This window comes from Ctenopharyngodon idella, chromosome 3, assembly GCF_019924925.1.
Source record: "Ctenopharyngodon idella isolate HZGC_01 chromosome 3, HZGC01, whole genome shotgun sequence".
Classification (NCBI taxonomy): Eukaryota; Metazoa; Chordata; class Actinopteri; order Cypriniformes; family Xenocyprididae; genus Ctenopharyngodon; species Ctenopharyngodon idella.
The window spans coordinates 49,188,741-49,332,919 of record NC_067222.1 but is presented as its reverse complement, the minus strand read 5'-3'; the positions used below and the strand labels follow the sequence as shown (position 1 = coordinate 49,332,919).

The window sequence follows — 144,179 nt, the reverse complement described above, 5'->3', positions numbered from 1 at the left end:
GGGCCCAGCTCATAAGTTCAGGTCTCTCAACTGAGGTTGTTGACACCATTCTCCAATCCTCCCTCCATGAGGAAACTTTATGCCTTGAAGTGGAAATTATTCACTTCTTGGTGTGAAAATCACCAGTGGGACCCAGTTAACTGCCCCGTTGGCGTGGTGCTGGAGTTCCTGCAGGAAAGATTTTCCACAGGGCTATCCCCCTCCACACTAAAGGTGTACGTGGCGGCCTTAGCTGCTTACCACGCTCCTTTAAGTGGTGTATCTTTGGGGAGACACCCTCTTATAACTCGTTTCCTTTGTGGCACTTTGAGGCTTAGTCCTGCAGTTCGCACGAGAGTACCGGCTTGGGATCTGGCCGTTGTATTACAAGGCCTTTCTATGGCCCCCTTCGAGCCTATCGAAGAAGTCCCCGAGAAGTTTCTCACACTAAAAACAGTGTTTCTCCTTGCTATTACGTCTCTCAAGAGAATTGGAGACATTCAAGCCCTCTCTGTATCTCCATCGTGCTTAGAATTTGCGCCCGGTATGGTCAAGGCTTTCTTGCATCCAAGACCGGGATACATTCCTAAGGTCCTCACTAATACTGTGAGACCTATTGTACTGCAGGCCTTCTGTCCTCCTCCGTTTACGACGTCGGACCAGGAAAAGCTTAATCTGCTCTGCCCGGTTAGGGCTTTGGATGCCTATGTCCACAGAGCTGCCATGTGGAGAAAATCTGATCAACTATTTGTGTGTTTCGGGTCACCTAGGAAAGGTCACCCTGCATCCAAGCAGAGAATGAGCAAGTGGGTGGTTGAGGCCATCTCACTTGCTTATGAGTCGGCTGGTCAGCCTTCACCATTGGCTGTTCGAGCCCACTCTACAAGGAGTATGGCTGCCTCAAAGGCTTTACTTTCGGGAGTGTCTCTTCAAGAAGTTTGTGATGTGGAAGGCTGGTCTTCACTGCACACATTCGTGAGGTTCTACGAGCTAGACCTCGGCTCCACTCCAGGGGCGCAGGTGTTATCGTGATAGTGTGCGCTTTTGACTTCACACGAACGGTCACTTGCTCATATGGCGACATTGGGATTGTCGTTCCCACAGCGATTGACGCAGCGCGAGTTCCCTTGAAAGGGAACGTCTCAGTTACGTATGTAACCTTAGTTCCCTGAATAGGGAACGAGACGCTGCGTCACCCTGCCATACTCCCGGCATGCCCGTAAGCGCTTTGCTTCAGAATTCAGAAGCTGAATGAGTGCGTTTTCGGGTAGGCTTTATAGTTCCCACAGCGATTGAGGCAACGTCTCATTCCCTATTCAGGGAACTAAGGTTACATACGTAACCGAGATGTTTTGTGTGAAAGCTCCATTCATCAATGATTTGCCTCACTTTATTACGTCGTGTTCAGTGTGAAAGGACCTTTACTCTTATATGTATGACCATAAATGACAGAGAATTAAGTTCTGTCCACGGTTATCGTGAAAAAATGCAACTGAACGTGCTGACATGTTCGCCAACCTAAGATTAATGCAATCAGATAAATAGCAAAAACAGAGGACTATTTGTTGAATTTCTGAGATTATTTGAATCACTGAACCTCTCCAGTGTTAAAGAGGTTCAAACAATGAAATATATAATTTCTTCAACCGGTCATCATGGATTTTAGAGTTTTTCCAGTTTTAGACACCTTCTGTCTAAATAAGGTCATCAGTCGAGGAAGATGGTGGTCAAGCTCAAAGTAGAATCCTTTGACCCTAAGGTAAGAACTCCACCTGGACTGTTCTTCTCCAAAAATGAATGATAAACCTGGATAAGCAAACAATGTCACTGGTGCTGAAAAAAATAAAAAATAAAAATGATTTGAAAGAATCCACAAGAGCTCTTCTCTGGACCATGAATCCCAAAAAACATATGGGGTTTTGCATCTTCCAAAATGGTCAAAATGGTCAAAATGGCATTATTTGTTAGGCCATGTCCACATCATTCATTTTGAAGAACAGTCCTGGTGAAGGGCTTGTTCCTTCCATAGCAATGGAGCAGACAGATTAAACTGGGAGAACCTGTTACACTCCTAATGCAGCAAATAGTCCTATATGAGCAAGAACTATCAATTTAAACTACACAGAATGTGCCACGTTATCAACATATGAAAAGCAGGAAAAGAGTACTAATTAAATATTACCTCAGACTCCATTTTTAGAGCAGGCCAGAGGTCCATGAGCTCCTTCACTAGTGGGCAGTTCTTCACTACGTTTCATGGCAAATGTGGTCTGCATCATCTTTCTTATGAGGGGTAGGTTCAGCTCAGTCTTCTTGAGTTCTTCAACAATTTTCTGCCTCAAACACTCAGGAATCTTCTCAAAAGTTGACTTCTGCTCGTTTGAGTCTTTTAATGTTAGCGTGTGAAGGTTCATTGTCAGGAGTGCTTTTACTTCTTTTTCCAGCATTTACAGTCACCTCCTGGCATCTAGCTTGTCTCATCTTGCTCCTGTAGTTGCCCATCTTAAACTTGATGCTGTTCTTCCATCGATACCAGCCAGTTTGAGATCCTGCTTCCCTCAAGCAAGGGTATTTGTCCACAAGAGCCTCAGCTGCCATTGCTATCTCTTTATTGTCTGGGTAAGCCTTGAAGCCATACATTGTGCATGCAAGCTTGTCTAAAATGTTGTGCTTTAGGTCTCTTGTCAATATAAGGGGTCTGCTGTTCTTCTCAAATTCAGTATTTCCTTCTCTAAGTTTCAGTTCTGCATCAAATGAAAATGTGGAACTGGAAAAGGACATGGAGGCCATTTGTTTAGATGTTCTTGAAGTAAAACAGTAAAATTATCTCCATTACAAACCAGTGTGATATGAATACAAAAATGAATTAAAATCTAAGAAATACCAGTTTGCAATATTAAGCAGCATAATTTTTGTACAGCTAAAAATAACTGGACGCAGATGACACAGATAGCCTTGCACTTGCACACTCACTTTACAAATGGCTGCACCACTCTTAAAAATAAGGTGGATATATCACGCCTTTCATTGTTTCCTAGTTAATGCCAATACTATCTAATTTTAAAGAGGAAAAAGTCATGAGAAAACCTTAGGTCAAATATTATTTTAGAGTTAAAATAAGAGAGAGAATGAATTCTATGTATGCCTAATAGACATGTGCCGATATTCGGTAATACGATATATCACAAGACCGTGAATAATTATTTATTACGAATTTTTCAAATGTAATAATACATTTTAAGAACACTTTCCCCATCAACCGTATAAAATGCACAACACCGCTGTATGCTGCGTACTTGGATGTAAACAAGCCCAATGTGCATGAGAAGCACATGGTGGAACGAGTGAAGGAGACGCACTGAATGAAAGTACACGTTCACTCTCTGACAGTAGAGGGTGCTAATGGAACAACAGAAATGAAGTGGTTACCCCGGAAACCCAGTAAACAAAGCAGCTGGCTACTGAACAGTATTAAAAATGCTTCAAATAGCCATTCAGTTTTTGTATTCGCAATGTTGTTCATTGCAGCACCAAATACTTAATACTTAAAGAATTAATAGGCTATTTATTTTCAAACTTAAACATTTTTATATTTTAATATGGACTACAACATGCCCTATAATGATTGAAAATTTTCTGATTATTTATTGTTCACACTTGGTGACATAAGGCTTCATTAGTTAACATGTTAATTCATTATTACTGAACTGACAATGAAAAATACTAATAAAGCATTTATTAAGCCTAGTTAATGTTAATTTCTTAGTTAAAGTTTAATAATATTACTAAAATCAGAAGTTGCAACTATTATTTAATGGACCTGAGCTAAAACTAACAATGATCAGTTGTATTTTTTAACTAACATTAACAAAAAATAATACCTTCTGTAAGTAGCTATTTCCCTTTCTTAATCTTAATTAATGCAACTTATTATAAAGCGTTACTTGTTGTTTTTTTTTTTTTAATTCTTTTGCACTTTAATCTGTTTGAAACATTTTACTTTATAATTTGTGTATTGCATTGTTGTATTTAAATGTTGAGAGTTCTTTTTGTTATAAGAAAAAGAGTTCTTAAACCTGTTATACTATGACAACACTTTTTTTGACAACTTATTTCAATATCGTGATAATACCATATACCATGATAAAAGCTTCAGCAATTATCGCAACATGAAAATTTGATGTTCATTCAAAATTTGATGAAAATCTAATGCTGTTTTTTTGGCGTTGGTGAGGGTGATAATGTCATCTCTTGTAGTGCAAAAAAAGTTGCTTGGACAGGAGCTCAGGATACTAAAAATAATATCTACACATAAAATTATGTACACTTACTACTGTGTTTATTGTTGTTGCCGGTTTTAAAAATATATATAATTATAATCTCAATTTAGGGTACCATGGCAAACCAAATTGATAGAAACTGACTGTTTTTTTTGTAAATAAGCTACAAGTAGGATAAAATTATGTGACTGACATTGTTTCTGCGACAGCTCCAGCTTTCTTGTGCACCAGTGAGCGATTTCAAACACAGTAACGGAGTCAACAACAAGAGTCAATTCCTGTGCTGGAGTTGACTACGACATTAGGGCTATTAAGAGTCAAGGATCAACTCTTTTGGAGTTGACTCCCCATCACTATAAAAGAGCTAATGGCAGAGAAGCTGCTGCCATCTGATCCTGTTTTTAAACCTGGGACTTGCATTTTAGGATTCCACATTAGCTGGGCCAAATTAAAAAATGCACACATTTTTACATTATTATAGCACAAGTAACAAGCTTTTCTAGTAGTCTCACCTCAAATGTGACTTTCAAGTAAAGTCTGTTCATTAGGCGCCATATTTGCAGTCTCATAAATGTATAACGACTATATGGTTTTTAAGGTTAATTATATTTATTAGTAAATTGATATTAAGTACAGCTGCTGCCATGTAAGTCTAATTCATATTTCCCCTTTAAATTGGTATAAACTTTTGTAGCAGTATCGTTCCTCCTGACAGAGTATAACCAGGTTTAATATAGGGCACCACTACTATAAAGACCAAAAGCAGACACATTTTTCAAAACCTTACTTTTAAAACATTTAAAATACATATTTAACACTTAAATTGAGATCACTAATGATTATCAGAGATAATTAGCAGATTTAGTGCTTTCCATTCCCGCCCTCCCCACAAGGTGGCTTCTTCTTCTTTGTAGTTTTGCAAATCAGCACATGACGTGCACCACTGCCACCTTCTGCTTTGAAATTTGATTGTTGTAATAAATCCTATTAATCCTGATTTAGAACTAAGCAGGTGCACTTAAGTTTTAGTTTTAACAACAGTCTTCATAAATTCTGCCTTCATATATTGTTTTTCGTGATAATACATTGTGCAATCTATTGTGTGATGTACAATCTCCGCAGGCTTACAGTGCTTAACTAGTTGGATGCATACTAACCCTCACTACATACTGCAACAATTGAAACAAGTACAGTGAAATTATACTTTTAAGTGGTGCTTGATTCAACAAGTAGTTAAAATTAATTAAAAAACTGTTTAATTAACTCAAAAATTAAGAAAAATCATAGAAACTCAAAATAAGTTAGTAGATTTTTTTTTTTTTTTTTTTTTTTTTTTTTCATTAAGTTCACTTGACTTGATCTGTTTAATTACTTTGAACATTTGGGTTTACAGTGTAGCCAACATATTAATATGTTTGCAGTGGGCAAAATTAGTGATATATGTATTATTTGGAGTCAAAATATTTTGTGACTTCTCAGAGAAATGAATAAATGTAAATGTAGAAAGTACACATATAATTGAATAATTTGTTTCCCTGCAGATCCTCCAGTAAAATGTATATACAGGGTTTGAAATGAACACCCGCCAAGCCGGGTAAAAATCCAATGTGGCAGGTAAAGATGTTGAATCACTATGGAGGATGAGGAATGAAGACTAAAAATAAAATGAGGGAATTAATTGTCAATTTAATAATACAAACACAAAAATGTAAGTAGTTATACCCTGCACCACCTGTCAAAAATGATGGATCGTGACCTTTGACCTTTCTAACCCCTGTGACCCTTGGGGCCACCCATGACATTCCCCTCCCCCACAGGCCACCCACAAAGTTTTCCCCTCCCCCTCCCATGGTTGACCGTAGTATCACCCCAATGACCTTTGACATTGTTGGTGATCCTCCGGGGACCGAAATGACATTTGACCACATATTTTGAATAGCGATGTTGCCCTGTGAACCTCTGGATCTGCTCTCATCTCTCTGTCTGTGCACACGATAAGCAACACAAGTCTAGAAACAGTTGGATCAAAATAATAAACATATTTTATGAAATAGATTGCACGCATTTCTGTATATACAATCATTCTGTTCTTTTAAGGTGATAAAATTATAATACTGTCACGATTTCTGTCTGGACTGCACTTCCCATAATCCTCCCTGCCTGTCACATGCACACTCCTCACCAATCATCATTTGCCACATACACCTGTAGCTTGTTATCTGGACTATTTAAGACTCACTCACACACCACCTCAGGGCGAAGTCTTGATTCACCCCGTGTTCAACTCTGAGCGGTTCCCTGTGTTTATTGTCTGCCTGTTATCGATCCTGTCTGGTTACCTGTTTATGATTCCCTGCTGCCTGCCTTTGGACTGTTTATTGTTATCTGGACTGTCAACATTTTCTGCCTGCCTTGATCTACTGCCTGTATCCTGACCACGATTCTGCCTGTCTCTTGCTGTTCCTGTTTGCTCCTGTCTGACCCTGCCTGTACGACCACGCTCTTATTTAATAAAGCTTGCAAATGGATCCCTGCCTGAGTCCAGCTTCGTTACAAATACACTGAATTACAAACAGTTACTAAATTTACTGAGACCATTTAATTATAGTTTAGCTAAATGAAAAATGCTTATGAAATATTAAACACCCAAAATGAGGTTCATCAAGTAGTTGAATTTTCATTTTAACTTTGTCAAAGCATAAGAGGTTTTTGTGGACATGTCCATGTTTTTGTGGAGACCTTCCATTGACATGACTATTTTTTTATCACTTATCCCTAAACTCCAACATCAGAGTAATTCAAACAGTTGATTACTATAAATGGTGTTTAGTATATTTAGTATATTTCAAAAAGTTCATTGAATAACATTCACTTCTTTTAAAAGTTTATAAATAAATTGTATAAAATTAAACATGCTTCTAAAACAGTATTACACATTTATTTATAAAACAACTCACGTTTTTCAGAGAGCAGGGGAAAAAACACTCCTTACTTTTTTTGATGTCCTTAACATGAATAAAGTTGAAGTCTAAAAATCTCTCTCTCTCCAAGTAACTTCATGCAACCATGCTGTGAATCCTGAGACAGAGGGGGTGGATGAAACATTGTTTTGTCCGTGCTAACTTTTATTTCAAAGCATACATTTAAAAGTTTAAATGACATCTTTTAAAAAGTCTCAAGTCAAATCTTCCTAGAAGACTGATTATCTGACTTAAAACCTAAATTATATTTTTCATTTATCAGTGTATGTGTAAAATGTTGGGGTCTCACACATTGTGTAACATTTTCAATAATTCCTTAAGAAAAATCACCAAGCATTTTCAGAAAGAGAACCTGTGAAGTCTCAGGCTGGTTCTTATCTCTATTTTAAATGAAATGATTCTAAATAAATGTGTAACATCAAACATGATGCTAAAAAATATTTAAACAAATTAAACATAGTTTAGTTTTAGCTAAATAAATAAATAATTATAAATATGAAATCACCTTAAATTTTCAGAGAGTTGAAGAAGCAGTTCTTGATGATAAAAAGTAAATAGTTTAAGTTGTATTATAAACAAAACACTCCCAGATCCTCCTAGGAATAAACTCTAGTGTGAATGAGAGATGGGAGGGTGGAGTCAGACAGATGAGCTTCTGTCACAGCATATGTTAAGACCGCTAACTCCTTTCCAGAGTGAATGCTTCTGTATTAAATTTATTTCAAAGCACAATTGTAATTGAATTCAAATATTCTTCCTAGAAGTCTACTGTATCGGGATAATAATCTGATGCCCTACAGTGGAAATGATTTTGCCTGAATTTAATCTAAAGTATCATTTCTATGTGTGTATGTATATATATATATATATATATATATATATATATATATATATATATATATATATATATATAAAGTATTCCATGTTTCATAGTTTAAAGCAAAAACTTGTACTTAGTCATCTTAGATCTGAATAATACAAAAAAATTCAAGCAACATTTTTGCCCATGAGACACACAATGTTTTAAGAAATCTGTATGTTTTTAAAATAAACTGCAAATATTTAATTTGATTTTTTAAAAATCCCAAAGTGAAGGTGTTTGTGTGTTTGAAGCCTCACAACTTGAACATAACTCAGAACGAGGGCTCAACATTGCTCTTGTTTAGTTTAAGTCGTATCTTTGAGAAAATCACATTTTCAGAAAGAGAGAGATCAGATGTTCCTCTGTGCTGCTCCCATGAAAAAAGGTATCTTGAGTGAATATTTAATTTTACTCATCTTATTTTAAAGCATGATATTACTTTAAACTTCAAATAAAAAAGTAGTCATATGTTCTCATACTATTTTGCTGTGCCTGAACTCTGCATCTGACATTCTGTACTATCTATGATCTAGAATGGCACAAGTTGGCATTTGTCACTGTGGAAACATATACCCTTCACTGAAAATATACAAAAATATATAATACCGGTTATCTACTCAAAAATATATGTACATTTTTAAAAAAATATCTGTGTGTCACACTGATGACACTAATAGGAAGAATGCCCTTTGACCCCCAATGATTTAAAGTGACCCTACAAACAACATGTTTTCAACTGAGTGGATCCACACATGCCAGGGTCTTTCAGAAGATGCGACTCCACAGGGTTCAGTCGGTCCCCTGAGATTGTTTAATTCCCCTTAAAAACCAAAGATTAGGCCAAATCCCTACCAGGCATGTCCGCATCAGACTCTGTGGTAGAAAATGTCCTTGCTGTTAAAACCTAGTATATCTGTTAAATATGTTTCTTTGTGTTTTAAAAACCATACATTTAAACTTGCATTTTTTTTCTTTTTAGTTGACGCATGTCTCATAGATCTATATGATTTTACTTTTCTTATTTCTATAGTTTCAATTCCTAGTAAATATAAAACAAAAGAATAATGTCGATTTTTTTTTTTTTTTTTTTGCTGCAATGTTTTTAACAATTAGATATTACACAGTTCCTCACACAATGAAACCATTAAGGATAGCCAAAGGCTCATGACAATAGGTGAAAACACTACATATGTAAGATAGTTTTACCAAAAATCAAATACTGTATTACTGTATTTTTTTTTTTTTTTTTAAAGATAATCTTGCTTTAAAGTATGAATAAAAAGTTAAAAGCAAACATATATTCATACCCGTTTGTTCTGACACACTGCCATTCATTGTTTTATAAAATGTGCTTTTATTATTTCTACAAGGGTTCATACTACTTTTATCAGTCTAATAAATATGAAGTTAATACATGATGAAACAAAGAATATCATGCTACCAAATACTTTTGACACAATGTTTTTAAGATTTTTTGTTTGTTTGTTTGTTTTTTAAATACGACTAAACCACATTATTTTTTCTTTTGACAGACTATTAGACAAAAATCATTTTCCCGTGGTGTTGAAATAGGACTTATTTCAAAGTTTCAGACATGCTACAATCATGCGATACAAGGATCTGGCTGAAGATTCATAATAAACAAAGAAAAGAATAGGTCATTTTCACTTGTCAACATGTATTATACACACTTTCAACATGTATTATACGATATTTGTATGTTATTATTCACACCATCTGAAAGGTTTCAGTAAAGCTTTAGATCAGAAGCCGAAAGCTATGATTTCATTCAGTTTGAGGAGGGTAATCAAAGTTACACACTGTAGTAAAGCTATAGATACATCTTAAACATAATCTTTGTACAAATTATGTGAACACAATAAATTCTCACATCTAAATTCAAGAGGCCTAGTAACCAAGAAAGCAGTGACATCATGTAAGAAAAGTGTTATATACAGAAGTTCACTCTTGATTTATTGTGATAGGCATTTTTACCCCCTTCATTAGTCTTAGTCACATTATAAAGACTATCAAGATCACTGGTAGCATTTTATTCGTCGGTCTGTATATGTTTTTAGCCGAATACTCCTCTCTGGTTGCTTTCAGTGTAAGTTTTTGCAAATCACACGTGTGTGATGAACACAGACCATTCATTTAAGCATATTTTTAGATGTATGACTGAACTTCTGACAAAACCAATTCTGTTTAATGAATCATTTCTTTCAACATCACAGCATGACGTTAAAAAATGTGTATTATAGTATATAGTTTTGTTAGAGTCTATGCCACGCTGTTGTAATGCAAGCTCATTTTGAGAACTATAACATTGCATACCCTTGTAAAGAAGAAATTCAAACAATCATTATACAGGTATTATACGTACAAAATGTATGTGTGTACGACATATAAGGTACATTTAGCTATAATGTAAACATAATACAGAAATCCTCTCTTCTGATCTATTGCAAAAGATTGTAATTTGTAAATGCCATTTTTGCACTAGGAGATGACACTATTTACAATTTTTATTAGTTTGTATATATGTAAAGTTTTAGATAAAGACTGCACTCTGAGTTTGGTCAAACATGCAGCTACTCGCAGGACATAATGAAAACATGAACAAATGATACTCCTACTACATGAGTGTTTAAACTAAAAGTGTAATGTTCTTTTAGGCCATCTTTCTGGTCTGTCTATGAAGCGGTCACAAGACACATAATGCATCTGTCACAGACACGCCAGGCTCTACACTCTCACAGACACAGCGCACGTCATCACCAGAATACTGATCACTCACACCTACAGCTCATCAGCACCCTCATCACTAGCAGCACAAAAGGCCCACGCTCTCACTCAGTCACTGTCCGGTCTCGTTTGCACTTGGTTCTCACCATACTGCTTAGCTTAAGGACTCCTCTGAAGATACTTACCTGTCTCCTGTGTTCCCTCGACTCCTCGTTGTCTCCTCGTCTCCTGTGAGTTCATCTGTGTCTGCTCAAGCCTCAAGTCTGCCATCCGTCTGCCCATCCTGCAAAACCAAGACAAGTATCAGTTCATCTGCCATACCTATCAACCTGTCTTCACTTACCTGCACTCTGTCACGTTCTGGTTGCTCAATAAACTTTAATACCTGTATTCCTGTGTCGCTGTCCCCTTCTGTGTACGCAACAGAAGACCGGACCAACACCACCGAGCACCAGAATGAGCACCCAGGACCCTTTCCAGGAGCTCGTGGACGCCCTGCGCCGAGCACTCACCGGTACACCGCTAGCATCTGCACCAGCGAGCACTTCCGCATCCACCGCCGCTTCTCCTTCACCACCTGCCGTCGCCAGTCCCATGGCTCAACCGGCGCCCTTCTCTGGTTCGGCGGAGGATTGCAACAGATTTCTCTTGCAATGTACGCTGGTCCTGGAGATGCAACCGCACCTGTACCCAAACGATCGCGCTAAGATCGCTTTCATAATCTCTCAACTAGAGGGCAAGGCTCTTCGCTGGGCTGAACCGCTGTGGTCACAGAAAAATCCCATCACACATCAAACTCTCTCCAGTTTCATCGCTCACTTCAAAGAAGTTTTTGGAAGACCTGCCTGGGACTCTTCAATCAATCAAATCTTCAATCTCTTCAAATTAACGATTATGCCCTCCAGTTCAGAACCCTCGCTGCATCAAGTGGCTGGAATGAGCAAGCCCTCATTACAACCTATCGTCAAGGGCTGGATCCACGTGTGCGGTTGCATCTCGCTGCATACGAGGATTCCATCGGGCTCGAATGGTTTATCCAACTCTCCATCCGCTTCGCCACTCGTATGCAGGGCCAGCCGTTGTTTCCATCGTCACTCCGCCGACCAGAATCCGTCAGTTCTCCAGAACCAGCCAACGAACCCATGCAAGTAGAGAATACTCGTCTGTCTTCGGCTGAGCGGCAGAGGCGGCTGACCCAGAATCTTTGCCTCTATTGTGGATTATCTGGGCATTACATCTCCGAATGCCCCACTCGCCCAGGTCGTCCAATGGTGAGTGTCATTGTTCCCTCTCTCAATAAGATGAAACCACTCACCACTGTAGTAAACCTTACTGCTGCCGGTTTGTCTCTTCCAGTTAGTGCCCTCCTCAATTCTGGGTCAGCCGGCAACTTCATCTCCGGCGCCCTCTGCCGCCAGCTACGCCTCAAGACAACAGCCACGCCGACGACTTACGAAATCCACTCGGTGACTGGAAAACCCCTTAGCCGAAGACAAGTTGAACATCTCCATCTGCTGGCTCTGGAGGAATCCACCTCTGACGTGATTCTAGGGCGCCCATGGTTGGAGCAGCACAATCCTGTCATCTTCTGGAGAACTGAGGAAATCCTGAAGTGGGGTGACAAGTGTTTCCTGGACTGCTTTCCCAAGTTTCCCATTCCAAGCCCTCCTCACACTGAGAATCTGCCAGTCTGCGCCACGTCCATCGAAAGCCCCCTTGAAAACCGTTCCGTGGAAATTCCCCAATGTTACTCCCACTTCAGAGATGTCTTCTGCCCCAAGAAAGCCTCCACGCTGCCTCCACACCGGCCATGGGACTGTGCCATCGATCTGCTGCCGGGTGAGCCAGTGCCCAAAGGGAAGATCTATTCACTTTCCATCCCGGAGGAGAAGGCCATGGAGGAATACATCCAGGAGGCTCTGTCACAAGGCTACATCCGTCCGTCTACTTCCCCTGCTGCTTCCAGCTTTTTCTTCGTGGCCAAGAAGGACGGAGGCTTGCGGCCCTGTATAGATTATAGAGCCCTCAACAAGATAACTGTCAAATTCCGCTATCCACTTCCTCTCGTCCCATCCGCGCTCGAACACCTCCGGGGTGCCACTGTGTTCACCAAGTTGGACCTCCGCAGCGCGTACAACCTCATCCGGATACGTGAGGGGGATGAGTGGAAGACCGCATTTGTGACCCCTACTGGCCACTATGAATACTTGGTCATGCCGTATGGATTGGTCAATGCCCCCTCCGTATTCCAGGATTTTATCCATGAGGTGCTCCGGGAGTTCCTCCACAAGTCAGTCCTGGTCTACATTGACGACATCCTGATTTACTCCCGGAGCATGGCCGACCATCGCCACCACGTTGCGGACGTCCTGCAACGCCTGAGGGAGTTCCACCTGTACCTCAAAGCAGAGAAATGTACCTTCCACCAAGTGCAGTTCCTCGGGTACAACATCGACCGCAGTGGCATCCGGATGGACGAGAGGAAGGTTTCTGCTATCAAGGACTGGCCCATTCCCACCACCATAAAAGAACTCCAAAGATTCCTAGGCTTTGCTAATTTCTACCGTCGCTTCATCCAAGGTTACAGCACCATTTCCACTCCACTCACCAACCTCCTGCGCAGTAAGCCCAAGTCTCTGTCCTGGACCCCAGCAGCCACCCAAGCCTTTGAAACCCTCAAAAAAAGCCTTCATCACCGCTCCCCTCCTGGTACATCCAGACCCCGAGAAACCCTTCGTCGTGGAGGTCGACGCCTCGACCACCGGAGTGGGAGCGGTGTTGTCCCAGCAGCAGGGGAATCCAAGTAGACTCCACCCATGTGCCTTCTTCTCCCGCAAACTCAACCCGGCGGAGACTAACTATGACATCGGCAACAGGGAGCTTCTCGCCATCAAGCTTGCCCTGGAAGAGTGGAGGCATTGGCTCGAAGGTGCTAAACACCCATTCACTGTGTTAACTGACCATAAAAACCTGGAGTATTTTCGTGAAGCAAGGAGACTTAACCCCCGCCAAGCACGTTGGGCTCTGTTTTTCACTCGTTTCCACTTCTCCATCTCCTACCGTCCAGGCTCTAAAAACGTGAAAGCAGACGCTCTCTCCCGCCTCCATGGTCCCGATGAACCCTCAGACACTCCTGAGCCTATCCTACCTGAGAAGCTCTTCGTAAGCCCCATCGTCTGATCAGAGGAAACGCTTCCCGAGTCCAATGCCTCCACCAACGCTCCGCCGGGTTGCCCCCCCGGTTTGCTCTACATCACTCGGACACGGCGCACTCCCCTCATCCACGCATCTCACACGTCACTGGGCACTGGCCACCCGGGGGTCAATGAAACCCTCTCGCTGCTGAAAGAGCGCTTCTGGTGGCTGAACATGGCATTGGACGTCAGAAGGTACGTGCAGGGATGCAAGGAATGCGCCATCTCAAAGAGTCCTCGGCACCTTCCCTTCGGCAAACTCCAACCTCTGCCCGTTCCCAACCGCCCTTGGTCACACCTAGGAGTGGATTTTATCACCAACCTCCCTGTTTCAGATAACTGTACCTGCATCCTAGTAATTGTTGGCAGATTTTCCAAATCATGTCGTCTGATTCCCTTAAGGGGACTACCCACGGCCATGGAGACTATGCTACTCACCCAGAGAGACCAGCACCCCGTGGCAGAGGCCGACCACTACGACGTCGGGGTCCACGGCCCTCAGGAGCTACTTACCTGTCTCCTGTGTTCCCCTTCGACTCCTTGTTGTCTCCTCGTCTCCCGTGAGTTCGTCTGTGTCTGCTCCAAACTCCAAGTCTGTCGTCCGTCTGCCATTCCTGCTAAATCAAGACAAGTATCAGTTCTTCCACAATATCTGCCAACGTATTACCTGCCATTACTCACCTGCACTCTGTCACTCATCCTGGTTGTTCAATAAAACATCTGCACCTATATTCCTGTGTCGCTGTCCCCTTCTGTGTTGTAACAACATTATACAAAAGAACAATATACAGTAGTATACAGTAATAATACACAAAATGTACTGGGGAAATACATGTTCATTCATTTAAGCAAAATTGTCAATGAATTAGTGGAAACAATGCCATTTCTATGGGCTGCATGTCTGATTCTTGTAATAAGAACAATCAATGTCCCAAGTGTCTTTGAAGTATATGAGTGAAGCAGAAGGGTGATAGTTCTCAGTGCGAAGCCAGACATTATGGAGTATGCACCTTAAATTACTTAATTACTTAACCAATAATACTGTTACGGACAGAAGGGAGCGGAGACACTGGTAAGTGTAATCAGGTTTTATTGAGGTAACAACAGAGTGTGCAAGCAGAGTGCAGGTGAGTTGGAGCAGATGATAATGTTGTCGAGACGTGATACTGGATCTGATACTTGTCTTTGTATTCTCAGGGAGCGAGGATGCAGAGTAGCAGGGAGCAGACGAACACACTGGAAACTCACAGGAGACGTGGAGACACAAGGGATCACAGGAGACGCTGGAGACAGGTAAGTAGTCGTTTCGGGGAGTCCTGGAGGTAAGCATAACAATGGGTATGCAATAACGAGACCGGACAGTAACTGTGTGATCTGGCGTGTCTTTTATGTGGCTGTGGTGATGAGTGCTGAATGAGCGTCAGGTGTGGCTTGTTAATACTCAGGAGAGGGAGTGCATTGTGATTGGGTGAGTGTAGAGCCTGGCGTGTCTGTGACATTACCCCCCCCCCCCACGGTCCGCTCCTGAGGACCGCGGACCCCAACGTTGTGGTGGTCGACCTCTGCCGCGGGGAGCTGGTCTGTTGGGATGTCTGGCATGGAAGTCGTCAAGGAGACTTGGATCAAGAATATCATTCCTAGGAACCCATGAACGCTCTTCGGGACCGTATCCTTCCCAGTCTACCAAGTATTCTAGGAATCCACCACGACGCCGGGAGTCCAGGATGTCCTTTACTTGGTAGGCTACCCCGTCTTCTGCGATGAGTGGAGGAGGGGGATCTTCGGTGTTGCCAGGCTCTGTGGAGGGAAGAACAGAGGGATGGTGAGATTTCAGGAGTGACACGTGGAAAACTGGGTGAATGCGATACTCAGGAGAGAGTTGCAGGTGATAGGTGACAGGGTTAACTTGCCGGATGATGGTGAAGGGGCCAACGAATCTAGGACTCAGCTTCCTACAGGGCAGGCGCATCCTGATGTCCCGGGTTGACAGCCAAACCTTCTGTCCTGGCTGGTAGTTGGGTGCGTGGGAGCGTCGAAGGTCGGCTGTCAACCTGCGCCTGCGTAGGGCTCGTTGGAGTTGCAGATGCGCTGAGTCCCAGACCCTCTCGCTCTCCCGGAACCAGTAGTCCACCGCCGGGACGTCTGATGGTTCCCCATCCCAGGGGAACAGTGGGGGCTGATAGCCGAGCACACATTGGAAAGGAGTAAGACCTGTAGTGGGCTGACAGAGAGAGTTCTGGGCATACTCGGCCCAGCCCAGGAACTGGTTCCAGGAGTCCTGGTGGCCGTGACAGAAGGTATGCAGGAAACGGCCGATCTCCTGTATCTTCCTCTCTGTCTGCCCGTTCGTTTGCGGATGGTAACCAGAGGAGAGACTTATGGCCACACCTAGGAGTTTGAAGAACGCCTTCCAGACTCGGGAGGTGAATTGAGATCCACGGTCAGATACAATGTCTTCTGGTAATCCATAATAACGAAACACATGGTTGAATAGTAACTCCGCCGTTTCCATGGCAGTGGGTAGTCCAGGCAGGGGAATTAATCGACAGGACTTGGAGAACCGGTCGACACGACCACGAAGGGGTGTTTTGCTCCCTCAAGCCAATGCCTCCACTCTTCCAGGGCGAGCTTGATGGCGAGGAGTTCGCGGTTGCCGATGTCATAATTCACTTCCGCCGGGTTAAGTTTCCTGGAGAAGAAAGCACACGGATGGAGTCTGCTGGGATTCCCCTGCTGCTGGGATAATACCGCTCCCACTCCGGTGGTTGAGGCGTCGACCTTGACGACGAAGGGGAGCTCTGGATCAGGGTGAGCCAGGAGGGGAGCGGTCGTGAATGCGGCCTTGAGGGCCTCAAAAGCTTGGGTGGCGGCTGGGGTCCAGGACAGAGACTTGGGCTTACCACGGAGGAGGTTGGTGAGTGGACTGGTGATGGAACTATAGTTTTGGATGAATCGTCGATAGAAGTTTGCAAATCCTAGAAATCTCTGTAACTCTTTGATGGATGAGGGAAGGGGCCATTCTTTGACTGCGGTAACCTTCCTCTCGTCCATGCGGACGCCACTGTGGTCGATGTTATATCCCAGAAACTGCACTGAGGGCTGATGAAAAGTGCATTTTTCGGCCTTAAGGAAAAGGTGGTAGTCCCTCAGGTGTTGGAGGACCTCCGCAACGTGTTGGCGATGTTCGGCCAGGCTCCGGGAGTAGATTAAAATGTCAATGTAGACCAGGACAGACCAGTGCAGGAACTCCCGGAGCACCTCATGCATGAAGTCTTGGAATACGGAGGGGGCGTTGACCAGTCCATACGGCATGACGAGATACTCATAATGGCCAGTAGGTGTCACGAAAGCTGTTTTCCACTCGTCCCCCTCACGTATTCTGATGAGGTTGTACGCGCTGCGGAGGTCCAACTTGGTGAACACAGTGGCGCCGTGTAGATGTTCCAGGGCGGCTGGGACAAGAGGAAGGGGGTAACGGAACTTGATGGTAATTTGGTTAAGTGCTCTGTAATCGATGCAGGGCCGCAAGCCTCCGTCCTTCTTTGCCACGAAGAAAAAGCTTGAAGCAGCAGGGGAAGTGGACGGTCGGATATAGCCTTGCTTAAGAGCCTCGTCGATATACTCCTCCATGGCTTTCTCCTCCGGAACGGATAGGGAATATATCTTCCCTCTGGGCACTGGCTCACCTGGGATGAGGTCGATGGCGCAGTCCCATGGCCGGTGGGGAGGCAGCTTGGAGGCTTGTCTTGGACAGAAGACATCACTGAAGTGGGAATAACAGGCAGGAATATCAGTTGAACGTTTTTCGAGTGGACTTTCCACTGTAGTAGCACAGACTTGGATTTCTTGGGAGCTTGGAGAACTGAACACGGGGAACTCGGGAAAACAGCCGTGGAAACATTGGTTACCCCACTTCAGGATCTCTCCTGTCCTCCAGGAGATGGTGGGGTTGTGCTGCTCTAGCCATGGGCGCCCTAGAATCACGTCAGATGTTGACTCCTCCAGAACCAGCAGCTGGATCTCCTCCATGTGGAGAACTCCAACTTGGAGACGAAGGGGATTTGGTAGATCTTCGGCGTGGGGGAGGTTTTGAGGTGAAGCTGGCGACAGAGGGCTCCGGAGATGAAGTTTCCAGCTGACCCAGAATCGAGGAGCTCACTGACTGGAAGACAGAAATCAGCGGCAGTAAGTTTTACAACAATTGAGAGTGGTTTCATCTTATTCATTGAGGGCAGAATGGCACTCACCAATGGCCGAGCAGGACGAAGGGGGCATTCAGAGATGTAATGCCCAGCACCGCCACAATACAGACAGAGATTCTGGGCCAGCCTCCTCTGTCGCTCAGCCGACGAAAGACGTGAGTGTTCAATTTGCATGGAGTCATTTGCTGGCTCTGGGGAGCTGACGGATTCTGGCTGACGGAGGGTGGAGGGAAATAGCGGCTGGCCCTGGTGCTCTTCTAGGCACAGCTGCATACGAGTGGCGAATCTGATGGACAACTGGATGAATTTCTCGAGCCCGATGGAGTCCTTGTATGCAGCGAGATGCAACCGCACACGTGGATCGAGGCCTTGACGATAGGTGGTGATCAGAGCCTGTTCATTCCAGCCACTTGCAGCAGCTAGGGTTCGAAACTGGAGGGCATAATCAGACACAGTTAGTGAACCTTGTTTTAGTTTGCATAATCTCTCACCAATTGACAAATCCCAAGCGGGTTTTCCAAAAACTTCCTTGAAGTGTGTAGTGAAACTCGACAAGGACGATACAACCGGGTTATTCAAATTCCAGAGAGGTTCAGCCCATCTAAGCGCTTTTCCGTGAAGTTGAGAGATTATGAAAGCCACCTTAGATCGATCATCCGGGTACAAGTGCGGTTGCATCTCCAGGACCAGCGAACACTGCAAGAGAAAGCCGTTGCAGTCCTCCGCCAGACCAGAGAAGGGCGCCGGTTTGGCCATGGGACTGGCGACCGCAGGTGGTGAAGGAGATGCAGCGGTGAATGCGGAAGTGCTCGCTGGTGTTGTTGCCGTGGAAGTGCCGGTGAAAGTGCGACGAAGTGCATCAACCAGTTCTTGAATCGGATCCGGGGTGCTCATGTTGTTACCTCAGGCTGTGTTGGTCCGGTCTTCTGTTACGGACAGAAGGGAGCGGAGACACTGGTAAGTGTAATCAGGTTTTATTGAGGTAACAACAGAGTGTGCAAGCAGAGTGCAGGTGAGTTGGAGCAGATGATAATGTTGTCGAGACGTGATACTGGATCTGATACTTGTCTTCGTATTCTCAGGGAGCGAGGATGCAGAGTAGCGGGGAGCAGACGAACACACTGGAAACTCACAGGAGACGTGGAGACACAAGGGATCACAGGAGACGCTGGAGACAGGTAAGTAGTCGTTTCGGGGAGTCCTGGAGGTAAGCATAACAATGGGTATGCAATAACGAGACCGGACAGTGACTGTGTGATCTGGCGTGTCTTTTATGTGGCTGTGGTGATGAGTGCTGAATGAGCGTCAGGTGTGGCTTGTTAATACTCAGGAGAGGGAGTGCGTTGTGATTGGGTGAGTGTAGAGCCTGGCGTGTCTGTGACAAATACACATAAAAAATAAATTGTGTTAATTTTTTTAGTGAATATCTAAATGGCTCAATTAAATTCCTGAGCAGTATGCAATGTATTAAGCTACCTGGGTCTTCTCTTAAAGGTCATGAACTGAGAATTCAAATTTTCCTTGATCTTTTTACAGTTAAGAGGTCATTATACTATAAAAATATCCTGTAAGTTTCAAAACTCAAAACGTCTTATTCCAAAACCAGCTTTTATTGAAACCAAAGCCAGAAAATGACAGGATCTGAAAAGTGTGGACTTATGGCATCATAGTGCCGCGAAAGACCGCCTCTCTAGAAGAAGATCACCGCGTCTTTGGCCCCTCTCAATGGCGCATCAGTGAATACTGACATGAGAACGAGAAAATATCAACAAAGGATTAATAAAATTACCTTCCAAAGGATCCTTTTTTCCAACTATGTGAATGTCTTAGTAGAGCATTATTTGTTTGTATTCAGTGCATTTCACTATGGGTTTGGTGATTCAGTCGCAAAGGACCTTTATCTCACTTCTTATATCCGTATATTGTCTGCGTTGTGTTTTGAAAAACTGGACAGCAAGCGGCAGTTTCGCTGATCTTTTATTCCTGATATATAAAACAAATAAACAGCATCTTAAGCTGTGTCCCAATTCAGGGGCCACACACTTCAGAGTGCATGAAAGCGGTGGGGCTTTGGAGTGGAGGGTTGCCAGGTCTGCGCAACAAAACCATCCCAAAAGTAGCGTAAAAGTATCCCAATCCCAGACGTGGCAACAATGAGCCGAGCGTCGTTACATGGCTAGCAGCTGTGTGACAGACAGCTGACAGTTGACGTTTGTGTGTGCATTTTAAAGTTTTCACTGCCGGCGACGACGGGACACTGGACCATATGAACAGGTAAAATATGTATGCTTAAATGTTATGTTATGTAATGTTATTTTTATATCGTTAGCAATAATTAGTTAAACTTGTTTGGGTTTTTTTTGTTAAATGAAACGTTAACTGAAAATATATACAAAATAATTTTTTCATCATGTAAATTAAATGTTTTTAGATTAAAATACATCGTTATAGCTACATTACATAAAATACCTTTTACAACTACAACAGTACTTAGGTTTAACATCAGAAAAACAATATAACATTTTCAATTAACAGTATATAAAAAAGAACAAAACATATTTGTGTACACTTTCATTCAGCTGAGCAGGGAGACCCTGGTGGAGCTGCCGGACCTGGATGGGCTTCAGAGACCCTGGTAAGGCCTCTCTGCCGGTGGGACATCAACTGGGATGAGTGCATATTTCCACTGTGTGTCTACCAACAGGTTTGCAGGGCTGACTCAATCGAAGGCTGCCATGTAACAGATATTTTCAGAAAGGGGAAAGAATAAAAGAAATTAACTCTCAAACTCAAATCAAACCATAAAATATTTGAACATATAAAACAGATCTATGGTCCATTCAAATTTTGTCTTGGTCATCGTAGCTTTAAAATTCTTGCCTGTTACAAATAGTCATGCTCAGCAGGTATATTTTTAAAGATATGTCAGTGCAAGGTTCTTTTAGTTAAAACAACATGAATTTTAGTCTGGGACTAAACATTTTTAATGTTTCTTTCATATAGTGTTATATAGTGTATTTTCACCAATATGTAATACCTAAATCAAACTGTAATATCCATGATGTCCAAAACATCAGTTTTTCATAAATACAATATTTGTCTCTGAGATGGAGTGCAGTTGAATAAAATCCTAAAGTACTGTACTTTAAATTTAGACTTAAATACAGCTTAAATACGGAGTAAATGTATAAATATGAATGTATATATTTTCACATTTAACATTTCATTTAACATAAAAAACAAACAAGGTTAACTAATAATTGCTAACGATATAAAACTAACATTACATAGTTTAACCATACACATTTTACCTGTTCATATGGTCCAGTGTCCCGTCGTCGCCGGCAGTGAAAACTTTAAAATGCACACACAAACGTCAACTGTCAGCCACATAGCTGCTAGCCATGTAACGACACTCGGCTCATTGTTGCCACGTCTGGGATTGGGATACTTTTACACTTGTGCAGTGATTATGCTACTTTTGGGGTGGTTTTGTTGCGCAGACCTGGCAACCCTCCACTCCAAATTGGGACAAATTGGGACACAGCTTTAGTGTGAGAGTCGCCTTTGTTTTCTCTCTTCCGTGCACTAACAATGCGAAGAGGAAGAGGAGGAGACCGAACAGGAAATTACGTTGACTCATGATGTCATCACCACAATTAAAGGGGAAAGCACTCACATTTCAATTAGGCAATTATATCAGGTGTATGTAAACAAACAATTTTGTGTGAATTCTAATAAACAATATATGTATTTAACCCTCTGGGGTCTGAGGATTTTTGGGGCCCTGAGAAGTTTTGACATGCCCTGACATTTGTGCTTTTTTCAGTTGTTCATAAACATATTAATGACAAAAGTGTCATTACACTGTATTCAGCACAAACTAGGTTACAATATTATGTGAGGAACATGTTTGTTTTTTTGAAGGAATAACGTTTATGCATGGTTATCAAAAAAACAAAAAACTTAAGTCACTGAAATAAGGCCAAAAAAAAAATTTAAATCTGTGTTTACAAGATTTCTGGGTATTGGAGGTTGTAGACTAGAGACTAGAGTCAAAAGATTGGACGCATTACTAATGTTTTTAAAAGAAGTCTCAAGTCTCAAACCAAATAATGGTTTTCTATTTTAATATACTTTAAAATATAATGTATTTCTGTTATGCAACGCGTCTGAACATTCCTACCTCTATGGCATTTCATATAGGCTACTATATTTGTTATAATATATAGCCTAAATGTTAATGTTGCATACATCATTAAAAAGATCTAAGACTCAAGCTTCACATTTTGACCTCTGTTTTACTCTTAAATATTGACCGTAATTTCTTAATATGCTTAAAATTTGGAGAATGCACATTTGGAGAAATATTGATGGATTCTCATATGTTTATGTCAATTTTCTATACAGAGGAGTAATATTTATTCAATATTTATTGTCATCACAATGAGCGCTGGATACTGCGTTTTCAATTCATACTTGCAGCCGGAGGGCGCTCTGTGCACATTTAGTCCACAAATGCCTCCTAAAGAAGAACAGGCATATCATGTGACATTCCAGGAACTAACAGAGGCTTCCAGAGATCGCTAACCATGGCTTTAACATACAGATAAACACTTTTCAAGACAATAAATACACGATTGAGACAATGTATACATGTATTGCCTCAGAATTTGCATCTGAATAGCGCTCGCTCCGTGGGTGTGGCCGCATTAGCGGATAATGAGCTGAATCACGGGCATCTGACATGTGTCTCTTTTCATACAGATTACATAAACACAGAATTTTTGTTTTCGATTTGACTTACACGATTTAAAACCTGACATTTCAACGTTTCTTTAGACATAAGTCTAATTTTTTTGTGTTTAGTATTCACTAAGTTACAGTTCATTTTCTGAGAACTATCAGATTGGACTTCGTTCAGAGGAAGACGACAGATCACGCATCATGTTAGTTTTCTTTATTTTACAAAAAGCACATCATTTTGTTTTTACTCTGAGTGTACACAAATAAAAGAAGATATTCCACAGATTAAAATGGTGTATAACTCTTAATTGTATGTGCAACATTGACGGAGTATTTTGAGTCTCTTTCACACTGGTAAGGCAAAAACCGAGGTGGTATCGCCGGCGATACCTCCGAATCGAGGGAGTTAACAGGAAGCTTTATGTACCTGTTACATTCACCCCCCAGAATTTACACAAAATTCCCAGAGTATAAAAAAACACCGGTCTCTAAAATGACATGGTCCACACTACAAAACAGTGAAGACATAGCATTGAAAGCCACCCAAACAAAAGGGTTATAAACATGAAGAAAGTTGGCCAAAATTCTACACATTTTGTAGTCATACACAGTGCCCATTACACTTTGAAAAATCTCAGACCAAGGACTTGAATAAGGCAAGTTTCAATAGAAAAAAAAAAACATCAACAAAGCAATTTTCAAAAACTGCATTGTAATGAAGGGTCAGAGTGGGGATCCATTTGCAGCTTTTTATTAAGAGCAACCACAACAAGGCAAGGGCAGAGGCAGAGATGTAAACAGGAACAGGCAGAGGTTGAGGCAGGCGGCAGGCAGACAGAGTTCAATATACAGGCAAGGATCAGGGCAGGCAGCAAACAAACACAGTCCAATAAACAGGCAAGGGTCAGGGCAGGCAGCAGAGAATCACACAGGGGTAAACAGTCCAATCGGCAACAGAAATAACAATCCACAAAAACGCTCAGAAATGATCACCGGGGCAAATCAAGACTTCGCTATGTGTATATGTGTATATGTGTATGTGTGTGTGTGTATGTATGTATGTGTATGTGTATGTGTGTATGTATGTGTGTGTGTGTGTGTGTGTATGTATGTATGTGTATGTATATGTATATGTATGTGTATGTGTGTGTGTGTGTGTGTGTGTATGTATGGATGTATGTATGTATGTATGTATGTATGTATGTATGTATGTGTATGTGTATGTGTATGTGTGTGTGTGTGTGTGTGTGTGTATGTGTATGTGTGTGTGTGTATGTGTGTGTGTGTGCTGCTTAAATAGCGTGTGAGTGTGATGTGGTGCAGGTGTGTGCGCAATCAGTCCCAGGAATGAGGGCCTATGGGAAATGCAGTCCGAATGGTAAAGAGTCAGTATTCCGGTGAGGGCTCCCTCCGGTGGTGCGAGGGAGGAAGTACGGGAGCCTCACTTGTAACAGCATGTACCCACAGTCAAACTCTGAATTTCAGACATGAATAACTGAAGACCCAGAATCCAAACCAAACAGGGTTTCAAGTTGAACCTGTTTTGGATATTGATATTGCTATTTACTTGTTTCAAAGAAATATTAATTTGCTTGCTTTTAAGACAATGCCATATACAAACCCGATTCCAAAAAAGTTGGGACACTGTACAAATTGTGAATAAAAAAGGAATGCAATAATTTACAAGTCTCATAAACTTATATTTTATTCACAATAGAATATAGATAACATATCAAATGTTGAAAGTGAGACATTTTGAAATGTCATGCCAAATATTGGCTCATTTTGGATTTCATGAGAGCTACACATTCCAAAAAAGTTGGGACAGGTAGCAATAAGAGGCCGGAAAAGTTAAATGTACATATAAGGGACAGCTGGAGGACCAATTTGCAACTTATTAGGTCAATTGGCAACATGATTGGGTATAAAAAGAGCCTCTCAGAGTGGCAGTGTCTCTCAGAAGTCAAGATGGGCAGAGGATCACCAATTTCCCCAATGCTGCGGCGAAAAATAGTGGAGCAATATCAGAAAGAAAGAGTTTGAAGTTATCATCATCTACAGTGCATAATATCATCCAAAGATTCAGAGAATCTGGAACAATCTCTGTGCGTAAGGGTCAAGGCCGGAAACCCATACTGGATGCCTGTGATCTTCGGGCCCTTAGACGGCACTGCATCACATACAGGAATGCTACTGTAATGGAAATCACAACATGGGCTCAGGAATACTTCCAGAAAACATTGTCGGTGAACACAATCCACCGTGCCATTCACCGTTGCCGACTCTATAGGTCAAAGGCCAAGGCTTATTTAAAATGGACTATGGCAAAGTGGAAAACTGTTCTGTGGTCAGACGAATCAAAATTTGAAGTTCTTTTTGGAAAACTGGGACGCCATGTCATCCGGACTAAAGAGGACAAGGACAACCCAAGTTGTTATCAGCGCTCAGTTCAGAAGCCTGCATCTCTGATGGTATGGGGTTGCATGAGTGCGTGTGGCATGGGCAGCTTATACATCTGGAAAGGCACCATCAATGCTGAAAGGTATATCCAAGTTCTAGAACAACATATGCTCCCATTCAGATGTCGTCTCTTTCAGGGAAGACCTTGCATTTTCCAACATGACAATGCCAGACCACATACTGCATCAATTACAACATCATGGCTGCGTAGAAGAAGGATCCGGGTACTGAAATGGCCAGCCTGCAGTCCAGATCTTTCACCCATAGAAAACATTTGGCGCATCATAAAGAGGAAGATGCGACAAAGAAGACCTAAGACAGTTGAGCAACTAGAAGCCTATATTAGACAAGAATGGGACAACATTCCTATTCCTAAAATTGAGCAACTTGTCTCCTCAGTCCCCAGACGTTTGCAGACTGTTATAAAAAGAAGAGGGGATGCCACACAGTGGTAAACATGGCCTTGTCCCAACTTTTTTGAGATGTGTTGATGCCATGAAATTTAAAATCAACTTATTTTTCCCTTAAAATGATACATTTTCTCAGTTTAAACATTTGATATGTCATCTATGTTGTATTCTGAATAAAATATTGAAATTTGAAACTTCCACATCATTGCATTCCTTTTTTATTCACAATTTGTACAGTGTCCCAACTTTTTTGGAATCGGGTTTGTATGCCTAAACATAGAAATGCTTAAATGCTATATGAGTGGAAAGTACCTAAAATACTTAAATGCTTATGAGTGGAAAGTACCTAAAAACTTAGTTGCATAGATGTATGGTATAAACAATTGTATTTGGCTTGGATTGTTTATGATGGTGTGAAAAACAGAAACAAATGTAAAATATGTGTGGGGAAAAAGTGTGAAAATTAAGTTATATTATGTTTGTAACCAACAACAAAGGTCAGCGACAGGGCACATGTGGGTGAAGAGAGTGTTAGAACCACAAGCGGAGGTTGAAGTAAGGAAGCACATTTAATGGGTTTGTGGAAAAAAGACCATTCAAATAAATTGCCATTGGCCATACAGTACTCTGAATGGATCGTAGGGTGAATTTAGATCCCTTTAGCCTGTTATTTAAAGGGAGATGGGGATGATTCTGCATACCCCACCCTCCGTGCTCCCCAATTTGCTGACCCCGGAATAGGGGGGTTTTGGACACCTAAGGGGGGCGACCCCGTGCTACAGAGGTGGAGAAGGTGGGGGAGGTGGAGGAGAAGGTGGGGGAGGTGGAGGAGGTGGAGGAGCTTAGCTCATCACTATCCTGCAAAACATCACAATTCGACAGCTGTCAAATGTATTAGTAATTTTACAACAATAATAAATCACAATCTGAAAACATGCATGGCTTCTAGAAATTGGAATGGTAGTTGCCTGTGGGGTGGGGGAAAGTTGTATTAATTATTAATTTGAAAGTGATTGAAAGTTTCAAGTGTTATATTTTATGTTCACTTATAGGTACAGCAAAAAAAAAAAATAGAAAAAAAAAAGAGACTGTACATAAAATTATTATCAGGGCTTTTTAAATTAATTGCCATAATTCAGAATTTATTTGAAAAGGTCTGGATATTAATAGAATGTACAGTCTCCTTTTTTAGTGAAAACTTTAAGTTTAGTTGTTCAAAGAGCTCATTGTACTGCTGAGTGAAAGACAGGTAAGTTAATCAATGATATTGATCCGAATCACTTAATAGGCAAATTATAACTGCTTTTTGTACATTTTCTTGTATATAAAATACAATTATAAATACAGTTGTGAATTGTTAAAAATCAGTTATTACGCAGTTAGTACTGTACACTTACACGTTTTCTGCCTAAATCACTGCTGTTCAGGTAAGTCAGTCCATTACAGCAAATCAATCATAATTTGTTATGCCATTATGAACTAAATTTTAAAAAGATATTTATCATGCAGTCTTAAAGTGTTATAAATTTCTGTTTGAATAATTTTTGACTCATCCTTTAAATAGAAGATAGTTAAATGCCCTTTGTGTCAGAGTGAGCTGTCAAACATTCAACAGCATCTTAGGATTTTTCATGATGTGAAAAATCTAGAAGAATGCGACGCTCTCATCAAATATGCCTGGGGCAAGGTGAAATTGTTGAATTTGAAATGCCCTCTTTGTGAAAAGGTGTTTAAATACATTGAAAAACATCTCCATAAGAGCCATACCAACCAACATCACCGTACGTAAGTGGTAAAATTAAAATTACCGCATTTCGGCTATTTACTTTTAAAACCCATTTATAAAATTGCTTATTTAAGTAATAGTGACGTGAAATTTTACAGGCATCTCAGAGATCCAGGGCCATCCGCAAACTGGAGTGGGATGTGAGCATGGAAAGTTTGGAGGTGGAGGTCCAACCCAACCAGGTGGTGGGGCCGCTACCTCAGTTGGTGGCCCAAGCCCTTCAGGTGTGGGCCTCACCACCTGTGCTGGAGGTGGTGGACCCGCCACCTCAGGCCCCTGACGACAGTGAGGCACCTGACCAGGAGGTTCTGGACATAATGGGTAGGAGTCTATTTATCATCTTAATTCCGAAAATCCTGCAGATACTCAACAAGTAGACTAATTGACTGTTTGTACAGGTGACCTGGGCATCCAAGTGAATGAGCTCCCTACCATTAATTTGAATGATTTCTTTTAATTTCTTTTTGAAACAATTCTATTGTGGCATTTTAAGTATTTAATTATTGTGTGTGGAAAATGTTTTAACATTTTTTCATGTTCTAATTGTTCATTGTTAATAATAATCTTTTGACTTTAATTTCTTTGAGTTTAGTGGATTTTTTCATTCAATAATAGTGACAGTAAACATGACTGCTTTATGTATAAATAGATGTGTCCATTTGTAATTTATTTAAAGGGCCCCAGATAGTGTCACCATCTCATTCATCATGCCTGTCACCACAACTACCATAATCCTGGTTACCACCTGCACACACAGTCACCACACCTTTCTGTCATCAGCCTCATTAGCCACCCCGTTTTAAACAAGCACTAAACACATAGGCTTTGTCTGGTCTCATCGCTACAAGGACTGCGATGTCATCTATGTTACCCTGCTACTTACCTTGGATACTTGCCTGTCTTCAGCCATTCTTCTGCCTCAGATACCATCCAATACACTTTAAATGGACACATGTCCCACTTTCAATTTATTGAACAGGAACGCTTTAGGTGTTTAGTGGACAATCATCCCACTGATCTATTAAACCATTCCCATTCATTAAATGGCAAATGGACACACATCCCACCTGCTATTTACTGAATGGAAATGCTTTAAATGGTAAGTTGACAATCATCCCACTAATCTATTAAACCGTTCCCATTCATTAAATGGCAAATGGACACATGTCCCACCTGCTATTTACTAAATGGGAACGCTTTAAATGTACAATCATCCCACTAATCCTACTTTAATGGGTAATCGGACAAATAGTGGGTTCGTGGGATGGGGGACTGGGGGACTGGGCCAGGGGGCGGGGCAGTGGTCAGCAGAGGGGTCAAGAGGTCATTCTGTCACTCTAATGGGTAAGTGGACAAATAGTGGTTTCAATGGATGGGGGCAGGGCCTGGGGGTGAGGCAGTGGTCAAGGAATCATTTGGACACTCTAATGGGTAAATGGACAAATAGTGAGTTTGTGGGATGGGGGGTGGGGCCTGGGTGCGGGGAAGTGGTCAGCAGCAGTCAGTGGGGCCTAGGGGTCATTCTGTCACTTTAGTGGGTAAGTGGGACAAATAGTGGGTTCATGGGATTAGAAAGTGTCCACCCCCCCATATAGATGAATGCCACTGTCATAATCCTGGAGTGGGACGGCGTTGTGCCACCCTGTGGGGAAAGGCCAAACTGCTTTTGGGGGCCCCAAACTTCAGCCGGCTCCTGTCGGGGTCAGGACCCCCGAAACGGCTCTTGGTCGCTCAGGCGGCCGGCAAGGGTCAGCGGATGTTGGCGCTCTGGCCGATGTCGGCAGCCTGTGCGCAGCGTCCACGAAGCCTCGTCCGCGACCCGTCGAACATATCCTAAAATGTATGCCCTACCAATGCCTTGGACTACCTTTTGAAAAGCAGAGATGACTTTCACTTTCTCCTCATCAACTGAAACACCAGTATCATCTATCACATGGCCCAGGAACTTAACAGATTTTCTTAGAATGTGACACTTTTTAGGTGCTAGCTTCAGGTTGCTGGTTCTCAATCGAGAAAACACGATCTTCAAATGCTTCAGTGCTTCCCCTTCAGAGGGTGCAAAGACCAACAAGTCATCAAGATAGCAGAGAAGACTGGAAAAGTTAAGGTCACCGAAAATGCTGAGCATCATGCACATGAAAGACACGGGACTATTGCAAAGGCCTCGAGGAAGATGATTATACTCGTACAAGCCCATTGGTGTTGTGAAGGCAGTGTATCGTTGGTCAGACACATGGAGTGGGATGTTGTAAAATCCTGAAGTTAAGCTAGTTAAGCCAGCGAAAATTGGTACAGACCCTCAGATTACCATCTTTTTTTCCAGACCATCACTAAGGGTGATGCATACTCACTGACAGACTTGCTGATTATGCCTTTCTCCTCCATCTGTGACAACAGTTCTCCCAATTTTTGATAGTGGGCTGGAGGGATGCGACGATAGGGCAAGTGGTATGGGCGCTCATCATAAAGATGGATCCTGTGCACAAAAACCTTTGCCTCTCCACAATCCAGCTTATCCTTGGAGAAAACATTGTGGTAGGAAGCAAGCAGAGTCTCCAATTTCCCCTTCCACATTTCAGAGACTTCACATCCATCAATGTCAACGTCCCTCAGACCATGATCCTTCAGCAACTGTGCAGGATTAAAAAATTAGTCAGTTATGAGGGGATTCGAATCAGGAACATCACAATGAGTTGTGCTCAGACCCTGCATGACAGTGAAATCTTCCATGGTTAGAAATTAAGAAATATCAGCCAGTTTAGTGTTATGCCGAAGTGTCAGAGTGATAGCCTGTTTATCAGGCTGTTGAGGCCCAGACCATCAGGAGATGCAGCTCAGAAGTTCAAGGATTTGCTCACACTCAGGATTACTGTATTGCAGGAAACAAGCTCCCAGTACTTGTCATGCGACTTCATCTTCTGCAAGACACATTTGATCACATTGCTTCCAATAATGAACTTATCTCTTTGTTCAGGCACCACAAGAGTGGGAACAACAAACTTAAATCCATACACTTCAATCTCCAAGTCGTAAGTACACTTTGGCTGAATTGTTAAGTCCACCACAGCCAACCAGGACCACATTACTTGGAATTGCTTGAGGATGTGGAAGACCATTAGCTTTCAGTTTGGACTAACCCTTGTTACAGATGTGATTTATGAGCTCGACACTAAAGTATGTAAAACTTATTTGAAATCAAATACGCAGGAATATACACTGCAAAACCAAATCACTTAACTAAAAAATATGACACAATGGTCTATCAGTTTTATTAATAAAATTTAATGGGTGTGGGTCTCTTTTTATGTAATATAAATTTGAATTATGCCAGTTCTCCTCATTTCACTGGCAGCAATCTCATTAACATATTCTCTTTCCTAATTCTGCACATTATGTGCTTTCAGTTGCTCATGTCTGCTAACAATTAGAAACAGATGAAAAGGTCTATAAATTGTCATTATTGTAACTGGTGCCACAGCAAATGAATGCAATTAAAGTTAGAGAAATCAAAACCTTTTGGCAGGATAACTATTATCCTGATAGCTGTTCAAAAAAGGAGAGCTATTATATAAATAGAAGATGTGAAAATTTCACAATTGAATGGTAATGGTGTGTTAACTTGTTCTCTCCATAGAAAAGTAATACAACGGTGACCTTTATGTACTAATATAACATAATTACATTAGATGGAGAGCTGCATTACATCTGCATTATTTCTGTATGTTTGGAAGAGAGGAACGGTATCCATGTTTGGTACCAAAGGATTATGAGGTTAGTGATTTGTGTATTTTGTTTTTCTAATGACACTTGATCTTGAAAGATGTGTCATCAATCATTCAGATTGATGAATCTGAATTTACCACCGACCTGAATGGAATGCTAAGTAAGGTGATTGGATTAAAATGTGTTTATTTCACAAGCTTCAAATTGGATTTAATTCAATCAGATTTGAAGTTATTATTTTATTTACCTTAAATGCATATTTAACCCTTAAAGACCTAGAGCAGTGGTTCCCAACCTTTTCCACCTCCTCTTGGAATCAATACAGCATGGCAGAAATTCCCAGAATTTCAAAAAAACGCCAGCAAAAATCTAGTGTTTTTCACTGTGAACTCACACAAAACCTCCTGAAGTTTGAATTTTTTCTTTTAAAAAGTTATATTTGGATGTTTTAAACTTTCAGATGAAATTTTGTATAAATTTAACAATCTCTAAGCAAGTTATAGCCATTTGTTACAATATTAGTCTAGATAAAACTACAATATTAGTCTTTAGGGATAAACAGGTATACTATATTTATTGATAATGTGTGTGTCTAAAAAAGACCAGGAAGTAAAATTAATACAAAAAAATTTTATACAACAGAACACTAAAGCATAAGTGACTTATTAGAGAATTATATTTTCAATCTGAACATGAATAAAAACAAATAGCGTTGCAAGTAATGAAAACAATTATGAAAATTGTCTTGTGCAACAAAAGTAAAAACAGTGCAAAGGTTTTTTCACAAAATACAGACAAAATGAGAGAAAAATAAGTAGTTCAACTGAACTACTAATGTTAATGATCTTCACAAACTATAAAATTAATATTTAGATAATATAACAACCAAACAGATCAGTCCTGTGTACTCCTCACTGAAAGCGTCGCAGTCTGGAACCAGTCTGGGCATAGGAGGCGGGACTAGGCATCAACAATCGTTCCTGTTTGGCTTAGAGGAACAAACCACATGCATTGCCTTAACAAATCAATGCTGCAGATTTTGATGACGTATTTAGTCTCACCACAGAGCCTCTGAATGTCAGAATGAGACAAATACGATATCACTGGAAAGCCGAGAATCTCCTCTTTACACTTACGGTACATAAAGCATACAGATTGGATTAGCGGTTCAAAAGTTATTAAACATTTTAGAACGATAGTTCTTTTTGGCTGCCGGCGGCCGTCTCGGTTTTTGAGGGTTAACTGTTGTAGTAAACCTCCAAAACATTTAAAATAGTTTAATAGATTTTAATATATTAAAAAAGAAGTGTTTTGGTTATGAGTGGTAATTAGGCTTGCTGCGATAGTCGTGTTGACTGTGTTACCTGTGTTCAGCCGCATCACTGGTCCACCATGGTACCGCCCCTACCTTCGTTTTTATTTTCTATAGTAATAAAATCATTTAGTTCAGTTAGAGAACAGACACTACAATTAAAAATTGACCGTGTCTGCTTAATAAAGCATGAGTCGAACTAAAGTCGCAGCACAGGCCAGCAGCAGGAGTCAGATTCCATTTATCACCAGTGAGGAGCTGACTGACAAGATGATAACAGAAGATTTGGTTTCAAAGCAAAATGTAAAAACACCTATTTAAGCGACTTTGTCATTGTACTGTTTTGTTGTGTTAATCATTAAGAATAATTGGCTAATGAACCCACCATTCAAACAATAGGCACTAATTTGAAAGCGAAAGTAAAATGCGCACAGTTGTACGGCCATTCATAATGGTGCGTGTCCACTGGCTGGAAACAAGCAGATTGAGCGTTTTCAGTTCATTCCTATGGAAGTTCAATTTCCATAGGAATGCCCCCGCCAGTGATACCGGTATTACCAGTGTTATCACACGTCGATTTAAACCGGTAGGAAAATATCCTCACTGTCACATCCCTAGTGGTAATGTACAATCAATGCATGAAATATCAGAGCAAAATATGTTAGGTTACTCCAGCAATACTGCGGATGTTTGCGAAAAGCAAAGGCACAGAAAACAAAAATACAAGGAAAGTTGGCTGACACGGGTGTGCAGTCTTCCAAGGGCACCAAACTGACTTCACTGTGCACTGAACTGTGAAGACAAGAGTGTAGAGGATGTAGAAATATAACTGTGACATTCCTGCTATTTTTTTTATATTATTTGTCACTAGGAAATTGTCAATTTTGAGGGAGTTGTAAATGTGTCTTTTTCACTTGTAAGTTTTTCTGATTTTATCAGATTTTCTGATTAATACTGTTTGTTTACATTTCAGATGTAGTGCAGTGAGCTGGTCAGCAATGTAAAGTTCCTGACAGCCGAATTTACACCTCTAAAGAAAGTAGTCCAGGAAAATCTATTTTACCTGCAGGCTTCACTTTTAGATATTGAATCATGGACGAAATAAGAAAATGATGCCAAAGTTCCTATACTACTTAAAACAAAAGGGGAAACTTTTTTTTTTTTACACAATTGTACACTGTATTATGGAATAGTGGGACAACTTGCTTTAGTTTTACTACAGTCAAGAATGCCCTGGGAGATGACAGCCATGTTTATATATGATATGTGTTGTTTAAAATAAATAATTAACAAGGATTATGTCATAGAAATGGTATAACATTTATTCTAGAGGTTTGTGCATCCACAGTATGCAGCACACAAAAATAACAATGAGGAGGAAAAAGCAAATTAGTTTTTTTCCCTTTATAAAAGGATACAATGAGACATTTACAAGCAAAATCACATTTTGACAAAGTTGACATTTATTTCAAGTAATGTGGAAAAATATGGTTTTATTTAACTATAATATTAACCCTTATGCTAGTATAATCTATATATTTAATAATGTGTCAAACAATGTTCTTAGTCTATCCTTACTGTTACAGAAGCTATACTTTAAATGTAAAATAAATGAAATTAAATAAAGTTTGTGTAACCAAATAATAACCAGGAGGAAAAAAATATACATATTTACAAACAAGCTCGAATAAACCAGGGGCCCGTTTCAGAAAGGAGGTTAAGTGAAAACTCTGAGTATGTTAACCCTGAAATGAGGGAGACTCTGGGTTTTCCGTTTCAGAATGGGAGGTATGTCAAACCCGAGAAAGCAGGGTAAGTCAAGCCTGTTTCTGAAAGAGAGGTAACTTATACTCAGAGTCAGTTACCATGGTAACTTACTCTGTGAACCTAACCTGGTCAGGAGCAGTGGCCTGTTGCATGAAGCTAGTTGAACAAACTCTGAGTTTCAGAGTAGGTTTGCAGTTGACAAATCCAGATAAATCCAACCTGGTTTAGATCAGGTTCAACTGTTGCACAACGCTCGGTATAAACTTTCTCTGTCAACTCAGGTTTAATCCAGAATTTGCAAAGCGCGTGCACCTGAAAGTGTGTCAAGTGCGGCAAACAGCCAATCACATGGAACAAGGAGAACGTCAGTTTGATTCACTTCTCGCGAGAGAGCCGCGCAATTCATGTCTCTTCCGAAGATTAAGAGATCGTTATGAAAAATATGAAATAAAACACATTTACAAAGCAGGAATAAACACTGCTGCTGCAGTGAAAGTTTGAGAAGGCAGCTGAAAGAAAATATCTGACTATATCAGTGCATGTGAATCAACAAATAGACCAAATAATTAATATAGTTTCACAAAGAGCTCAAAAGAATACATGTAAGCTTAATCTGTTTAAAAGCTTTATATATTATGCATGTATTACATTTATTTTAATTTAAAAGCAAAGTTTAATATTGTCAATTAATATAATCAGCCTAATTATATGAATATGTCATGAATTATTCATAATTTTAATTTATTTAATATAAATATAATGAATAATTAACAGCAAATGTTAAGAAATTTTGTCTCTAAAATGTTTTCACTATAAACTGATTTAATTTGGAGCGAGAGATACAGGAGGAGTGGCTTTATTGCATCAGATACATGTCACTTTACTCACAGTTGATTGGTCGAGTTTGGGTTTGCGATCTCTAACCCAGAATAAAACCTGTTCCGGAGCAGGTTAGCCGTGTAACGTCAGTTACCATAGCAACAAACCCCGCTAAAAACCAATCCACCTTCATAAGCCTGAAAAACCAGAGTTTGCTCAAACTAATCTTGAACTTACCTGGGAAGAAACTGAAACCGGCTTTGTGCAACAGGCCACAGGTTTTCTTCGGTAAACCCAGAGTTTCTTTCGGTCTCCTCCCCCTTTTTTAAAGTGCAAGCAATGTTTAAATAATTCATTCATTCATTCACGCTGCAAAAATGCTTTTCTTAGTATTTTTGCTTTAAAAATTCTTAAATGTAGCGTCTGGATAGATCCGGCGGGGTCAATCAACTTTAGAATCTTCAGAATGCTTTTAGCCTCCTGAACTGTGCATGTAAATCACGAATCGGCTCCGGCAAGTCCGGGACCAATTGCCCCATTGGCACCTTTGTTACCCCAGTAAAGAAAAACAGAACATATTCTCACCAGCTCCAGAGACTTCAAAGAGTCACCCTGGTGGGACTAAGGGTGATGTGGTCACAGACACTGGCCACAACCCCAATACACACACACATACAGACACTCACAAACACGCATGGAGATTGTGAATGTACATTTATCCTCCAAATATGACTGTGCCAATATGTACCCGTCGCTGTATTTAAAGGTGCATGTATTTATCCCTAGTATATAAGCTTAGCTATGACTGTAGTTGTATTAGTTTTCTTCTAAACGATAAAACTCAAGTATAAACTGTATCTCACCTTTTATGTCTTTGCCATCTGACAAGTTTGGTCTCATTGTAAAGCTTTCGTTATGCTCTAATTGAAAATGTATGTCACATGACTGTAAAATGCATTCTTCTATTTTTAATGGTACTTTGAAGAAAATGTACTCAGATCGGACACTTCGCAAACCATGCAAATTAGGTCATAAATGGAGACAAAGAAAGAGTTTGCCCGCCAAAATCGCACCCTCATCATTGGCTGATGTATCCCAGGAGGCGTTCTGGCCTGTTGTCCTTAAAACACAACGACACGCATCTCTCATAGTCTCTCGATTGTCTCTCGCCATTTAACACACGTCTCTCCCGGACGTCTCGGCGACCGCGCTTCCATCACGCGCCCCCTCTCTTCGGGACGACCATCTTTTGGCAACCAGTTTCTTTGTCAAACCCTCTTCATCCGTCGCCCTAAGTCTTCACTCTTCATCGCCTAGGAGACGGACTCTTTTTCTTTCTTTTCCGGTTATCTTACTCTTAAGTTAAACCCTTGTTTGAAAATCCCGCCGAAGAACACCTTCTCGGAAAAGGACCAATCGCTTCAGCCGCACGCACCGAAACTCCTGCAGAAACACGAAACGACCACAGCACCTGAACCTATGCAAGTATAGAACCATTCTTTCCAAAGCGTTTTAAGCTCGATGTGTAAGCTGAGTTTCCTTGCTGGCTCTCAAAGGTTTTAACTGTTAGTAAGTTGCCATTCCTTTGATCACCTCTGTTTTCTTGACTTTACTTTCGTTTTCTATATATGTGTATTGTTTGTGTATGTCTAGTAGTATAGTCTCTGTATCCGTAGTTTCATATATTAAATACATTATATTCATGCTCGATTGTTTTTTTTGCTCATGCAACAAACCCAGGTCACTTTAACGTTTCGATCCAGTATCCTTGCTTTACGCATTGATGCTAGAATAGGAAGTTTTTCTCGTGGCCAGAGAAAAACCTTCCTTTTATAATCGGCTATGAGGAGCTAACGGTTTGCTGGACAAACTAATAGTTTCTCTAAATTATTATCAAACCAGAACTAATCATATATGTGATTGATTATAATTCGGTGTAATTAATTCACAATATATGTATAATTCCCTCTCGGGTCGGTATATGTATTATAATTAATCATAAAGCTTTATGATTTATTATATTCATATATTTCACCCATAAATTAATTAAATACCTGTACTGATTCGCTACATAAAACAGGATGCATTTTCTATATAAGAAAATTATACAGTATAAGATATTTAGTTGTGTTTCCTGGGGGGGATCTAAATTAAGTGTATTTTACTTAAGTAAAATTATCTGCCAGTGTGGTAATAAAAATAATCTTAATGTAAACGGAAAACAAGATTAATGGGAGTGTATATTACTAAGTGCAAATTTACACTAGCTCTGCCCACCAATGTCACACAAGGTTAAAAACTAGGAGCATGACTAATGGCTTCAGTGGTGTAGGTACTTTACTTTATACTTTATTTGTCCCTGTTAAGGGAAAATTGTCTTGGGCAATACAGGTGAAGCTGCACAACAAGACACCCACATCAATAACATATTCACACAGTCATGTCCTTTGAATTAGAGTTCAACAGCCTTGTAGCCAAAGGAACAAAAGAATTTATATAGCGGTTGTATCTAAACCTTGCAGTACGGAACTGTAGACCAGATGGAATTAGTTCAAATTCAGAATAAAGCACATGAGATGGGACCAGAGTCATTTTCCTTGCCTGTTTAAAAGCAGTTTTTTTGAATATAGACTGAAGATTGGGGTAAACCCCCAGACCAACCTCTTTCATTGCCATATGCACCATCCGATTTAACTGTGATCTAAGGGTAACTGTCAAATTACCAAACCAGGTGGCTAGACCATACAATAAGATGGATTCAATACAGGCTTCATAAAACAGCAACATGACTCTCTGAGTGACACCAAAAAGTCTGAGCCTCCGTAAAAAGTACATTTTTTTGTTGCACCTTTCGTCACAGATTATCCACATGCACTTCCCATGAAAGTTTATTATCGATAAGCAAACCTAAAAGAAAACCCTTTTTTTTTTTTTTTTTTTTTTTTACAGTGCATCAGAAAGGCATTTATTTTCAATAAAAATGAAGAATATGTTCTAAAAGTGGAAGTAAAGTGCCTAACAAGTGTTTAATAATGACAAAAGTATTTATAATTTTAATAAATATAATCATTTACTCTATGTTGTTATTGCATCCTGTTAATGTACAACAATACTGAGGTGCAAATAGTATGTATCTGTCAGTATAAAGTATAAGTAACATCTAATTACTATTTATACTTATTGCAAAGTAAGAAAAATGCATTTAAATTATTATTAATAGGCCTATTTTACATTTTTTTGTTGCCCGCCGTGGGATACCATGAAAATAAATATAAGTTCATTAACCTACCGTTCTGCCAGTTTTCACCTCTGAAATTATAACATTGATAAGAATTTAACTTTTATTGACTCTGAAGTATGCAGACGTCTTTTTGTTGGGTGCTGTTGCTATGGTGAATCGTAATATCGGAGCTCCTTTGATCATGGCTTTTAATAGTCGTGGTGCACGTAGTTTATGTACGTAGTTTGAATAAAGGCCAAGGGACATTATAATAGATCTTTGTCTTCACAGATGTATTTGATTTCCACGAAAAGAGGAACCAATACCTCGTTTGTCCCTCAAAAGCCCATGTACTTTGAACCTGCAAAATGCTGATTGCTCATGTAGTCAGTGAGGGCATGCTTTGCGTTAACTGACGCCAATTTTGGGGGCTTAGTGTACAGTTCAATTATCATGGCTGACATTGAATTGAATAACTTTGTGAGTGCACCAACTGTCGAACAGCTAGATAAATGTCAGAAGGACGATTTATTAGACGTTGCGCCGCATTTTAACATTAAAGTCTCGAAACAGCAGCTTAAACGCGAAATCAAAAGGGTTGTAGTGCATGGCTTGAGGGAATTGGGTGTGCTTAAACTGGCTGATAGTTCCGAGCAGGGTCCAGGTTCTGAAGTTGGCGCTTCGTGGATTGGTGAGGAGGAAGCGAGTGAAACTGCTGAGGCGGAGGGTTCCGATGCCAAAGCTGTTTTACCGCCCTTCGATCCCATTTCTCCACCCGTGATTGGGACTGGAGGTGACTAGCGGCACAAGTATCATTTGGCAGTCCAAGCGGAAGAGCGCGAGAGGGCAGCGGAGCGTAAGGCCCAGTTGGATCTGCAACTCCAAGTTCGCCGTATAGAAATAGAGGCGGACACGCAAATCAGGTTGCGGGAGTTGGAACTGAAAGCAGCCAGAGATGCCCCAGTTTCCCCGGTGCCGCTGGTGTCTACTGCTCAACCTGCGCAGACTGCTGCTGTTATGACTGGAGTGAATACGACGAGTAATACGCTGGATGTGAGTAAACACATTTCTCTTGTTCCACAGTTTAGGGAGTCAGAAGTTGATTCATACTTTAATGTATTCGAACGAATTGCTTCTGCTTTAAATTGGCCTAGAGATGTGTGGCCTTTGCTGCTGCAGCGTAAATTAACAGGAAAAGCTCAGGAAGTATGTGCTGCTTTGACTTTGGAAGATAGTTTAAATTATGATGTTGCACCTCAAACAAAGTTTCGGATTTTCAGGCACTTCGTGAGTTAATTTTGTTAGAGGAATTCAAAGGTTGTATTCCTGATCGTATTGTTGTCTACCTAAATGAAAAAAAGGTGGCATCGTTGTCTCAGGCGTCTGTTCTAGCTGATGAGTTTGCATTGACGCATAAGAGCATTTTTGCTCCCGTTCGTACTGACAAAGTTTTGTCTAGTTCCGTTGCTTTGAAAGAACAGTCGCATTCGAAAAATGGTGCACTGCCGCTCCCTGAACAGACTTTTTGTGGTTTCAAGGCTTTGAAATGAATGTTATGAAAGTTCCTTTGCATCAGATTTATCTGAAGTCAGATTTGTTTACGGGGTTTGTTAAAGTCGGCGTGCGTGACACTCTGCCTGTGCATGGGGTGAGTTTCATTCTGGGTAACGACATCGCAGGTGGGAAAGTCGTGCCGTTGTTAGAGGTTTGTGATAAGCCTGTTTTGTCTGAGTACACTGACGAATTGTCAGAGAAGTTCCCCGAAGTTTTTCCTGTTTGTGCCGTGACGCGAGCGCAGGCTCGTAAATTTGCTGATGCAGATGACTTGTTCTCTACTTTTATGTCACCTATTATTATGAATGACACTTTGCCAGTTGAAGAAGGTAAGTCAGTGGATCAAGCTCTTGTTTTGAAGTTAGACGAGGTGAAATTGTCAATGACTCGTGAAAAAGTAATTACAGCTCAGAAAGAAGATTGTTCCTTGCGGAAGTGCTTTTTCTCTGTTGTTCCTTTGGAAGTGGCCAAAGAGAGGAAAACCGCTTACTATATCGAGAACGGGTTGCTAATGCGTTGGTGGTGTGCGGATGTTGCGAGTGATAGTGAGTGGACTTCTGTACATCAAATTGTCATTCCTGTATGTTACAGACCGTACTCTCTCTAGCTCACGATCATGATTTGTCTGGGCGTTAAGAAAACGTATCATCGAATTTTGAAACATTTCTTTTGGCCCCGAATGAAGGCCGATGTAACGAAATTCTGTAAAACTTGCCAGACTTGTCAATTTTCAGGTAAGCCAAATCAGGTGATTCCGCGTGCACCGCTTGTTCCTATACCAGTGATGGCGGAGCCGTTCGAGCGTGTTATTGTTGACTGCGTTGGACCGTTGCCTAAGTCTAAAACTAGTAACCAATACTTGTTAACAATAATGTGCGCAGCGACGCGCTTTCCCGAAGCTATTCCGCTGAGGAAGATTACAGTGCCAGTGATTAGTAATGCACTTGTAAGATTCTTTTCTATGTTCGGCCTTCCGAAAGTGGTTCAATCTGATCAAGGTACTAACTTTTTGTCAAAACTTTTTGCACAGGTGTTGAAGACCTTAAATGTTTCTCATCAGACTTTGAGTGCTTACCATCCAGAAAGCCAAGGAGCTTTAGAACGGTTTCACCAGACGTTAAAAGCTATGTTGCGAAGCTATTGCATGGATACGGGTAAGGACTGGGACGAGGGCATACCTCTGGTCTTGTTCGCTGTCTGAGAGGCAGTACAAGATAGTTTAGGATTAGTCCTGCCGACCTTGTATTTGGTCATATGGTGAGGGGTCCTTTAAAGATGCTTAAAGAAGATCTGTTATCCTGTGAGCCTAATACTAAAATTCCTGTGCTTGACTATGTAAGTAAATTTCGTGAGTGGTTGCACAAGGCTTTTTCAGCGGCAAAGGAGTCATTGTTGAGTGCGCAGGTGGCTATGAAACATCAATTTGACCGTAAAACTGTTCAGCGTCACTTTAAAGAAGGAGATCAGGTGCTGGTTTTATTGCCAGTTGTTGGTTCTGTTCTGTCTGCACGATTTTCGGGTCCATATGAAGTGAGTAAAAAATTGAGTGACACTGATTATTTAATCCAAACTCCCGAGCGCAGAAAGAAATCTCGTGTATGTCATGTGAATATGCTGAAGGAGTATCATGTCAGAGCGTCATGATACTGCATGGTCATGATACTGCATCTCACCTAAATGTTGTTCATTCCACTTAACATCTGTAAGCTCGTAACATTGTCATAATTGATCAGCATTAGTTCATAAGCAATCACTTGGCATAAATGTGAGCTATTCATTCCGAAACGTGCAAGCCTGTAGAATGCGCAACAGCACCACCTTTAGACTTTGAAATGTACAGCACTCTTGTTAATGAAATCATAGCCTTTTGTGATTTAATAATCAGGCAGTATTGCTATTTAAGACTCCTTATAATGATAATTAGGACACATGTTATACCATTTAAGGATTGAAGACTTTTATTACCCTAAATTTAAGAAAGCTGAATCTCAGACATTTTAATTCGCACACGTACGTGCTCCTAAATACATTTTGCAGGTCGCACACATCTATTTTTAGTCGCAAATGCACGTGAAATGTTCGCATACTATAAATAACAGTACATGAACCTCTGAGAGCAGGAGTAGTAACACTATAAATAACAGTGATTCAATCTATTCGGTACTTCTGCCTTCAGAGCAGCAATGGGCCAGGAGATGTATAATTTTGATGGATGAAATATCGCAGAGATTAGAAGTTTTGTTTTGTTTTTTTCGGCACAAAAGCATTGGAAGCATTGGAATAGCATGTTTTACTCCAATTAAAGGGTTAGTTCACCCAAAAATGAAAATTATGTCATTTATTACTCATCCTCATGTTGTTCTACACCCGTAAGGCCTTCATTCATCTTCGGAACACAAATTAAGATATTTTTGATGAAATCTGATGGCTCAGCGAGGCCTGCATTCAAAGCAATGACACTTCCTCTCTCAAGATCCATAAAGGTCCTAAAAACATATTTAAAACAGTTTATGTGAGTTCAGTGGTTCTACCTTAATATTATAAAGCGACGAGAATACTTTTTGTGCACCAAAAAAACAAAATAACGACTTTTCAACAATATAGTGATGGTCCGATTTCAAAACACTGCTTCGGAGCTTTGCGAATTGAATCAGTGATTTGGATCTCCTATCAAACGGCTAAACTGCTGAAATCACGTGACTTTGGCGCTCCGAGTCACTGATTCGATTCGTAAAGCTCCGAAGCAGTGTTTTGAAATCGGCCCATCACTAGATATTGTTGAAAAGTCATTATTTTGTTTTTTTGGTGCACAAAAAGTATTCTTGTCGCTTTATAATATTAAGGTTGAACCACTGTACTCACATGAACTGTTTTAAATATGTTTTTAGAACCTTTATGGATCTTGAGAGAGGAAGTGTCATTGCTTTGAATGCAGGCCTCACTGAGCCATCGGATTTCATCAAAAATATCTTAATTTGTGTTCTGAAGATGAATGAAGGGCTTACGGGTGTAGAACGACATGAGGGTGAGTAATAAATGACATTATTTTCATTTTTGGGTGAACTAACCCTTTAAACCATAAACAGCTTTGGTGCGGTTGACTGATGAAGCAGTCGAATGAAAATGCATATGATAGGGTATTTAGACAGTGATTATTAGTTCTGTGCATTTGTAATGTTCGCTAAATTTCTTATTAAACTTTAGAGGATGTTGAATTTTAACAAAATATACAATAAATTCACTTACCTTGTAATAAATGCATTCTGTCACGGACAGCGATAACCGCTCTGTCTGAAATATTCCCTCCACACGGTCCAAACTCTTAACCCTGCCTCTCCTTCAATTTCACTGGATGAATCCGTAAACCAATAATTTTACTTTCTGCCCTCAGAACATTTTTGAGTAAGTAAAACTCCTATCTGCATCCATAAAGCTGGAATTGCTCAAGACATGTATAATGTAAAAACTACTACTACTACTAATAATAATATTTGGTCTCTTAAGATTGAAAATGGCCCGTGAGTTAAAGCATTCCATTTCTGGCAGTGATACAGAGGGCAGGTGCCAACAAGGAAGTTTGTTAGCAACTTACCTTTTTTTGTTAATGAGTAACAGATGAGTTGTTAGTGTTTAGCTCAGCCTATAAGTACATTATGACAACACTGAATCACTGGAGAAGGAAGATGTTACTGGGACTTTGCAGAACAGTCAGAGATTCACAGCAAACTGCAGAAGTGTATCTAGAGGATGGCGAAGTGTAAAACAGACTGCATCGAAAGGCCTCTGTCTCTGGTCTTTGAAAAACTTGGTTGTGTTATTGGAAGACATCCATGTGTATTTGTCTTATTATCTTTATATGTGGCTGCTGCTCTTGGAGCTGGTTTCATCTTTCTTCAGGAGAGGGAGGCAAATGATATTGAAGACCAGTTTACACCCATCAATGGACCTGCCAAGTTGGAGAGGGCGATTGTGGTGGAAAATTTCCCACAATCTGAAGAGTTTTCTCAGTTACGACTTGTGTCTGAAGGCAGTTATGCCTCTTTGATCATCACAGACTTGCAAGGAGAAAATATATTAAATGAAGCAGCTTTTATTGACATTATAGCCTTAGACAGACAAGTGAAAAGTATATCGACAGGAAACACTTTTGAAAAACTCTGTGCCAAAACAAAGGGAAAGTGCATGTCAAATGAAATTTTAGACATTATAAATTACAATGCTACTGAAATACTTTATTTAAACATAACATATCCGATGAATAATGGCATGTTTTTGGGAACAACCATCGGCGGTGTAGAGCTGGATAGCTCAAAGCTCACCAGCGCAAAAGCGGTCAGGCTTTTTTATTTCTTAGACGAGAAGAAGACAAAGGAAAACCCTTACTGGCTTGATGGCTTTCTAAAACTCCTCTCAAACTACACAGAACAGAAAACGTCAATTAAGGTAAGTCAAAGAAATGACTGTGAATAATGAGTTATATTTACACAAAGATACCTGATGATCATTGTATGTGTATTTATCAAATTATCTCCAATAACTGTAACTCAAGCACCAAAAGTCATTTGGACAAGAATCTATTTATATTTGCTCGATTTGTCATAAATTGCCATAATTATTTCTTCACTGTTCTTGAACACTATGAAACACATTCATGTAAACAGTAACTATACTGAACAGTGTTTTGTGTCAAAATCCCACAGGTCCATGTGTCTTACTTTACATCAGTATCAAGACAGAATGAGTTCGAGACTAATTCAGACTCTGTGATCCCCCTCTTCTCTATTACGTATTTCCTGGCCATAACCATTTCAATTATGTCTTGTTTGAGGTATTACAAATAATTAAAAAAAAAAAAAATCAAATAAGCACAAGTTTCTGTCACTAGCTATGTAATTTATCCCTTGTCTCTTTCCACAGGTTAGACTGTGTCAGGACGAAGGTGTGGGTGGCCACGTTTGGCGTCGTCTCCGCTGGTATGGCCGTGTTGGCCAGCTTTGGACTGCTGCTGTTCTGTGGGATGCCGTTTGCCATGACCGTGGCCACAGCCCCCTTTCTGATCCTTGGTAAGTTCATTTATTTTATCAGCTAGTAGGTGTCTCACAGCTGATGTTCACAGGCTCACAGTGTCTGCTTTCCTCCTGGTGTTGGTGTTGATGACATGTTCATTATGATCTCCTGCTGGCAGAAGACTGAAGTTAATAAAGCTGTTGAGATTCGTTTAGCAGAAACGTATAAAGAGGCCGGCGTGTCCATCACTATCACCACGCTGACAGACGTTCTGGCTTTCTACATCGGTCTCATGACGCCCTTCCGCTCAGTTCAGTCTTTCTGCGTGTACACCAGCACAGCTCTTCTGTTCTGTTACATCTTCAACATCACCTTCTTCGGCGCGTGTCTCGCACTGAACGGACGGAGAGAGAAAGGCAACAGACACTGGCTGACCTGCATGAAAGTCCCAGAAGCCACTGATGATGATGGAGGTTGTTGTGTTGGTGGGGCGTATGATAAAAACACACATAAGGAATTTGAAATGCCAGTGAATTCATTGTTTAAAAACTATTACGGCCCTTTTCTGACAAGAGTGTGGGTTAAGACGCTTGTGTGTCTGATCTATGCTGGGTATTTGGCAGTGAGTATCTATGGATGCTTCCAAATGCAGGAAGGTCTAGATCTGAAACATTTAGCAGCAGACGGCTCATATGTTGGTAGTTACTATGACAAAGAAGATGAATTCTTCTCCACCTTTGGTCCCAATGTCATGTTAGTTATAAAGGATGAAGACTTTCAGTACTGGAACCTAACTGCTCGTGAAAGTCTTGACTTGTGTTTGGAAAATTTTCAAAATCTGACAGTGGCAGATTCAGGCATTTCACCTGTTTCTTGGCTGAATGAATACACGAAGTTTAGACAGAACTTTGGATTCAGTTTAAACAATGAAACACAATTCAAAAGCCATTTAACTGAATTTCTTAAATTGTCTGGTTTTAGTCAAGATGTTAATTTCACTAACAATCAAATTCATGCATCACGTATGTTCATTCAGACTGTGAACATCCGCACATCGATCGATGAGAAGAATATGCTGGATGCGTTTAGAGAAACCGCAGAAAATTGTGGGAAGTTGCAGACACCTGTTGATCTGATTGTGTACCACCCTGCGTTCATCTATTTCGACCAATATGCCGTCATCATCAGTAATACAATCCAAAACTTAGTGGTTGCTACGTGTGCAATGTTAGTCATTTCACTCCTGTTGATCCCAAACCCTCTCTGCTCTCTCTGGGTGACATTTGCCATCGCTTCTGTCATTGTGGGAGTGGCCGGGTTCATGGCATTATGGGATGTTAGTTTAGACTCTGTGTCTATGATTAATCTTGTTATCTGTATCGGGTTTTCTGTCGACTTCTCTGCACACATATCTTATGCTTTTGTGTCAAGTGAAAAATCCTCAGCAAATGAGAAAGCCACGGATGCCATCACTAAACTGGGCTATCCGATCATTCAGGGTGCCGTGTCCACTATTGCAGGAGTGGTGGTGCTTGCGGCTGCCAAGAGCTACATCTTCAGGACCTTCTTCAAAATTATGTTCTTAGTCATTCTTTTTGGGGCCGTCCATGGCATCGTATTCATACCGGTGTTCCTGACCTTCCTCAGCACTTGTAGTAATAGCCGTGTAGAGAATAAACAAAATCACCCGGACTGCAGCCACATAAACAAATAGCAAGTGAAAGCAGTCATGTGTCAGACCATGCAACAGGTGAATGGATGTTGTGCTGATCCTGACTGTTACTGAGCTTACTTTTCTAAATAATTTCACCTGCCGAGACACTGGGACTGTGACCCTACATATGGCAAGTGGATTGGAAAATGGATGAACTTTCTTCATGTATGAGCTTAGGTCTATATGACACATTTGACCATACAAGAAGATCCTGAACTCAAAATCATTGTTATGTATCCATTAACTTGTATCTTTTTGGATGTTTTCTCTTTTAGTCTTTGCCAGCAATATGATTTTTTTAGCAAATGATTTTCTTTTTAAAAATAATCTTTATGTAATGTAGGTCTATTTAATATCCATGTCTAATTGTTTTAACTTTGCTCATGTAATCTAAGTACATGTATTTAATCACTTTAGTGCTAAACATAAAAATCCTAACATTTAATAAAGCAGTTTGATCTCAGTGTAATTGTGTACAAGTGTGCATGATGTGAATTATGTGAATGTTCTCTTGCGGCTTCTAAGGCTCAGCACCATGGCGAGATGTGAGATTGTGAACGGTGGCATTATTTCTACAACAGGTCTGGTCTGCCCGAAGAACTTGTCACCAAGCATCTCTTTGTAAACAGTAACTTAAACCCTTTATTCTGTAAAATATTAGCCAACAGATCCGAACTGAAACACTAAACAGATAATAAGAGGAAGAACTTACACTCAATTTTTCTGCAATATGGCCACACAACAATAGCAAAACCATGTAGATCAGTAACAAAGTTGAACAAAATGATAAAACTTTAGAATGGGTACCACTACCAATTGTCACTTTTAACTAGTTGCTTATCAGCTTGCATACTACTAGCATATTGGCTGTTTATTAGTACATAAAGCACATATTCTGCCTGACCATATTCTACATCCCTTAATCCTACCCAATACTTAAATTTATACGCTACAACAATTACCTTGCTAACTATTAATAAGCATCAAATCATGAGTTTGAGGCAAATGTCGTAAGTAATAGTGAATTTGTGCTCCCCTTAATAAAGTGTGACCACATAAAAAAATGTGCATTCTTAGGCCTCAAGTGTCTATGGCAGGATCTGCTGTTATATAAAGCAATGGAACAAGGTGTAACATTAAGTCAGTACTGTTATTAAATCCGTTCTGTAGCAAACTATGTGCAAGCTAGTTTTGTTTCAATGTAACCACTTTTATCTGCTGTAATACAATAGAGTCAAATTCTAGCAATGCTCTTCCCATTTGCTTTCTAACTGTGGTATTTCATTTATTGTTTACAGTAGCAGAGGGTGGTAATAGACAAGAAAATTTAAGCAATCCTAACCACAGCTGAAACCACTGTATCTACCCTACAAATCTATGCTAACACATGCTAACATGACGGCTGTGGTATTAGCCATAAGCAATATAATTTTAGCAAACTTAAAAATATAAAAATAATACATACATTGCATGTAAAAAGTTGTGGGCTTCTCATTGCACCCAAATAATTCAAGAGTAAAAAATCTTGTTAAATTGTTGGTCCCATATTAAAAGTGTCTTGAACTACTGCACTAACATTTAAATGAATAATTTTATACAAAAATAATTTAATAAAATATACTTGTTGTGTACATGCAGTACGTGATTTTACATTGCAGTTACAATTAAAACAAAAACTTGCAAGTAATTACATATATAATTATGCTGTTGACGCACCTTGATGCACCTTAAAACCTAACCAGATGATAAAACCTGTCCTTAACCTTACTGCGGTTAAGGTTCCACCTCAATAGTATCACCTCAAAAAAAAGTGTTCTGCAATATAAAATGAACACAATAACAATTTAGACCTAATCTAATGAGGGATCAAATATTTTATGGCGTTATCAAAGAAAATTCCATTTTATGTACTGCAATTGTACAAAGTTCAGACATGCACCTGTCATGTGAATGTAAGCTTCAAAAGTGTGATGTATGCATGCTGGTGAGAGAGCAATTGCTCATTTCTAATTATTTGCCTTATTTTTTAAGATTTTTCAACATAGCTGGAGAAATAGCTGTACTTTCTTTCCAGATAATATTACTGGTGCTATTTCCATCTTTATGAATGTACTTTGTAATGTAAATGGAGATTTCCTTAGGAAATGCAAATCATATATCATAAAGAGTGATTGCTTTTATGTGCTTTTTTCTGGGACAATAAAATTGCCAAGATAAACCCCTGGTTTCACAGACAAGGCTTAGGGTGCGTTCACACTTGTCATGTTTGGTTCGATTAAAACAAACCCTGGTGCGATTGCTCTGTTAGTGCAGTTCATTTGAACATATGTGAACGCTGCCATCTGTACCCTGGTGCGCACCAAACAAGCAGACCGAGATCACTGAAAAGATGGGTCTCGGTCCGCTTCCAAATGAACTCTGGTGCGGTTCGAATGATATATGAACGCAACACAGACCAAAGACATGTAATCGAACCAAAAACAGGAAGATGATACCCTATAAACGACAGAATCCTCACACATATCGTTTTTTCATCATAGTCGTGAGTTTGCCCATGACGCGCGTCTCCCACGCAGCAGATCGTTTGTGTGTATGACGGATGGATTCCCGCTGCTGTTTTTACTCCTTTATACATTTTATAAGCTCTTCACGGGTTCCCAGCTGGCCATTGTACTGTACCATTGTACTGTTCTCCTTGCATCTACCAATGCAATTTAACAGCCAGCCAAACTCCATCCATAAAGTACAGACGAGTCAGGATTCATCTTAGTCTTTGACGTTTAATAAGATGCCGGGTACATTATGAATTAAGAGTAAAACTGCAAAAAACAGCAAATAAACAACAATCAGAAAAATTAACCAATGACTAAAGAGCATTCATGTAAGTAGTTCTGAAAATACCCCAAATTAAATCAATGTCATCAATTTACTTAAATGGGATTATCAGATGACCAAGAAATTGGCAACAAATACAAATACTGGCTCATATAGAGAAATTATCTTATCAAAGTAGATTAACAGGTTGAGTGCTATGTCAAACAAAGTCTAAGCTAATAGCCAAAGGTTATCATCACAAAAAATGACATTAAATCAAAGCTCTGAATAAACTTATCACAAATATATGAAAATATGTAACATTAAGTAGTATGTAAAGAAGAATTAACTTACAGATGATGCTTTTATAAACGCAAAACAAAGGATAGCATCCGAAGATTGAGGCGCTGACCGCATGAGAAATATGATCACTTATTTTTCTAGAGAACTGCCACTGGAGGGCACCAAAACTACACAACTATACATACTATACAAGTGACAAGTAAACTTGGAGCAGAACACTCCCCGCCAGACATTCTAAGGATGTCTCATTTAAGTCTTAATTTTCATTAGACAAAAGAAGTATAACCTCTGTAATTGGTCTAAGATACCTTACATCCTTTCCAGATCCGCTTTTTGTAACTTTCAACTGAACTTTGCGTACTCTCCCATCAGTGCTTGGAAAGACTTTGGACACAAGAGCCATAGGCCACATGTTACGAGGGCTCTGATTGTCTTTAAGAAGTACGAGATCGACTTCTTTAATGTCAGGTTGAGTACTAGTCCACTTGCGACGACCTTGTAGTGTTGGGAGATACTCACGCCTCCAGCGATACCAAAAGTTGTCAGCGAGGCTCTGCACCTGCTTCCACAGTTGCCTGAACATGTCACTACCCGAGAAGTTTCCAGGAGATGGAGGAACACCGACCTTCTGAGTCAGAAGCATTGCAGGAGTTAGTATGAGAGGTGAGTCAGGGTCTGAGGTGATTGGAACTAAGGGCCTTGCATTAATTATTGCAGAAATTTCAGCCATGAAAGTGCATAGGACTTCATGTGAAAGGGGACAAGATCCGTACTGCAGCAACATTGAGTCCAGAATCCTTTTTACTACACCTATCAAACGCTCCCAAGCTCCCCCCATGTGTGAAGCATGGGGCGGATTGAATTCCCATGAGCAAGAACAGTTTGTGAGGTATTCTTGCATCTTTGGGTCCTTCATCATTTTGGAGAATCCCAGTTCTTTGCTTGCAGCTACAAAATTAGTTCCACAATCTGACCGAAATTGTTTCACGGGCCCTCTAATGGCAAAAAATCTCCGTAGTGCGTTTATACAGCTGGAGGTGTCAAGGGATTCAATTATCTCTATGTGAACGGCATGTGTGGACATACAAGTGAAGAGAATGGCCCAGCGCTTGCTCTCTGCATGACTTCCTCTTGTACGACGAGCTGAGACTGAAAAAGAACCAAACACATCCAAGCCAACATAAGTGAAAGGTGGGGATGTACTGAGACGCTCCTCTGGAATGTCAGCCATTTTTTGAATTTCTGTACTCCCACGTAACTTCCTGCATACAACACACTTATGTATGAGACTACTAATAGATCTCTTTCCATTAATTAGCCAGTATCCTGCAGTGCGCAAAGCTCGGTGAAAAGGCGGCCTTGATGCTTCACTTGATCATGGAAGTGATGAATTAGTAAGGTGGAGATATGATGTCGTCCAGGTAAGACGATGGGATATCTCTCATTACTGACCACAGGTGCATGTGTTAGATGACCACCAACTCTGATTAGTCCATCTTCACCCAGAACAGGATTCAACTTGATTAGAGGACTGTTCTGAGAGATTTCAACATGTCTCTTAAGAGTACTGTACTCTTCAGGAAAAACAAACCTTTGGACAGAAAGAAGGATGACCTTTTTGGCTTGGGCTAACTCACTCAGGGAGTAAGGCTGATGACACTTATGCCAGCCTATATGTGTGCATGTCTGTCCTTTAGACTTAGAGTGAAAGGAACTGGCAACATGGATCAAGCATGTCACTCCTCTCAACAGTGACTTCCATGTTGAAAAGCGCTCAAAGCGTTCTGGGTTAAGTGATTTCTCAGTTATACTCAGTTATACTAGTGGCAGCAGTGCTCGCTTGAGGTAAAGGACGAATCTCTGAATCTGTCTCTGGATTCACCAGTCTTCAGGTGGAAAGGCTGCCAACACTAATGGGCTGTTTGACATTATCTTGTGGAGCCTTAGATTCGATTCTGCCAGGGATGCTTGTGTCCTGCGAAGTAAGTCAACAGCTTCAACAGCAGTCGGAAATGACCTCAGACCGTCATCCACATAAAAATCTCTCTTCACAAAGTTGTAGGTGTCGGTTCCATGTATAAGCTCTCCTTCTTTGGCAGCCCGATGAAGTCCGTAAATCGCCACTGTTGGGGAGGGGCTATTTCCAAACACATGGACTTTCATCCTACATTCAATCACATCCTTTTCGAGATCATTGTCACGGAACCACAGGAACCTCAAATAATCTCTGTGATCTTCTCTCTCTGTGAAACAGTGGAACATTTGCTGTATATCGGCAGTCACAGCAACAGGTTCCTTTCTGAACCGAATCAGCACACCTAACAAACTGTTGTTTAAATCTGGTCCTGTCAAAAGGATGCTATTCAGTGAGAGACCCTGATATTGAGTGCTGGAATTAAACACCACTCTGATTTGGTTGGGCTTTTTTGGGTGATAAACCCCAAAGAATGGTAAATACCAGCGTTCCTGGTCAACGCTTAGGGGAGCAGCATACTCTGCATGATCGTTTTCAAACAACCTTTGCATGAAGTCTGTGAACTGCTGAGTCATTTCTGTTTTTTTCAGCAAAGTCCGACGAAGAGAGTAGAGTCGAGTAAGAGCATGCTCTATGTTATTGGGAAGAAGAGGCCTAGGGTGTCTGAAGGGCAGAGGACCCACCCAGCTATTGTCACTATCTCTAAAAAACTAATTGTCCATGATCCCCAGGAAGAGATGATCCTCAACAGACAGAGCAGGTTTGTTGTCATCCCTTGTGCGTTTGAACACCGAACAGCCTAGGTGATTTTCTCTGCTTGCACATGCACCCTTGTACATATGAGGGATACCTTGTACTTCAGCTGTGAGACTTAAGCTATCCTTCAAGTTGATGTGACTTTGACACGGGGGAAAGTATGAGGTTCTACCATTGTCTAGCACATGTGTCTTGTAACTCAACACACTTGGCTTGTGAGAATTACCCAAGCATACATCTCCAATTATAAGCCAGCCTAAATCTGTTTAAATCGCAAAAGGAGCATTATGAGGCCCATTAATCTGGTGTCTCACCTTATGGACTCTCAGAGCGTCACGACCCAACAGCATGAGGATCTGGGCACTATCATCCATTTCTGGAATCTCAGAGGCTATTCTTCTAAGATGAGGATGATTTCGTGCGACCTCTGGAGTAGGAATTTCTGCCCTGTTATCTGGAATATTGTTGCACTCGATTAGAGTAGGTAGTGCCAGGCTAATATTACCACTAACAGGCTCTATCTGAAATCCATCGGCTCTCCATCCAGAAGCTTCAATAGTTCCAGCACAGGTTTTGAGGAGATATGGAGAAGCCTGACTATTTATGCAGAAAAACTCAAAAAACTCTGATCTTACTAGTGACCTGTTGCTCTGGTCATCGAGTATCACATACATTTTGACAGCGGCTTCTGGACTGCCCTTAGGATACACTCTAACTAAGCATATCTTAGAACAAGATTTAGCTGGCAAACCTTCCCCATGACTGAGCAGGACCAGCACCATGGGTCTCCAAAAGCTCAGATGTCTGAGCTTTTGGAGACCCATGGTGCTGGTCCTGGGTGGAGAGCAGTGGTGTGGTCTTCACTGTCACATTCAGTACACTTCACTACAATTTTGCAATTGCGTGCGATGTGGGAAGAAGATGCACAACATCGAAAACAGATACCATGTTCCTTCAAATAGGCCTTTCGTTCCTCCATTGGCTTCATTCAAAAACCACGACACTTTTTCTGTGGATGTGGTTTATTATGTATCGGGCAGATCTTAGGGTCTTCGTCACTGGTGCTCGAGTCCTTACTAGGGTAGGCCTTTGGAGAGATGTCAATTTTATGAACAGAAATGGGCATCCTCTGTGTTTGTTTGCTCAAGAATTTCTCACTTTTAGGAGGCCAGCAATTGTGAAGCTTGGATCGTTTCTGGCCTTTGCCTCATAACAGACGAAGTTAACAAAATACCAGAAAGGAGGAAAGGAGGCATTATTCTGATCTTTATATTTCATGGCGTGAGATTTATCTTGAAGGAAGTATGGTAGCTTTTCCACTATGGGATTTATTCCTCTAGCAGTATCCAGATATGTTAGGCCAGGCAGATAGCCATCTTGCTTAGCCGCCTGTAGTTCAGTCAGGAGATCACCTAACTCTCTTAACTGATAAAGTTGATAAAGTCCTTATTAAGAACTCTGGGAAAATTTTCTAGCCTTTGCAGAAGTGCATTTTCAATTATCTCAGGTGCACCGTAACATTCTGTTAATCTTTCCCACGCATTGTGTAGCGCTGCCTTGGGATCTCTGACATGAACTGACCGTAACCTTTTCACATGGTCAGATGATTCTTTGCCGAGCCACCTAATAAGCAGGTCCAGCTCTTCACCGGCTGTCAGGCCCAAACCCTCTGTGGCTCCAACAAAGGCTGATTTTCATGCTCTAAATCTCTCAGGTCTGTCATCAAACTTAACGAGACTTGTATTTATAAGCTCACGACGTGCTAAATATTTTGCTAAGTCCAACATTCCTGAGGATTCTGGCTGGTGAAATGGTACTGAATGTGGCCATGCTGGGATAGGTGTCCTTGGAGAGAAACATGATGCATAAGGATCATATGTTTCCTGTTTAACTTCATCTCTGAACGACTGATCAGGCAGCTGAGATGGCAGTTCAGTGAAGGCATCCTGTTCACGATTTATTTTAATGAGACTATGAGCAGAACAGTTGGGGTCTGAGGTCTCAGGGTACAGCTTGTTACTGTAATTCGAATTCTGAATGTCTGTTTCTTTTGACTTTTTTAGGTCCACCCCACTTTGCGTTTAAACATAGTCTTTGGTGCGCTCCACTTTGCTATGTGAAGACACAGAGAAGCTAGCACTTGAAATACTATCCTCAATTGCTCCTACAGCTGCTTCTAACACTTCTGCCTGGGCCAGAGCAGCAGCTTGTTCCTTTTCATGTTGGAGCACCTCCAAATCTGCCATTTTCATTTTTGCTTTGTCCAGTTTGTGGGACATTTCTAATTTAATCTTGTCCAGTTTGATTGCATTCTCTTTCTTTACAAACAGTACACGAGTTTGTGCCGCTTCTGCTTGAGCCCGTGCAGTGGCTGCTGCCATGCTAGCTGCCATGCTAGCTGACATCCTTGATGACCGCGATGATCGCGATGATCGTGATGAATGGGAGCGTTTTGAGCCCTCCTCAGAGGCTTGGTCTACTGTGCTCATTGTTTCCTCTGCGTTTTCCTCTGCAGAGGCTGTTAGCTGTTAGCTTCGTCGTGGTTCATGGTACAAAAGTGACTGCAATCTTCTGCCATGTAACTTGATTTGCTTGTAGGATTATCATCTTTTTACTGTACTGTTCTCCTTGCATCTACCAATGCAATTTAACAGCCAGCCAAACTCCATCCATAAAGTACAGACGAGTCAGGATTCATCTTAGTCTGTGACATTTAATAAGATGTCGTTTACATTATGAATTAAGAGTAAAACTGCAAAAAACAGCAAATAAACAACAATCAGAAAAATTAACCAATGACTAAAGAGCATTCATGTAAGTAGTTCTGAAAACACCCCAAATTGAATCAATGTCATCAATTTACTTAAATGGGATTATCAGATGACCAAGAAATTGGCAACAAATACAAATAGAGACTCATATAGAGAAATTATCTTATTAAAGTAGATTAACAGGTTGAGTGCTATGTCAAACAAAGGCTAAGCTAATAGCCAAAGGCTATCATCACAAAAAATGACATTAAATCAAAGCTCTGAATAAACTTATCACAAATATATGAAAATATGTAACATCAAGTAGTATGTAAAGAAGAATTAACTTACAGATGATGCTTTTACAAACGCAAAACAAAGGATAGCATCCGAAGATTGAGGAGCTGACCGCATGAGAAATATGATCACTTATTTTTCTAGAGAACTGCCACTGGAGGGCACCAAAACTACACAACTATACATACTATACAAGTGACAAGTAAACTTGGAGCAGAACAACCATCATATGCAGGCTACACACAACAAGCGCATTTACCTCGGCACACAGCATTGTTTTGGATGTTCGGTAAGTTCTGTCTCAAAATAGGCAATACATCATAAAATCTGACCAATCAGGTTGTGAACCTGTCACTACCCTAAAAAAAAAGTAAATATACTAAAATGTATTTGAAATACATTTATTTTATTAAGTGTATTACACTTGCATTTACTTATTTATGTACTTAATATAAATACCCTGCAATTGTACTTTTATTATACTAAATTGGTATACTTAAAGTCTGCTAAACTGGAACAAGTATTTTTGTGTTGAGGTCCAACTAAAGATATACTTAAGTATATTTGATTGTGCTAAAGTGGAACTATTGCAAGTATACTTTAGGTACACTTTATATATATCTTGCATTCAAATTATACAGCGATCATACTATCTTTACTAATAGTGATATTAAACACATTTTATGCTTAATATTAAGAAATATGCATTGTGCAATAAAGAACTCCAAAAAAAGGTTAATTAAAATATTTATGTCAGTAAATATTCAACATTTGAAGTGGATCAAAACCTTTCATCAAAGTTGTCTTAAAACCTTCTTCTTAGGACAACTTAGTTCTTAGGACAACTTTGATTAACTTTTTTGATCCACTTCAAATGTTGACTACTGTATATTAATGGGTTTGTAGTTAGTGTGAAATGAATGTAGGCCTATTTTAAATACATTTTGGTAGGTTTTTTTCACTAGGGCAGACCTCTGACATGATTTCTCACCGTCACACACCTAACTCGGAAACTCTTAAGAAAATCCAGAGTTACCTAAACTCATAATAATTATGAGTTGTGCTGATGTTCATGTGCATTTTATCTCATAAATACATTCTTCCTGAAATGATTTGAAAACACTGTAACTGCTGACGCTAAACCTTGACCCCCATTGGCCTGCCCCAACGTCCTAACATTGGTTGAACCAGAAGTTGACACAAATAGACCGCGATGATTGATGTATGTTTCGAACACGCCATAAAGCGAATGCCATCGCACTCGCCAACAATTGGTTTATCTGGACTTTTGCTTAACAACCGAACTCACTGGAGTGCACACTATTGGGAATCTGTGTTGCAGACTTTGGCACATTTGTCAGAAGGAAACTGGATCTAGAAACTCATTGTAGCTAAAGACACAAGTCTTTAGCATGTATTTCATATCTGAGAATGATGAAATTATTTTTAGATGATGCTATATCATTTTTTAGATGAGACTTTCTTTTTGTGCAAACCAAAGAAAACGTGAGGTATGAACTGAAACATCTAATTTGTTTCTGCTAACTGACTGTAAGGGCAGAATTTTCAAACCCAACTTTTGCCTATACAGCTCAAATGTAACAATGAGCAATTTGCAAATAAAATGATTTAATTTGTTAAATATTTAAATAGCCTACTACTTCAGTCATTTATTTTTGTTGAATACTATGTTGACCTGTTATGATTAAATGTACAATTCAATGAACTGTATTTGAGTTCTACTCGTTTAGTATAAAAATAGATTTGGCCTAGATAAAAGTTTACAGAAAATTTATTTTGAGTTGCAAAAAATAATCATGAAGTAATGGTGCGTTCACACCAGATGCAAATGAAGCGTTAAGCACGAGTGATTTACATGTTAAGTCAATGCAAAGACGCGAATAGACATTCTGTGGCGCGATTCGCATAAATGACGTGGCACGAATTGAGCTTACTCGCCATATTTTACAACTACTTTCCCGCTGATGAGTTGATGTGTTTATTCAGAGGAAGTGTGCAGAAGCGAGACTGGAGCCGCCTGGCAGAAGCCCCTCTCATGACGCGAATTCGCATCTGTTGTGAAGTGAATTTCATGCGCGAATGAAGCGAGTAAACTCAAAATGTTCAAGCATCCAACTACGCGCGAAGAGCGCGATTTATTCACGTCTTTAGTCGCGTCTGGTGTGAACACCCCATAAGTTTTATAATTATGACCTTTACCTTTTCAATAATTTGCTCACACTTTGAATATCAGGTAGGCTATTGTTTAATTCAATTCAAATTTATTTCTATAGCACTTTTCACAATTTTGCATGGTTGCAAAGCAGATATACATACATATAGAAAGTAGTTACAAAAGTAAATATTTGTAATTATGACAAATAAAGAGAACAACCAGGGGCGTTTCCTCCGAGGAGGCAAGGGAGGCAGTGCCTCCTCAAAAAAAAAAAAATAGGAAGAGAAAATAATCCATATTACATATAAAACAACACAAATATTACAAGTTATGACATTAAAAAGAGCGCAAGTCACTCATATTTCTTAAGGAACACTGCCCAACAGCGACACCCGCAGGTAAAGTTACAGCAGGAGTCATGCCTCCCTTTCCTCTCATAGAAAACCATAGAAAACCATCAGACCCCCGGCATGCGGTGGGTTTTGTGGGGGTTAATTGAGAATGAATGTGGGAAAGTCACGTGAGAGGAGACAATGTCTCCATCGCGCTATGATTGGATGTAATTGGTTATGATTGGATATGATTGGTTTGTGCGATAAATCCCGCCTCTTGTTTACACGCACGTTCCGAGCATCAGTTTGACTGAACAAATGACGGCGTCAATGGGAAGACTAATTGAAAAGTAATCAAACAGATCACCCAGTTAGATATCATCGCTTTATGTCACGTCAAAATCAAACTTGAAATGGACTGAAAACATGATGATTGCAGGGTTTTTTAGTGCAATCAGCTTGGTGAAATTAAAAATACATCTTGTGTCTGTGACAGACGGTTGATTACGGAGCATGACTGATGATCCAAAATAGCCTAAGTTGACTATTAAAAAGAAAAACATCAATACACAAATAAAATTTATTGTTTAAATTATTATTGCCTTTAGTTATTATTTTGGAATGAATGTAGAAATGCTTAAAACACTAACTTGATGAGATTGACTTGGTTTTGATAAATAGAACATTTATTACAATACATTGTTAATGTAAAATTACAAAATAGAATTGTATTTGGTTTCTTTTTTTCTTTTTTGTTGTAGTGTAAAAGTAACGTTCATTTAACAAGGAAGATGTGTCAACGTTAAGAGTAATGCACATGAATTTACACAATTTGCACAATTCATAAATAAATAAAAAATTTGCCTCCTCATTTCAGAACACCGCTGCACGCCACTGAAAACAACATATAGTCAGTTTGATGAAAGGTGAATGGTGAAAGAAATTCACGTACCTGATCAGAAGTTTTATTACTTTAGTGTATTTCTAATGCATTCCAAAGCACCTACTGTAATACACTTTTCCCATTAATGCTACTTTAATGGCCCGTTGCACTTTGAAATATGGACTGCAGCCCTTTGGGCTGTCAAAATATTATGAATTATTAAGCTAATTATTAAACCGATCCTGACCAGTCTTCAAAAATTACACAAAAAGTTAAAATGTCAAATAAATTCAGAAACGTTAACTGCATGAAAGTAAATAATTTTAATCTACACGTCACATTTCAATCCGCAGCATAATGCAAGACCGTGTTTTAGTGCGTGCACAAGAATAAAACTAATGTTATGCCGGTTTTTGCAATTGCTTCATGTTGCATTAATGACAGATCATGTCAAGTAAAATGGAAGCAAAACATTCTTGATATTTAATGTTGCGTCTGCTGGTTTTATTTCTTTAACAGCCTAAAGTTTAATGCACGTTCGTGTTATATAGCTACAGGCCTTTTCACGTTTATTTTCACGCACCACTTACTGTGCCTATATTGAGACTTTTCTCGGCAATTCACAGTCTTTTAATCCACATAATTTGTGTTGTCATTAATAGTTGTCATTAATAATGTCTGTTCGCTTATAGCTGTACTTGTAACAGTATAGAGAGAACACAAAGTAACCCCAGCTTTGCATGGTCCATGTCTGAGTGGTGGCGCAACAGGTAAGCTGAGTGCTCTTGTGCAACAGCGACCCGGGTTCAACTCCAGCCCGTACTGGTTCCTGCATTCAATATACATATACATATGTTCCCATTGTCTCACTGATGTTCACTGGATAAGTAAGTTACTGGGGCTGTCTGTAAAAGGCATATTCTTAAGCTGTGACTTTATTTATAAAGATTACTTTATTGTAGCCTATTTGAAGCAAACTATAATGATGCCATTAGACTTTTATAACTTATAGATTTATAGACTTATAGATAGATTATAGATTATAGATTAACTTAAATACAAGAGTATATTTAAAGTGTACTTAAGTATACTTTAATAGTTCCACTTTAGCACAAACAAGTATATTTAATACAACTTTAGTTGAAATTCAGCACTGCTTTTGGACAACTAAAATGCATTTAGTGCAAAATTAGTTGTTCCAATTTAGCAGACTTTAAGTATACCAATTTATAGCGTGCCACAAATACATTTAATTATACTAAAATACATACGAATTGTGCTTAAGTATACTATTTTTTCACTAGGGTATGCCTTTAGGTTCGGCATCTTTTGGTTCCGTGATGACATTGCCAATCCGAACACTAATCGGACCAGGACTAAATGTTTTTTTTTTCTTTTTTGGTCCGGACCAAACGAACCAAACGAACCAAACTACAAGTGTGAACGTACCCTTAAGCTAGTCCCAGACTAAAATGCATGTTTGAGCTGTTTTAACTGAAAGAAACTTGTACTGACATATCTTAAAATGCACCAGTGTTATTGATTTTTTCTCAAGATGCACAACAGTAATGTTTTTTTCTAGGGTACATTTAAAAAAAGCTACTCAAATACCTGAATTGAACTAATGCCTAATCCTGGCTTAGTCTAAGCCCTGTCTGTGAAACCGGGCTAAAATACCCTAAGGAAGAATCTGTTTTTATTGCATTTTACTACCTAAAATCACTAACGCCCAGCTTCACAGGCAGGGCTTAACCTAAGCCAGGATTAGGCCTTAGTTCCATTAGGATATTTAAGTAGCTTTTATAAACATACACTAGAAAAATACATTACCGGTGTGCTTCTTGAGACAAAACAATGGCACTGACATATTTTAAGATATGTCAGTACAAGTTACGTTCAGTTAAAACCGCTCAAACATGCATTGTAGTCTAGGACTAGCTTAAGCCTTATCTGTGAAACCGGGGGAAAGCGTCTCAGGTTATGTTACCCTGAGAAGGGGAATGAGACACTGTGTACCCTAGAGGACACATTGGGGAGTGCTTCCAGTATAACTGGTTTCTGTCTAACCCTTCAAGACCCAAATATAGAAAAAAATGACAAAAACATTTTTTTCACTTTTCAGAGGTTATTGTAGGAGGCCTCTGATTTTCTGATGTGTTTTTATGAAAATATAAGGTCTGTTTTATTTCAAGAACACTTGCAACACAGAGGAACAACATCAACAATGCATGCTCATCCACCTGTCTTGCGATTACTCTCTGATTCTTTTTCAACATTGATTGCCCTTCATTTGTTTTATTTCCCAAGTCATGTTTGATCTCGTGAGATCTCGTCTCACTGTGAAATCGTTCCTACAATCAACAGGTGTGTGGTCTCACAGTCCGGTCGAATCATCTAGTGCAGGGGTGGGCAAGTAAGTTCGGCATTGGGCCAAAAAAAAATTTCTCCACTAGATGCTGGCCCAGAACATAGTCAAAGGATAATTTAAGAAATTGATAAAAAAAAAAAAAAAAATGCAAATAGAATTGCCTGTGACAGACTGTTACAGTGTCTTTTGTAACTGGTATTGAGCTGTTACTCTGTGTTAAATCCTGTAGTAGGACAGTTATTAACAAAAAGCCATATTTGTGTGGCGGTGGCCGGGTTTTACACTGGATAAATTAATAAAGCAGAGTAGTGACACGTAACCTGGCAAGTATCTTCATTCACCAACTTGCATCACAGACTGCCTTGCTAAAACACACATATGTGGGAGATGCGGAATGGATAAAAATAACTCAAAAAATAAAAGAGGACTTGAATAAGTCCATTAATGTTTGAGTCATGCTCATAACGAACTATGTTTTATTTTCATATTGTGAATAATAAATGAGTATCATTTTAATTAGCTTGTTACACAATGGAGCCTAACTTATTGTAATTATTTGACGTAGCCTACTTTTACACTCCGAATTATTCCTTGGCATTCTCACATAATGAACTGTATTTTTTAAATTGTTTGCATGCTGGAGGTACGCTATTATGTCGTGTGCAGAGTGATGTTAACATTTAACCTAGCTGGTGACAGAAAATGGCACTATCAAAGAGTCTAACACTGTGTCTACACCAGACGTGCGCGATGCGTCAAAAGATAATAGAACCCATTAGAATCAATGATATTGTCTACACTGGATGTGACGTGACACAACACTTCCCGACAGTAAACGGATTCCCTGTTCTGTTCCAAGTGCTTTGCAACGGTCGGTTTGTCGCATTCAGTGTAGACAGCTTTTAGCTGTTGCGGCGTGGTGTAGACACGGTGATAATATTAGACAGCACCACAAGACGAAGATCTATATCAGAACCAACCGCTATCAAAATAATCTGGCTGTGGGCCTGCGGGCCTGCCAAGGACCAGATGATTTTTTTATTATGTCCTGATACGGAAAACCGCGTGATACAATAGGGTGTCCTCACAATTTCACGTGACTGTATATTAGTTTTTTGAAGAAACGTGCATAGTCACATTTTTCTCAAAAACCGTGTGGTTAATCAGTGTTGTTTATGAAGTTATATTTTTGATCAAAGTACAATATTTTCCCAGAAGGACAATTCAAAGCCACACCTTGCCTTTCATCTGTATTGTTAATTAACTTTTATCACTTTCATAGTGTCGCAGTCTCACTTTTTTTTCAGTTTGCCCCACTTTCCACTGTGGAGTTAGTTGTCATGGTTTCTGATTAGTCGTCATTTATTTCAGGTGTGTGTATTGAATTAGACTTGTTTGTATGTATATTTAAGTCCTCTGTGTCTTACTGTTGCCTTCATCATCATGTTCGTGAGTGTTCTACAACACAGCAGTGTGACAGAAGACCGACCCAAAAGGGATTAACGTGGCACTTTATAGAGTGAGTTTTTGGTCTCTGCACAAAAGAACTGTTTTGATTTTGGAGAAGTTGATTTTTTACCCCTTTTACCATCATCCGAATCTGTCGGTTATGTCCCAAATTCTCTGGTCTCGCCCAATCTCCTTCTCCCACCACCTTTCCAAATTACTATTGAGACTACCTTATTTTCGGTTGGTTTTGTTTTGCCCTTTAAGCTCCTGCCCAGTCCCCAATCATTTCTGCCACCCTCCCATCAGTCCCCCAGTTCCACCTCAGCCTCCTCTCAGTGGTGCAGTTAAACCGCTGGACTGCTGGGAGCCTTCAATCCACCTCAACCTGACGCCTCCGATGCTTATGCTCCTTTTACTCTCGATGTCAACAACGACCATCCGGCATTCGGCCTCACCAGGCTTCCTCGGTACGTCGGCTCCACCTGGGTCGGACATCGCGCCACCTTCACCACGGACTTGTGGGCCGTTCGCTGCACTCTGGCCCTCCACCCCTTCTGCTGCGACTAGCTCCGCCCTGGTCGCACACCGGATGAGAAGGTCAGCACCACACCGTGTCTCGGGCAACTCACAGGTATCGCACACGGGACGTGCAAGCTCAATTTTGAATCGACTCCTGATAGAAGAGCTGCACAATGGGTGAGTTTTAACTATTTATTATTTTGGTTTTTATTTTTATTGAATAATAGCTGACTTTTGAACGTTAATCAATGAAAAGTATTTATATTACTTTAAGTCTGTTATTGTTTTGTTGTACCGGTTGTATAGGCAACTATGTTACATAGTAGCAATAGTATTTTTTAACTAGCGTTAACTAGCTAACCCTAGTGAAAATGTTAACCAAACAAGTTATTTGGGTTACAATTTACAATAAGGAAAATGCCGAGTAGGAGTGAAAGGAAGGGCTACATTTATTATACATTTTTTCAAATATGTTTAGACTTTATTCAAGCTGAATAAGAATGTAAAACTAATGTATCTTGCAGCACAAGGTGAAGTCAGTATGTACATTAACGAAAATTTGAGAAAAATATAATATAAATTTAATATAAAACTATGTAAATGGTGTCGCGGCAGGATTTTGAACAACTTCCTGAGTCATAGCTGGAAGCCGCGGACAGACACCGAATGGCGCCGCCAGTGTGCGTACACTCATAGCAAACAATGCATTTGAATTTTAAAGAAGTGGTGCCTCCGGCTACGCGGTGGGCTCTACCTCCAAGGTCGCCATTGCCTCCTGTCGTCGCCATGGTGTCATATGCCTGTCTAAAAGATTCGGAGGAGCCAAAGTTTGCTGCCATTTTAAAAGTTTCAAAGGGGACTAAGGCAATCACAAATTAGTGTACAAATTATGGAGCTAATCGGAACTATTAGTGGGCTGAGAAGGAATTTAGCGGGGCTGAAGGGCCTAATGATGCCCCTGTATTACAGTAGTCTAGTCTTGAGGACTAGTCTGGAAAAAAGCTGTTCTGCAAACTCTGGAAAAATTTTAGTCAAAGGACCAAACACCCAGGTTTTAGAGTTTTTGTTCAATTACAGCTTGATTACAGTCAGAGGGATCCGCCTTACTGTGTTTGTACGTATAGTTAGCCTTGATGCAATACAGGCTTCGTAGTTTTTTTTTTTCGTTGTTTTTTTTAAATAACCTTGAGTTGCTTGGATATAAATCTTTTTCATTAAATAAACCTTTATCCCAGAGTTCCAGGGTATATTGACTTTGCATTCATGTTTATGATACATGTTTATGATACTTTTTAAAGAGGAAGTAAAAGATATTATGCCATGAGCTAACGGGAATTTACAAAAGGTACTAGCAATGGTTACCAGATGAATTAACTGTTGTACTTGTCAATCATTGGCTAATTCTTACATTTACCCCTCCTTTAACTAGCTGTATAAATATTGGGCAGACTTGGTCTCATATAAACATTTTTAAGAAGACAAGACTCTACATGAGTATCCAGGTAAGTCAGAATATTTCACTTGCTTTTTTATTTTCACACTGCCAAAACAATGTTCACTATTTTTGTCTTGTTTTCCAGCACAAATATCTAAACGTTCTTAAATCAAATTACATTTATTTGCAAATAAGCAAAAAGCAAAATGACTTAAGTCTTGTTTTACAAAAAATTTACTGAAAGTAAATCAAAAGGGGAAAAAAGAATATTTATCTGGCAACAACGGCAGAAAACAAAACTTCTTATGCCATTTTGCTTATCAAGTAAATGTATGTTGATTTAGAGATGTTTAGATTTTTTTTCTGGAAAACAAGACAAAAAATACTGAGGAAGAGAATAATTTTTTGCAGTGCACACATTTTTTTATTATTATAATCTCTTCTTTACACACTAACACTCATACCTCTTGCAGACATTACAGATGACCTTATTTTTTTTTTTTTTTTTTTTACAGATTTATTTCTATTTATTCAACAGCACTGACTTCACTATGTCTCCCTTTATTTGTCACAGCTTGGAGACGGTCAACAATCGTAAAACTCAACCCCTTCCCTTACCATTACAGAAACATTATTCTGAGCAAAATACAAAATATAATACAAAAGAAAAACAGTTTAATAGACATTATAGACAGCTTATCAAAAATATGTATTTATTATGCTTAAAATAACAAATATAAAATAGAATAAGAAATATTCTAATAAAAAATATACATAATACAAGTGTATACATACACAGAAGGAGCAATAGTATTAAATGAACACTTGCTATGATCTGAGGGCCTGTTAACATGACACTATTTTCAACTAAAAACCGAAAACTTTGTGTTTTGGCCATTTATTTTCAGAAGAATGGTGTTTTGGGGGCCTGAAAGCACTACTGTTATCGGTTCTGTGTAAACTATAAAAACACAAATTTATATTACATGTTCAGTCTATTCGCGTGAAAGTCACTTACAAAGTGACACTGCCAACTACTAGCCTGGCAGCATAATACAGCATTTTTATTTATTTTTGTGGATGCATATGAATAGGGATCCTTTTTACAGTGTTGTCATCTGTATGCAAAAAACGCAAAGGAAATTTTGGTCCCACTAAAAGCTATTTCTGTATGTACATAATTATGGACAAAATGCTAAAAGTGAATATTTATCTACAATTATAAACAGAAAATTATGTGAATACAAAATTTTTTTGCATTAAAATTCAAGTTCTTACAGCATACATCCTCTTATTTAGAGTGAGAGTACAAACATTTTAAGTCCATTTAAGTGTGTGGCTCTGTTTCTTAGTAATACTGTTTCCTCAATGCCTCAATGTTTGCTTTTGCTGTCTACAGATTGTAAAACCAAATGTATCTGCACACAAAGCATGTGAAACATGATGGATGATAGTGATGTAGAAATCGCTGTCATTGGCATTGGATGCCATTTTCCTGGAGGTAATTTTTTAACAAATTATTGTTTTATTATTTATTCGTGTCATAATTTTTGGCCTAAAGTGTATTCGCATTGACTATCTTCTCATCTGTTTTAGGTGAAGGACTTGAAAACTTCTGGCGAGTCCTCCTTCATGGAGAGAACTGTGCAGTTCAGATACCAAATGACAGGTTTAATCTCTCTCAATGGTACGATCCAGATGAGAAGAAGGCAGGAAAGACATACACAGCAAAGGCGGCACTTATTGATGGGTAAGACTTCAGTTCATTTGCCCTAATAAAAGAAATCAAATGAGTCATGTCTTCTGTTTTTAATAGTGCTGTCAATCAATTAAAAAATTAATCATACAGTTTTTTTGCTATTAATTGCAGATTAATCGCAATTAAAAAACTGAAGCTTGGATATTTACGAGTAAAACAAATTAATGTAAAATCAACACAAAGAAACTATATTTAAATACAAATACTATTGTTTATTATTATTATTATTATTTTTTCATTTGGAACACAAATTCTCTCCTTTATACAACACACCTGACTAAAGATGGTCCCCCATCTTTAGTCAGGATGATTCAGTTCGGCTGAACTCGGGACTAGTGATGCAAAGTCCAATTCATTTCCACGAACCATTTCTTTTCGGACAGTTCAATGAACTGGTTCAAAAAGCAGATTCATAGGTTCCTGACATCATAAATTGTCACTAATATGCATTTCTTTTCTAACTCAGTGTCATGTTATATCAAGGAAACATTCAAATAAAGTCATTTGTGTATACTGAAACATTTAAATAAAAAGTTATTTGTGTGAATGCATATTGGTGATTATTGCCTTTCATTCACTTAAGTTGTGGTCACCGTTTAATTCGCAGATCCTTTATGTCGGATACGACTGACCAATATTGAGTAGTCTACATCTTGGATAAGATTCGCAACTATAGCACACATTTGATGCAATATGTTTTACATGTCTAAAGTAGTAGCCTATATAGAAATAATAAACCAGTCTTATAAACGCATTGATTTCACTTAACAACTTAAAATATAATCTGCATGTACAATAAACCATAGTAAAACATTTTTACATCTCTTTTTTACAACAGAAATGTTTTTGCAGGTTTTAATAAAATGTTATTTAATAACAGTAGTCATAATAAGCATACGTGCTACTTCGGCTGTGCGTCTTGCGTCATCAACCCGGAACTAAAGTTCGATTCAGTTCGATTAGTGAACCAGCTCGACCGATTACTTCCTGAGAGCCGGCTCAAAAGAACAATTTGTTCAAGAATCAAACATCACTACTCAGGACTCGGGTGGCGTGCACATCAAACACACATTAATTTTGACAGCACTAGTTTTTAATCATTTCACTCCTTAATGTTCACTTATGTTTATCAAGATAAAAATGTAACCATATTTAATAAAACAGTAAAGGTCAGTGTCCGAAACACTCCATTTGTGGGATGAATGCTGAGCCCCATCTGTTTGTCCAAAAGCAATAACCCCGTCATTTACCTTTTCTTCTTTGTAGTTTAAATGAGTTCGACAGCAAGTTCTTCGGCATCACTGATGCTGAATTGATCACCATGGACCCTCAGCACAAACTGTTGCTGCAGTGCGCCTACAGGGCCCTAGAGGATGCTGGGATACCAATGGAAAAGGCCAGTGGAACGAGAACAGGAGTATTTTTGGGTAACACAAGTCAAATAATTCATATAATCTTACTGTTAAAGTCTGGGAGAAAGTGTATGTGTGTATTCAGTTATTATTCCCTGAGTATTAATATATGCATGCATTTATAATTGGATGGTAAATGCTTAGGAGCAGTCTGTGGTTAATGTGCTCTGCTTTTGTTTGTTTGATTTTATAGGCCTAATGAACAGAGACTTTGAGCTGGCAAATGTGAGGATTAATCCAAAACACACAGACCACACCAGTGGCACTGGTTCCGCTATGAGTATAGCTGCTAACCGCATCTCATACATATTCAACTTCACTGGCCCCTCACTGTCCATTGACTGTGCCTGCTCCTCATCCCTCGTTTCCCTTCACTTCGCTTGTCAAGCCATAAAACAAGGTAATCTTCACAAATGTACTGTATGTAAAACTTGGGGTTGCATTTTTGCTTTTGTTTACATATAATCTGTACATGTACACACTTTGCACTCTCTGGACAAAATAAACATCTTTTCATATTGCAGATGCATTTATCCAAAGCAATGTGTAAATCAGGAATAGTACAACACCGGTACTATTGTTGATTAATGTATGCACTAGATCAGTGGTACTTACACTAACCCCCAGTTTCATAGACAAGGCTTAAGCTAGTCCTAGACTAAAATGCATGTTTAAGCTGTTTTAACTGAAAGCAACTTGTACTGACATATCTTAGAATATGACAGTGCCATTGTTTTGTCTCAAGATGCACACCAGTAATGTTTTTTTTTCTTGTGTATGTTTATAAAAGCTACTTAAATACCCTAATTGAACTAAGGCCTAATCCTGGCTTAGGCTAAGCCCTGTCTGTGAAACCGGCCCTAAATGTTATTATATTCAAACAGTTACTTTGTGTTATATTTCAATTTATCTTAAGTTGAACATTTCTTTATGCACTTATAAGACTGAAGTGTTTTGTTTTTGGCTGTAAGAATGAACATAGCATTCATCATTTACTCCCGACATCTGAGCCGCTCAAGACGCAGCGGATTAATTTTGTTTTTGAAGGGAATGCTCCCCCGATCTACCTAAATGTGCTTATGTTTGCGCGAATCACTTTACATCAGACTGCTTTCTGAATGAGGGACAGTACAAGGCAGGTTTTGCTAAAAAGTTGTTCCTGAAAAATGGATCAGTACCAACTGTTTGAGATCCAGCTTCACCTCCAGAAGAGAGTATAATTTTTTATTTTTTTTATTTTTAACTGCTCGTGCTCAAAACACGGCGAGTCAGAGCTAGTTGCGTTCAGCGATTAGAGTCGGTGTTTAAATTCTGTGTGTAAGTATTTAAAATTGGTCCAGTCAAAGGAAACAGTCTTTGTGTGTCGAGTTCAGTCTTAGAATGTTTCGGCTAGTCATTAAGTTAAGAGTTAAGCTGAGTTAACAGTCTCAGAGAACATTGTTATGTGGTCATTTCTATTTCGAATCTTCTCGTTGTAATTCATAACCGGTCGTTTATAATGAACAGTGCATTAAGGTGATAGTCTTTTTACAAACTGTGTACATTTTATGTAAAGATAACATGGTAACAGTACATTAAGGTTACCTTTGTAGAGGGTTTATAAAGGTGTTGGTTAATAACTAATAAGTAATTTACAAATGTATTTTAAATCGTTTTTGATCAGTTATAACTGCATAAATAAGAATGGTGACTTTAACACAATACCTGCCAAATAGTTGTTTACAGCCCACAGCAGCATGCCTCACAGAAAAGAGGGGTGGGGTGAACAGTAGCTCATTATCATTTAAAGTGCCATGCAACAAAACGGGTCACTGTGAACAGAGCTGTTCCCTTTCAAGGGAACTTGCGCTGCGGCAAGCGCTTTGGAAACATTCTTGTCTACGTGTCAAACCAATGGTGGACTGTTTACAGCTTACTCAGGGTGGGTCTATGCTAAAACGGCAGTGTCCGTCAAGAGTCGTGGGAGGGGCCTGTGCAAAATTACGTCACTTTGCCAAGAATCTGAGAATGGCTTGATCTAAGAAAGTGCTTTTGATTTATGGGGATTTAAAAAAAAAAAAACACTGGGTGGATTTTTATCATTATAGGGTGGTTGTGTACACACACTGCCAACACACATTTATGTCCAAATACCATGTAAAAGCGAATTTTGTATCCGATGTCCCCTTTAAGCCAGTTGCATTCAGATCTGCCTCCACACAAATATAAAACAATCATGTTTTATAATCCAATCAACAACCGATGGCTAAAATCAAATTCTCCCCTATGTTGTTTTCTTATAAGATAGCCTGCTCACTTGGAAATGCATCATAGTACAGTGATAAAATTTGTTTGAGCAATTTTATTCCAACATTAATTAGGACTCTGGGCCAGGAAAAGCATGTCCAGTGCATTTAGTGTGTACAACATTTTGGTCCTATATTCAAGTAGGATAGGCCAATTGCTGATCACAGGATTAAGATGAAGTTATCAATGGCTGATCAGTTGGAGCCAGTGGTGGACAGTAACAAAGTATTTTTAATTCGTTACTGTACTTAAGTACATTTTTCAAGTATCTGTACTTTACTCAAGTAATTTTTATTTTGAGCAACTTTTACTTTTACTTCACTACATTTCAAAGCATAAAATCGTACTTTTTACTCCACTACATTTCATAAAACATATCGTTACTCCTTATTTTAAAATGAAGAAATCGTCACATGCTCAGAGATGCAAAAGCGGCGTCCAATTCGTGCACGAACTGATTCTTTTCAATCATCCTGTTAAATCGGTTCACAAATCACATCAACAATTCATTCACGAATTGGACTGATTGTATTGCAGCTGTTCTCGAGTCAATAAATCATTGATTCAATGATCCGTTCAGAGCGACTCTCTGGTGAACTGAATTTACAAGTCTGACTGAAAATTAGCCAAGAACTGGAGGATTCTCTGAGTGAGCACACGACTGATGGTGAAAAGTAAGTCAGCCTACTAATGTTGAATTTTAGGATTAATTATTGTAACTGAAAATCATATTTAGGTCACAACTGGGTGATCCGTTTAAGCCCACTGAAATGCTTTAATGCGGACACGTCCACAAGAAGTGTCTACAGATTGCGATCTCGATCCAAACAGATCAAATCACATTTTAAAACTAACTTAGTGCTTCAAATAACGGTTGTATCAATTACATCATTACGGCACTAGGAAGTGACTTAAAATGTATTTGACATTGAATGATTCATTCAAAAGATTTCTTCAAAAACATTGATTCATCCAGTAATGAAACAAGTGAAGTAGTTATGAGTGAGTCATTAAATCATTCATTCAAACCCATTTTTTAAATAATTCAATTAAAAAATAAATCTTTTTAAATAGACTGCAGCAATTCATATTTTGTCCTCTAGTAAATAATTATGCTATTTTGTTTAGTTGTCTGTTCAGAATCGTGGGAGAATTATGATCTCTATTTGAAACAAACAAACAAACAAAAAAATATTGATTCTCATTTTATCCAGAATCGTGCAACTCTTACACAAATTAAAATAACACGTGCACGTTCATCTTCCCCGCTGCTTTAGCAATTTCTTAAAATGTTATGTATTTAGCCCTATATGTTTTGTATTGTTTGTCAACACACATTACATATTATGTATCTGCATCCACTAATCTTCCATCCATACTGACTAGTGCTGGCTATTTGAGATAATTATTTTGAGCAATAGGATTATATAAAATATATAATATAAAATTAAATTACAGTGGGTACGGAAAGTATTCAGACCCCTTAAATTTTTCACTCTTTGTTATATTGCAGCCATTTGCTAAAATCATTTAAGTTCATTTTTTTTCCTCATTAATGTACACACAGCACCCCATATTGACAGAAAAAAATTGTTGACATTTTTGCAGATTTATTAAAAAAGAAAAACTGAAATATCACATGGTCCTAAGTTTTCAGACCCTTTGCTCAGTATTTAGTAGAAGCACCCTTTTGATCTAATACAGCCATGAGTCTTTTTGGGAAAGATGCAACAAGTTTTTCACACCTGGATTTGGGGATCCTCTGCCATTCCTCCTTGCAGATCCTCTCCAGTTCTGTCAGGTTGGATGGTAAACGTTGGTGGACAGCCCCTTTTTAGGTCTCTCCGGAGATGCTCAATTGGGTTTAAGTCAGGGCTCTGGCTGGGCCATTCAAGAACAGTCACGGAGTTGTTGTGAAGCCACTCCTTCGTTATTTTAGCTGTGTGCTTAGGGTCATTGTCTTGTTGGAAGGTAAACCTTCGGCCCAGTCTGACGTCCTGAGCACTCTGGAGAAGGTTTTCGTCCAGGATATACTTGGCCGCATTCATCTTTCCCTCGATTGCAACCAGTTGTCCTGTCCCTGCAGCTGAAAAACACCCCCACAGCATGATGCTGCCACCACCATGCTTCACTGTTGGTACTGTATTGGACAGGTGATGAGCAGTGCCTGGTTTTCTCCACACATACCGCTTAGAATTAAGGCCAAAAAGTTCTATCTTGGTCTCATCAGACCAGAGAATCTTATTTCTCACCATCTTAGCAAACTCAATGCCGGCTTTCATGTGTCTTGCACTGAGGAGAGGCTTCCGTCGGGCCACTCTGCCATAAAGCCCCGACTGGTGGAGGGCTGCAGTGATGGTTGACTTTCTACAACTTTCTCCCATCTCCCGACTGCATCTCTGGAGCTCAGCCACAGTGATCTTTTGGTTCTTCTTTACCTCTCTCACCAAGGCTCTTCTCCCCCGATAGCTCAGTTTGGCCGGACGGCCAGCACTAGGAAGGGTTCTGGTCATCCCAAACATCTTCCATTTAAGGATTATGGAGGCCACTGTGCTCTTAGGAACCTTAAGTGCAGCAGAATTTTTTTTGTAACCTTGGCCAGATCTGTGCCTTGCCACAATTCTGTCTCTGAGCTCTTCAGGCAGTTCCTTTGACCTCATGATTCTCATTTGCTCTGACATGCACTGTGAGCTGTAAGGTCTTATATACAAGGTTTCTTACAAACACAGCTGGACTCAAATGAAGGCGTAGAACCATCTCAAGGATGATCAGAAGAAATGGACAGCACCTGAGTTAAATATATGAGTGTCACAGCAAAGGGTCTGAATACTTAGGACCATGTGATATTTCAGTTTTTCTTTTTTAATAAATCTGCAAAAATGTCAACAATTCTGTGTTTTTCTGTCAATATGGGGTGCTGTGTGTACATTAATGAGGAAAAAAATGAACTTAAATGATTTTAGCAAATGGCTGCAATATAACAAAGAGTGAAAAATTTAAGGGGGTCTGAATGCTTTCCATACCCAGTGTATATAAGTGGCCTATATAAAATTACAAAATAAAAATTCATCAATTAGTATGTTTTTACTTAAGTACATTAAAAAATCAAGTACTGTACTTTCACTCAAGTAAAATTGAAAAGGAGCACTAAATACTTTAACTTGAGTAATATTTTCTAATACATATCTGTATTTTTACTCAAGTACTTGATTTGTGTACTTCGTCCACCACTGGTTGGAGCATCCCTAATTAAAGCTGTTGAAAAATACATTAAACAATCTGTAACTGTAACTGCATAATGTAAGATACCACCATTACTGCATACCAGACAGCAAAAATTGTTTGTGTTATTGTAGCGGTATTATTGTAATCTGAAATTAAGCATGATTTGCCTATTAAAGCACTTATCTGATTTGTGTTTTTAACAGCACCTTTGAGTACACTAATATCTATATCTTCTGTAATGTCTGATGGGCTGTTTTTTTTTTTTTTTTTTTTTTTTTTTAAATCAACAGGAGATTGTGAAATGGCCGTGTGTGGGGGCGTGAGCTGTATTTTGGAGCCACACATTTTTGTGACTCTCTCCAAGGCAAAAATGATCTCCCCTGATGGCACCAGTAAACCTTTCAGCAGCCAAGCAGATGGATATGGAAGAGGTGAAGGCTGTGGGATTGTTCTCCTAAAGCCTCTGAAAAAAGTAAACAAAAATATTGCATCACATAAACATATCATCATCACAACAATGCACCTTATGATAAAGTACTATAACCAAGAAACATAAGTTGTCTGTATTTTGACAGGCTCTTGAGGACCAGGATCACATCTGGGGCATCATTAGCAAAACTGCAGTAAATCAGGATGGCCACAGCGTTAGTCCAATCACCAAACCATCCATGGTACAGCAGGAGGAGCTGCTTAGAAAAATCTACTCAACAGAGACTGACCTGACTAGTGTCCAGTACATTGAGGCTCATGGGACTGGGACTCCAGTTGGAGATCCAATAGAGGCAGGTAGCATCTCAAAAGTCATTGCCAAAGCAAGACCTCAAAAGTCAGGGCCACTCATCATTGGTTCAGTTAAGAGCAATATTGGACACACAGAATCTGCCGCAGGTGCTGCAGGGCTCATAAAGGTTCTCTTGATGATGAAGCATGAAACCATTGTGCCATCATTGTTCTACTCCATTGAAAACTCCAGCATAGACACTGAATCTCTCAATATTAAAATCCCCACCACAGCAGAAAAATGGATCAGTGACTGCAGAGCAGGGAGGTGTGCAGGAATCAATAACTTTGGGTTTGGAGGAACAAATGCACATGCAATTGTCAGACAATATGTGCAGACAAAAAAGACAAAAGCTCAGTTGATTAGCAAATCCCGTCAGTATTTTGTGGTCTCTGCAGCCTCCGAAAAATCCATGAAAAATATTATTGCAGATACGGCAGAACAGATCAGTGCAGGGAAAATATCAGATCTACAGTCTTTACTGTACACATCCGCATGTAGAAGAAGTCACTTGAAACACAAATACAGAAAAGTATTTCAAACATCATCATTGGCAGATCTCCAAGAGAAACTTACTGTTGCTGTGGAGAAAAAGCTTTTACCATCAAAGACAGACTCCAAGCTAGTTTTTGTGTTTTGTGGCAACGGTGTTACATATCAGGGTATGTGCAAGCAGCTCTTAAAACAAGAGCCAGTTTTCAGAGAGGAAATCTTGAAGATTGAAACTCTGTTGCAAAGCTATACAAGTTTGAATCTGATAGAGATGCTGGAAAGTGAATCTGAGAAAAGTACAGAGCTGTCTGATCCAAAGATTGTCCAGCCTCTTCTGTTTGCTATTCAGGTTGCTGTTGTCAAACTTCTGAAACACTGGGGCATCAGGCCTGATGCTGTTTTGGGGCACTCTATTGGAGAAGTTGCTGCAGCTCATTGTTCTGGTTTTCTGTCACTTGAAGATGCAGTGAAAGTCATCCACTATCGCAGTTCTTTGCAAAGCACTGTGACAGGAGGAAAGATGCTGGTAGTCAGTAATATGGCTGTTTCTGAAGTCTTAAAAATTCTCCCATCTTTTTCGGGAAGGGTTTGTCTGGCTGCTTATAACAGCCCTCAGTCATGCACCCTTTCAGGAGATGCAGATGACATTGACAGGTTGCAAAAGAATTTGAGCAACTCAGCCAGTGGAAAAAATTTGTTCCTTCGCATTTTAGATGTACCTGCAGCATACCACAGTCATAAGATGGATCCCATTTTATCCAAAGTGAAACAGAGTATAGGCTCATTGCAGGCACATAATTTGGAGACAGAACTGTTCTCAACAGTGACAGGTGTTAGTGTGTGTTCCTCAGATTTTATTACTGGTGAATATTGGGCAAGGAATATCAGAGAGCCAGTTGAATTCGAACAAGCTGTAAAGTCTGTAGTTAAAAATAAAAGGAATGTGGTATTTGTTGAAATTGGCCCAAGAAGATCTTTGCAGAGGTACATCAATGAGACTCTGGGAAATGAATTCACTGTGATTCCCTCAGTGCAGCCAGATAAAGATCACGAGACAATGCTTGCAGCTGTTTCCAAACTGTTTGAGCTTGGGGTCAAAGTGGACTGGAAAATGTTCTACAAAGGATTTGAGGAAGAACCAATTCCCTACCCACGATACCAGTTTGATGACGTGAAGAGAGATGTCTTCACTTCACGTTTGCAGTCAATCGGTTCCACCGGCAACCATCCAGTAGTTACACAAATGGGTACAGACAGTACAGTGTTCAGCTGTGATTTATCCTTCTCTGAATCAGTGGCCTTCCTGCAGGACCACAAGCACAATGGGGTTGCCATCATTCCTGGTGCATTTTATGCAGAGTTGGGTTTAGCAACTTACATGGCATATGCAAAACCTAAGGTTCCACTAAGTTCTCTGCAGCTCAGCATAACATTCCAGAGTCCATTTGTTTTCACGCAGAATGCCCCAGAAATAAAAGTACAGCTCAGTCCATCTGACCATTTGGCAGATAACACATGTAACTTCAAAATACAGTCTACTTCTGCAGTTTATGCATTTGGCACAGTAGAAGCAAAACAAGGTAGAACACCTGAAGAACAGTTCATTTCAATAGACTGTATTTCCAAAAGATGCAAATTCCACATGATGTCTGGAGAGCTCTACAAACTTCTAAGTCAAACAGGATTTGAGTATGGGTCTGTCTTCAGAAATAAGGCAGATGTTTACTGTGGGGAAGAATTTAGAGAGGCTATATCTGTTGTGAAGGTCCCAAAGGAATTGATGCCTCAATTACATGACTATCACCTTCACCCTGTGATCTTGGATTATCTCATGCAACTTGTTTCTATAACTATAGGACATGACCAAACAGCAAGACCCCAATTTCCTGCACAAATAGGAAGCCTGACTGTATTTGAACCATTGCAAGAGGAGATGGTTGTATATCTGAGAACAGTACATGTGGGAGAAGATGATTTTGACATTTGTGGATGCTTAGCCAACAAACAGGGTAGGGTGTTGGTTGAACTCAGGGATGTGAAGATCCGCATACTAGGGAGCCGTTCCCAAGTACTCAAAGAGTACTTCTTCCATAACAATTTCAGTCTCATCTCTGAAGTTGCCACATTTGATACTCAGATTAAGGCACTTGTCTTTTCTGACAGGGTAGGAATTTCTGAAGCTTTGCAGCAGTACTTGGACCCAACATCTATATACGTGTCCTCCTCAAATAGTAACATACTGTTAGAAGGTGGAGTCAAACTTCTTTTGTCAAAACTGAAAATTTCAAGTGTAAAGAAAAACTTCCAGGACATTTTATTCATGTGGGGTGATTCAGACTTAACCTCTCTCGAATCAGAGAATATCTTGGACAGCATGGCGGGGTGTTGTGAGATCTTCCGAAAGATTGTCAGATATCTCATGGCACTTCATTTCCCAGGTGCTATCAGAGTAATAACCTATAGGTGCTCTGAGAGCTTAGTGGACTTCATCAACCCTGGATTTGTTCTGTCAGGCATGACAAGAGCATGTGCAGCTGAATTGTCAGAACTTTCCTTCCAGCTGATTGACATGGGCTCTCCCACTATTGAAGACATCAAAGCTTTGGTTCAGGTCCTCAGGTCTTACCCCTGTCACAAATATCCAGAGCTAGTAGTGAAGGAAGGCAAAATTCTCAAACCTGAAATCACCCACACACCTTTGCCAACTATGGCAATCTCTTCAAGAAATGTCCATATGTTGCATGATGAAGTCTTTGTCTTGCAAACATCTGACCCATATATAATGACAAATCTGTCAGCAACACAAATGGATAATTCCATTGAACCGAATCAAGGAAAAAACATTGTGCTTCGCCTCAGTAAAATCTGTGTTCATTCATCAGACTACTTTCCAGTCAGCATTTCTGACCTGAATTATGGTCGGACATTGTACTGGAACAAGCACACAACTGAAAACCATAAGCTCTTAGCCCTTGACTTCAGTGGCACTGTCACAGCTGTGGGTAAAGATGTCAGCAAATTTAAAGTTGGTGATCACGTTGTGTCTTGTTACCCTGTGGCTGCCACCTCTAAAGTAGTTCTCCCAGCAGCTGTTTGCTGCAAAGCTAAAAGGCTTTCATTCCTGAATGAAATTCCTTGTGTCTCTTATATGGTACTGGCTTGGAAGATCTTCCATGAGGCTTTACCCAAGGCTAAGCAGCAAATGACACTCGGTATTTTCTCCACTGTTCCTGACTCAGCTTTGATGAATGTGTTAATTGCTATTGCAAATAGATCAGGTTGGAATGTCAGAGTGAGCACGCAGGCTGATCAGCTGTCTTGTGATTTTAGTGAGGTTCTGGGGGCTGTTCTTCTACCTCCTTATAATGTAGAAACTGCTGAAATAGCTAGCAGTGTTAGAGGCATCAAAGACATTGTTCTTGTCTATGACAACCAGACAGAATTTCCATTCAATACTACAACATTCCGTGGTACAAATGAGGAAGTCCACTTCCATGTCCTCCTCATGTCCCAAGTAATGCAAAAAGGGTCTCTGCAAATGCAAATGCCACACATCTACCGTTGGCTGAAATCCATGCATTTGGACAGAAAGTCTTTGTCTTTGGATGCAACAGCTGTTCAAAGAGTAAAATCTCAAGACATCGATCTTTTGTCTGTAAAAGAATCTGAATCTTACTTCACATGCCAGATCCCACCCATTATCATCCTGAACAGTGAAGACAAAAACCAGCTGTCTGACATTCCAGTGATGTCCAAACACAGTCTATTCCAGAAAAATTCTGTCTATATTGTCACAGGTGGTCTAACAGGGTTGGGCTTTGAGACAGTAAAGTTCATTGCTCAGAAAGGAGGAGGGAACATTGTCATTCTGTCTAGAAGAAATCCAGACCCTCAGATGCAACAAGAGTTAAGTCAGGTCAGTAGCCGTTGGGGTTCTGTCATTAAGTGTCTGCCATGTGATGTTTCTGTATCTAAGCAAGTGGACCAGACAATTGTTAATATCGGAAAGCTTTTCCCATCCAGTCCCATCAAAGGGGTATTTCACAGTGCAGTTGTCCTGCATGATGGGCTGATTGATCGTCTTGACAAAACTCTTTATGAGAAAGTCATGAGGCCAAAAGTGAATGGAGTGATTAACCTTCATCGTGCTACCATACAGTGCAATCTGGATTACTTTGTGTGCTATTCCTCCATCTCTGCCTTCATTGGCAATGCCTCACAAACGAATTATGGTGCGGCTAATACATTTATGGATACTTTTTGTCAGTACCGCAGAAATATTGGGCTTTCTGGACAGTCCATTAATTGGGGGGCTTTGAATCTTGGCCTTCTTCTGAACAAATTCCATTTCCAGAAATTTCTGGAAGCAAAGGGAATCATGCTTTTGGAGATTCCAGAAATCTATGAAAGTCTTGAGCAGTGTCTCTTGATCAACAAACCTCAACAGGTTGTATGCAGGTTCAATTTTAAAAACAGCTGGAATAACATCCTTAGTCAGAACAAATCGCTGAGTGTACGCTTGTTTAAAATAACACAGGAAGCCATCATTAAAGCTGGAGTGAATTTATCTAGACCTGAGCAATCTATGACATCATCCTCACCACGTGATTATCTGAAGATCACGATAAGTGAAACAACTGGCGTTGAGATGGATGAGCTAAATGATGATGTTCATCTTTTCGATTTAGGCATTGACTCAATGTTAGCCATGACTCTGCAAAATCTTATCTTCAATGATAGAGGTGTAAATGTCCCTCTAGTGACTCTGCTGGATCCAAATAGCACACTGTCAATGCTCATCAATATACTGGAGCAGAGCAGTGTAGAAGAATATCAGATTGAAGATGAGAGCAATTCCACATACTTATAAAGGTGACTTGTATTTCTCCACATCAGTCTTTTAGTAGCGTCAAAAACAAATAAGATTTTTAGGAAATTCATGAACTTTTGAAGTGAATGGATGTATAGTACTAAGTACTTGATTAATCAATTAATCTAACTTTAGTTAATCCTTCTGAATAAGGTATTTGGCAGATGTTCCAAAGTGACTATATACAACTAAATTCTATTGGTTCTAGGTGGCATTTGTTCTGGATCCCTGCATCCTCTGTATTAACAGCACATGTAATTATGATAAATTAGGTTATGCAGAAAATTCAAACTGTGTACTTAACATTGGTTATCATTGTTTTACACTGTAAAAAGTGATAGCCTGAAATCGTTATCTTAAGGAGCTTTTTTTTTTATTTATTTTTTTTTATCTGATTTAATCCATAAGAATTAGCTTTGTTGGTATAACTTTTTTTTTAGGTTGATTCAGTGATGTTAAATGATATCTTTGACTTGAATCCATCTAGATATTACCATTTTTTTCAGTGCAATTTATGTTTTGTTCATCAGATCACACTAGGTGAACTACAAAACTACAAACACACATTCATCATTTCTTTTCATTTCATTTTCTTTTCTTTTTTTTTATGGTTTATTTTCATTTATAATGCATGAAAAAATACATATACACATAATATTACAACCTTAATCTTTCTTATACAAAAACAAAACAAAACAAAACAAAAAAAAAAGGCAACAGATGACATTGCATTTAGTTTGCAGAAAGAGAAGGTAAATGCTCCAAAAAGGAGCCCCAAATTTTTTCAAAAGTCCTCGGAGATTTCCTAACATTGAAAAGGATTTTCTCAGGGGTGCAGTATGAAATGAGTTCATTGATCCATTGTCGTCTGGATGGGGAGTGAATCGAATTCCAATTCACTAATATACATTTTTTCCCCGCAGTTCCTGCTAACAGTGAAAAATACTTTTTATGATGAGAAGAGCCTAATAAATCAATATTTCCTAATATCCAAATTCTAGGATCTTTACTAATTGGGAAACCTATAATCTTTGAAGTGGTACCAATTATATATTCCCAAAAGTCATTCAGTACAGGACAGTTCCAAAGCATATGAAGTAAATTGCCTTCAGATGTTTTACACCTTTGACATTTTGAAGATATGCCGGTATTTAGCATGTGAAGTTTTTGAGGAGTGTAATATGTTCGATGCAAAATATTGAATTGAATTTGTCTATGTTTGGTGGATATTAAAATAGTTTGCATACTTTCCATAACATACTCCCATTCTTCCAGGTCATATGTACAGTTAAGATCTACTTCCCATCTCTGCTTCAAGCTTACATTGTCAAATGGCTTAAAGTTATATGTTATTGTGCTGTAACCCACAGAAGCAATGCCTCTTGGGGACGACACAGTATTAAACATAATATTTTCAAATGGTGATGGTGTAGGAATCTTAGGAAAAGTCTGGGGAGTGATCTCTTTGACCCAATGTCTGACTTGCAAATATTTAAAGAAGCTGTGTTTTGGTATTTTGTATGTCTTGGATAGTAATTCAAAACTCATTAAATAATCATTGTCATACAAGGCCTCCAATGTCTTTATACCTTTATTCACCCAAACTTTTAGAGAATTATCAGCAATACCAGGAGGTGTAATGGGTTTTCCCAAAGTGGTAAATATCTAAGCGGAACAATGTTAGAGCAGCATAACTTATGCGATTCTAACCATGCAGAAAATGTATGCAGTATTAATGGATTTTTAGTAAAAGCAGATAAATAACTTTTAGATCCTAGAAAAGGAATAACCTTTAGCGGGATAGAGTTCATCTCCCACTGTTCTATAGCTGTCCAGCTAGTATCAACCTTGTCAGGATGTAACCAGATCCATATAGGCCGAAATTGCGAAGTTAAATAATAATGTCTGAAATTGGGAAGATTCAGACCACCTTTCTTATACGGTGCCTGGAGTTTCAGAAGTTTTACTCTAGGGATTTTGCCTTTCCACAGAAATCCAGAAATCACTCTATTTAGTTCCTTAAAGTAGGATTTAGGAATGTTCAAGGGAAGACACTGAAATTTATATAGATATTTAGGTAGAATGTTTTTATAACATTGACTCTGCCAATTAATGATAAGGGTAAATCCTTCCATTTTTGCATATCATCTTTCACTCTCTCCATAAGTATGGACTAATTTTTTTTAAACATGTCATCATGAGTTAGATCAATATGAATACCTAAATATTTAAACCCATTAGCACACAGTGTCAATGGTTTTACTATATATTTTAACTCATCTGGTATATTAATAGGAAATGCTTCACTCTTGTCATTATTTAATTTATAACCAGATATATCACTGTATTCTATAAATACATGTAGTAAAGGGGGAATAGAGAATTGTGGATTGGTCAGATATACTAACAAATCATCAGCATATAGGGATAATTTGTGTTTATTAGTGCCAATTTTAATTCTCTTTATTACAGTATTGGACCTTATCGCAATAGCGAGAGGTTCAGCGGCCAGGGCAAATAATAATGGCGATATAGGGCATCCTTGTCTACAGCCTCTAGACAGTGTAAAGGTGTTTGATATAATACCATTGGTATATATCTGTGCTTTAGGGGAATTAAAGATAGTTTTTAAAATTACCAATAAATTTAGACCCAAAGCTCATGGCTTCTAGTGTAGCAAAAAGAAAAGTAGGCTTGTTTCTGTCAAAAGCCTTTTCGGCGTCCATAGACAGAATAAACATTGATAATTTCTGCTTTTGTGCAATATTGATAATATGCAATAGCCTTCTAATATTATCGGAGCCTTGTCTATTCTTAACGAATCCTGTCTGATCTGGATGTATTAATTTGGGTATAACAGTTTCTAGTCTTAGGGCAAGCAATTTAGTTAGAACTTTGTAGTCAACGTTAAGGAGACTTAGTGGCCTATAAGACCCATATTTTTGCCTGTCTTTCCCTGGTTTAGGGAGTAAAGTTATTGTGGCCAATTCCAGGGAGTGTGGAAGTGAGCCTCTCTCAAGTGATTCTTTAATCATGTTTGTTAAGGGAGTTAATAACATATTTGAAAACAACTTGAAATATTCAATTGGGAAGCCGTCTGGTCCAGGGGCCTTATTATTTCCCAAAGCATTAATTGCTTTAAGAACTTCATTCTCAGTTATATCAGAGTTCAATAGTCCGTTATCTTCGTCATCAATCTTTGGTAGCTGTATTTTATTTATAAATTTCTTAGCATCAGCCTTTCCCTGACTGTGATCAGTTTTATATAAAGTTTCATAATAATCCTTAAATAAAATATTAATTCTCTAGGGTCTTTTATATACCTACCATCATCTAATTGTATTGAGTGAATATATCGCTCTGATTCTTCTTTTTTAATTTGCCAAGCTAGTAATCTGCTAGTCTTATTTCCAAATTCGTAATAATGATATTTTGTTCTTGCCATAATAGATTCGGCCTTCTGAGTGCACAAATTATTATATAAGACCCGTTTTTTATTAAGTTGTGATAAACATTCATCATTATTGGTCAAAGAATGTTCTAATTCCAATGATCTTATTTCTTTTTCTAAATCTGTTAAAGCAGCTCTCTTTTCTTTTTGTTTATAAGCCCCATATGAGAGAATATGTTCTCTCATGAAAGCTTTAAGTGCCTCCCATATAATTGAATGTGAGGCTGAATTAGCATTAGCTTCAAGAAAAATCTGAATATGAGTAGTCATAAATTGGATAAAATCTGGGTCTTTCAGCATGTAAGTTTTAAATCTCCATTTTTTGGAGTAAGGTAGAGCCATTGTTGGTTCCCATGTAAGCTTGACAGGATTGTGATCCGAGATGGATGCAGGAAGATAAGTACAGTCTTTCACTTGGTAAGCTAATGATTGAGATGCTAAGAAGAAATCTATTCTTGAGCAGACATTATGTACATTTGAATAAAATGAGTAGTCAATTTGGTCTGGATAGAGATTACGCCATACATCATACAACCCCAAATCAGTCATTCCTTGACTTAGAATGGTAGCTGCTTTTGATTTAAGGGATTTTTTTGACGATCTATCCTTGGAAGGGTCTAAAACTAGATTAAAGTCACCTCCAAAAATGCAATTGCCCTCAATAGTAGCTAATCGTAATAGTAATTTACTAAAAAAGATGGGATCGTCATGGTTTGGACCATACACATTTATCAAGGTTATTTGTTCCCTATTTAACTCACATTCAACAATTACATATCTACCAGAAGTATCAGAGTACATATTGATCAAGTTAAATTGTAGTTTTTTGTTTATTAGTACTGCTACCCCTCTACCACTGGAAGAAAATGATGAGTAACAGACCTGACCAACCCATTCTCTCTTGAGTTTTCTATGTTCCTCATCCGTAAGATGGGTCTCCTGAATAAAAGCTATATCGGAGTTAACCCTTTTCAAATATGACAGTACTTTCTTTTTTCTTTTCATTTTCTTAATAGTTTTCTTTACTTGAAACCTAATCTGTATGAGTGGCACATGCTGACATGCTTATTCTTTTTTAATCATGATTTTGAGATTTTTCTACTCACTAAAGTTACCATGTTAAAGGCATTTTTAAGTTGGGTCAGATGTAACATCAACGTTCATACAAAATGTTGTATGAAATAATTTTTAATTAATGAAGATATCTAATAGTATCAGTACTTCCAAAATACGTTATTTGTTGTATTCTGAACATTGTTTAAAGTATTGTCTTCAGTGACTAAAATAAGAAACCGTAAAAGATGTATGTTGATTGATTTATCAGTCCTTGCCCTTCCTGCATAGATTGAGACTTTCTGCGGTAAATACTATGATCTATTTTATAAAGCAAATGTTGAACTAACACATGTCGATATGGTATAATTTATCAGTAAAACTATAATGAAAGAAGTAAGGAAAGTCACAGACATTGCCTACTTCAACTTTGCAAGATAAATTTGAGGACGAGGTGGTTTGGTGTGATAGGTCTTCCATAAGGTGTCCGATTTATTGATAAATAAAGATTGCAACAACCCTGTTACCCATGTCAAATCTTCATAAAATAAAGAAATGGAATGAATAGTCTTCTGCTTTCATTTAAATTTTTCATGTTCACTATATTTATTTATTACACAGCTATCCGGATACTCAATTCTGTGTGGTCAACCATAGCTTTCTGATGTCCAATATTTTAAAGGGGTCATGAACTGAGTTGGTTTATTGTTTTATAATCTTTCCTGGGGTGCACTTATAATGTTAGTAAAATTTTTACATCAAAAATTGTCATAATTTAGAAAATAAAGCACTTTTCCTATCCTGATTCTAGCCCTCTGATTTGAACGCTCTGTTTTAAGGGGCGTGTCTGCTATGAGACTTGAGTGTAAATGCCCACTGCTGTGACTAACATTTTTGCATATGAAATAGCTAAGTATTACTCCCTTGGAAACTTTTAGCAGGTTTTTTCTATTACAGCTCTCAATGTTAACTAATCATGAAAAGTATTGATTACAGCATTTTAAGATATATGGCATTATATATAGATCTTGGCTTGAAAGGTTGCATTGATGAACATTATAGCCGATCACAGACATGTTGTTGAGCACATGAAAGCAGTGATCTCGTCATTACAACTCAATTTATGCACACTTATGAATGCTTTCATCATAACAGTGCAAACACGATATAACTAAGAGTTTTGTTGAATAAAACGGGACTTTTGGCACAAGTCCAGAACTCAGTCACTGATAAATTCACGCTGTTTGATTGACAGTTCTAGCGCCCACTGTTTGATTGACAAAAGGGAGTGTTCTAAAAAAAAAAAAAGATTTACAAAAGGACATATAAACATGCAGTGTCTCCTATCAGAATTAATCGTGAAGAGATTAGAATAGTCACTTCCTATAAATATCTGGGAGCGCTCTTGGACAATAAATTGAGCTGGGCCACCATCAGTGAGATGATTTACAAAAAAGTACAGAGCTGTCTCTGTTTTTTGAGGATACAGATCTTTTGGAGTTTGGGGAGAAATGCTTCATTCCTTTTATGAGTCTGTTGTCACAGAGGTACTTTTTTTTGCTGTTGTATGCTGGGGAAGTGGAATCAGGACCAGCGATGCAAACAGACTGAATAAACTGATAAAGAAAACATGCTAAAAGTTCTGTTTTGGGAACTAGTCTTGACCCGCTGGAGGTGGTGAATTTTTTTGTGAAACTGCTCACTCTTTAAATGGTATCGTTGTTGCATAGGAGAGCACATTTAGTAGGAGGTTGATTCCTCCTCTGTGTAAGAAGGAGAGATATTTTATTCCAGCTGTCTCGTTTTCCCATTAATCTATGTTATTATTACTATTTTAAGGCTATTATTGTTATTAAATTAACATTAGGACCTACAATTCATTAATTTAATTTTACATCACCACATAACCACACTTGCGACACTGACACGCGCTTACGAGGATTGAGGACTCCTCAATAAAAACGTTTTTAAAACAGACTACAAAACTAATTGTACTGCAAGGTGATCTATTCAAACGTAGAAAAACGTAGACTTAAAAAACGTAGAACAAGAAATATTGATTGTTCTAATCTTTTTCATTGTCAAACATTTATGGTCTGCCAGTAAATTAAGATCTAGGATATAGAATACCAGCACTGAGGTAGATTAATCTCATAATTTCTGAGAGAACGTGCCTTTAATGCAGCGACATGATGCCGAAAGTTAGGACAGTTTCACTTTCTGTTTTAAGTCATAAACCGATCAACTCAGCCAGATTTTTGCCCCTTACCCCAATTTCTCCCAGCATGTAAATACATTAACTTTAGTTCTTTGGGCTTACTGAAGTGTGCATATAGGCCTAGCCTATAATAGGCTGTATGACAGGAAAGCGTACTGTGCATTTAAAGGATTAGTTCACTTTGAAATGAAAATTTGCCCAACCTTTACTCACCCTCCTGCCATCCTAGGTGAATATGACTTTCTTGTTTCTGACGAAGACAATCGGAGAAATATGAATAAATATCCTGATGCATCCGAACTTTATAAATGGCAGTGATAGGGTTCAATGAGTATGAGGTGAACAAAGTGCTTCCATCCACATCCATCCATCATAAACGTGTACTCCACACGGCTCCGGGGGGTTAATAAAGTCCTTCTGAAGTGAAGCGATGCATTTGTGTAAAAAAAATATCCATATTTAAACAAGTTATGAAGTCGAATATCGAGCTTCCGCCAGACCGCCTTCCGTATTTAACATGCGCAAAAAGTGTAAACCTCTTGCAGTTCACAAAGCTTACGCTACGTCATGCGCCTTCCCTATTAAACTTACGGAAAAAGTGTAATTGACACGACGCCAGTTTACACTTTCTTCGTAGCTTGTATACGGAACGCAGTCTGGCGGAAGCTCGATATTTAACTTCATAACTTGTTAAATATGGATATTTATTTTACACAAACGCATCGTTTCGCTTCAGAAGGGCTTTATAAACACTCTGGGGCCCTGTGGAGCACATATGTATGATGGATGGATGTGGATGGAAGCACTTTGTTCAGCTCAAACTCATTGACATTTACATTTACATTTAGTCATTTAGCAGACGCTTTTCTCCAAAGCGACTTACAAATGAGAATAGTAGAAGCAATCAAATCAACATGAGTACAACAGTATGTAAGTGCTGTGTCAAGTCACAGTTTCATCTGTAAAGTGCTCGTAGCAAGGTTGGGGGGTCTTTTTTTTTTTTTTTTTTTTTAAATATATACGCAAATAGATGGAGAAAGAATAGAAAATCGAAAAAAGAAAAGTAAAATATAAATAGAAGTGCTATATTACTGGGTCAAGTGTTGACGAAAAAGATATGTCTTTAGCAGTTTTTTGAAAATGGCTAAAGACTCAGCTGCTCGGATAGAGCGTGGTAGGACATTCCACCAACCAGGAACAGGCCAGGAGAAGGTCTGTGAGAGTGATTTTGTGCCCCTTTGGGATGGCACCACAAGACGCCGTTCACTTGCAGAACGCAAGCACTGAACCCTATCACTGCCATTATAAAGCTCGGATATTTATAATAGCAGGATATTTATTAATATTTCTCAGATTGTCTTCGTCAGAAACAAGAAAGTCATATTCACCTAGGATGGCAGGAGGGTGAGTAAAGGTTGGGCTAATTTTCATTTCAAAGTGAACTAATCCTTTAAGCATGTGGTAGATTTTCCCCTACGCACATGACTTAAGTTTATCTGTTTACCTGGGGCGTCTCCTAATTGACACCCGAGTGTCTCCTAATCAACACTCAATAATATACCTGATCTTTCGGAGTGTCTCCTAATCAACACTCAATAATAAAACTTGCTGTGCAGCAATAACCAGATAGACTCCAGACTATGCCTTAAAATATGCTTTATTCACGGCCGGAGGAACTCATATCAATCAAAGAGAATCCCACCAGCAAGAAGAATACAACAGTTTATATAGGATAGGAGCATGGCAAAGCATTCTACAATATGATTGGTTCTTTATATGTCAAACCCTTATGTTACTAGGTAAAGCAAGATCTGCCCAAATCATGTGTTTATTAGTTCGTTGGTTACTCAATATCATGGGGCTATTATATTTAGATAGTTTTAGATCATTTTTCATTTTTCACATTCCTTCCATCAGCATCCCAAGCTGGAATGAAAATACAACCAATTTTCCCAGTTTTACCACTTACACATACCATTTCCTGAACATTCTATCTTTCAACAATCTAATTTTATCTTAGTAAAAAACGTACTTGGTTACGAACGTAACCTCGCTTCCCTGAGATATGGAACGAGTACTGCGTGTGGGGAAAAACTCCTTTTTCCTCGATACTGAAGCCTTATACAACAACGCAGTGTAACTGCACGGCCGTTGGTTCAAACTGGAAAACTTTTTGAACCAATGATGGCGCGGTGGAGCTGCGCGAGCCTATGGCGAAGCAGCGCACCGAAGCCCGCCAAAATGGGCGGGGCGACTGGCTATATAAGCGGGCGCTTCTCCATAGGATTTCAGGTCAATCGACTGAAGCGACGACTCTGAGTCGTGCAGCCCCGTGGCACGGCAATAAATGCAGTACTCATTCCGTATCTCAGGGAACCGAGGTTACGTTCGTAACCGAGTACGTTCCCTTTCGATACTTCACTCATACTGCGTGTGGGGAACGAATTCAACCACGCCGTGCCATGGAAGGGAACGACTGAACCTATCTTGAGCACCAAGGGGGCCCAGAGGATAAGTAAAAAGGCCGAAGCCGTCGAGCCCTTTATGTTACACTTGCTAAAGAGGGGGCTAGCTCCCTAAGTATGGTATGATGACGCGGCTCATTAGAGGCCGTCGTATCATACTGAGAGGACCCGAGCGTGTAAGGTCGGTACGTCCAGGTTATAAAATCTGACAAAAGTGGATGGCGAGGACCAGCCGGCCGCCTCACAGATGTCTTTGATAGAGACACCACCAGACCAGGCCCACGAGGAGGCCATGCCTCTAGTGGAGTGAGCTCTTACTCCTATGGGGCAATCTAGGCCCATAGACAAGTAGCATAGAGCAATAGCGTCGACTATCCAACGCGAGAGTCGTTGGTTTGTGACCGGAAGCCCTTTGGTGCGGCCGCCAAAGCAGACGAAGAGCTGGTCAGACTGCCGAAACGGCTGCAACCGCTCAATGTAGGTCCTCAACGCCCTAACTGGGCAGAGTAAATTCAACTCTTGCTCGTCCGTCAAGGGAGGTAGTGCTGAGAGGGAAATGCGTCTAGTAGATGGGTCTCTCGCCTGAGAAATGGTATTCAGCACGTCCCCTGGGAGGTTAACAGGCTCCCATCGAGGGACCACAGGTGCAGAGCCCAGTTCTCTGGCTGGGGGTGCCAGATTGTCCTGTTCGCCTGAGAGAGGAGTTCCCGTCTCGGGGGATCGGCCATGGGGCTTTTGTTGAAAGCCTGAACAGCTCCAAGGACCAAGGTTGGTTCCTCCAGAGTGGGGCCACCAGGAGGACTCTGTGATTGTCTTCCTTGATTCGTCTGATGACCTGAGGGATCAGAGCGATTGGGAGAAAAGCGTAAAGAAGGAGGCTGGGCCAGTCGTGGGCCAGCGTATCTATGTCCTTCGAAAAGAAGATTGGGCAGTGAGAGTTGTCTTTTGAGGCGAAGAGGTTGACCTCTGCCCTCCTGAAGATCTCCAAGATTTTGAGAATCGTCAAGGGATGGAGCATCCACTCGTCTATGGGGAACTTGCTCCGAGATAGCATGTCTGCTCCCAGATTCAATCTGCCCGGTATGTGCGATGCTCTTAGTGATTGCAGCCTGGGCAGGGCCCATTCCAAGAGCTGCTTTGCCAGTGCACAGAGGTGACTAGATGAACGCCCGCCTTAGTGATTTATGTAGGACACCACTGTAATGCTTCCCGACCGGACCAAGACGTGGCGTCCCCTCAGGACTGTCTGAAAAGAGTGAGGGGCTTGACTCACTGCTAGCATTTCTAGACAGTTGTTGTGCAGATGGCTCTCGTTGCTCGACCATGAGCCGAAGGCTGGTCTGCCCTCGCACAGAGCGCCCCAACCCCAGTTGGACGCATCTGTCGAGACCACCGTCCTTCTGGATACTGCCCCCAAGGGAACCCCACGGCTGAACCACAGAGGGTCCTTCCAGGGTTTCAGGGCTGCTATACAGGCCTGATTTACCCTGACAAAAAAAGCGGCCGTGCCGCCAAGCGTGAGGTGGGACCCGAAGGTTTAGCCAATATTGCAGAGGCTGCATCCAAAGGAGGCAGAGCTGCAAAACCGGGGAGGCGGAAGCCATCAGCCCTAGCATCTTCTGGAAAAACTTCAGTGGGAGATGGGTTTTGATCCTGACAGAGGCCATGAGCTGCTGAATGGCTAGAGCGTGCTCTGGCGAGACTACAGCCCTCATATGGGTTGAGTCGAAAATTGCAACCAGGAACGATATGCGTTGGCTGGGGAGCACTTTATAAACGTGCAGGGAGCTAGGGACAGGCCAAAGGGAAGGACTGTATATTGGTAAGCCACTCCCTCATATGCGAATCTCAAGAATCGTCTGTGATGGGGGGCTATCTGGATGTGAAAGTATGCGTCTTTCAGATCCAGAGAGAAGAACCAGTCCCTGGAGCAAATCTGCGTGGGGATCTGTTTCAATGTTAACATCCTGAACTTCCGTCTCATGAGGAAGCGGTTCAGGAGTCTGAGGTCTAGGATGGATCTGAGACCGCCATCCTTCTTGGGGACGAGAAAATATCGGCTGTAAAAACCTGATTCGCTCTCTGAGAGGGGAACTATTTCCATGGCTCCCTTCCCTAACAGAGTCATCACTTCGGCGCGAAGGACATGAGCGTCGTTCGGTTTTACAACAGTGGGAACCACTCCTCTGAAGTGCGGGGGTCTTCGGGCGAACTGCAGCGAGTAACCTCGATTTATTAACACCCAGCTTGACACTCCGGGGATGGCCTGCCAAGCCTCGGCCCGCGTGACAAGGGGTTGGATTAAGTCAGTTGACAGACCGCTGTGTAGGGGCCTGAGCACCGACAAGTGTGGAAGAGGAATTTTGCTCTCTTTTTGAAAATGTATGTTTTTTATTTTTTTTGCCATGAGAACGGCGTTTGGTGCGGGCTCAACGACAGTGGGCCCAGGGCGCGAAACAAATATTTTGTCCCCAACACCCGGAACTGAACAGGGTGGCAGGGGAACTAAACGAGGCAGCTTTGGGGGTGGTCCGGCCGCAGCGGGACTTTGCTCCCTCCTCTTCCTTCCTGTTAAATCAGAAAGACTTAGGAGGCGTCGGGTCCAGCGTTATCCTAGGCCGGGGTCCCTGACGTCTCGGGAAAGGCGGGCGTTTAGAGGAGCGAGATCTCTGACGTTGCTCCTTAGCAGCAGAGCAAACCTGCTCCCTCTACCTCAGAGGTAGAGGGAGCAGGTTTGCTCTGCTGCTGAGTCGGCGCAGTCCTGGGGCGACTCAAGGCAGTGGCTGAGCTGGAGCGCTTGGGCAGGAAGTGTCGCATAGCCTGGGACGACTTCTGTGCAGCGGTGAAGCACTCTGTGAATCCCTCTACAGCTGGCCCAAAGAGACCGGCGGGAGAGACAGGGGCGTCAAGGAAGGCCACTTTGTCTATCTCCTTGATCTCCGTCAAGTTGAGCCAGAGATAGCACTCTAACACAACCAGGTTGGCCATTGATCACCCGATGGCCTGGGCTGTGGCTTTCGTGGCACGCAGGGCTAAATCCGTGGCGCTGCGGAGGTCGCGAAAGGCAGGTGCGTCAGTTCCAGACTCGTCCAGTGAACAGAAACTTATCACACATTCTCACTTATTTAGAGAACAACTATTGCAACTATTAAAAAGTTGTAGCATCTATGGTTGTAATGTTTGTATTAGGATTTTAAAACCCTCAGGTTTCTTCAATAATAGTCCCTAGATTATTTATTATTTTTTACAATAATGTACCCAGTCCCTATAGTTTAAATTAATCAAACAAAATTATCAAAAAACATCATCACATAAATGGATTCTTCTGCTAAACTTAAACCATTAGTTGGTCCATATCTTCTTCCAGGTGTGTTGGTTATCTCGTTCGCCCCATGGACATTCCATCTTCGCCAGGGTGACTCTTTGCGAGCCGTTGCAATGGGCTTTCCCTCGTTGGTGAGGGAGGGCGTTACCAGCACACACCTTTGATCCCTCACTTTATGCTGTGTGGAGTTTCTGAGGCTGGTTGGTGTAATTTGAAATGAGAGGCTTGGACCCAGGTGTCACACTCTCCAGCCATTTTGCTGATCATTGCGAAATAAGATCTTCCTTTTCCTAAGATCACAACCGCACCTCCATTGGTCCTTATTGGTGGAGAAGTGAACCATTTCCAGGTTGCTGTCATCTGTGAATGCAAACCTTAAGTATCTTTGTTAGTGACAACATGTATTAACTCATCTGCTTATCTGGCCAATGGGCTATATGCACGGAGCGTTCTTAAGAACTTCTGCAATAATACAAGATAGCTCAAAAACTTCAGGTGATATGTAATGCGAGTACAGAATGAACCGCTAACAGTTCACCGGAAATGCCCGAGCAGCCCTAACGACAACCAGGAAGTAACCGTGCACATAGCCCATTGTCCTTTTTGGTGTGACCTGTGGAAATTTCATGTGGGCTGAGGGCTATCCTGGCTCTTTTCTTTTATTCGAGCTTTCATACTTTCATTGCCATCAATACAATGAGCAGGGCTTGAATCCATGACTTCCCATTCTCTGTCATGCACAATTTTGGGTTTTATCATCTAATTTGCATTCTCACAATTTATCCACCTTGTGGACAATAAGCACTATAAATTTAAATTTTATTCTTTACAATCAGCCAATTAAACTCTGTTTTCTCTTATTTACAAACTGAAACATATTATCATCAGATAATTCTTCGAGCACATCTCTCTTAGTAGCACAGACCTTTTTACCTGGAAAACACTCAACCCACTTTGTTCATGTTAACAGTAACAGATAAAAATATTATAAATTTGGAACTGAATCAGTTCGATGAAATCCATTATGACATCATGCTGCAAAAGGAAAAAGTTAATTAAAAAATTCCATCACAAGCGCATCCACACAGAGTGAGCTTTTCGCGGTCACAAACTCTGACTCTTTCTTGAAATGTGTTCATCTCGTGCAGAAGTACAGTCAAAATGCTGCATAGCCTATGTAACGGCATGAGAGGATAATGTGTCCACAAGTTTCCAGCTTATATGTTAGAATACTCTGGTTTTTAATGCTTTATTTACATCACAACAGACTTAATAAATGGAATACTCGGAGTCTGATACGAATGATTATAAGCTATGTTTTTACCTCACAACCAGGACATAACCTGATTTATTAATAAATCCCCCCCGCCCCCGATAATATCATGTATCGCCGATCGGACAAGCTGACGATAGGACGATATGAAAGTTGAGCTTATCGCCCAATACTACCATACAGTCCATGACAACTACTTTGTTTCTCGTCCACAGTTTTGAAGAGGTCCGAATTTCTAAACTTCCTACCAGTTGTTCAATTATGTTCTGTTCTTTTAAAATACTGATAAATACGCTTGTCTCTGTCGCACTCCAGTTTGGAGTTTGCCACCACTTCCCTTTTGTATTCTGAGGACACACTCCCGGTACGTCAAAACCAGGCATCCGCAGAAGGACGTACATTCAAAGTAATTGGATCAGCTCGTTTACATGGTGGAATTTTTCATTTGATCGGTTCATGAAAAGATTTATTCCACCCCTTTCAATTTGACTGAAATTTCAATTGGTTTGAGCATTTTTTAGTGATGTGACGTTCAACACCGAAGCTTCGAAGCTTGTATCAAAAAAACGAAACATCTCACAGTGAAGCACTGTATCGGAGCTTGATTCGTTTTGCCATAACCACGTGATCGGTGACGTCCGAAGCTTTGTTTTCACACACAACCACGTGACTGCTTTGGATTCTGATTCAAATAACGCGAAACTTTGCGCAGGTGTCAAGTGTCATTCGCTTTTTTGATAAGAATAAATTATAATACGAATAAATATTTACATGTGTAGTTTTGTGCATGTTCAGTTTGTATTTATTCCCAGTTCCTTCAACTGACCATTCTATGATAATCTTCGTTTATTTTGGTAATATATGCCTAAGCTTGCCCATTTTTTCCCCAGAAATTTATTTAAAGACTCATTTATTTAAGTTGTGTAAGTAAAATGACATGTGAAAGACAATTTTTTATATAGACAAATTATTTCCATTGTTTTGTACACTTTTGATAGCAGAAACAGATTTATTACATGAAGCAGTCCAAAAATGGCTGGGTCTTCTGGGACGTAAAGGCAGCCTTTTCCACCTTTTGACCACAAGATGTCGTTAGTGTGCGCTGTTTTGAAAAGCTTCGCGTAATAAGCCTTTTTACGATACAGTTGAGGGGAAAGCCTCGGTGCTTCGCAAAGCTTCATTTCGCCATCACTAGCATTTTTATTCAAATTGAGGTATTTACATGGAGCATTTCCATTCAAATTGGATTTTATAATCGGAATACAATGCTACATGTAAATGGGGCTACTGTGGAACCAAAACAGGGAGACGGGTGTGGTTATATGAGTGTCCATATCAAAAAACAAGGGAACAGAGTAGCAGGGAGACATGAGGTGAACAAGTAACACTGGAGACAACATAGAACTTAACTTCAAAATAAGAATCTGAAACCACAGACACACAGGCAGGGATCATGACACATGCTTTAAACTCTGAAGAATCCTCCTCCATATCTAACAACATCACTCACAATTCTTTTAAAGGTGCTCATGTTTTTAACAGGAAATGTTACTGTACAAGTAAAGGCACTAAGAACTGGATAACATACTGTAATGACTGAGACAAATCAGACACAATTATTTGCTATAGTTAACCAATAATTGTTTAAAGCACTCTGGGGCCTGTCCCCCATCCCCCGAGAAGTTCTCTGTTACAAGTTGTATTGCGCTAAAGAATGTGGTTGCCACATGGAAGAGCAGAAAAGAGACACAGAAACGTGCATCTTTCCTGCATTTTCCCCACAGAACACAGACTTTCCTGCATTCATTTATAGACAGACTGTTCTATAAATGAACATGCACATCCCTAGGAAATGGTATCCATTATTACTGTTCCATTATCCATTATTACTGTTGTTGTATTGCACTCATTGTATTCGCATGTTTTATGATACATTTAAGGTAGTTCTTCTTCAAAAACTCAGCCAGTTAATCTTACTTGGTCGTAAAAGCCCTGACGGGGTGTGTTGTCACCCGGAAATACAACATCTTCATTGGCCACATCAACCCTAAGAGGTTGGACTTTGACCAGAGGTTAAAAGCTAGAGCACAACGCCCCTCCCTCTCTTTCCTTGCTTCTTGGACGACTGAAGAGACCCCCTTCTTGCTGCAGGCCTAGGCCTACAACCCAGCCATGTGCTCATCTATAAGTTGTTTCATAGTACTTCATCTAACGCAGAAGATACTGGCAACAACTTCGGACCGAACCTTCAAGATTACAACCCAGCCGGCAGATCCGATGCTCCTCAGGCTAAAGGCATCTTGCAAGTATCGTACATTTGAATACTAAACAGCGATTTAGTATTGATTTGTAAAACTTACCTTTGTCAGCAAAGGTGTTTTATTACTGAGGAAACTGATGATTCTTTTCCAGATTGTCTTTGACTTTTTCCTATAGCTCCATTCCCGGTTCCACTTTCGGTTCAACTCTATCATTGCTCATTCTTACCTACCTGTGTGACCTGCGTGTATGTTATATGTTTGTTAGTTTAGTTATGTGTTTGTGAGTTAGTTAATAAAGATTGTGCACAATACATGTTTGGTTCTGACTCCGTCTGCTAATAAATTGCCTCTTAATTGATTTAGATCCTGACTACATGCTCTGAGTAATACTGTACAATACGAATGTTGTTTTTCCAAACCTGGAAATGAACATTTCTTAGAATTAATAAACAATCAACACTGAGTGTTCACTGGACGAACAGGTTAATTGATTGTAATATTAATCTTAATGTAGCTACATCCAGTTAATCTGATTAACTGATTTACATTTTCATAATTAATCATAATTAATAATCATAATGAGTTATGAATAATTATTAATATTTTCCCTTTGAGTTAATTCGCTACAATACAGAGTGATTTCCAAGTCGATCCATGCAATCAGGATCAAAATTACATGTCTCTTTTCATCTGGGAGGATTCATATTTCAGTTCAATTCACATTGATTTGTATAACGCTTTTCACAATACATATTCTTTCACAGCAGCTTCACAGAAAATGCATGGTTCTACATTACTTGGACACAGACACCTCTGATAACAGATTACTCTAAATTTTAATGTCTACATGTCAGAAATGTTTAGCTCTAAGACAATACAAATCATGCAGTTAGCTAACATCATGTTGTAATGTCTTGTTTTGGGTGTCATGGTTCATGCCTTTTATTTTGTAGTTTGATTCATGATGCTTGTTTAACCTATGTGTCATGTTCTGATTGGTTGTCTTAGTCATGTGTTCACAAAGTTCATGTATTTAAGCCTCTTGTTCTCCATGTTACTTTGTTGTGTATTGATAATGTAACCCTGCTGTTGGTGAGTGTTATTGTCAAGACTGTTCTTTGCCAAACCAAGTCTGCTCATCGTCAAGTCTGCTCATCGTCAAATGGTTGCTTTGTTTGTTGTTAACTGTGAGGGGTGATGTACTGCATCACCAGAACTAACCAGTAGTTCTGGTGATGCAGTACATCACCCCTCACAGTTAACTTATTTTCTAATATTATTAATGCCCTATCTGACCTGTCCAACCACTGCATGGTAGCATTTAGATTTAAAATGACATAAATAATCTTACACTAACTCTGAATTCTGGATTCTGGATTCTGAATCATCCATTCATAGACTGCCTTTTGTGTGTACACAGGCATTTAGGATCAAACACAAAAGGGGGGGGGGGGGGGGGTATAATGCTATTTCATGTATTCTGACTTATTTACACTGTTAAAGAGTTAGATTCTCATGCTAAACATGGCCAAGAACACGTTTCAGTTTCAGAACACGAGTTGGACGAATGAATTTCTGTGCCAAAAATTCTCTTCCAAATCCTTACAGGATTCGGTTTTTTTTTTTTTTTTTCGAGTATGACCTGAGTGACGTAAACGGGGGTGGAATTCCTTGTACGGGCACTTCTCCCAGAAGGACATGCACGCACGCACGCCGACTAGAGTGAGAGAGCAAGTGCACATCCATCAACGCGCGTTCGGGTTTACAGAAGTTGTCGGCAGCGCTGCACAGGTCACAGGACTTCACAAAATCAGTGTCACCAAAGAAGTGTGTTTTTGGTTGTGAGGGAAAGATAACCTTGCTTCCCAAAGAACCCAGCATTAAGTAGAGCTGAGATTTTTGTGCTCACGCATTACATTGATGCGCTCTCAAAATTTTTAGATTATGCCGCTTATGGTTTTATAAACAAGGCCCAGTTCTACGCTGGATTTACAGATTGTTTGAAACTGAAAGATGGAGCGGTCACAGCTGTAATGATCCCGGTCATGAGTCGGAACCGCAGGAGGTGAGTAAAACTGCTTCAAATGTCTGTTTTGTTGGCAATAGGCGCCTAAGTGCACATAATGTAAACAACACGAACGTAGTGAATTCATAATTTCATTATTCATCATTCACAATACGCTATATTCATTATAGTGATTCAAAAGTTATCCAGGGATAATGCGATGGTGTATTGTGTGTGTTTAAATGCATCTGTTTAGCTGACCATTGATAGCTTGCAGACGATCTCTACAGAAAAGCTGCACATGCTCGTGACAGCTGGTCACTCTATTTCCGCTCACAGGACACGCCTCCAGGCGCTCAGCTGTTTTCGGAAATACTCGGTACAGCGTATGTATAGTTTATAAATATGATAAAACTAAAGACTTCTTGGAGATATGAAGGATGCACTACTACTCTATAGGTACTCAAGATTAACATGAGATTGGCAGAAACTGTGTGTGACCTTGTTTGTGTGACGATTCTTCCCACAGCCGCAGACCATTGATGACTGAGAGGGACTGAAAAGTAAGGATTAACATATCTTTCAAGTTGTAGGTTTGTTTAAAAAAAGTTTGTTCTTAATGAAAATTTTGAAAACTGCAAAGTGGAAATGGCACCCGTTTCGTAGAATGACTCTTATATCCTTTGTATCTATGTATGTGTGCTGGTATTCTTGTTGCAGATCAGTATTGGTGAAAGATGAACAGCTGGCACCTTTGATGATGGAATGACTTTTTTTTTTTTTTTTAACCAGCTGGTGCCTGATTTAAAAAACTGATTTCTTGTTTTTTAAAGATGAAATTCAAACTTTATTTTGAAAATAAAACAAAAGATAATAACCATAACTTGATTAGATATTAATAATGAAAAATTTAATTCCAGTATTAGTTACCTGTGATCCGTAATGTAGGGTGGACACTTGTGAACCATTTATTCATGAGTTATAAACATTAATAACTTGTGAAAGTGAACCTTAATGTAAAGTGAAAACCTGTGAACCATTTATTAAAGAGTTATAAACATTAATAACCTGTGAAAGTGAACCTTAATGTAAAGTGAACACATGTGAACCATTTATTAATGAGTTATAAACATTAATAACCTGTGAAAGTGAACCTTAATGTAAAGTGGAAACCTGTGAACCATATATTAATGAGTTATAAACATTAATAACCTGTGAAAGTGAACCTTAATGTAAAGTGGAAACCTGTGAACCATTTATTAATGAGTTATAAACATTAATAACCTGTGAAGGTGAACCTTAATGTAAAGTGGAAACCTGTGAACCATTTATTAATGAGTTATAAACATTAATAACCTGTGAAAGTGAACCTTAATGTAATGTGGAAACCTGTGAACCATTTATTAATGAGTAATAAACATTAATAACCTGTGAAAGTGAACCTTAATGTAAAGTGGAAACCTGTGAACCATTTATTAATGAGTTATGAACATTAGTAACCTGTGAAAGTGAACCTTAATGTAAAGTGAACACATGCAAACCATTTATTAATGAGTTATAAACATTAATAACCTATGAAAGTGAACCTTAATGTAAAGTGGAAACCTGTGAACCATTTATTAATAAGTTTCAAAAATGAATAACCTGTGAAAGTGAATCTTAATGTAAAGTGAACACATGTGAATCATGCATTTATTAATTATTAATGTACACACAGAAGATAGTATTTTTTTCTGATGAAATATTTTATTTTTGATGCATTAGTAAACACAACTTTAAACTTGAAACAAAAAAGTTTAAACTTCTTTTACAGCACAAAATTACAGAGCATGACTTCTCATGAAAAGTGGCTTATGCAAGTAAACTAAAATTAAAACATTCAAGTATTCCAATAAAGATAATAAGCATCACATCTATAAGCCAAACATATTTGATACAAGCTGAATAAAGGCACCTAAATATGTATTATTTTATTTAACAGTTGTGTAAATCATTAAATCAATGACCAAATGCACCGTTAACAGAACATTAGCATATTTGATGATGATATCATGATAAAGGCCACCATAACTTGAGGATATTTGGCTTTGGCCATCCGCACTTGCAGTACCTGCGCGGGAGCGGTTATAACACAGCGATTACACATATAATATAAACACTAGAAAAGCATAGTCTGCGATTTTACCTCAGTTAGCTTACCCATCAAATCAGTAAACACAAATTTTCACTTTCAAAGCATGTTGGAACAGTACTATGTGACTTCTTCTCGTGGTAACTGCGCCACTTCTTCTCATGAAAGTGGCAAGGCTTTATTGAATGCTCACTAGCGCCAACTCCTGTCACGCCAGAATTAACACGCATAGTGATGAGAACCTGAAAGAGTATAATAAAGTATATAGCCTACTACTACAACTACTACTACTACTAATTATTATTATTATTATTATTATTAGAAGAAGAATACATTGCTTATTATACATTATTGTCACATTTGGTTGTAAAGAGCAGTGAGGAAGCAGGAAGCACTTTACATTAAGGGTCACTTTCACAGGTTATTAATGTTTATAACTCATGAATAAATGGTTCACAAGTATCCACCCTACATTAAGGTTCACAGGTAACTAATACTGGAATTAAATTTTTCATTATTAATATCTAATCAAGTTATGGTTATTATCTTTTGTTTTATTTTCAAAATGAAGTTGGAATTTCATCTTTAAAAAACAAGAAATCAGTTTTTATACACTGCTGTGGATAGGCATCATGACCTTTTTGGAGAGTATCATGGGTAAGACAGAAACTTCTGGTAAGCAGCATAGTAAGAAAAGTGGCAGTCATGAGATATTAATAAGAAAAGCACAAATACAACACCCTTCAGTCTAATTATGATCATGTGAGTTAAAAACGGCTCATTATTTGTCAGGTATTGCATTAAAGTCGCCCTTTTTATTCATGCAGTTATAACTGCATTATTAATGATTTATAATGCATTTGTAAATGACTTATTACTCATTAACAAACACCTTTATAAACCCTTTACAAAGGGAACCTTAATGTAAAGTGTTACCCATACTTTTTTGTATGTTTGGATAGATGCTGAAAAGTACATATGGATGTGTTGACAACATTTGAACGTAGCATTATTACATTTTTACACCTAAAACATAAGATATTTATGAATCTTTCATATCATAAAGTCAGCTGAATAATTTTCCCTTTTACCATTTAACGTTATATACATATTTTAGATCCCTAAACCCTACCCAAACCTAAATAATTTTTCTAGAATATAATACAATGTAATGGACTGAAAAGTTTAGTAAAATGGCAATATAGCATTAAACCTACCCAAACCTACCCATAACCATTTCTTAAAAATATGTACAGTTATAAAGAAACCCATAATAGACAAACAATTGTAATCATGTTAATTTATTTATTGCAAAAATGTCAAAAAAGGTACCAATAGTTCAAATGACAATGTGTTGCAGTCGCAGTCCTCTGTGGGCGTATATAATAGTTTTGTATGAGGTACAAAGCAGAATTTAAGCTATTAATCAATGAAAATCTTACTTCCAATTACTTGGTGTCGGTGAAGGCACGCATTTCTCATTCAAACCCCCAAATCACGGCTTGTCACACTTTTAATAGTCAGTGAGGTGGATGTCTGGGATGAAGTTGATCCAAATCAATGGTGTGGTATGATCTGCAACAATAAAGGAAAACATAGCTGCTGCATGAATCGTATGAACACTCCAGTGTCTCTGAATCTCCTTCTGTACTGATAACACTGGTCCTCTGGCCACTGGGTCCAAACTGATCTTGACAGATAACATCTGGAAGGAGATACATTATTAAAATTAAGATGCATACAGATATTTAAAGATCCGAATAAGCATACAAATTATGTATTGGAATGGTGGATTGTACCTGATGCTATAAGGAGAATCACCAGATATTTTTCTATTTTTTTGACTGGCCATTTGGACTCTTTCCATGATCACATCAGATGAGTCTTAATGTTTCTTGAGAAGTTGTCTTGGGGTGAATGCAAAAGCAGGAAGTACAAGTGATGTCAGCTGTTTGGCATACATCATCTGCATTTCTCTAAGATCCCATTTCTCTGTAGATCCCACAAAGAACAAAAAGATAAAATATTTCAATGAGTTGACTGTTCCTACGATTTCCAGCTGGTGGCGATCTAATAACATGAAAACGTCTCAGGTTACATGTAACCATGATTCCCTGAGAACCAAGGAACGAGACTCTGTGTTGCTAACACTATGGGGAACGTCACACGTGACCCGGTGTCTGAAAGCCAAATATCCAACACTCCAATCCGTATTGGCCGGCGACAGCCTATGACGTCATATGGCGCGACCCGGAAGTATAAAAGGAGCGCCTGGGGAACCAGTCAGTATCTATCGTCTTAAGGTACTGTTCAGCAAGCAGCCCGAAGCATGACAAGGCAACGCAGAGTCTCGTTCCCTGGTTCTCAGGGAACCATGGTTACATACGTAACCTGATACGTTCCCTTTCAAAAGGGAACTCGCTCTGCGTTTGCTAACGCTATGGCAAACGATATACCCATGCCGCCAGGCTTAAGGAGAGTGCATACCAAAAAATATGGCTGAGACAAAGTCAAGCAGTTTCGAGGGAAACGCTTAGCAACTCACCCTTGGGTCGCACCAGGCTGTCAGTGACAGCATTCCCTACGGCCAACAGCCCAAGCTGAGCCTCAAAGAGGCCTTCCGTAGAAAGCCTACCAAGGCCGCTCAAGGCATCTGGGACCAAATTTTCAGAGGAAAATTGGTCTCTTAAAGGGAATGTGGCCAGGGATCCGAAAGGAGCCTCGGCCAGTCACTAGAGGGGAACGAAGTCACCCCCAATGCCACCAGGGAGGCCGACCTGGTTTGATAAAGGACAAACTTAGTCTTGGCCAACCCGCCACTGCGACTGCAAGAAGGGCAGTAAGCAACTCAAACCCACGCGTAGAGACAGGCATAAACCCTCGTATTGAGGGGAGTATAATCCGCTCATCCTAGGATCTACTCAGCGCTTGATTATTTGCACTGAGGAGGCTGTGCGCTAGAAACCCTGATACAGGGGAGCACAAACCAGCCTAGGGCTGATCCTCAGGAGGAGGCCTCATGGAAGCCTTCGACCAATGAAAACTCAGCTCAAAAGATGTATAAAACAGCTTTTACAAACCAATTCCAAATGTTTTATTGAAAGTGTAATCTATTAAATGCAAATAACAAATCACTGAAGTTTCTGTATAATATGTGTTCATTATTCATTTCCAGGGCATGTTTTATAGAGAGCTGGATGACAACACGTGAATTCATCCACTTCTCCCAAAATACATGAAAGTAAGTGAGCCAGTCAACTGGGGAAGAATAGAGTAAACTTTAAAGTTACTTTCACAATGTGTAACTGATATGAATAAAACGTGTCGTCTAATTATTACGGAAAGGGTTGTTATTTCCGCTTCTATAGACATCATTGTGAATTTTACAAACTCTAAATGTATTGTTTTGTTAGTACTCATGTGTATTTAAATGTCTGAAACCTAAAATAAATATTATTTGGTTGAAAACACTGCATAAATGTTATATATAAAAGTGCTGCGCACGTCCATCTCTGGTTAGCGCCAGCCAAAGCGTGCACACACATTTGAATTTGGCAGTTGATCACGTGATGCACTGAACGTTCTAATCACACCGGTGTAATCGTACACCCCAGGGACCAGCCAAGACTGATCACACCGGTGTGATCGTACGTGTCAAAGGGTTAAAATGTCTACAAATTAATGAAACTGGTCTGAAATCAGGTAAAAACCATATAGACACTGGATGATTGTTCAGAGATATTTCCATTTTGGATGCTAATTGCCATAAAACACAAAAGAAGAAAAACGTCTTGGGTTACGACTGTAACCCTTGTTCCTGAGAACAGGGAACTTGCACTGTGTCCTGAGACACATTGGGGGAATGCCTCAGCGTGACTGATGGCTTAAGTATAGTAGAATCACGACAATTGTATTGGTCGGTGACAGCCATGACGCAACTACTAGTGCGACCAGGAAGTACAAAAGGGGCACCTAGTGACAAGCCCATGATAATAAACTCCAAGTCTGACGTACTAGAGTTAAACTCCCTCATTGGTACACACAAGTCTAGCTGTCAGTGACACTACCGCTTATGGCCACTGCCCAAGCATCATGCCTCAATGAGGAAGCACCTTCACAATTCCAGAATGGAAGGACTTGACCCAGAGACGAGCTCAAAAGCTTGGAACCACGCCCTAATCTATAAGATAGATCCCTTTAAGGGAATATGGCCCAGGCCCTAGGGACCCTAGCCTGCCACTTTCAAGGGGGACATCCTGTCGACCCCAAATTTGCCAGGGAGGCTAAAAGCGGTTCAGAAGTGGTCAGTGGTTCAGAGTGCCAAATTCACATGATTTCAGTAAACGAGGCTTCATTACGTCATAAGTGTTTTGAAACTTCAATAGTTCACGTGAGTTTGGCAGTTTGATACGCGATCTGAACCACTGATTCGAAACAAAAGATTTGTAAAGCTTCACAGCTTCATGAAGCAGTGTTTTGAAATCGCCCATCACTAGATATTGAATAAAGTCACTATTTTGTTATTTTTGGTGCACAAAAAGTATTCTCGTTGATTTATAATATTAAGGTTGGACCACTGTAGTCACGTGAACTGTTTTAAATATGTTTTTAGTGGCTTTCTGGGCATTGAAAAAGGGAGTGTTCTTGCTGACGATGCAGGCCTTACTGACCCATCGGATTTTATCAAAAATATCTTAATTTGTGTTCCGAAGATGAACGAAGGTCTTACGGGTGTGGAACGACATGAGGGTGAGTAATAAATTACATAAATTTCATTTTTGAGTGAACTAACCCTTTAATGTTAGCAGTTCAACTAGGTGGAGAAAATCAACAGTTTTAGTCCCTCAAAAACTCGTCAGCTAGAAGAGAGAGCTACTGAACGATAATACTTCACTGATGCTACAACATATACAGGTGCTGGTCATATAATTAGAATATCATCAAAAAGTTGATTTATTTCACTAATTCCATTCAAAAAGTGAAACTTGTATATTATATTCATTCATTACACACAGACTGATATATTTCAAATGTTTATTTCTTTTAATTTTGATGATTATAACTGACAACTAAGGAAAATCCCAAATTCAGTATCTCAGAAAATTAGAATATTGTGAAAAGGTTCAATATTGAAGACACCTGGTGCCACACTCTAATCAGCTAATTAACTCAAAACACCTGCAAAGGCCTTTAAATGGTCTCTCAGTCTAGTTCTGTAGGCTACACAATCATGGGGAAGACTGCTGACTTGACAGTTGTCCAAAAGACAACCACTGACACCTTGCACAAGGAGGGCAAGACACAAAAGGTCATTGCAAAAGAGGCTGGCTGTTCACAGAGCTCTGTGTCCAAGCACATTAATAGAGAGGCGAAGGGAAGGAAAAGATGTGGTAGAAAAAAGTGTACAAGCAATAGGGATAACCGCACCCTGGAGAGGATTGTGAAACAAAACCCATTCAAAAATGTGGGGGAGATTCACAAAGAGTGGACTGCAGCTGGAGTCAGTGCTTCAAGAACCACTACGCACAGACGTATGCAAGACATGGGTTTCAGCTGTCGCATTCCTTGTGTCAAGCCACTCTTGAACAACAGACAGCGTCAGAAGCGTCTCGCCTGGGCTAAAGACAAAAAGGACTGGACTGCTGCTGAGTGGTCCAAAGTTATGTTCTCTGATGAAAGTAAATTTTGCATTTCCTTTGGAAATCAGGGTCCCAGAGTCTGGAGGAAGAGAGGAGAGGCACACAATCCACGTTGCTTGAGGTCCAGTGTAAAGTTTCCACAGTCAGTGATGGTTTGGGGTGCCATGTCATCAGCTGGTGTTGGTCCACTGTGTTTTCTGAGGTCCAAGGTCAACGCAGCCGTATACCAGGAAGTTTTAGAGCACTTCATGCTTCCTGCTGCTGACCAACTTTATGGAGATGCAGATTTCATTTTCCAACAGGACTTGGCACCTGCACACAGTGCCAAAGCTACCCGTACCTGGTTTAAGGACCATGGTATCCCTGTTCTTAATTGGCCAGCAAACTCGCCTGACCTTAACCCCATAGAAAATCTATGGGGTATTGTGAAGAGGAAGATGCGATATGCCAGACCCAACAATGCAGAAGAGCTGAAGGCCACTATTAGAGCAACCTGGGCTCTTATAACACCTGAGCAATGCCACAGACTGATCGACTCCATGCCACGCCACATTGCTGCAGTAATTCAGGCAAAAGGAGACCCAACTAAGTATTGAGTGCTGTACATGCTCATACTTTTCATGTTCATACTTTTCAGTTGGCCAAGATTTCTAAAAATCCTTTCTTTGTATTGGTCTTAAGTAATATTCTAATTTTCTGAGATACTGAATTTGGGATTTTCTTTAGTTGTCAGTTATAATCATCAAAATTAAAAGAAATAAACATTTGAAATATATCAGTCTGTGTGTAATGAATGAATATAATATACAAGTTTCACTTTTTGAATGGAATTAGTGAAATAAATTAACTTTTTGATGATATTCTAATTATATGACCAGCACCTGTATATCAGTATGTCATGCAGAAAGCCAAAATCAAATCAAAGTCATTGAATGATGACTGATGATCAACAGGATAGTTGTAAACTCACAGAAACAACAGCTGTTGAGAGAAACTCCAGTTTGTCTCTAGATGTGTGAGACGGTCCGGTTTCACCTTCATTTATGAAGGACGTCTCCTGTCCTGTCCTCTGGCCGTAAGTGTGAACTTGTGAAACTGCTCCAGTTTTTTTTTTTTTTTTTTTTTTCTACCTTCTATGTTGTTGTTCTTCTTCTTTTGGCGTTTTATGGCAGTTGGCAAACAAACAATAGGTGCATTCCTGCCACCTACTGGGCTGGAGTGTGGACCATTGATGGAATGGGAATTAACTTATTATTTTGGGGTTGAGGATCGTTAATTTGACTATCGTAGCCGGCGTACAGACTATGCGGCTGTTCCAAGCGAGTCCTGTCTTCCTCGCAGAGAGAACATAGGGGGGCTACTATGTCAAAATGATTGATGATGACCTTTTGACCTACACCCCCACGGGGGCCACCCATGATGTTACCCCATCCCTTCACGTTGACTGTTCTATCACCCTTGACCTTTGACACTGGAGATATCCTCAGGCAATATAACTGACAGCGTATATTTGAATAACGATGTTATCCTGTGGGGGTTTGGTTCTCTTCTGGGTGAATAAATTGTAGATGGGTCGTTTATAAACTTGACAGCCAGTATTTGAAGTCTTGGGTGGGTAACGTGTGTAGCAGATGTGACAGCATCCACATTCCATTTCATGTTTGTATAAATAGTGAGTGTGGTGTTCTGTGGAAACAGAAAAAGAGCTGTGAAACATGGCTAGTTTATACTCACCTAAAACACCCGAGACGGAATGGGATGAAGAGATGATGAAAAGTCTGACTCTGGCTCCGAGAAAAGAGCGCTGGCATGTCTATTTGACAAATTTTCTCCACGAGAATAAGGAGTATGTGAGAGACGAATTTACGATGAATAGTAAGCGTGTATTCGGTTACATATTCCATAAACCGTCTCGAGTTGTCACACTCTACACCGCAGACAGCGCCGGTGAATTTATACCGAGAAGAGACCCCTGTCTGGTATTTCCTGATAAGGACTGGACTTTATTCTACACACGTGTGTGGAAAGATCTGGATGACTATGGAGAAAGGCCTTTGTACATCGCAGAGTGGGACGGAGTAACACCGAATCTTCGGTACCGAGTGGTCGGTGATCACTCCAATAAGAATCCGGATGAGTGCATTTACATATTCTGCTGTAAAGACAAGACAAAGCTCAGTGATCTCTCAGGAGTCATCAAACAAAATGATCATTTCGACATGTACAAAATGCAATTTTTGTTCAAGTGGTGCGATCGGGATCTGTTGAGTTGTCTTTTTTCAATCATAAACAAAATGTTCAAATGGTGTGACATGCGTGATGGGTACAATAAAGGTAAAGTGCAGCTGTTCCACCCTGAGAGATGCGCGCGCAGCAGCACATACTCTTTTCCGTCCCCGCCCATTCACTACAGCCATAAGAAGTGTTGTAAGCCAGTCCCACCACACACAACATCTTTATAAACCATGTCTCAAGACGATGCTTCAGAGCAGGTTCACGGCAGCTACGGTCTCTCTTTCAGCCACGATCCTGACCCGCCAGATGACAACGCTACTGATAATATTCTGTCAGACGAACCCGGGACATCTGCTGGCAGTAAAAAATGGTTAGATAAATTCTGCAAAGAACTTGGATATCACAACCTGAGTTTCCTATCTGGTCTGTCTGACACTCCCTCTACCTCAACCGACAAGGGGGTTGATACCCCAGACGGATGCTTCACCGACCTCGGATTCAAAATCATTAAAGCACTGATTGCTGTACTCCTGCAACATCTCATCGATGAAAAGCTAAAGGAGGACTGTGAAGGCTGTGCGATAAATCATCCCAGCCAACTGCAACATTCATGCCTGTTTGAACCACCCACATACTTTTTCGACACCCACTTTGACGAGCTGACCCGCAAGCTGTTTAAACCTGATCTACGAACCATCATAGCCTACGGCCTACACCGGTCTGGCTTAAAGTCTCATCCTCAGCGAATTCAAGGAGCAGCCGGAGCTATTCTGCACGAATTAAAAGACGAACCATTCATAGCTGCAAAGCTACAAGAAATCAGAGACAAACTTCTGGACAAATCCTGTGAGAAAGTGGTGCATGACACCGTCGATCTCTGGCAAGGTTTCTCACTTGTGAATGGAAAGTGAGCCAGACTCCGCCACCACCATGGGTGCTGTATGTAGCCAAAGGAGCATCATAGAATTTCTGTTTAAAGGTCATTACAAAAGACAAATGACTGCATTACTGGAAAAGATGATCGAAGATGCACCTGATTCGGATGATGATGATGATGATGATAATTGTGAGGAGGATACTATCCGTGAATCAAATCTCAAGAAATACATGTGTCATATAAGAGGACTGGCAGATTCATGGGAAGATTTGACAAACATATGTGTTAAAGGGACCCAACCACATTGTGAGATGATACGAAATGTTCTGGATGTGATGACTCAATGTAGCGAAGACTTTCGCCACGGTGACATCCTCTGTATCTGTACATATGTAACAGATGTTTGTGTGGAATTGGTTAGAAAACGTGATGTTGATGGTTTTACCATCTCTGATATTGTTGAAACAACGGTCAACTACGCCCTAGACCGTGATTTGAAGGCATGCCGAGATTTTCTTTTCTGGCTAGACTTTTCTGGCTAGACTTACTTAGTGTGTACTCCCATTTCAATGTATTCATTATCTATCTTTCTGGGTAGATTACATCTAATATCATTGTAACGCTTTACTTAGTGTGTATCCCCATTTCAATGTATTCTTATTTAGAGCATGCAGTCCTTATGTAATTACATTTCATTTTATTCTTTTATTTACTTATTATTTAGATCATACGATCATTATATACCCCATTTCAATTTATTCATATTTAGATCATACGGTCATCATATATCTTGTTTTAAATATTTTTTCTTTTATCATCTGTAACGTCATTACATTGAATTTTAATAAATGATTGATTCACTCCAGTTGTATGTCTTATTCTTTGCATAGGTTGAAACAACAACATGTCGGAGCTTATGAAAAAAGTTTATTACACGCCGTCCAACCCTGGTTCTTTAGGAGGTAAAAAACGATTAAAAGATGCCGTCTTAAAAGAATGCGGAGTGCGTCTAAGCGATAAGCAGGTTTCAGATTGGTTGGCCGGGGAGGATGCTTACACATTACACAGAACCGCTCCTATAAAATACATACGCAATAGAGTTGTAGTGTACGGAGTGGATACCCAGTTCCAAGCGGATCTCGTTGACATGTCAGCATATTCCAAGGAAAATGATGATAATAAATATATGTTAACATGTATCGATGTTTTTAGCAAGTACGCCTGGGCTCGTGTGCTAAAAAATAAAAGTGGACTTGAGGTTACTAAAGCGTTTAACTCTATACTCGAAGAGGGACGCGTACCGCAGAAACTGCAGACGGATCAGGGAAAGGAATTTTTCAACAAACATTTTCAAGATAAAAGAAAAAGCATGACATTAATCATTTCGCAACTGCTACTGATTTGAAAGCCAGCGTTGTGGAACGGTTTAATAGAACGCTAAAAAGTCGAATGTGGAGATTTTTAACAGCTACAAATTCTCGGCGATATATAGATGTTTTACAAGATATTATGCAGGGATACAACACCAGTTATCACCGAAGTATTAGGATGAGACCGGTGGACGTCAACAAAGAAAATGAGGCTCTGGTGTTTCAAAATCTGTACGGAGATATAAAGAAGAATGAAAAAGCTGTATTTAAATATAAAGTCGGAGACGTTGTTCGAATTTCTAAAGTGAGAGGTCCATTTGCCAAAGGATATGAACAGAACTACACAGAAGAATTTTTCACTATTGCCTCATGTATCCCGCGTCAACCACCCGTATACAGACTGTCTGATTATGACGGGGAGGTCATCGACGGAGTTTTTTATGAAAAAGAGTTACAAAAAATAATCGTGAGTGAAAACAAAGCGTTTAAGGTGGAAAAGATTTTAGGGGAGAAAAAACAGGGGAGATCCACGCTTGTTTTAGTGAAATGGTTAGGTTGGCCTTCAAAATTTAATAGCTATATAGACAAAAAAGCTCTGGTGGACTTGCAAATGCCTTAAAACACAGCAACCCACACATGATAAGATCATTTTAGTAAAAGTGGGTTACCATGGACGACAATGGTTTCTACGTTACGCTACCGTGCAACGCTTCTTTGTCAGTTTATCCTGAAAACCGTATATCTAGTTACAAAACAAGGTTAGCGAGCCCTATCAACTTGAAAGGTAAATGGGAAGTCGCTCTCGTTGAAATTGAATATCCTAGAAGTTGGTACTCCTTTAGCGACAATGATGGACTTTTCATCCTACACACCGCTCCCACACCATCATAGGCACACGCAAACAAACCCGGTGAAAAGCTGTTTAAAGAGTTATCAGGGTTTACTGTATCGAGGAAGATACAAATAGATGGCGGATACTACAATAACCTTCGTGAGCTGTACAATAAATAATGCTCTCACACCATCGGGTGTATTGACTCACGATGCTTTAAAAAACAAAGGGTATCTGCTTGCGAGACCTAACATCGCATTATCCTTCTTTGGGAAACTCGCCACTATTTTAGGAATGAAACCGGATGATCCTTTCGGACGTTCGGCCTACCATCAAGATGCTGATTTTACAACGAGTCAAATTACATACGCTCCTCATCAAACCGATATCAGAGCTGGTTTCTATACGATGTACGTATACACTGATATTATCCAATATCAATCGGTCGGTGATTCGTATGTCCCCCTTTTGAGATGCGTACATATAACGGGTGAAAACAACGATATTGTCAGTGTTAGATACGACAAACCCCATTACGCATCGATCAACAAGGAGTTCATCACAGACATTACCATAGAACTGAAGGACGACCAAAACCGTGAAATACCATTTTCTTACGGGAAAGTCGTCGTAAAACTTCACTTTAAACCGATCAAGCAATCTATTTTTTAAAAAGAACAAAAATGTCATATTATAACCCACGCGGGATGGATGCTACGGAATATGTTAACTATTACCAAAATCAGGCCGGAGCGGGGCTACCCGGATACGCAGGCGGGGGTGTTATGTATGGGGCAGGGCTAGGAGGACTTTTCAGAGGATTGTTTAGGATGGCCATACCTTTGTTGAAAAGGGGGTTCAGTATTGCTAAACCCCACCTAAAATCGGCCGCTAAAAATATAGTAACCGATGTCGTCTCAAACGCGTTGTCAAGATCATATAATGATAACACCAAACCTCAAGACGGCTCTGGTCTAATGGTCATGACCCGTAAGAGAATGTCTAAACCACCGGGTATAAGGAGGCGTGGTCATTCAATAAAGAAAACAAAGCGTAGACCTAAGAAGCACTCAGTCGTGCACAGAAAGCATAAGAAGACTGTGAAGCGAAACGTATCAATTAAGAGAACCATATTCTAACATGGCATTACTTCACCGCATGTCAGCAGAATGTATCAAGTCTGAGTTGGATTCATTTACGGTTCCTCTGACGCAAACAGTTATTGAGAAAAATGGCTATTTAGAAGTACCCCCTTTATCGGCTATATCTGATTCTTCACCTTTGGAGTTTTTTATAGCTGGAACTGGAGAAGATTATGTCGATCTAAATAACACGTTGTATCTACGTCTTAAAATCACGAGACCTAATGGTGCAGATTTAGCAAATGATGCAAAGGTCGGACTGATAAATTACCCTGGGGCTACTATATTTTCACAAGTTGATGTGAGTCTCGGTGATCGATTGATATCTCAGAGTTCGAGCACATATGCTTATCGATGTATCATCGAGAGTCTCATCAACTACAGTAAAGATGCGCTGTAATCGCTTTTCTCTGCAGGGCTGTTTTACAAAGACACAGCCGGTCATATGGATGCAACCGACCCTGCTGGTAATAACCAGGGTTTGACAAAGAGGGCTTCTTACACAGCGAACAGCCGAGTGGTGGAACTGCTGGCACCTATACACAGCGATATCTTCTTTCAGGAAAAATTAATGTTGAATGGTGTGGACATTAAGATCAGAGCCAAAGACGAATTCTGTCTGATGAGGGACGGTGATGTGGCGTACAAATTAAATATTCAGTCAGCGAGCCTATTCGTCAAGAAAGTCACTGTATCACCGCCTGTGAGACTGGGACATGCCCAGGCATTACTCTCGAGTACAGCCAAGTATCTGATAGATCGAGTTTGCTTAAAAAATTTCTCCATACCGGCTGGGTCTCGTGTTTCAAATCAAGAAAATTTGTTTTTAGGAACACTACCAAAATCTATCATCCTGGGTATGGTCGATAATGACGCATTCACAGGTACCTACGATAAAAACCCATTTGCATTCAAACATTACAATTTGGAGTTCCTTGCAGTCTACGTCGACGGTCAGCAATTCCCCACCAAGCCACTACAACCAAATTTTGAATCAGGGTCGGCGGTACGAGAATTTTATCAGCTGGCGATGGCGTCAGGAAGACATCTTAAAAATCAACTACTCTCTATCGACAGAAATGATTTTCTGAATGGATACACCCTTTATGCCTTTAATCTCACACCTGACGAAGACTGCGGTCAGCACATATCACTCATCAAGTCCGGTAACATCAGACTTGAGGCCCGCTTCAGACAGCCGTTACCGCATACTATTAACTTAATTGTGTATGCTGTTTTTGACAGTATCATTGAAGTCTCTAACCGCAGACAGGTTCTGGTCGATTACTATTGAAATGAACACTGTACAGCTCACGGCCATCATGGACAAAATTTCGTGCAATGTTCATTTTCTCGGGGTTCCCCCAAGCGATCAACTGTCTGAAAGACCATTAAGAAACTTACCATCCATGCTGATAATGAATACCCATCCAGCCAAGTTATCGGGGGAACATTGGTTGGCTGTTTATTTACAAACTGATGGTACCGGGTATTTTTTCGACAGTTTTGGCAATCCCCCCAACAGCGACCGCTTTCCAGCCACCATCAAAAACTTTCTGCTAACCAACGCTGTTGACACTATATATTCTGACAGATGTGTCCAGGATTTTGAATCGGACACTTGCGGACAGCACTGTGTTTTTTTTCTGTATCATTTGACCAGGGGTCATGACTATAACGATGTGATGAAACTGTATAGCGACGATAATATTAAAAATGATAAAATGGTATCGTGCTTTGTGAAAAGATTAAAACCGAATGTTTGTATTGAAAATTTTTCATGTATTCAGTGTGTGTAAACGTGTAATACTTATATGAACCATAATTGAGTAATCAATCTACATTGTATTTTGATTATAAATAAAGACTTTCTTCAGCTAAAAAAAAATCTTTTTTCATTGTGTTTTTATTTCAAATTTATTCAATACATATACACATAATTTCATGAATAAATATTAACAAACAAAACATGTTAAAATTCTAACCATACCCTTTGATCGATAGTCGGTGATTTAAACACAGTATCTTCTGAAACAACTGACTGACGTACTTTTTTCTTTTTGCTTTTTTAGAAGAACGATCATGTTCAGGTGTAGTCATACCAGGTTTACTTTTTAAAGAATTAATCATCTGTCTAACATGATAATTAGGTACTGTAGAAAACGGAATGTTTAACTCGGCAAATGACTGTAGAAACTCTGACCATCCTAGCGGTCTTCTGTCATCCCGAACCTTTTGTGATGCTGTAACATTCTTTAACAAGTCGAGCATGTGTGAACCAGGTATAGCTTTTCCCCTGAACACAAACTCCCCTGACTCGTTCCATGCACTGAGTCCTTTAGCTTTAGACATTTTGTCTAATATGTATCTGCTGTTTTTCACACTTCTTGACGGTACATTCTTCAGAACTTCACTCACAACGTCATCCACACTGTCGTTGTCTTCAGGTATAGTTGGTGGTTGTTCGTCTTTATGATCGTGTTCAGAATATGGTAGCGATAGCGTTAAAACGTTACTCTCCCGATCACCTTGTTTAACGATTGTCAAAAACCTGCTCAGGATGTTTGTGTAGAGTTTGGCTTTTTCGTACTGATTCAAATCAGACCTGAGTAAGATATTTCTTATGGATGCATCCAGATCGTTCTCTACGACCTGTTGAATATTCTCGCGAACATTTTCATTTTTCAGCTTTTCCAGCTGATGCTGGGGTACTAAATACATTTTCTCTGCATACTCCATCCTCAACCCCTTCTAGAAGATATTAAGCTGGAAATAAAGGGTACTGCGACGCTAAGGAGCGGTAAAAGAAATCCTCCAGTCTGATTGAAGACTCGCTTCTTGGCAGATATGCCAATTTTTTTATTGGTGACAAATGAAATTTCCTTTTTTCTTCTTCTAAGTTTTTGGTACTGCTGTCTTTTGATAGGAATCGTACCATAGAGAATGTTAAGGGCCACTTCGCACAATGTTAAAATGAGTTCGTCGGACGCTGATTGTAAAATAAGTCGTCGTTGTTTAGGTGTAGCTTTATGTATCAGTTTTAACAATGGTAGATGTTTACAAAGTCTGGCAGACATGACAATCTGATCACGTTCTTCTTTTTTTCGGGAGGTAAACCACTTGGCGGTCGGAAAGCAAACCGGTTCTGAGGCGGTATTGTTCAGGAGTTTTTGCTTTATAGTCTATCATTAAATATCCAAAAGGTCGGCTTGTAGCGTCTTGATAACACTCCATAAAGTATTTTGCATTTCCAGGATACATTTGTCGACCTAGCACCGAGACTTGATTGGCATCCCGAGGGTTTTTAAACAGAATCAAGTAATTGGTGTTTAAACTAATGGTTCTGCTGGATTTACCTTGCACAAATAAATTTTGGACGATATAAATTACGCTGAGATTACGATGATGAACATATTGTGTGAAGACCCGTTCGACTTCTTTGTTACCGCTTGCTTCTTGCATCATATCATCGATAATTAGAAGATTAGTTCTGTTCACAGGTAGTAAATCATCACTATTCAGACTCTCGGGTATTCCTTCCACAAATTTAATGTCATACAATTTAAGTAATTCATCATACAGAGGTTGCCAACAATCATACAAAAAAACAATGTTTTCAATTTTTTTAGAAATCATATTTAGCCCATTTTCTAGCAGACTTTTTACAAAATAGCTCTTTCCAGAATTAGAAGGTCCGCTTATCACTGCTGAGAATGGATGTTGAAGTCTGAAATCGAAATCAGAGGCATCCCGCGACCCTCTGTGCAACATCGAATCAGTAGCCATAAGGTAGAGTGGTGAAATCAGACAAAAGTCTGCGTTTATTATACACCACCTTAAACCTTTTAACGACTGATTTGTTGTGCAATGTGAGAGTCCTTTTATTCCTCACAATGTTTTCAGTGTGGGCCAGGATGCATTGTGTAGTGTCACATACCCATCAACCAAGTCGATCAGAGAATCTAATCGTATAACTTGCGAATTTTTAGCGTTCAGCGTTATACCCTTAGCCTTCATGACCACTTTTCCTTTGGCCGTGCGATAACCATAAGATTTTGGTCCGCTAGAACAAAACTCTGTGATATAATCATCGTCATCTATTTCATTCGTCAGCTCCCCCAAATGATCACCCAGAGGCGGTACCCAGTCCCCCTCCCTTGATACAAAAATAACGCTGTCTGTGTCAGAGTATAACAAGCGATCGCCGAGTTTATCCATGAGTTCGTACAATTCCAGACGGGCGTGTGCTGTTGTAAATGCACCAACAAACACATTAATGTCACGAGTCTCGCGCTCATCACCTTCTGCGGTATTATACTGGACAAGTGCAACATCGTCTGAGACGAATGTGAAAAATTTCAGACCCTCTGTTTTACCAAAAACAACTTTGGCAAACTCTTCAGGGTCTCTCACCAGATAAGTCTGGGGAAGATTCTCTCTCATCGAGAACCGACCCCAAAGACTGTTCAAGATTAACTTGTTTATTGACCTCTGAGCCGGGTTGTGGCTGATCTTTTCGGGGTCAAGACGAATCCCCTCTTTTTCAAAATATTCCTGAATGTAAGTCGCTTTGTCACTATCCGTGACAACGTTTGACGGGTAACCGGAGGCCTCCTGTTTCAAACGTAAAAAAGTCTTTACATAATCGCAGAACAATGTATCCGATTGTTGCAGAAAATGCCAAACTTCATAGATCTTATGTACCACGTAACCCTTCTCGATGGCTTTTAAAAGCTCAATACTGACCCAACAACCTGTGAGTGACCTCTCTTCATCAGTGTGTTTACAGCTTGTTGTTTGGTTTTCAGACTGAGCACATGTTCCGCATAACGGAAACATAAGTTTTCCAGAGCATCTGAAAGGGAGAACCGGGTGTAGTAATTTGCGAGGAGGATACACGGTAGCTTTAATAAGACCGTAATAATTTTCGATCGGTTCAAAGTCATGGAAAATAATTTCGGGGTGACCGATCGGATAGCTCTTCCTAGACTGACAAAAAGGATATAAGCTCGTAAAATCCAGGTAGCTTATTTTTTCATCACCCCCCGTTTTGTGGTAGAGTTTATAAGCGTTGGTACGACCACCAAAGAGTGCTTCTCTAGGTTTCAGTCTCTCTGGCGCCGAATAAGTACTCATAAATTCTATCACAGAGGGGTCAGTTTTTTTCATTTTTTCCCATTCGCACTCCCAAACAACCTCCATTTTCAAACCGTATGCGTTCTGCAGGATTTCAATTTTGTCATCGAATTGAATTCTGAGATCGCCATAGGGGACGTGTGACAAGGGATGTGTATCATGGGGTTCAAAGCGGCATTCGTGACCATGATGCACGCAACCGTTAAATTCTAGACCGTACCTTGATCCGGACTCTTCAAAGTAACCACCTAAATAGTAGTTACCAATCGACACTTCACCATGGTTCAGGGCATGATGAATGTCCACGTTTCGAGTCTTTTTGACATACTCGAGCCATTGGATCGACACACTTGAGTAGGTCTTACTCTTTTGGATGTACGCATTATTATGCGTCAGAGCCAATGTATCTCTTTTGAGATATTGCGTTTTAAAAATCCCCATACAACAGCTCGGTAACGTGACATACGTGAACGGATCAAGTTTAGTGCACTTTATAAATGACTCTCTGTATTTCATACAGGCTTCGCGTAACAAGACCACATCGTTGACACCGTACTCGTACAACTCCTTCTTGAAGTTGAAAAGTTTATCCGAGACCGTGGTGTACCACGCATCGAACTTAACCTGATCTTTATCGGAGAGGTTTTCATACCCGTAGTATGTTTTGTCTGGATAATTTCCGACATAATTCTCATTTTCGACCCTATTGAAAAGGTGGGGGAAATAACCTTTTTCAGTCGTGGTCAAATTGAGCGCCGCAGGCATCTTAGCAAGGGCCATCAGTATGAAACTGTAGCTATCGATGTATCGCTGGTCAAAAGCATCGTCGTACATGAAGATCAATTTACATCTTTGCATTATGATATCTATATCGAGCCCTGCTTTGCAAAAATACTCCAAAATCAGAAATGAGTCAAATCTGGAAGCGCAATGAGCTATGAAGGTGTACCCTTTGTATCGGGGTTGTCTGAAACGACTGATTAGTCGAGCTATACAGTCGGAACCTTCGGCCACAAATCGTGTCCCTTTAAAAGTGATCGCGCAAATGAAATTCGCAGTGTGCTTTGCACCATCATAACGAGTTTCAAAATCATAGAAAATATATTTTGTGCTAGGTTCCTTGTGCGATACAGGTTGAATAAAACAACGATGTTTCCCTTGACCCGACAGATCTTCTCTACAATGAGCACATCGAATGTCAGGACATTTATGTTTTGCGGTGGTACCTGTAACCTCATATCGCCTATTGCACAAGTTGCAATATTTTATTTTGTCGCAGGGGGGCTTTTCTTCACCCGGCGGAGCTTTCTTGTGCATGTCATAACAGTAGGTAGAATTACAATACCTCAGACAGTCGGTGCAGTGTACGGTTCTTTTTGGGTATTTGTAACAATTCGCATTGAAACACACATTGCAGACATACTTGCAATGATGATTTCTAGGGTGATTGTACCCTTTGTAACAAAATTCGCATACATAATCACTACCGATGAAAGCAGTCAGATTAAGAATCATGTAAAAGTGTTCGTCGTGTAAATATAGGAAGACGGTTCTAGGGTGAGGTTCATCATGGTTTTTGTATGTTTCTAACCCACCACTGCTTGTTCTGTAAAAAACAACAATTTTGATGTCTAACAGTTTTTCAAACGTACCTATGTGATGAAGAGCAATCGGGTCATTGATTGAGAAACCAGCGTTGTTGTGGATGCTCAGTGCACACGATTCCAATTCGCTCTCCGGTAACTGAGGATTCAAAAAACGTGCAAGACAGATAGAGTAGCATAATTTGTTCGAAACATTCATCGGACAAAATAAACTCATCTTTTTTCTTTTAATCACCTCATTGAGAGACAAATCTACAAGTTTACGGCGAGTGCCGCCGCCTTGTCTATTCATGGCTATGTTAGCTTGAATTTCAATCTGGTCGTCCGACATAAGCTGATCATCACTTTGTAAAATCCTACTGATTTGATCGATGAAGATGTTAACGTCATAATTATTACTGGGTGTTAAAACACCTGTAACATCCGATTTTAAATTTGGACCTTTCAAGGGCAAGTTGATAACACTACCGTGTTAGTCACTGCGTGACTAGTCGATGGTTGTGTGAAATCATCATTTTCTGAAGAGGTAAGTGCAACATTGGAAGTCTGATCGGATGTATTACGTAAACCACTACCGTATTGTATTACCTGCGCGTTGTGACTGTTTATTACTTCCTGTAAACGATTGCACAGATTATGATTTAGGCTTTGATCTACTGTTATTTCCAACTGATCCAAATTAGAAATTTGATGCGACGTAAACATATTTGTCAAATCTGCGGAATTTGGATACATATTTTTTAGATGTTGTAATCTATCGGAAAGAGAAATATTTTGTATGCCCGCTTCATTATTTTCGATCGCGCTCAGTAACAGGTATGTGAGAGTTTGACACCCATAGCCACCGTCTGAACATTTTTCTTCTACTTCCATTTTTTTCCTAACCTTTACAGAGGTGAACAATTACAAATTAATATATAACACAGCATAAAACAAAATGGAATAGGTACAACCTGAGAAAAAACATTAAAAACAAATCAATGTAAAACAGAGGCTAAAACATCAGCATACAAATCAGTGTAAAACAGAGACTAAATCATTAACATACAATGTAAAACAGTGAAAATGACATGAAATGAAACATTAAAACAGGTTGTGTAGTACAGATACAGAAACAAATCACATAATAACTTTGTTCAAAACATACAGTACACTTAAAAATGATATAGTGTGAAAACAGGTTGTGTCGTACAGAAGCAAATCACATAGTAGCATGTTTGTGACAATTATTAAATCAGGTTGTGTTGTACAGAGTCTAGAACAATTCACATAATAACTTTGTTCAAAACATACAGTACACTTAAAAATGATATAGTGTGAAAACAGGTTGTGTCGTACAGAAGCAAATCACATAGTAGCATGTTTGTGACAATTATTAAAACAGGTTGTGTTGTACAGAGTCTAGAACAAATCACATAATAACTTTGTTCAAAACATACACTACATTTAAAAAGATAATGATATAGTAAAACATAGTGTGAAAACAATACAAGATTGAAATATGTTGAATAAAATTTTTGAAAAGACACAATTTTAAAAACAAATTGAAAAGATTACTCATGGATACATGTTTTTAATATGGTGTAAAAAGATACAAGTTATTTGTGGATAAATGTTTTAAAACTGTGAAAAGACAAGATTTGAAATATGTTGAATACAATTTTTGAAAAGATACAATTTTAAAAACAAATTGAAAAGATTACTCATGAATACATGTTTTTAATATGATGTAAAAAGATACAAGTTATTTGTGGATAGATGTTTTAAAACTGTGAAAAGACAAGATTAAAATATGTTGAATACAATTTTGAAAAGATACAATTTTTAAAAACAGACTGAAAAGATACAAGTTATTGGATAAATGTTTTAAAAATCAGTGAGAAAAAGATTAAACAGTAATACATGTTTTTAAATCATAGTGTGAAAATCATGGATACATTTTTTAAAAATATAATGAAAACATGCTATGTAAGAGATGTAGCAAAGCTAAACAGGATGTCATCTATCTACGAAATAATTGGTGATGTATAGCACCGAGGTGATCCACAATCAAACGACGCTCGCATAAGTGTTCACGTAACGCATCGTGAATGATTGCAAAATTTTCAAACATTCCGCGGGAAGAGCGGGCACAGCTGTCTATCAGCTCGCGAATTCTGTCATCTTGTCTATTCAGACGATCGCGAATCTCATCGAAGTAAGTGTCGTAAATGGCTAGTCTGTTGCAAATCTCATTATGCTGTTGATGCAATTTGGTGAGAATTTCTTCACGTTGTCTACTAAGACGATTTATCATATCCACAAATAAGTTTTCAATGCAACCTTGACCATTATTCACCGAATCTATCGCTTCTTCCTGAAAAGCAAACGGTGTCTGACGACCTCTCGTGGGCACTTCACAATCACTGCTCCAAGACGATTGCTCCCAAGCGTTCAGCTGTGTAGATGTCCATCTGGTTACATCGTTTAAGTTGGTGTCTGTAAAATATATAAAGAATAATATAAGCATACTGAAGTGAAATTGAGATAATTTAAAACTGAAAACATTTTAATTATAATCTAAAATAACTAAGGTAAAATATACTAATAAGAAATAACAATTTTAAAAATTAAATTCTGATAAAAATAAATTAAGATAAAAATATCACATTATGAAAAACATTTAAACTAAATAACTAAAATAACGAAATAACGAAACTAAAATAACATTTAAATTTAGAAACTAAAATAATTTGTTAAATTAAGACAAATCATTTAACTAAATCTATCAAAAATATCCAGATAGTGAATAAAAATAAGACATACCTTCAACCGACTCTCTGTTAATTCTCTGTCTACTACCATCGACCGGAATCACACGTTGTCCTGACGGAAGTTCAGAATCATCATAGCGATCACTGGTGGTGGTCTCTGGCGTTGCAAACAGTTCAATTGAAGATTCTTCTCCAGTCAATTCGGATGATTGGGTTAAATCGACAAAACCCGGCTGAGTCAAAAACTGTTGGATGTCTAAAGTTTTTTTTTTCGTTAGTTTATTCCACGTTTTCCTGTCACATTAACAGTATATCTGTGAAAACACGCAAGACACATGTAGTAATCAGTAATCTGAGAAAAACTCAAATGAAAAGATATAGACGTCTTTTCAAACATGATCGATAGCGCTGTTGTTAGCATGCTTGTTTTCGATTCCAGAAATTGTGGGTTCGCGCCCCAGATAAACCGAGATTTTTTTTTTTTTTTTAAAGGTAAAAATCACCTTGAACAGGATCGGAGACAGCATCCGAATTCTGGATTCTGAGTTGTTCAGCGCCTATTTTATGAAAAAACACAGACATACAAAAATCATAAATATTTAATACGAAAAATAGTCATTCAATTTTTGAAAAAACATTGACTGAGAAGACTTACTGATTCGATCTAATTCTTGAAACGCAATCAATTCCAAAGCGTTTGTGACTAAAACGGAAAGCTTGTTAGGTGAAAAATACTTTCTAAAAAATAATAATATGCTCAATTAGTTAATATAACAATCTTATACTTAATCTATAAAACATTGTTTACAACAAGACATTCAAAATAGATAGCAAAACATTTTATCTAGACAAGTATTTTTAAAAGATAGAGTTTAACTTTGTTTCTGGGCCATGGCGAGACAGGAAAAATCAGCTTAAGATGAGATGAAGTTTCGAAGAGTCGAAAAAAACTTTGTGATGAAACGACCCTCTCATGGTGTTTTTATCTCCTGGACTTTTTCACCCCGCCCTCTGGTGATTCTCGAATTTCTACTTATATTTATTAGAAATTTCATTGAAATAATCACATGTTTTAAGGGAAAAAAACATTCCATGTGATAAAAATATGTTTTGAACCGAGAAGGGAATAAAATATAAAAGTATGAACATTTATTTACATTATTTTTAGATTATAAATATTATTTTTGATTATTCAATAGAGTATACGATTTAAAATAGATGAATATAATCTTTTTAAATAAAAATATTTTCTTATTCATATATTATTTCTTAATTTCAACCGTTTAAAGAGAAGAAATATCACATTATATAATTCAGTCATAATTGTGAAATTGATTGTTTAACTGTAAAATATCTTTTCACTCACAATGTTTAAAAATACTTGTTTTATTAATATATTTGTTTTTATTACACATTTGTTATCCGTTTTAATCTTTTTTTTTTTTGTTCATTAATTTTCATTTTTTCACATGATACAATTTCAATCAGTGACCGCTAGATGTCCTCCGAGTTCCGCTCTTGTGTGACAGAGAACAACTTCTGCTCCGCTGATCATATACGCTTGTCAAAAAAACACAGTTTCATTTGTGAAATTTCTCCCCAGGGGGTAATTTTATCCTTTTGCGCGCGTGAGAACGTTTTTTTTTTTCTACTGAAAACAGTATATTGACAAAACCCCGGTTTTTATTTACGACCGGAGTAAAGCAGTGACAATCTTGTTTTTGCGTGGATAATTTATTTTTTAAAAACAGTGCAGAAAGGTATGCCGTGGAAATCGGATATTCTAAGGTAAATAACCACGAATGTTCACTCTCTGAGATTTTCTTTATGTTTGTGATATCTGATCAAACGCATTGACGGTTGATTAAACTGTTTAAACTAGTTTATTTTAATAGAGAATTAAATATATAATACCCGTTCTCATTTATGTAAGCTAGATGTTTGTATCATTAAAATGTAGAGCTAAGCTATATGTAGATTAAAGATCAGACCGTTGAATAAACGCATACTTTGAGTTACATTTAAGCATAATCACTTGCGTCATAGATAATCAAACATTGATTGGATCTCAATAATGATTTAAGATATAAAAGTTCATGGTTGAAATATTTGTAACTATTAAAATACACACGTGTTGGAAAAATTTTCCTCATCCCTCTTCTCTGAACCAGTTTCAGCAAGTTGTGAGAAGAGCTAAGAGAACCATGTTTTGAGACTTTTTTAAACTTTAAGCATGTTTTTTATTATTTTAAACAATTTCCTTGACTCAGTGGAACTCATTTTGTCTCCTTCATCCATGAGTAAAATGTAAGAGAGTTTTATACATTCATTTAGGGAAAATCTTTTGCACTGTTTTATTTCGACTGTGATCACATAGTTTTATTTTTAAAACCATTTTATAGATCATTGATTTTACTCTCTCTCTCTCTCTCTCTCTCTCTGTTTCTCTTCTTACAACCAGAGGTGTGAAATCTGAGACTGTGCATGGGATGGCTGGCTGTGTCTCTCTGTGTATGTGTGTGTGTGTGAGTGACTGTCTACCTCTGCACTAATAATAATGATTATTGTTTGTCATATTGTGATCTTCCTGATTTATAAATTATCGATTTTTCACACATGTGGACAACAGATCAGTTGGGTTAGAGAGAGTTCAAATAACAACTATTTAAATACAACGTGACAGTTTAATATCAATCATTCTGCAAATCCAACCCCATAGGAGTATTCATACACCGGACGATAAATTTGATTTATTTGACCTCTTGACCTGTCATCATCAATCATTTTGACATAGTAGCCCCCCTATATTCTCTCTGAGGGGGGTCTTCCTCCAGGTGAACGATCTGAAAATGAATCAGAAACACAAGAGAATCTTTTGAAAGTGAAACATATCACAGGACAAGCTGAAACTCTGAACTACAGACAGACACACTGTTTCTGAGCTGCTTTAGCATACAAGAGTCTGCTGATATAAAAGCTTGATGATAGTGATATTCTTCATGATAATAATAATCTTACCTTATCTTCTCAATGAGCTGGAGGATGGCTGTGGACATCATAGATGATGTGTTAATGGAGAAAGGAATGGAGCTCCGATACAGTGTGAAACATGTTTCTGACAGTAGATTCACTGCTTCAGTGTGTGTGTGTGTGTGTGTGCGCGCCTGAGGGGGCTGCCTTCTCTGCTCCATCGCCTCAGCTAGTAAAGGCTGAGAGATAAAAATCACATTTTATACTACAATAAATTTCCACAAGTCCCTGTGACATGAAGTCAAACAAGCCTGTTATGTTCCTGGTTTGTCATGTGCTTTCCTAATCTCATGTGTTATGTTTTTTTTTCAGGCTTATTCGACTTCAGTCAGCACTGCACAGACCAATCGGCGGCTGACTTGAAGCAGTGCATGCCGGTAAGTAATTTTGTCTGACTTAAGATAGTACCAACACCACGTGACTGTGACGAATGGCATCAAAGTACCACGAGAGTGATTCAAGAGCAGCCAGCTGAGTCAACCACAGCTGTTCCTCGATTGGCATAACAACGATCACGTGTGTTTCGTGTTTATTTTCACACCTTCAGTTCCACTAATGCTGAAAAATCTGTATTTATCAGTTAAAGCTTTTCATGTAGTCACGATGTTGTATTGTGTCATGTTTATCAAAATAAAACTGATAAAAAACATAGACCCCACTGCATTGGTATTTAAATAGTATAGGCTTATGTTGAACTTTATTCTTGTAAAAACAAACGCTGTAAGCAGTACATAAAGTATTGAATGAAAATGTCTCTAAAACATCTGGGTATTTGTCAAATATTGCATTTATTTCACGTCAGCTGTGATAAAGTATGTAAACACCACGTAAGCGTCACTACGGGAAGCAAAAAGTGTCCGACTTCACGTCTCCATTTTCAGCTCCTCCCCGCCTGCACGTGGCTATTCTCGCTGATCGGTTGCATCTAGTTGTAGCCAATGTAAATGAGTTTATTGGACTAATCATGTGGATTTTAATGACGTTGCCCTTAAGGACCTTTTTCGTGTGCGCTTAAATGAACCCACTTGCTCTAGGCCATCTGGGGAGAAAATCCACTGGTCTCTGGTGCAATGTATTAATCATGCCCTGTTGATAAGAGGAGGAACCCAGCAATTCCACGGTGCCTGCCCAGCCAGAGACTGTTCACGTCATGCCAGCCAGGTCAGTGCCTGTCTATGTTATGCCTGACCAGCCAGAGACTGTTTACGTCTTGCCTGCCCAGCCAGGGACTGTTCACGTCAGGCCTGCCAAGTCTGAGTCTCTTCAAGTCATGCCTGCCACGTCTGAGCCCTCAGGTAAGATGGCTGCCACGCCCGAGCCCTCAGTCAAGATGGCTGCCACACCTGATCCCTCAGCCAAGATGGCTGCCACGCCAGAGCCTCTCCACGTCATGGCTGTCATGCCAAAATCAGCTCTGACAATTATGGCCACGGCCATTTTGTGTGTGTGATCAGCAAGAGTATCCGCGTGCAGGCAGGGAGGAGCTGAAAACGGAGACGTGAAGTGGGACACTTTTCGCTTCCCAGAGTGACGTTCGTGCTGCGTTTACATACTTTATCACAGCTGAAGTAAAATAAATGCAATATTTGACTAATACACAGATGTTTCAGAGACATTTTCATTCAATACTTTATGTACTGCTTACACCATCTGTTTTTACAAGAATAAAGTTCAACATAAGCATATTTAACTTAAATACCAATGTGGTGGGGTCTATGTTTTTTATTAGTTTTATTTTGATAAACATGACACAATACAACATTGCGACTACATGAAAATAGCTTTAACTTTTAAAAAAAAAAAGATTTTTGAGCATTAGTGGAACTAAAGTTTTCAGAATAAACACGAAACACACGTGATCGCTGTCATGCGCTGAATCCGGCCAATCGTGAAACAGCTGTGTCGACATCAGAGCTCGTGCAGCTGCTTTTGAGAAACTGCGCTGGCTGACTCAGTCAGCTGCTCTTGAATCGCTCTCGTGGTACTGTAATACCATACGTCACAGTCACATGTCGTCGACGCTGTCTCCAGTTGGACAAAATTTCTTACTGGCATGCACTACAAGTCAGCCGCCAGTCGGTCTGTGCAGCGCTGAATCAAGTCGAACAAGCCTATTATTATGTTCCTGGTTTGCCATGTGCTCCCATGTCATGTGATTTCCTTGTCCTCATGTGATCATGTCATGTGCTTCCCTAGTCTCATGTGTTATGCTTTCATTGGTTCATTGGTTGAGTGTGCACAGGTGTCTCTTGTCTAGTGATTAGTCCTTGTGTATTTAAGCCCTCATGTTTGCCTTGTTCTTTGTCTAGTATTGTTCCTCTACCACTGTGGGTAAAATTATGTACTTGTTTATTGTTTAGCCAAGCCATGCCAAGCCAAGTTTATGTTTGATCATGTTTGGACATTGTAAATAAAGCTGCACATGGGTTCTGCAACTAGCCTCCAGTGGACTCTGTTACATATATAGTCAGATTTATATTTATATATTCAGACTTACATTTTTATAATCAGGTTTATAGGTTTAATCAGGTATGCTGAGTAGATGAAACTGATCAGAAAGATTGTTTAGAAAGCAATCTTTAGTGGTAGAAGTTATAGTGATAGAAGTGATAGATATTTGTAACAGGTAGTTGGTTTTGCAGCCTTGGCTAAATGTAGTTTACACAAGACTATAATGATCTGAGATGTCATCACTCTACTGCAGAATTTCAATGCCATCAAAATCGATTCCATGAGACAATATTAGATATTAGATAAGTATGATTATGACAATGAGTGGGTCCTGACACGTGCTGTCTCACTCCAATAGAGTTTAAAATGTCTGTAAATGCCAATCCCAATGCGTCTTTTTAATTATTTACATGGGTATTAAAATCATCAACAATTGAGATTTTATCTGCAGCCAGTACTAACTCCATTAGAAAATCAGCAAAGTCTTTGTTAAAGTCTATATGGTGCCGTGGTGGCCTGTATACAGTAGCCAGCACAGATGTCAATTGGGATTTATCACTTTCACTAGATAACATTACATAAAGCACTGTCACTTCAAAAGAATTATATTTGAAAATACACCTCTGAGTAATACTGAAGATATTGCTATAAATTACAGCAACACCTTCCCCTTTGCCTTTCAGACGAGACTCATGTTTATAACTGTAATCTTGGGGGGTAGATTCATTTAAAGTAATGTAATCATCTGGTTTTAGCCAGGTTTCTGTTGAACACAGCACATCTAGAATATGATCTGTAATCATGTAATTTACAATAAGTGATTTTGAAGAAAGGGATCTAATATTCAGCAGCCTGAGCTTTATCATTTGTTCATCTGTATTATATCTGTTTTTTATTTGTTGAACATCAATTAAAATTTTACCCTTAAATGGGTTTGGGAGTTTTATTTATTTACTAATTCGGGGAACAGACACAGTCTATGTAATGATATCTAGGTGAAAGAGTCTCTTTGTGTTGGGATTTATCTGACTTCTGTGGCATGAGACAGCTAGCAGACAGTTGGTTTAGCCAGTCTGTCTGCTTCTTGACCTTGGCCCCAGTTTGTCATGTTTCAGCTCTAAGACTATGTGCCATATTACTAGAGAGAATTGTGGCACCATCCCAGGAGGGATGAATACCATCTCTTTTCAACAGGTCAGGTCTGCTCCAAAAATTGAGTGATGATAGTCTGCTAAATATCTCATCACTCCAGCAAACAAGGAGGGGGCCAGAGCAACTTACAGTGTCTGAAATCATACTTGCAAATTCAAACACCTCTTTAATGTTAATTTTTGTGATCTTCAACTGTCGAAGTCGGATAGTAAATAGACATTGAGAACAAAGATTTACGGAGGTTGGTTCAGTTTTACAGGATATCCGGGAGATTTGTGTGTCGCGTTCTTTAACGGTCCGCCTGGAAACAAATGCCGTGACGCCAAACATCCTCGTAAAAGAAGAACGCCGTCATGTTTACAACTGTGACAATGAGTGCTTACCAGTATCAACTTAATGCTAGATTTTCAAAAGTATGTGAAGTTCGCGGCTCCATTGTTACAGTAAACTTGCATAACGTTCTTGAATGAATAATTTATTAGATACACGCCGGTCTGTTATTGTAGGGACATCAACTTTATATTTTCACGCCCCTAAACCTAAACGATCTGTGATTGGTTGCATTACATGTCAGTAAAATGTCCTCTTGGGCGGTCCTTGGCCAATGAAAGCTGCGATAGAATCCAGACCTTCTGCCGTCAGTCTGGCTACGCGAGACTAGTTCACAGTTAACTCTGAGTTTCATATTCCAGAATAACTTAACTTACTACAGACCATGTGTGACGAGCAGGGCGGGCGAGAGCCATGAGGGAACGGCGCGAGGCCGGTGATGCGAGAGTTAACGAGCGGCCTTGAGTCTCTCACGGAGGAGCTCCGGAAGCATAAAAGGAGGAGCAATGACAGTGAAGGACAAGAGAGGACCAGGCCTGGACTTTATTTTGTTTTATTATGTTTGTGTGGCCGGCAGACGTCTGCGAGGGTCTGCCGGCATTACTTTCGTTTTGTTCTTTGTTTATTTTATTAAAGATTATTGTTTGAATGTTCGCCGGTTCCCACCTCCTTCTTCCCACATCATACAAACTGTGTTACACCATGATTTTGGCAGGTTTGGGTTAATCAACCAAGAGTTCAGGGTATATGTGATGGTAAGTTAACCTTGCTTTCTAGAGTTCCTCCCCAGGTAACAGAGAAAGAGTAAACATTGTTCATTTCACTTATGCTACCAATATTGTAACAATTCCAAGCGGGTTGAAAATCGGCTAAAATTACACTTTAAACAAACTCTTCATAAATACAATCATATTAGAAATTACAACACTCAAGCTCCAGAATTTAGAGAGGCATCTTGCTATTACCTTTTTTAAAATGGTCTGTTTTTGCTTGATCATTTATATCATTGAGAATAATTTTCACTAATTTGAGAGAAGTTTTCTTCATATTGACTCTGTGTGTCAGACCGAGTTGATGTACCTGAAACCTTTAAAAACATGCTCTGTCAACATAAAAAGCTAACACAACTGACATGTGACTCAGTACATAAAGAGCTTCAACAAACACCTGCAGCTGTCAAATTAGTTCTGCCTTACCTAAAGCAATTAATATAATACATAATAATTACATAATAAGATATGTCTCACAAAGTTTATGATAATGTTTTACATTTAAAGATTGTATAAATCATTAAATGGGACATACTGGGAGTTGCTTAACTGTTTTTTATTTTCCTTTTTTACATTAATACAAAAGGGGGCAGTAATTAAAACAGAATAATGTGTTTACAAACTATTAAAAAAAAAAAAAAATGCTGAAAATATTCTGTTCAGGCTGCTAGTTTGCTGGTTACAGAGGTTTCAGTGACCATCTTAACACAATTCGATTTGACTAAAAACCACTTTGTCAATTAAACTAAACATGTAGTAACATCTAAATCAAATCACCTGGTATATTAAAATAGTCTCAAGAGAAGTACAAAAAAGTAACAACTGCAAAAGTCCATGCTTATGAATTATGTTTAACCTGTTAGCCTGTCACCCCCGCTTTAAAAAAAAAAAAACTAAAACAGCTACAGTTCATTAAGCCTTTGCACTAAAAGCATGGTCCAAGTATGTTCCATTTTGAAAGCAGACACTTGGCAGTTTATTGTAAAGTCAGAATGAATCATTGTCATAATGAAAAAAATATTTTTTTTATATTTTAAATATTTTTATTTTATATATATATATATATATATATATTTATATATATATATATATATATATATATATATAAAATATAGCTAAGTTATAAATAGCTTTAAAGTTTTGTAAAGTTATTAGAAATTTATTTTTATGAAATATCTTTATGAAAATAAAATTGAAGTTGGCATTGTTTTAATCTAGAGCTAAAGCCACATGCCTGTTATATTTCAAATGTAAAGATAAGTTTAAAACTCTGAATTTTATGAAACATTTTTAAAGATCATGTCATGTAATTTTATTTTGAGAAGACTCTAAAATGCTAAATGATGTTTATTGTCTTCTTCTAAGCCTCCAGTGTATTGTCTCTATTGTTTTGTGGTGCAAACTGCCCCATTCGGTTTCAGTCTTCCCTGCACACATTCACACCTATCCGGCCTGGTTATGGCTCTAATTATTCTTTTCTTTTGTCTCTATAATAATTACTAACAATGTTCTATTCACACAGATTTAATCCCTCATTTCTTTTATCAAACTTCTCACTTCACCTTCTTTGAAACTGTATCAAATGCTTGAAAAAAAAATACTTGAAAAAAGAGACATTTCAGTGAGATTTACTATTCAAAATGTTTTAAAAAAAAAAAAATTACATATTTTCTCAGTTAGGGTGGGAGGTGCATTTTAGGGATAGCTAATATGTTAGCTTACCACACCACCAAAACATGACAATTTATGAGATTAAAACCATGTTTTTCCTCCAAACTTTATAATGCAAGTTGAGTGTTTTAAAAATCCTTCTGTGATCTGATGTGGCTTTGTATCAAAAAAATCAGAGAAAATACATTCTTTTATAGTATTCTGCACAATGATAAAGGCTATGTCAATTAGCATTGATTTATAAATATAATTTGTTATTATGAAAATACCTGACATGGCATGAAGAACACAGATAAATCATATATCGTTGCAGTTGTGTGTTTATTGTCTCCAAAACGAGCGATCTCTGAAAGCCTTGTTTATGTAAAGGATTTCCTGGAATGTCACATAATATGGCTGTTCAACACAAGTCTCGTTTGTGGACTAAACATGCAGCGTCCTCCAGGTTTCAGTATGAATGAATCTCAGTACACGAGAGTGTTCAGTGGTACTGCACAGTCAAAACAATGCATTTTGGGTAAAGACTGAATAAATATTACTCCTCTCTATAGAAATTTGATGCAAACATATGAGAATCTATCAATATTTCTCCAAATCTGCACACTTTTGAATTAAAAGCCCTGAGGGATGTTGTTTTGTCAAACGCTTTCATGACGACCGTACAGGATTTTTTTTTTCTGAATGGGAGCAGCTGACCATCATAATTCATATTAAAGTTATCGACTCCTTTTTTCATTTTCATAACTCCTGACCCAAATTAGGAGATTTTCAGAATAAAATAGAGATCAAATACTGAAGCTTGAGTTTTAAATCTTTTTTAATGATGTAGAGTTTGTCAAGGTAATTACAACCGTTTACAATAAAACTTTGAACTAATATAAACAAAGAATGCTCATCCTCGTGAAGCTTATGTCATTAAAATAAAAATGCCCCTTAAAATCAAATATTAAGCATTAATAATGCAGGTTATTTCTGGAAGTGATATAGAAGAGGACAGGAGCTAACAAGAAAGTTTGTTAATATGTAACCATATTTTGTTAATGAGTAACAAATGAGTTGTTAGTGTTCAGCTCAGCCTATAAGTATGTTATGACAACACTGAGTCAATAAAGTGTTGCTGGCGCTTTGAAGAAGGACAAAACAAGACTAGATAAGTGTATCTGGAGGATGGCGAAGTGTAAAACAGACTGCATTGAAAGACCTCTGTCTCTGGCCTTTGAAAAATTCGGTTGTGCTGTTGGTAGACATCCATATGTGTTTCTTTTATTAGCTATATGTGTAGCTGCTTCCCTCGGATCTGGTTTCATCTTTCTTCAGGAGAGGGAGGCAAATGATATTGAAGACCAGTTTACACCCGTCAATGGACCTGCCAAGTTGGAGAGGGCGATTGTGGTGGAAAATTTCCCACAATCTGAAGAGTTTTCTCAATTACGGCTTGCTTCTGAAGGCACTTATGCCTCTTTGATCATCACCGGCTTACAAGGAGAAAATATATTAAATGAAGCAGCTTTTAACAATATCATAGAGCTAGACAGACAAGTGAAAAGTATAAAAACAGGAAACAATTTTGAAAACCTCTGTGCCAAAACAAAGGGAAACTGTATATCAAATGCAATTTTGGACATTATAAATTACAATGCTACTGAAATTGTTTCTTCAAGCATTAAATATCCGATAAATAATTACACGTTTTTGGGAACAACCATCGGCGGTGTAGAGCTAAAGCCAGATAGTTCAGAGATGAACAGTGCAAAAGCGGTCAGGCTTTTTTATTTCCTAGATGAGAAGAAGACAAATGGAAGCTCTGACTGGCTTGATGGCTTTCTAAAACTCCTCTCAAACTATACAGAACAAAAAACGGTAAGTAAAAAAATATTTTGAGTTATATCTATTGACCTATCTAATGACCATTGTGTGTGTGTAAAAGTACCTCAATATGACATTTATCCAAGCATCTCCAATAGGTCAAGCACCAATAGTCATTTGGACAGCAATTCAAATATACCGAGATAATGAACTGAATACACATATATTTGTTTAATTTTTTCTGCCTTGTCATGTCCTGTAGTAATTTGTAATAATTAGTTCTTATAATTAGAGATTCCACACAATGAAACACATTTATGCATACAGTATTAAACAGAACAGTGTCTTGATATTCTTTTTTTTTTTTTTCATTTCTACAGGTCCATGTGTCTTACTTTACATCAATATCAAGACAGAATGAGTTTGAGACCAATTCAGACTCTGTGATCCCCCTCTTCTCTGTTACGTATTTCCTGGCCATAACCATTTCAATTATGTCTTGTTTGAGGTATCACAAATAGTTAAAAAAGAATCAAGTAAGCACATGTTTCTATCATTTGCTATATAATTTATCTCGATTGCCACAGGTTAGACTGTGTCAGGACGAAGGTGTGGGTGGCCACGTTTGGCGTCGTCTCCGCTGGTATGGCCGTGTTGGCCAGCTTTGGACTGCTGCTGTTTTGTGGGATGCCGTTTGCCATGACCGTGGCCACAGCCCCCTTTCTGATCCTCGGTAAGTTCATTTATTTCATCAGCTAGTAGGTGTCTCACAGCTGATGTTCACAGGCTCACAGTGTCTGCTTTCCTCCAGGTGTTGGTGTTGATGACATGTTCATTATGATCTCCTGCTGGCAGAAGACTGAAGTTAATAAAGCTGTTGAGTTTCGTTTAGCAGAAACGTATAAAGAGGCCGGCGTGTCCATCACTATCACCACGCTGACAGACGTTCTGGCTTTCTACATCGGTCTCATGACGCCCTTCCGCTCAGTTCAGTCTTTCTGCATGTACACCAGCACAGCTCTTCTGTTCTGCTACATCTTCAACATCACCTTCTTCGGCGCGTGTCTTGCACTAAACGGACGGAGAGAGAAAGGCAACAGACACTGGCTGACCTGCATGAAAGTCCCAGAAGCCACTGGTGATGATGGAGGTTGTTGTGTTGGTGGGGCATATGATAAAAACACACTGAAGGAATTTGAAATGCCAGTGGATTCATTCTTTAAAAACTATTACGGCCCTTTTCTGACAAGAGTGTGGGTTAAGACGCTTGTGTGTCTGATCTATGTCGGGTATTTGGCAGTCAGTATCTATGGATGCTTCCAAATGCAGGAAGGTCTAGATCTGAAACATTTAGCAGCAGACGGCTCATATGTTGGTAGTTACTATGACAAAGAAGATGAATTCTTCTCTGCCTTTGGTCCCAATGTCATGTTAGTTATAAAGGATGAAGACTTTCAGTACTGGAGCCCAACTGCTCGTGAAAGTCTTGACTTGTGTTTGGAAAATTTTCAAAATCTGACAGTGGCAGATTCAGGCATTTCACCTGTTTCTTGGCTGAGTGAATACATGAAGTTTGGACAGAACTTTGGTTTCAGTTTAAACAATGAAACACAATTCAAAAGCTATTTAACTGCATTTCTTAATCAGTCTGGTTTTAGTCAAGATGTTAATTTCACTAACAATCAAATTCATGCATCACGTATGTTCATTCAGACTGTGAACATCCGCACAGCGATCGATGAGAAGAATATGCTGGATGCGTTTAGAGAAACTGCAGAAAAATGTGGGAAGTTGCAGACACCTGTTGATCTGATTGTGTACCACCCTGCGTTCATCTATTTCGACCAATATGCCGTCATCATCAGTAATACAATCCAAAATATAGTAGTTGCTACATGTGCAATGTTAGTCATTTCACTCCTGTTGATCCCAAACCCTCTCTGCTCTCTCTGGGTGACATTTGCCATCGCATCTGTCATTGTGGGAGTGGCCGGGTTCATGGCATTATGGGATGTTAGTTTAGACTCCGTTTCTATGATTAATCTTGTTATCTGTATCGGGTTTTCTGTCGACTTCTCTGCACACATATCTTATGCTTTTGTGTCAAGTGAAAAATCCTCAGTGAATGAGAAAGCCACAGATGCCATCACTAAACTGGGCTATCCCATCATTCAAGGGGCCGTGTCCACTATCGCAGGAGTGGTGGTGCTTGCGGCTGCTAAAAGCTACATCTTCAGGACCTTCTTCAAAATCATGTTCTTAGTCATTCTGTTTGGGGCCGTCCATGGCATTGTATTCATACCGGTGTTCCTGACCTTCCTCGGCACTTGTAGCAACAGTCGTGAAAAAAACAGACAAAATCCTTCAGAGCCCAGTGAAACAAGCGAATGGCGAGTAAAAGCAGTTGTGATTCCGAATGAATCTGATCCTGACTGTCCATAGGCTCCGTGACCCTACATAGGACAAGTGGTTTAGAAAATGGATGGATGAAATTTTTCCTTTTTTATGAGCTTAGCTCTATATGACACTTTGATTTCACCATGCAGGATGATCCTGAAATATCAATCATTCTGTTATGTTCTTATGTATACACTGCATCTTACATGTTTTTGTGTTTTTATATTTTAATCAAGTTTAGCTTTTTATTTTTATCATTGTAATCAATATTATTTTCATTGCAGTTCTATTTAATATGCACATCTATTCATTTTAACACATCAGTGCAAACGCAACTTAGCATTTGTAATCCAGTTACTTTCAAGTACATTGATTAAACCACATTACTGGACAATGGGAATTTTGTGTTTGGCATTAAAAGAACTTGATCTCAGCATAATTGTCACTGAAGTGAATGAGTGAGAAATTTATGATACAGTATATGTATGAATGCATAAACACCTCTGTTGCTTATGTTCTCTCCTGCGTTTTGTAACCTGGACGCCATGATAGACGTGAGCAAAGGCAATGTTTCCTGGTTTATGATTTCCTTATCCTGGTGGAATGTAAATCACCTCTAATGTAAATCAGCTCTGTTCTGTGTGAAGAACCTGGAGGTGCCATCACAAAGCGTTAGTTTGTAAACAGCAAGTTAAAGAGTAACCCATCTATTCTGTATCTTCAGTTAAAGTTCATTTAAACATCAGCAAATAGATCCTAAATCTAACACTAAACAGATAATAAGGACATAATGCACTTAATTTGTCTGTAATATGATCACAAGACAATAGCCTAACCGCTAAAACTGTGTAAACCATTCACAAAGTTGTATATAAAATAATGTGCATAACTCAGTCCTTAAGCGTCTATGTCAATAAGACCTTGTATCGTTTTGCTGAGGACAAATGAGTGTACACATCAACTCTGAGCATCATAAAAAAAAGCTATTACAAACTCACAATAAAAACTACAGCAAAAATAAAAGTAAATAAAGGAAATACTAAGACAATTTAGCTGTGTAATTTATTCATGCCACAATGCATGCTGAGAGCCATGGATGAGCTTTGTACTATGCTGGAACCCAACATGCATTGCGGCCTGAATCTTTTTGTTGATTGTCAGCACTGAGTTTCATATGCTGATTGTTGATGTCTGAATGATACAGCAGATCAAAGCTCTTTGTGCTCAGCCTTTTTAAAACTCTTGAATGTTTGTCACAAACACTGCTGGATCTCATGCTGTAGTATCAGGATTACTGTAATTAATAAAGTTAGTAACCCAGATAGCAAGATTCTATGCCAGTAAATCATATCTGCTTTGACTTCTCTCAATCAGAGGCTATGTAGGGCTGAAATTAACATGGTTTTGAACAAAAAGTCACTAACTCAAACAAAGTAAATACAACATCCTTCAATTTACATGTAAATGTATTTATTTATGCCCCCACACCATTTAAACAGGAAATAACATGACATTCAGGAAAAACAAACACAAAACATAAAATACAAATAATGTACAGGTTATGTTGAACTGAATGATAAAGTGACTTAAAACAATTAGATAGAATTGTTAATTCTTAATTAATAATCAAAATCTAACTGCCAGGAAAATAGCCTGGAAAACCACAACAACATATAACATATGCAACCTGCATCAACAAAATGGAAATAAATGTAAATGGAAACTCAACAACAAAGACAGAAACATCATAGTACTACAAACTGACACATTACCATTAGATACTTATTCTTATTTGGCTTGGGTAAGTAATTCTCCCAAGCCAAACTCCAAGGCCTCCTTTTTCTCAGGTTTCAGTTGTTGTTGTAAGACATCTAAAGAATGAAAAAGAAACAGGAAGTTAGAATTACACAATGTTCTAAACCTTTTGACCAGTAGTAGTGTTTGATTGAGAGAAGGTGGGTCAGTACCAAACCTCCCTATACGCAAAGTACGCAAGTTGCGTAGGGCCCCCAAAACACCAGGGGACCGGTGGCTCTCAAAAATGATCTAAGGACTAGGGCTGTGTGACTGATAGAATTTTAGTTTCATTTTTATTTTGGCTTCCGTTTCTTTAAAAACGCTGTGCTGTTGCCCCTCCCATTTAACTTCCAAATCAGTCAAATCGTGTAACATAACTATCGTGATATACAGTTGATACTAAAAAAAAAAAAAAAAAAAAAAAAAGGGTTAAAAGTGTATCCCAGGGGATACATCGGGTTTAGGGTGTGCAGTTAGATACACAATATGGCAAAATGTCTGTCTTGGCGAGTTTTCATTTAAACGCAGTCAGTTATGTCTTAAGTGAAGATAAAAAGTTGGGAAGGTAATCGAATGCTTTTCAGTATATTAGATTAAGTCATCTTTATATAGCGCTTTTTACAAAACAGATTGTTTCAAAGCAGCTTCACAGTGATAATAGGAACATTAATGGACATAGATTGTTTTGGCTTTACAGCAGCTCTAAGAAAAAGTTATTATCAAGCTAAATTAAGTTTTGGATTGAATCACTTTCGTTGTAAAAATTAATTATTAACTTAGGGGTCGCTTAAATGATACCTTTTTAACTGAAAACAGAAGACTTTTAATGCGTTCTTGCCATTCATTTATGTGTTTAGTCTATAGGTATGTGCATTTGAATGTGTATGTGCACAGATGCTTAGTCTTTTTACAAAGTGACATTGCGAAATTACTTGTCTAACCCAAATAATACAGAATTATTAGTCATTTCCGTGGATCCATGCGAACTGGGAAAAGATAGGGAAAGGAAAGGGAAGGAGACCGCAGGGGATAGTTCAGTTGACACTTCAGGGCTGCGTTGTCATTGTGTCTAGGTGCAGGTCCTTCATCTCATCTGGATACGGCATGGATTTGGCAGACTATGGTAAACCTCAGAATAAACAGAGAGAGACTAATATTAGCGTAGATGCCATTCTTTTATTGATGTAGTGAGTACATCAGGTGTTATTGGGAAGTGTTCTTGGTTCCGGCTGACCTAATTTATGCAGCCTAACAGTTTACATGATTTGAATTATAGAAGTAGATAATGTGTTATGTGTATACCAGGTTAAAGAGATTTTTAGTCTAGATTTAAACTGACAGAGTGTGTCTGCTTCCCAAACAATGCTAGGAAGACTGTTCCAAAGTTTAGGTGCTAAAAAGAAAAAGAATCTACCACCTGCAGTTGATTTTGATATTGTAGGTATTATCAACTGGCCAGAATTTTGAGATCGCAATAGACGTGAAGGACTATAATGCGTTAAGAGCTCGCTCAGGTACTGGGGAGCTAAACCATTTAGTGCTTTGTAAGTAATTAGCAAGATTTTAAAATCTATACAATGTTTAATAGGGAGCCAATGCAGTGTTGACAACCGGGCTAATATGGTCATACTTCCTGTTTCTAGTAAGAACTCTAGCTGCTGCATTTTGTACAAGCTGTAGTTTGTTTATCAAGTGAGCAGGGCAACCACCCAGTAGAACATTACAGTAATTTAGCCTTGAGGTCATGAACGCATGAACTAACTGTTCCGCATTTGTCATAGAGAGCATATGTCATAGTTTAGATACATTTTTAAGATGGAAGAATTCGGTTTTACAAATGCTAGAAATATGTCTTACAAATCCTTTTTATTTTCAGAACACATAAAAACTACAACTGTCAAAGTGTGATTCAACATGGTGTTTTGTTTACCACTAGCGCATGCTGATGACGTTTTATTCTTCTATAGAAACTTGCATCGTAGCCTCCGATTCCATAGGTGTCATCATCGTACAGTCTACATGCATGTTGTACCCAAGTTTAGAAGATCCATGTCGCAGTGTGATAAAGTAATGATCTTATAGGATTGCTAAAATCCTGAAGTGTATACAGGGCTTTAGACAATATTCTAGGTTATTATGTGCAGAAGTTTTTGGTCCAATAATTAGAATCTGTTTTTTCTAAATTTAGTAGTAGGAAATTACTGGTCATCCAATTTTTTATATCAGCTATGCATTCCGTTCATTTTGTGAATTGGAAAGTTTCGTCAGGGCGCAAAGAAATATAGAGATCATCAGCGTAACAGTGAAAACTAATGCCATGCTTCCTAACACCAGTAACACTAATAGAGAAATACAGCCACGATCCAAAGATAAGAGCATATCATTTGTAACTCTAATGAGATCAGTCTCAGTACTATGGTACGGTCTAAACCCTGACTGGAAATCCTCACAGATACCATTTTTTTCCTAGAAGGAACATAGTTGTGATGATACTGCCTTTTCTAGTATTTTTGACATAAAAGGTCGATTCGAGATCAGCCTGTAATTGACTAATTCTCTAGGATCAAGTTGTGGTTATTTAATAAGAGGTTTTATAATAGCCAGCTTAAACGTTTTTGGTACGTATCCTAGTGATAAAGTTGAATTAACGATATTAAGAAGAGGATCTATGACCTCTGGAAGCATCTTTTTCAATTGCTTAGTCGGTATAGGGTCTAACATACATGTTGAATTTGATGATTTAACAATTTAGACAATTCTTCCTCTCCTATAGCAGCGAATAAATGGAATTTTTCCTCAGGGATACTACAGTGCACTGTCTGACGTGATACTGGAGTGAACGGTTGCATGGTTATAATTTTCTCTCTAATATTATCAATCTTGGAAGTAAAGACGTTCATAAAGTCATTACTGCTGTGCAGTTTGGAAACATCAGAAGTTGAAGCTTTATTTCTTGTTAATTTAACCACTGTATCAAATAAATACCTAGGGTTGTGTTTGCTTTCTTCTAAAAGATTTGAAAAATAAGTAGATCTAGCAGTTTTTAAGGCCTTTCTGTATGTAAAAATGTGTTCTTTCCACGAAATGCAAAAAACCTCTAGTTATGTATTCTTCCAACTGCACTCCATTTTTCTGGCTGCTCTCTTAAGGGCCTGGTTGTGCTCATTGTACCACAGCGGTGGATTAAATACCTTAATCGTCTTTAAGCGCAAAGGTCTAATGAGCTAGAGTCTAATGTGCTAGAAAAGAGAGAGTCAATAGTTTCTGTTGCAACATCGAGTTCTTCTAAGCTATCTGGTATGCTAAGGAGATGAAACTGATCAGGAAGATTATGTATAAAGCAATCTTTAGTGGTAGAAGTGATAGTTTTAACCATATTTGTGGCAGGGAGACAGTTTTGCAGCCTTGGCTAAATGTAGTATACACAAGACTAGATAATGATCTGAGATGTTATTGCTCTGCTGCAGAATTTCAATGGCATCAATATCAATTCCATGTGACAATTTTAGATCTAAAGTATGATTACGACAATGAGTGGGTCCTGACACGTGTTGTCTAACTGCAATAGAGTTTAGAATGTTTGTAAATGCCAATCCCAATGCATCTTTTTCATTATCTACAGTAGGTAGCCAACCAGAATAATACTTTTACCGCCGCCGCTGCGGTAAAATTGGAGATGTGTGTTTACTGCCTTTTATTGCTAAGTGCCGCTATAATCACAGACTTTTAAAAAATTAGAAAGTGAATCTGTCAGTTCATTCTCTCAAGTATTAATCTGCCACGGCTCATTGAGAGCTGTGGAAGCAGATGAATTCAACTGAAACACTGTAGTTAAACGAATTCATAATCACAGTGCTGATATTACAGAACAAATGTAGAACTGAAAATAAATGTAGGTGTTTATTATTTGCATCGAATTTAAGCAAAGTAAATGTTAACACTGTGAGCTCGGTTTTTATGTAGGCCTATAATTAGAAATGCAAGTCAATAGGTTATTTCTTATACTTTGTTTTCTTTTAATTTGTAGTAGATTCATTAACTGTAACATTAACACTGAAATAAATGAAACTAAATGATTGTAAAATTAACCGACTCAGCAGCATTTGTGTTTTTGCTTCATGATATTAAAAATGAAATACAGTAGGTTGTTATGATCTGCATACTTTTCTTTAATTAATAATGAAAATATTTCAAAAAAAAAAAAATTTAAAACATGCCAGCATAAAAATGCTACATAAATTAGGCTTTGATACCCCGATGATATGGCCTCGTGGACTACGCTGCAAGACTTTGGAGATCATCCAGCGATCAGACTTCGAGTCCCGGCTTTGTTGGTTTATTATTTGTCACAAATAAAAACGTTTGAAATGTACATTGATTTGGAGCTTTATTATTCAATGTCATTTTTATTAGTAGTAGGCATTTAGTAAGATGATAACATTGTACATGCTGTTAACCTATGTTGGCCCTGTAACGTTTATTGATACTCTCGCTGGACTCGGTTCGAAAACATGAGAAATAAGTTTTTTCAAGACAAGTAGTAGTTGTTCATTTAAGCAATTAGTCAACAAATTGCACATTTATATTAATTTAATAACTTAAATATATACTGGAGAGAATACTAAACCATAATGAGAGTTTATTCCGTTTATTCCGTAAAGAACCGGCAAAAGTTATGAATGTTTAATAAAAAAAAGCAAGGAGACATTTTAATTGTTTATTAATAAACTAGTGTTTTTTCTGTGTCACTGTCGGCTGAAAAGATGAAGTTGACGACACTGACTCGCCATCTCTGCTGTAGTAGACGCGCCTAGAGAGAAATGCACATTTCATAGGGATTGCATAATCAGAGATTGGCCTATTTATTTTCCTTTTGAATTGTTTTGTTTAAAAGTAGACATTTAAAGTTTTCTATAGATATATTTCTCATGTCTGTGAGAGTTTCGGTTCATTTATGAGACGCAACGCAAGTGATTGCTCCGGCGCCTCCAATGTCCTGATTATATTGTCTGATATTTTTGCTTCTTATTTATTAAATCCAGGCAATTGGTTGATGAGACATTGATTAAAATTAAGACATAATTTAAACAAAATGAAACAAAACAAAACAAAAATTAAATAAGTGGTCAAAATCGTGTCTGAGCCACTCCTTGTCTCCTGACATATTCCCGTTTCAATGAGTTGATTCAACAAGTTTCAATGAGAGCCTTTTTTCACGCTTACGTCAATTTGAAATAATACTAATAATACTAATAACAATAATAATAGTCGGCCCAATCCAGGCCCCTGCACACTGCAGCCCAATCTGCGCCTGACTGCTGCACTCGCATTCGTTTCTATAGAGTTGGCATGAACGCGTTCTTCTGTTCATTTTTAGATAGTACCTGATTGACAATCAACACTGCTCAAACATTCTAAACCTCTACAAAACCAGTTGAAACAAACATCACAATATTCATAACTTGACAAGATGGACACATCGAGAGATTTATCCTGAAAGGAACTTTGCCTGCTCTTTAAGTTAAAAAACGTATCATCGGCTGGCTGTCCGACATTCTCCATATGAAAGAGCATGATTCACGATTCTGCACCCCCAAGATGAAGCTACTGAACTGCCCCTCCCAACCCCCCAGACTATCTGTTATAGGAGAGGAGCGTCTCTGACTACTAAAAACAGAGAACTCGCAATTCAGACTTAAAGCGCTATTCTAGACATTAGGCTAGCATTATTGTTGATCATGAACAGTGTTGGGCACATTACTTAAAAAAAAGTAATTAGTTACTAGTTACTTCTCACAAATAGTAACTGAGTTACATCATTATAAAAGTAACTAATTACCAGAGAAGTAACTATTGCGTTCCTTTTTAATTTTTTTCCCAAATATGCCAAATAACTTGGGTGCCCCCATATTAAATATGTTAAATGAATGAAATGGACACTAAATAGAATAAATTATTGTTATAAAACATTGTACACTAATCTACACTATTTTTATTTTGCTGTGGGACAATGTGAGACACCTATGAAATTCAATATATTATTGTAAATATTACCATTACTATAGTGCAGGGGTTCTCAACCTTTTGCAAGCTGGGCCCCCCCAAAGCTGGTTCATTGCAGTTGGGGCCCCATGGGCTGCATCACACGACCTGACGACCAAGAGAGCTGACAATTGACCATCACTTAATTTACCATCACCTCGCGATTGAAAATGTGACACTGATATGACAGTTTAACAAACAAGTTAATAATATTAAGTCACTTACATTTTAGACGAAATAATGACTGTTTTGGTCTATTTTAGCAGTGAAAATAGATCCGATGAATCCAAACAAAGATCACAACATAGCGCATCTCACAGCAACACTCAATCGTGTTTTGAATGATTCAGTGTTTTAAACAAATCGTTTGAGTCAAAGATTCAATGACCCGTTCACAAACATCTGTCTCATTCTTGATGAATCGGCCGTTTGAACGAATCGTGAATGAACGACTCAATGACTCGCTTAATAAAACCGCTTATCACCTGCATTTGCGCTCACTATCGACAAACCAATCAAATTTGTTCAAAACTTTTTTTTTTAAATCAGTCCAAACACTTTTTAATTTTATTCAGGAGTTATGTATATACAAAACTATAAATTTTTATGACAGTAGTTTAGTGATAAAAAAAATTTGTAATTTTTTTTTTTCAGGTTTTTTTTCCTCCCATCCTGTAGCCGGTTGAGAACCACTGCTATAGTGGATCCGACTTCACTCATGATCCGCTCGTGCTCACGACATGACATTTCTCTACTGTACTATAGCCTACGCGTTGGTAGCCATTAAAGAAAATGTATTTAGTTTCATATTTATGTTTAAATAGGCCTATTATAATGATTTTTTAATTATTTCATCTATTTGATTATGAAAAGTGAACAGCATGAGTAAGACAGGATACATCATAAGATGCGCAATATATCGGGAGACATGGAGTGGGTCAGACATGATTTTGACCTCTTCATTAAGTTTTGTTTTGTAGAAAGTCTTTCTTTAAAGTGAATTTCGTTTTGTAAAAAACTGTATCTTAATTTTAATCAATATTTCATCTACCAATTGCCTGGATTTAATAAATAAGAAGCAAATATAATCATGACATGGAGGTGCCGGCGCGATGACTTGCACGTGAACTGGAGCGCGTCTTATAGGCTGAATGAACCGAAACTCAGCGTATAGGCTGCTTGTTTCACAGACATGAGAAATATATCTATAGAAAGCTTGAAATGTCTACTTTTAAATTAAATAATTCAAAATGAAAAAAAAAAAAAAAAGTAAAATAGGCCACTCTCTGATTATGTAATCCGAATGAGAGTATTCTCTCT

The 144,179-nt window shown here is 39.1% G+C and overlaps 2 protein-coding genes across 8 annotated transcripts; both read left to right on the top strand.

Moving 5' to 3' along the window:
* The first annotated feature begins 43,724 nt into the window (after nt 1-43,724).
* On the top strand, nt 43,725-135,414 carry si:ch211-250m6.7 (patched domain-containing protein 3). Of its 7 annotated transcripts, none has more exons than XM_051887116.1 (4): nt 43,725-44,483; nt 44,741-44,868; nt 44,958-45,103; nt 133,435-135,414. In XM_051887116.1, exons 1-4 carry the CDS (start codon nt 43,788-43,790, stop codon nt 135,063-135,065), a joined length of 2,601 nt encoding a protein of 866 aa, XP_051743076.1. In that variant the 5' UTR covers nt 43,725-43,787; the 3' UTR covers nt 135,066-135,414. The 7 variants fall into 7 exon arrangements, with proteins under 7 accessions (XP_051743076.1, XP_051743082.1, XP_051743081.1 ...); XM_051887122.1 differs by lacking the exon at nt 133,435-135,414 and adding an exon at nt 45,226-45,367; XM_051887117.1 differs by lacking the exons at nt 43,725-44,483; nt 44,741-44,868; nt 44,958-45,103 and adding exons at nt 131,923-132,677; nt 133,004-133,131; nt 133,211-133,356.
* LOC127508716 (probable polyketide synthase 16) lies at nt 63,966-80,624 on the top strand. The gene is made up of 7 exons (XM_051886971.1): nt 63,966-64,885; nt 66,218-66,319; nt 66,415-66,568; nt 67,844-68,004; nt 68,183-68,389; nt 73,791-73,972; nt 74,076-80,624. Exons 2-7 carry the CDS (start codon nt 66,259-66,261, stop codon nt 79,641-79,643), a joined length of 6,333 nt encoding a protein of 2,110 aa, XP_051742931.1. The 5' UTR covers nt 63,966-64,885; nt 66,218-66,258; the 3' UTR covers nt 79,644-80,624.
* Nucleotides 135,415-144,179: the final 8,765 nt, after the last annotated feature.

Coding starts and splice junctions, on each gene's coding strand:
- si:ch211-250m6.7 (XM_051887116.1), top strand. CDS start 43,788: ATGGCGAAGTGTAAAACAGACTGCATCGAAAGGCCTCTGTCTCTGGTC. Junction 44,484..44,740: donor AACAGAAAACGTCAATTAAG/GTAAGTCAAAGA, acceptor AAAATCCCACAG/GTCCATGTGTCTTACTTTAC. Junction 44,869..44,957: donor TCAATTATGTCTTGTTTGAG/GTATTACAAATA, acceptor CTCTTTCCACAG/GTTAGACTGTGTCAGGACGA.
- LOC127508716 (XM_051886971.1), top strand. CDS start 66,259: ATGATGGATGATAGTGATGTAGAAATCGCTGTCATTGGCATTGGATGC. Junction 66,569..67,843: donor AAGGCGGCACTTATTGATGG/GTAAGACTTCAG, acceptor TCTTCTTTGTAG/TTTAAATGAGTTCGACAGCA. Junction 68,005..68,182: donor GAGAACAGGAGTATTTTTGG/GTAACACAAGTC, acceptor TTGATTTTATAG/GCCTAATGAACAGAGACTTT.